The sequence below is a fragment of the Pongo abelii genome, chromosome 5 (assembly GCF_028885655.2).
Source record: "Pongo abelii isolate AG06213 chromosome 5, NHGRI_mPonAbe1-v2.0_pri, whole genome shotgun sequence".
NCBI lineage: Eukaryota > Metazoa > Chordata > Mammalia > Primates > Hominidae > Pongo > Pongo abelii.
The window spans coordinates 126776546-126920724 of NC_071990.2; the positions used below are offsets into that span (position 1 = coordinate 126776546).

The 144179-nt window shown below is 38.9% G+C and overlaps 2 long non-coding RNA genes across 3 annotated transcripts; one reads left to right on the forward strand and one right to left on the reverse strand.

Annotated features, from left to right (window-relative positions):
- Positions 1-625: 625 nt before the first annotated feature.
- Positions 626-77659, reverse strand: LOC134761554 (uncharacterized). Its single transcript, XR_010140338.1, has 5 exons — positions 77108-77659; positions 40605-40733; positions 4062-4244; positions 3190-3357; positions 626-1286 (listed from the first exon to the last, which is right to left on the reverse strand). It is a non-coding gene; the product is annotated as an uncharacterized LOC134761554 (long non-coding RNA).
- Positions 53802-115617, forward strand: LOC129060060 (uncharacterized). 2 transcript variants are annotated; one of them, XR_008526418.2, is made up of 5 exons: positions 53802-54246; positions 54654-54760; positions 59294-59354; positions 113557-113596; positions 114832-115617. It is a non-coding gene; the product is annotated as an uncharacterized LOC129060060 (long non-coding RNA). The 2 variants fall into 2 exon arrangements; XR_008526417.2 differs by having other exon boundaries at positions 53818-54323; positions 114832-115446.
- Positions 115618-144179: the final 28562 nt, after the last annotated feature.

Genomic DNA, 144179 nt, shown 5'->3' on the forward strand with positions numbered 1-144179 from the left:
AAGATAATGGTTTAGGAAGAAGATTGACACCATAAACATTCTTAGAAAAATTAAATAATGGAATCAAAACACTATTATTAAGAGAAAAGAGAAGACAACTAATAAGCAAGGAAAGACAGACAAATTAGAAAATGGAAAAATAAGGGAGAAATAATATAAGGAAAATCATTTGTCATGGATAATTGTTTGGTCTGGTTTGGTAGTATGTTTGCATGTTTGATATTTTGTACATATTTTAAAAACTAGATAGCTAATTACAATGGAGGTGAGAGGAAAAGATGAAAATAAAACCAAATATAATCTAAAGATATAAAAGAATATAAAAAAAATGTAAATAATATTCAAGAAGTTTCTCCAGTACCTAAGAGGACAGTCTTCTTGTAACTCCATACATTTCTATGAAAAGGAGGAAGAAGGCTGCTTTGTATGAAGCATAGGCATTTTCCTACTTTAAACCTACAAGGAAATTTGATGACCACAAACTATAAGTTTTTTAAATGGCTAGGATATAAAAGGAGAAAGTCCAAAGCAACTTGTGGGTGATGATTTTAATATCTAATACTTACCACATGTTAAGTTCATCTCTGCTCCAAAGAGTTTTAAAAATACTAATATATAGGAGTATCAGATAAAATTATTTTACTATTTGTGTTTTTATTTAAATAATATTTCTGTCAATATTGACATTTAAGCTATCAAATATTGACTTTTTGTATCATCAGAGAAATGTCACAGGACACTCAGAAAGTAGTTTTATAAAACTTTCTAGCACAAGAACTTTGTTGAACCATCAAGGGAAATAATGGTAAATTAAAAATTCTTTAGCCCCTGGCTTTCATTTGTGCCTAAAAACCCAGGCCGAAGTGTCAACTGATGCATTACCATCAGATTGTTTACTTCACAAATTAGTGACTAAGTTTATTGGAGCCTGATTTTCATGGAATAGCATGGATTTTTCGTTTTATTTTTAAATCTGATAAGTATAAGCTTACAGGTGTACTTGTTTCCTGCTGTTCTGAAAACATGACCAGGCTCTCTCTGTGACAGGATCACACCACAGCTCGTAGCCACTCTGTGCAATAATCTGCAAATGATAACGCCTTTACAGAGCAGACCTGCACGTGTACTTGCAGAAAGGTCTCTGTCAGACACAGCGGGTGCCTGTGATATCTGAGAGTGGGTCAGCAGGACTGGCACGTTCAGCAGCTCAGGAAGCCAGCTTCCAAAGGCAGGAGCAGGACCCTCTGTGTGTGACTCTCATGGGGCAGATGGTCCTTGGGGCTTCCCTAAAGCCAATGGTACCAAATAAAAGAGAACATCTTCTACCCTTGAAACTGCTAAGTGGCTTTAAGAGGAAGAAAAATGCCAAGCATGGACCTTAACCCCCAGATGACAGCAAAATGGGCAGAAAGCAAGCCATCTCAAAAATGTCAGTGGAAATAACTTTGAGACCACTGGGAAATGTTTCAACTTGGAATAAAACAAAAGAGTGTATTTGGCAAGTAAGCACGGGGTGTGGAGTGTTAACTTCTGTTCCTGAGCTAGGATTCTTAAAGCATCACACACACGATACCCTCACGGACACTGGATAAATGGGAAAGAATTTTCTTAGCTGGAATAAATAGCACTCATCTTTATAAAAGGAAGTTTCAAAGCCTGAGAGCTTATTTGGGCAAAAACATTAAATATGTTCTTACATAAACCTGGCCCTGGGCCATTTATTCAGATAAATCATATTTTCTCACTTTAAACTCTTGAATTCTAAAGTTTGATATAGAGAGGGCTAAAGGAGCAAACTTAAGAAAGATTAAATAGCATAATCAGGTAGCAGAACTTGAATGCAAGTGCTCTGATTCCCAGGAAACTTGGGACTTCATTGATTTATTGTCTTAATATCATTATATGAAAAAGTAAGGTAATTTATACAACATTTTATGTTTTATTAAAATAACATAAATATAATAAACACACCTTTGTCCTTACTGATATATGTATTAGACACTTTGAACCTGAGGAATTTTTTAAAAAAATAAAAAGTCTGAGCTACTCAATAAAGAAAAGACAAATATTTAAGGTGATGGGTATCCCAGTTACACTGATTTGATCTTTATAAATCACATGAACGTATTAAGTTAAAGCATGTGCTTCCAAAATATGTACATTTATTATCTATCAATAAAGAATTAAAAAACCCCACAAAATTGCTGTCTCAAAAAGAACAAAAAGAAAAGCATGAGCTGTTCAAGAAAACTAGCTCCATTAATTCACAGATTTGTTTTATGTTAATCAAGCACAAAACTATGGGCGTGTGATGGGGCTTGTTATTATTTTCTGTTGCAATTATTTGGTTATTTTATAATGCTTTTACCTAGATTAACTTCATTCTCTTATATGTTTTGTTTCTATATAACTTTGAGCCTATATAAAAATCACAATAATGTTTAAAATTTGATTTTCTGTCACCATTAAGGAAGTTTAAATAACACTCTTTAGGAAACGACAAGTGAGAAGGAAAAAAATCCCCATTTGCAACAATAGCATCAACATTGGTAGAACTTCAATGTAAGAATTACTCTATAGTTTAAACCTTGTGACTATTTCCATAACCAGCTATGAATGGATACATATATGGCTGCAAATGAGCTTAGAATCAAGAGAGATGAAATCAGTCTCCATTCTACATGTTTTACATCTCAATCTCCTTCTGCCCCTTGCCAGTGCTCCAGATTGCTTTCAGTCCAGTTAGACTCTACTTCAAAGACAAATCATTAATCAAGTTTAGGATAATAATAGTAACAATAGTTAATAGTAATGGGGCACTTATTGCACTCTGAGATGTGCTAACTCTTCACATTCATTCGATCATTTAATCCTCACAATTCTATGAGGTACGTATCTTTACTGCATTTTAGGGATTCTAATATGCACCCCCCACACATGCTGACATCTCTGAAATTAGGATGCATCCTCCAAAACAGACAAGTCATTGAATTCTGCTTTCTTAGTTAAATATAAATTAATAGTGCATTTACAATTAACGACATTTTAGAATTGAAGACACATAGCCCTTTCCTCATTTTATGAAGTTTTAAATTAAGCCTAGAGAGGTTGAAGAACTTATCCAGGGCCACGTGACTAGAGGGACTCAGGCAGTCTGGCTGCAAAGCACACACGGAAAGCCATTCTTACCTCCCAAACTCTTCTTCTCCATCAGTCTCCCCGGCCCCTTTCCTGGGGCATTTCTCACAAAATCATAAGTCTTCCCTCAGGAATGAAGAAGTTCATACACTCTGCATTTAAATCCATCTCTGGGTTATACAAAACTCAGCAACTCTAAAAGTCCAGGAATAGAAAAGACTATTTTGTTTTAAAAGACAAGAAAAGGAAGAAAGAATGAGATAGGGAAAAAACCCATAATCAAACAATCACTCATGACTTCATATATTTTTCTAATTCAAACTTTCAATTTAAAGAACTAAACTTTTAGACCAGCTAAATTAGGAAAGAGATATTTATTTAATCAAGCCCCAAACGCTAATTTGTGTTTGAGATTATACCCAATTACCAAAAACAGAAGAGTATAGATGGTTTTTAATATTTTCCTTTTTTAAACTATAAATTTAGTTGATCAGAAAAAAATCTTCTGTGGTTTTTGAGTACAATAAATGTACAATAAAAACATTGATAACACAGCCGCTAAACTGTAGAAAGAGTGTGACTACTAGCATTATCTCTGGTAGCTCTCTTTATCTTTCTATATTTGTTAAATCATTTTCATTAATTGTGTCAAATAAAGTGTAAAGTGACATCAGTTGACAAATAAATGGCAAAATGTTCATGTTCAATATTTCTGAAGTTTAATGCAAGGAACTCATCAAGCTTACATGTTTTTTATTTGCTTATGTTAAAAAAATTTACAGAGCAAATATTTACATTCTAAAATATACTTGCTACCAAGTGCATAAATAAATCATGCTATAGTTTTAGACATTTTTACTTCTTAGAAACATTTAGTTGCCTTAGTAAAAGGAATTTAGTGGAAAAATACTGTAAACACTTACTCTGGTATCTTCAAGTTAGAAAGCATTAAATCGTTTACTGATATTAAACTTGTAATATTGTTTTGGGGCTCAGTTTTTCAGGCAACAATCATTTATTAATTGACTGCCATGCATCAGAAGCTGAGATCAGCATTGATATCCACAAGAGACCAGAATGGTGATCTTGCTTTCCAGGGATTCACACTGCAGAAGAATGTGTAGATAGATAAAGATAGCACGGTGCTGCATGGCATCATGGACATATTAAAAAAGAACTACAAGAGAAGTTGATTCAATTTATACTCAGTTGCACATAGATGCAGATATGTGCCTTATTTTCAGACTGCCTAAGCTTCAACAGTTTTATATGATTACCTCTTATAAGAATTTTTAAACCACTAATTTGCTGTTTACTTCTCCGTAGTATTGTCACTTCTTCAGCTTATTAGTATCTTTTCTGATTGACTGCCTGTACTATTTACCACGCAAACAAAGGGAAGGACATTTGAAGCTGCTTCTTTAAACACATTTTCAAATGCCCATACCCCCCACTCCACCCGTTCTGCTGCACGACAAATGGCAGCATAAGCCAGTGTGATGACACATGCTGCTACTCCCAGTTACTGGGGATGCTGAGGGGAGAGAATTCAGCCTGAGCAATACAGTGAGACCTTGTCAAAAAAAAAAAAAAAAAAAAAAAAAAAGACAGTCTAATTATCAAGATGAAAGAAAAATAGCCATTTTCGTATTCATGCTTTATTCTGCATTAGACTGAACACCACAGCCCACTCCCAGATCCTTAACGGGAAACAGGGAAGTAGGGAAACTTTCTCACATTTATATTAAAACAAGTAATCTATTCACTTGGCTTAACATTGTTTTAAGGTACAAAACATTTCAAAACATTTAAAAGGTACAAAGTACATGACCCCAGCTGACAGTTGATATCCCAAGAGACAAGTCCTCCAGAGATATTTTCTGAATATTCAAGTAAATGTTATTCTTTTATCCCTTCATTTTCTCCCCCTTCCTTCCCTTCTTCCTTTTTCTCTCCATTCATTCCTTCCTCCTTCCTTTGATTGATTTCCTTTTTTCTTTCCCCTCCCTCCTTCTTTTCCTCTCTTTATTCCTTCCTTCCTCTCTTCCTGTCTCCCTTCCTTCCTTCCTCTCTTATTTTGAACATATTATACTATACTCACTGTTCTTTCCTTTGACATCTTTCATTTAGTGATATGAAATATTTTCAAAACCAATAAGTGATGCATTTTGCCATTTTTTGCAGCTGTATGCTATTTCCTTAAATAGATATATCAGAATATATTTTGTATTTTTTCACTTACGAGTAACCTTGAACATATGTTATTTCAATATTTTAAGTATACTTATACTTAGGGAAAATTCTCAAAGGTGAAAATACTATGCTGAAGGCTATTTCCAATTGGAACTATAATAGGTATTACCAAACAACCAAAGATTTTTTACTGTCTTCAATTAAAGAGTGCCTCGAAACTCTAGTGAAAATATCAGGCAATGACAATAACAGAATTATTTCAACAGTAACAGGAATATCTGGTTCTTAGTTAATTTGCCATTTTTCAGGTTTCAGGTTTTGGTCTCTTTGGAGACATGATCAAAAGTTATCTGCTGAGTACAAAAGCAGAATGAAATCACAATAATGATTTAATCTTAAAGACACATAATATGTAGATAGAAATTTTGATTCTACTCCACCTCTGTCTTCTCTCATCTTCTCCATCATTTTGGCCTCTGATGTTCAAAGCAAATCTGTCTTTAATATAGTTCCTTAACTCTAGGATTTGGATAATCTTTTTGCATGTTTTTTATGAGCTGGAATTACAGACAGCAAACACAATTCAGCCTATTGTTGTGGAAACCACAAACTTCTAAAGGGCATTTTGCCTGGACATCACTTCATAGAGAATAAGCTCTGTCCCTTGGGCAACTTGAAGACTGCCTGCATGACTTGTTGCATCATGTGACCTTTGGCAGTAAACTTAAATTTGAACCAGAGACAAAACAGGGTATTTCACCTCTGAACAATGGAAATGCCTCCAATTTCTGTGAAAGCTCTCTTCCTATTATACTTCCCACTCCAGTTTATCGTCTAAGCACTCCTGGTTTGAGATCTTGTGAAAAGGGTCAACTCATCTCAGAGAATCATTCAACATGGGCCAAGTGGCCCAGAGAGTAACAGTTCTCACTCTAAGAAAGAAGGTGGAGGGAAAGAATATTGGTTGGCTCCTTGTCTTAAAAATTCTACCTAATAGACAAGGGTCATAGGAACCTGCCTGTTTACTTTGTGGAACTCTTCATGATTCAAGAGAATACCCACGTTAAGATGGGTTTGTGGTGTTGGGTGGTGTGGTGGGATATTATATATTATGGGATGAAAATGTTGCCCAATATTTTCATGAGTTGTCTTGAAAGAGTGGGGGGAACAAATGAGTTTATTGACTAAACAGATCATTGTATCTTTGGTTACTTTGACACAAGAGAATTTCCTCAGCAAGAGAATCCGGTCTCTGAAGATCATTCAGCAACATCCTTATACCTCTAACATGGTGGTACACTCAATGAATCATTGAGGAGTGAAATTAGAATATGAGTTTTCACATTGCTTTTCCTAGAACACTGTTTTGTTTCTTTGGGGAAGTCAGGAAAGCTCTCTTTCAAAGAGACAGCTAATATGGAAGCAATAAAACAACAAAATGGCTAGAAAAGCCAAGTTGTGTACAATAAAAAGATGACACTGCGTGATAGCACATTGCTTAGCCAATGTTTTATTAGCAAGATCTTGCAGCAACTTTGACTTTGGGAAAATGAGATGAGGGTCAGTTTAGACCTCGAGTCCCATATGTAATTGAAGAACCAAGGAACAAACGGTCAAAGGCTGGTGGAACCATAATAAGGGCTGAATACCACCATCATTGATTAGTGTTGAGCTATGCAGAGAAAAAGGGAAGGTAAGTAATTAATATGATCATAAAAACCACTGTAAATGATAAACTAAAAGCGAAAAAGTCACTCCTGGCAGGTTGTGGTGACTCGCCCCTGTAATGTCAGCACTTTAGGAGACTGAGGTGGGAGGACTGCTTGAGGCCAAGAGTTCGAGACCAGCCTGGGCAAAATAGCAACACCCTATCTCTATAAAAAATAAAGTCACTTTGAAAAACAGTAGAAATGAAAACAGTGGGAAAACACAGAGATGAAGGGGTGATGGCTTTGAAACATTCCATCAAGGAGAAAGAATAGAAGGAAGTGCCTATGATTTGACCAGGTGGTGAGACTAATGAGGGGCTAAAAGCACAAAAGAAACTGTGGAGATGTGAGAGACTGGTGTTTAAAAAAGTTTTTTTTTTTTTAAACCAAGCAGTGAGCTAGCTGCTTTGGTATGAACTTTCTAAAGAGTAAAGGAATAAATAGAAGAATATGGGGCTTTACTGTAAACCAGATCTCAGTATCTCACAGGCCAGTGTCTTCGCAGTACTGAAAATTCCACAGCCTCCCTGGAAGCTCTTGCCATCAGTAGAAGCTTGTAGCTGGCTATGTTAAACACAAACAACAGCAACAACAAAAAATGGAGGCTGCTGGCCCTGAGGAAGAGGATGCTCAATATTTACGCTGGAGGAGAAATATTTTCCCACCCCACAAGATGTGGCACAACTCGCCTCCCTTTCTTCTTGGGCAAAGCAGGGGAGTGACTGAGTTTTATCTCATGTTCCTTTTCTTATGAGGGATATGGGCCCCCATGCTGCTCAGGCTGACTTCTCATGTAAGAGGGGCTGAATCTGAGTCATTAGAAAACCACATATGGTTTCACTTCCAATGACATCTGGAAAGCAAGAGGTCAGATAGCATCACAGAGATGTCTTGGTGAAAACAGGGACTGAGCTAATGCTGTTCTCTTTGGGAGATTAGTAGGGAGCGAAATGTAGATGGAATTTTAGTGGAGAATTAGAATAATGTTTCTTTTCCTTTACTCACCTTCTCAAATTACCCTGAAGAGGAGAGGTAAGGACAGAGAAAAATAGGGAAGAACAGCAGAAGGAGCTACTTGAGGGATCACAAGAATTTAAATAAAATCATAACACTCCAAAAAGAACTGAAAGTTTTTCAACCTCATTTAAGTACTCGCCTTGTGTCTCAGCCCTGAGTGGATTCTCATTAACATTTTATATTTAAAGAATTTAGAAATAACTTCTATACATTTTGCTAAAATTTGTTTCTCAAGGCATAATAATTTTCATTTAATTTAACATGATCAAATAACATAAACCTTGCCACATTTAAACAAATAAAAATAGTATTAGTACTAAAGAAAGCGTATTCTTGTTACAATAGAATCAATTATGACCAATTCATACCCTCCCCAGAATTGGCACCACGAAACATGATGGCACAATAGAAAGATGAGGCAGAAAGCACTCCCTCTCCCTCCCTAAACACGGAACAAGTTCCCTCAAGTCTAATCCCCCCAGCAAGGGATCCCACAGTTTTTCATTAATACAGTACAAAAACATATGGTTAAGAAATAAAAAGAATATAAAGAAATGAGTAGAAGAGCTACAGAATTCAAAGAAAACACATTCCCTGGTTCATACCCACATCTAACTGCCTCAGAAATTTCAACGAACATCAGATGTGATTTTCAAGATGTTTTTTGCTTAAATAAATATGAGCGAAATGCAGGGACTTCCCTACAGGGTAGTAATAATATTTTCTTTCCTTGTATTGAGTTACAATTGTATAGGGTTATTGTGAGTATTAAAATGGGATATTTGTAAACTGTTGAAGAAATATATAAATTTGTATTTCCAAATTATGAAAACTAATTCTTACTGTTCAGGAAGTGTAGATATGGTTATAGAATAAAGGAAAGGATAGATTTTTGGCCTAAGTGTGTACCAATCTAAAGATAAAAATTGAAAGTTGTTTTTGGAGAAAAAAATCCTGACATTATCCTTTTAACAAAAAAATCATTCTTTTTTTCTAGAAGTAAATTCCAGAGAAAAGTAATCCAGTACTGATTTCTATGTGTGTGTCTTACAGTGGAATATAACATATGGGAAGAAATGCCCTGCCCAAAAGGTTCCAATTTTCTTAGAAAGCCCTGAGATCAGGATGAAAGATTGAAAAGAGGGAGGAAAGAAGGGGGGATGAAAGAAAAGTAGGGGAGGAGAGGGAAGGAACAAAGGAGGAAAGAAAGCCACAATAAGACCCAACAAGCAAATGTCTTTTAGCTTCTTAAGAGTAACTTGCTGTTATCCTGCGTGCACACACTGCAGCCCAGCGCCACTATTTGGGCGTTAGCTAGTTTTTTAATCTGAGGCTTTGACTTCCTTTCATCTTCCTGAATCTGATCTAGTTCATCTTTAGAAAGTGCTTAAGGGACTGAGGATCGCAAAGACTCACTCTAAAGAAGATTAAGGTAAATAACAGGTTGGGAAAGGGTTTTTTTCTTCCTTCTGAGTTCACGCCTTTGAGAATATTTTCACATTTATTTCTGTTTAAAGCAAAATATAATTCTTTTACAGGAGTTGAAAGTCGGAATCATTATATCAGCAGGAAAGAGTATCTACTCCACATTCATCTACACGTGATGGCAGGATAGTGAGAGTAAAAGTGTTAGCAAAATCCCAACCCTGTTCTCCCAAAGTGGGCAGTCATCCCTTCAATTAACACATAATTTACTGAGCACCTACTATGTGCTGTGCATTCACTGTCCCAGGCCTTGGAGATATAGCAGTGAACAAAACAGTTGAAAATTTCTTCTCTCAAGAACTTGACATTCTTGGAGTAAAAGGTAGTGAACTGGAGATGCTCTAAAACATCACTAATTTGTCACATATTATTTGCTTTAAATGCCCTCATATATATGCATATTGAGTAAGTCTAAGAGTAAGATAAGATTTTTTGAGATTCTAGAAGCAGGAAATAAATGTTTTAAAGATCCTTGACCATTTAAGAAAGTTGGAATATATACAAAATATAAGTTTTAGTAGTTTTAAAGCGAATCTAAAATGATTTTTTTTAGTCTGAAGAACAAAAGTAGGTTATATAAAATGTGATTTTTTTCCAGAAATTTTTAATTTTTGGTACTCAGAGATTGAAAGTTCGGGTGCCATATAAGCAAGGAAGAAAAATATTTTTCTAACCTATTTCACGGGAGAGATGGGAATTGGAGGGAAAGTTTTAAAAAATATTTCTCCCCAACTTTTCTAATTTCATTTTTGTTGTGCTCTCATAAAGCCCAGCCCAGTGTCCTGTCTTTTATAGCTTTTCAACGAATATATGTTGCACAATTATTTTGTCAGTGTGAGGCAAATTCTTGATGTAGAAAACACCTCAAATGTATTGTAGAGCAAAATGTATTAGATTATGAGACTGACGCACTGCCTACTGTGCTAAGAAGGCACCATTATTTTATTAGTTTAAAGCTAAAAAATAAGCATATGATTACATGGTTTACAATTAATTCAAACCTTTCATCCTCAAAAGCGCAAGCTTTCTTTTTGGAAATGGGTAGTGGTTGCCTTCTATTGTTCAAAATTTATTGGAAGTGATGGCATTGCTTTATTTTTTAACCTATTAAAAAGATAGTTTTTTATAAAATTGCTTCATTATTTTATAACTCTAGAAATTCTATATTATTAAATTACTTACAATATGACTTGCTCTTACTTAGCATAGTTGGAGAAATCAATGGTTTGCTTCATCCGTAGGTACAGGACAGAGGGATAATGCTATGGCAGGCGTAATGAGAGTCTGGGCAGATCCCAAACCAAGGAGTAAACATAGTTGCAGAGGAGCTATGATCAGAGCATTGGGTTTATTTTGTGGTCCAGGAGGTGGAGAGTTAGAGGTCAGCCAAAGTTGATTACTAGGAGCCAAGCGGGGGAAGTGCCAGAGACATGACTGGGAGATGGAGTGGAAAATCTGCAACCTGTGACACTAACCCAGGAACTGAAGGCAGGAACGTGGGAAGCCCAGTAAGTCAGACAGATCTTCTTCAGTCTAGCAACACAATTTTAAAGAACTGGCCATGTACTTCTACGCATCATTTTAAAGGCACTGCCAAACACCTAACTACTGGAATTAATGGATTTTAGTTTGGGGAGAAAGTAGACATTTTTTCAAAGAATTACCGGTGAGTTCAATGACATCAATGACAGTACTTGTATTAGTTATCCACTGTTGTATAACAAGTTAACCCAAAACTTAGCAGCTTAAAACAGCAAATATTTATTATCTTATCATTTCTGTGGGCTAGTAACTCAGGCATAACTTAGCTGGGTGTCTCTGGCCCATGATATCTTAACAAGGCTGCAATCGAAGTGTTAGCTGGGGATGCAGTCATCTCAAGTAGGAGAGTAGGAGAAGATCCACTTCCAAGAACACTAGCCTGGCTGTTGGTAGGACTTTTTGCAGCCTGTTGGCCAATGATCTCAGATCCTTGCCACATAGGTCTTTCAGCAGGGCCACTCACAACATGGCATTCAGGCCTCCCTCAGAGTAAGCTAGAGAATGAAAGAGAGCGAGAGAGAATGGGCAAGATAGAAGTCATAGTCTTTCTGACCTCATCTCAGAAGTGACATCCCATCCCATCCCTCTTGCCCTCTTCCATGTGTCAGAAGCCAGTGGCCATGTGCAGCCCACACTCAAGCAGAGGGGATTACACAAGAGTGTAAATGTTAGGAAGTGAGAGCCATTGGGAGTCAACTTAGAGCCTGCCTTCTACAGCACTCCACAAAGAATTCTGTATCATTAGGTATTTTAGAACTGAATAGACAACAGATGATCATGTAAGAAACAGGTATTCACCTGCCTGAAGGCAAGAACTACCATTATCTTAAAGTTTCTTTCATACCTATGACTATATTCTCTGAAATGAAATGGGTTCTTTCTACATTTTTCATCAATTTTGTCTAACACACAATGATAGTTCAACCGTCATCTCATCTATTGTCATATAAGGGCCAAAGTCTGGCTAAACTTTCCCTAAGTGGTGGAACAGTAGTTAAGAGAAAGACTGCCAGGATTTGATCCCGGTTTTTTACTTACTAGCTGCTTGATGTTGTTGCCTCAATTTTCTCTTCTGAAAAATGGAAGCAATAGTTTTACCTCACTCATAGTGTTGTAAGAATTAAATTAAATGTCTAGTACAGTCCCAGGTACATGTTATATGATCAATAAGAGTGAGCTAACTAAAGAAATTTGACCTGTCCTCTATTGACAACTTTTTTGGGGAAAGGAAGTTCATCTTTTTCATATGATTTCCCATATGTCAGCCATATAGATACTTTTTGCTTCCCTACTTCCTAAGATCTTCATCAAATTAGTCATGCCATTATTGGTATAAAACTCTCCAACAGCTAAGCACAGTGGCAAGACAATAAAATGTATGTGATTTTAGAGCCAGCCAAAGAGATTGGGACTTCAATTATCTATTTCATATTCTAAGGCTATATCAAGTCCTTCACTCTTTTATAATATATTCATATTTCAGACATTATTTACAGGTATTTGTCTTTTCACTCTCCATGAAACAGCTAGAATTCAAAATAGAAAAATTCCTTTGATGTCTTCTTAGTTCATTCTTTGTAGCCTTTGATTTTTTAAATTAAAAAAGTATGCTTATTCTAGAAAAATGAGAGAGTTCAGATAAGTAAAAAAGAGAGAGAAAAAGAAAAAGAAAGACATATATGGATTATCCCAATGTTAGTGATCTCTTAGTTGATTTTTAAAGCTTTGGATTTTTAATTTTTTAAAAAATTTATACTTATTTCAGAAAAATAGAGAACATAGATAAGTAAAAATACAGAAAGAAAAACAAAGGAATATTCGCTTATAACCCTAATATGCATAGGAAGCCATGACTAACTTAAGTCTATCTTTGTAGGTATTTTTCTATGTATATATAAAAAATACAATAATAAGAAAAGGCCTGGTGGCTCACGGCTATAATCCCAGCACTTTGGGAGGCTGAGGCAGAAGGATTGTTTGAGCCCAGGAGTTTAAGACCAACCCTGGCAACACAGGGAGACCCTATCTCTACAAATAAAAATAAAATGTAATAATATGAACATAATATTTTAATCTGTCTTCTTTTTTTCCTTCCAAAGCATATTGTGGGTAAGATGGTTTACTCTAAACGGAAGTAAATCAACAGGGAAAAAAAGCTGTTTAGAATATGAAAGAGAAGAGAATGGATTGAGTCTGAGAGCAGGGAGATATGGAGATAATAAGACTGGAGAAGAGAAGAGGAGAGAAGCAAATGTAGGGAGTTCATTTTGTTACCAGGGAATGCTGGGTTTAACTCTTCTTTCCCTGAAATGTGCAGACACCTGCAACCGCTCACTTTTGACCCTGGATGGAAGAGATCCCTCCAGCACGGAGATAATGGCAGGTTTTCTTCATGTTCACATTTTATGAATTTGGTGACTACTCTTTGGATATAGAAGGTGGTTCTTGAGAAAATATTCTGTTGAACACCCAACACACATACTTGCAGAACTCCTTTTCGTAAAGACCCCATATATGCCTCTTTCGGGGACTGAATTGACAAAAACCAATGCCCACGAAAAAATACCTTTTCCTTCCAAAAATAGCACCCTCAAACTGAAATCCATATAATCATCTAATATGACATTTTGTCTAACCTGGATGAAAGTACCAGTCTGACCCACTTTTGAACTTGAACATAATAACAAACTTTCTAGTATTTTTTAAAAATAATCTAATACCCGTATTTGGCATTTAAAAAATGTATCTCAATAATTAGTTGCTTCTCTATTAAAGAAGGAAATTTAGTCTTAACTCTTGGAAAAATAATTTCTGTTTTCCTTTTATAAGGGAAAGTTCCTTTCCACTTTCCTGTAGGCCAGTGATGCTTGTTTAATTTATTGAGAAGTCTTTCAACTGAGACTCCTTAGTTAGTCCTGAGCTGTCAGTCTTTCTCTCCCTTTCACTTTCTGCTGGTCTAAAAGATATACATGTCCTCCTCTTTTACACGTATTTTTCTACTTTTTAGAATTCATGCCCTTCAATTTGAATTTATTGGCATAGAATTGTTTATAATATTTCCTCATTATTGTTTTAATGTTGATAGAATATGTAATAAAGTCTCATTATTCTAGAATTTGGTAATTTCTGGGGATTTTTCCCGGTTTATCTTTAGCCAGTCTAATTGCTTTACCTATATATTATTAACCACTACAAAAAATTGGCTTTTGGTGTCTTTTGTTTTCTCTATTGTTTGTTTGCTATTTCATTGACATTTATTCTTGTCTTTACTATATCTTTCCTATGCTTATTTGAGTTTCATTTCATTCTTTTTATAACTTCTTAAGGTAAAAACAAATATTATTGATTTTAAACCTTTTTTTCCTAATACGAACATTTAGAGTTATAAATTTTTCTCTAAAGCACTGCTGTGTCTACAATTCCCACATTTTGAAATATTGTATTATCAGTCAGGTCTAAATACATATTTGTTAGTTTTCTTTGAGATTTCTTATTTGATCTATAGGTGATGTAGAAGTTTGTTGCTTAATTTCCAAATCTTTGAAGATTTCCAGATATATGTTTCTTATTCACTTCTAAAGTAGTATTGTTTTGTTCAAAGCATGTTTAGAACTGTTTCAATTATTTAATATTTATTGAGACATTTTATAGCATAACAAGTGCTCTATCTCTGTGAATGTCTCATGTGCACTTAAAAATAATATTTATTCTACTGTTGCTGGATGTAGAATTCTACAAATGTCAATTTGATTGAGTTTGTTGACAGTAGTGTTCAAATCTTCAATATCTTTACTGATTTATGCTGTTTTTTAAAAATCATTTACTGAGACTGCAGTATGAAAACCTTTAATGACAATTGTGGAATTGTCTACTTCTCCCATCAGCTCTGCCATTCTTTGCTTCATATATTTTGAACCTCTGTTTTTAGGTGAATACCCATTTATGATTGCTGTCTCCTCTTGATGAATTGACCTGTTTAAAATTTTGAAATGTTTCCGTTGATCGATACTTTCATTCTGAAGTCTACTTTCATCTTAATATAGACACAACTACTTTTCCTATTCTTATCTTTTAATTTTTATTTCTATTAACTATTTCTTAATTGACAAGTAAAAATTGTATATATTTATGGTATGCAACATAATGTTTTGGTATATGCATACATTGAGGAATAGTTGAATTAAGCTATTTAACATATACATTACCTCACATGCCATTTTTCTTGGTGTGAACACTTAAAATCTACTCTATTAAATAGGCAACTTTCAAATCGACAATATATTATTAACTGTAGTCATCATAATATGCAATAGATCTCTTGAACATGTTCCTCCTCTCTAACTGAAATTTTGTGTCTTTGACTGACATCTCCCCAGTGAACCATGCCTCAGCCTCTGGTAACCACCATTTAACTCTGTTTCTATGAGTTTGACACTTTTATACTCCACATGTAAGTGAGATCATATGGTATTTGTCATTCTTTCTTTGCCTGTCTTGTTTCACCTAATATAATATACTCCAGGTTCATTCATGTTGTTGCAAATGGTTTCCTACTTTTTAAAAGATGAATAGTTATTCCATTGTGCATATATACCACATTTTCTTTATCTGTTCATCCAATAATGGACACTTAGGTTGATTTTATATTTTGGCTATTGTGAATAATGCTTCAATGAACATGGAATAGGCACAACTTTCTTTTTAAATTCATGTTTGCATGACACATATTTTACCACCCTTTAATTTTAAACTATTCTTGTCTTTACATCTAATGTATGTCTCTTTTAAGCAACTTATAGCTGGGCCTTGGTTTTTAATCTAATCTGGTGAACTTTATCCTTGATTGGGAAGTTTATTTCATTTATATATAATGCAATAATTGATACATTATTTGTAAATATGCTATCTTGTAATTTGTTGTTTGTTTCAGATTCTCTATAGTCTCTTCCCCTTTTTTTCTTCCTTTTTGTGGATTAATTGAGTACATGTTAGTATTTTATTTCATCTCCTCTACTGGCTTCTGGTTTATCATCATACTTTTTTGTTTTCATTTTCTTTTGTTTGTTTGTTTTATTATTTTACTTTAAGTTCTGGGATACATGTGCAGAACGTGCAGTTTTGTTACATAGGTATACACGTGCCATGGTGGTTTGCTACCCATCAACCTACGTTAGGTATTTCTCCTAATGTTATCCTTCCCCTAGCTCCCCACCCCCTGACAGGCCCCAGTGTGTGATGTTCCCCTCACTATGTCCATGTGTTCTCATTGTTCAACTCCCACTTATGAGTGAGAACATGTGGTGTTTGGTTTTCTGTTCTTGTGATAGTTTGCAGAGAATGATGGTTTCCAGCTTCATCCATGTCCCTGCAAAGGACATGAACTCATCTTTTTTTATGGCTGCATAGTACTCCATGGTGTATATGTGCCACATTTTCTTTATCCAATGTATTATTGATGGACATTTGGGATGGTTCCAAGTCTTTACTATTGTGAATAGTGCCGCAATAAACATACATGTGCATGTGTCTTTATAGTAGAATGATTTATAATCCTTAGGGTGTATATCCAGTAATAGGATTGCTGGGTCAAATGGTATTTCTAGTTCTAGATCCTTGGGGAACTGCCACACTGTCTTCCACAATAGTTGAACTAATTTACACTCCCACCAACAGTGTAAAAGTGTTCCTGTTTCTCCACATTCTCTCCAGCATCTGTTGTTTCCTGACTTTTTAATGATCGCCATGCTAACTGGCATGAGATGGTATCGCATTGTGGTTCTAATTTGCATTTCTCTAATGACCAGTGATGATGAGCATTTTTTCGTATGTCTGTTGGCTGCATAAATGTCTTATTTTGAGAAGTGTCTGTTCATATCCTTTGTTCACTTTTTGATGGAGTTGTTTGTTTTTTTCTTGCAAATTTGTTTAAGTTCCTTGTAGATTCTGGATATTAGCCCTTCATCAGACGGATAGATTGCAAAAATTTTTTCCCATTCTGTAGGTTGCCTGTTCGCTCTGATGATAGTTTCCTTTGCTGTGCAGAAGCTCTGTAGTTTAATTAGATCCCATTTGTCAATTCTGGCTTTTGTTGCCATGCTTTTGGTGTTTTAGACATGAAGTCTTTGCCCATGCCTAACTCCTGAATGGTATTGTCCAGGTTTTCTTCTAGGATTTTTATGGTCTATTTTGTTGATCTTTTCAAAAAACCAGCTCCTGGATTCATTGATTTTTGGATGGGTTTTTCATGTCTCTGTCTCCTTCAGTTCTGCTCTGATCTTAGTTATTTTTTGTCTTCTGCTAGATTTGTTTTCATTTTATTAACAGTTGCTTTAGGATTTACAACATGAATTTTTAATCTGTCAGAGTCTACCCCCAGTATTATACTAATTTATGTATATGATAAGAATCTTACAATAGTATACTTCCATTTTCTCCCTTCCCATTTTTGTATTATTGTTTGCTATGTATATTTTAAACCCCATGATATTTTGTTATTTCTGCTTTAAAGAATCAATTAATTTTTGAAGAAATTACAGTATGAAAAAGAATTTTAGATTTGCCTGTATACTAACCGTATCCGGCACTCTTTAGTCCTTTGTGTAAAATCAAGTTTCCATATATCATTATCCTTTACCTGAAGACCTTCTTTATACACTTCTTGTAGTTGAAGTCTCCTGGCAATGTATTCTCTCAGATCTGGTTAGTCTGATAATCTTTATTTCAACTTCATTTTTGGTGGATATTTTAACTGGTTACAGAATGTTAGGTTCACAGTCTTTTTTTTTTTTCATTTAAGAAAAAAATGGTAATTCATTATTCTATTTCCATTACTTCTGATGAGAAGGCATTATTATTATTATTATGATCACTATTAGTCATTGTTATTATCATTCTCCTGTAGGTGATGTGTGTTTTTCTGTCTGCTTTTAAGATTATGTACCTTGGGACAATCATGGGCTCCCTTCATTTTTGCCTTCTCTGCCAAAGTTCACTGTGCTACATGCTGTTAAAGATCTGAACTCGTGATTTCATATAATTTTATCCAGGTGAATAGTCATTTATGTCTTAGCACAAGTTTAGCTAGTACTAGTCCCAATATCTGACTGAGCAGAAACCTGATAGGATAGCTTTTAAACAGCAAACAAACCAATAAGGAGTTCTCTAGGAATAGAGAATTCCCAGCTTGGATTTTCTCTTTTTCCTTTTCCTTAAGCACTAAGTCGTTGATGATTTTAAAGCAAGGTTTTGACTTACTCGGTGATATTATTTAGAGTGTTTTGGCCAATAATTGTAGCAAGACTATATTGAGATGAGGGGAAAAAGGAGGCTTGCTGACCCAATAGTATGCTTTCAATTGTGTGGGTGAGAAATAGTAAAATACCTACACTAACATGAAGGTGCAGAGAAGGGAGAGGAGAGAGAATGAAAGAGATCCCACAGACATGGATGAGGCAAAAACAACCCAACCTGGAGAACGGCATGAATTCTGACCAAAAGTAGGTAAATGCATAGGAAGGAGTACATTTATTTTAGGCCAGAAGAAAGTGAAAAGGAGAAGACTGAAAGCTCAGGGTCAACTGAGGGATGTCATTTTGAGTCACTTAATAAATTAAACAATGAATCATTGGCCTAGAGAGAAGTAGGAAGGGCACTTGGGATAAAAGGAGAACAGGAATCATTTTTCTAATAGTAAAGATTACCTTTCTCTCTTTAAAGGAGAAACAACTGATTATTGAGGTTAAAATATAAAAGCAAAAAAGGTACCTTTGTATAATCCTTATACCATCAAAGAGGCAGAAGATCTCATAATAATCGGATCAGGAAAACTTTACTTACAGTCAGATCTTCACCAGTGATATATAGCAAAACTCTCATGACATCAGGCATCTAGGCAACACTGCATCATGTCATTGCAGCTTGCTTATTTTTCTGCTGAAACATGTAGTTAAAAGTTTGATTTTATAATTCTATTCTGTTCCTGAAATGGTTTCTGAAGGATTTTTACAAACAAGGCAGTTTCTAAAAGAAGCCAGTGTCTACATGATAGAAGAAAGCTCAAAGGTGGCCTTTTCTGCAAATCTAGCTGGCAGATACATTTCCATCACCTGGTCACTGTATTCCCAAATTCCTAGAGGAATTAATGAAATCTAAAGCTGGGGAGCACATCACACCTCTCATTCAAGCCCCTCACTTTACAGACAATGGATCAATTAAACCATGGGTCGCTGGCCTAGAGAGAAGTAGGAAGGATATTACTTTCTACTTCTCTCTAGGCCAATGATCCATGGTTTAATTGATGCATTATTTGTAGAGAGAAGAGGAAGACAGGGTCGTGGCTTCTCTCAGCTCACAGATGTTATGTGATTGGTACAAGGTCACACAGCTATTACTACTAGAGCCTTGATTAAAAACCACATCACAGGCTGGGGCGGTGGCTCACGCCTATAATCCCAGCATTTTGGGAGGCCGAGGCGGGAGGATCAGGAGGTCAGGAGATCATCGAGACCATCCTGGCTGACACGGTGAAACCCTGTCTCTACTAAAAAACACAAAAAATTAGCCGGACGTGGTGGTGGGTGCCTGTGGTGCCAGCTACTTGGGAGGCTGAGGCAGGAGAATGATGTGAACCCGGGAGGTGGAGGTTGCAGTGAGCTGAGGTCATGCCACTGCACTCCAGCCTGGGGGACAGAGCAAGACTCCATCTCAAAAAAAAAAAGAAAAAAATCACATCACATATCTACTGTTTATTAAGCATCCTGTGCCCAGTATTATGCTACATGCTTTGGTGTCACAATAAATTCCCCTGAAAAAACATATCAGAGAGGTTAAGTAAATTGGCAAGGTAACCAACTAGTAAATGGCAGAGATGAAATTTGCTTCAAAGCCTGTCTGACTCTACAGCCTATGCTCTTATCCAATACCCCACAGTGTTTTTCCCCATTCGTACCACACTTCTTGCCCAGTGTCCCACTGGTAACAGTGAAAGCCAGAACTGACAGTCTTATCAAAACTTGATGGATAGATTTGTAGAAAAACAAATGGGCAAGACTGTTGAAACAGCCCACACTATTGTACCTCAGATTCTGACACCAGGAAATCCAATGCTGGGGGAGAAAATGTAGGTTTTTCTCCTTGGTGGCCCCGCTGAAACCCTATACTTCCTCTTTCTCAGGCCACACTACCTTGAAGAATTACACATCTGGGCCACTCACAGCATCCAATCTAAATTTTTTCCATGGGCTCCCATAAGACTAGTGTTTTTTCCAACTGAGGATCATGACCCATTAGTGCAGCAAGAAATCAGTTCAGTGGGTCATGACTAATGAATTTTTTAATTAAATAAAATGGAGTACATTCTTTCCTTTATCATGGACCCCCAGTAGTAATATTTTAGGCTTGAAAGGGATTTTCTTTATCGTATTGGGTGGCCTTGGGTAGAGGTGGTTTCTTTTAATTTTGATTTCTCTTGAATTAACATTCATTCCATATTTAGTTTACTGGAATCAGCCTAAATCCAGACCAAAAAAACTCCCTTGCAGAGGCTCCTTAAAAGAAGAGACACTGTTTCCTTATGATCTGTTTATATGATAATTAAACCAGGGTGCTGTTGTAGTCTTTCCATCTTTCTCCTTGCCTAGGGCCTAGAATCTATAGACTTCTCAGGTTAATTGCACCCAATCTAATTCTGCCTCCTCTGTGCAAGTTAGAGCCTAAGTGTCTCCTCAGAGTCTGGAGGACTCTTTGAAGCTTCAGCTGCCTCCAGAGCACAGGGCTGAGAGGCTGAGAATCAGCTGGAATGCAAGTGTTAGTCCCACTCCCTTCCCAAATGAAAAACCACATTGAAATATTTGTCCTCTGTGCTTTGTTCCTAAAACAAACAATATTTAGCTAAGTATGGTATAAAGGGTGACCATTTGCCACAACTGATAAATAAACTGGTAACCACAATGATGAGGGAGAAGTGGGGTATTTTGTGGTTTTGGGGGGAATTGAAAGCTCTCTTTCAGCGGTGACAGGCCACAAAAGATGAACATCATCAAAACAAGGAAATACATCTTTTTCTTAGAACAGAAGCTTTCTTGGCTGCAGTGGGGAAGCATGTTTTTATTTTTAGGCGATTGCTCTTTAACAGGTAAAAGACATTGTGGAATCATTTTTCTGACATGGAGATTAAGGGTAGAGGTACAGCTCAAATTTAACTTTTCCCGTTTTTTTTTTTTTTAATTACAACCATTTTATTTAAAAATCACACTTGGGGTCCTAATAAAAACTGAAAACTTAATAAGATGGCTGGATTTTGCCTGTCAAAGCAAATTTAATGGGGCAAAATTTAAAAATAGGGTATTCTGTGATGCCACGTGTTCAGGTAAAGTTAAAATTTTAGCTGTGTATAATAGTTCAAGACAATTTTTTAAACTCTGTCTTTTCTATAATTATAATGCAAATCTTTTCTATTTATGTAATCTTTTGGTTTGAAGAAGATTTGATGAAATTTGCCCTATTTAGATTAGGGGCATATAAGTTAATGCTAAAAAATATATCAAATAATTTCTTATAGCATCTACTAACCAGGAGCATATCTAAATTTACATTTATTTTTCTAAAAGACAAAAATATAATTTTGGCAATAGAATTGTATTCGTCCATTTTCATGCTGCTGATAAAGACATACCCAAGACTGGGAAATTTACAAAGGGAAGAGGTTTCATTGGACTCACAGTTCCACGTGGCTGGGGAGGCCTCACAATCATGGCAGAAGACAAGGAGGAGAAGTCACATCTTGGATGGTGGCAGGCAAAGAGATAACTTGTGCGGTCAAACTCCCGCTTTTTTTTTTTTTTTAAGCCATCAGATCTCATGAGACTTACTATCACGAGAACAGCACAGGAAAGACCCGCCCCCATAATTCAATCACTTCCCACCAGGTCCCTCCCAAGACATGTGGGAATTGTGGGAGTTACAATTCAAGGTGAAATTTGGGTGGGGACACAGCCAAACTATATTAAGAATCTATTTTTGTATCTTATTTGTAGATACCAGGTGTGTTTAAAGAGATAAAGGTAGTAGGGAGAAAATAACTTTTAAAGTTCCATTTACATTAAAAACTTTTTGAATCATCTGTACTTGAAATGTGGCTATGAACTATTTGTGACTGTGGTAATATATAGCAGTATAATTATCCAAAATGACTTTTCTCAAGGCTAGAATCCATCTCCAGTGACATCTACAATACCCATAACTTAAAGCAGCTCTGAATTTTTTTTCTAGATGTGCAATGTTCAAGATTCAAGGAGGACCTTCCTAATTCTAGGACTTAGTAGAAAAGTCAGTGTTCACTTTTCCATATATTCCCTTAATAATTTTATAAACTTATGTAATTCGTCCTTATAGTTATTTTTATTTAATAGACTTAAATATGTCATACTTTTTCCATTTATATAAATGTATTTATAAGATTTTTGTTTATATCTTTGCAGTCATTTTATACATATTATGTAGCTGATGTACATTTATGATCATATTGGATATATAGTATCTTGAAACTTTATAATAGCTATTTACTCATATCAATAAAATTGATAAAGATGTAATTTTAATTGCTGCATATTTCATAATATGGATCTGCTATAGTTTATTTAACCACTCTGCTTTGTTATAAAAGGGTTAGTTATTTCTGACCTTTTGTTATTTTAAATAGTGCTGTGATTAATTTATTTGTTCAGGAATTTTTTACTTTCTCTTTTGCTAATTTCTTAGAATGAATTTCAGACAGTGAAAATACTGGTTCAAAGATATTTTCCCCATTGGTTTAGGATGTTTCTTTCATCATATATTAGGTTCTTATATATTACAGTCAACACCAGGCCTATGTATTTTGTTACATCAATCTATCTACTGATTTTAGCACCATATTAAATTTTATTTAAAATTGTAATACCTTATAACATAAGTTCTTCCCTAGCTACTCTTTTTCAAACTTCTTAAAACATTTTGTCCTCTAATATTCTTGACTAAGTTTGTCTCTGTATTCTTCAAAATGAAGTTTACAAAATTTTTAACATCATAAATTTATACCTTGTGAAATTTTATTGGACTTGGATAAATGTATAAATAACCTTGGGAAGAATTAACATATTTCATGTTTCGGGTAGTTCCAACATGGCCGAATAGGAACAGCTCCAGTCTACAGCTCCCAGCGTGAGCAACGCAGAAGATGGGCGATTTCTGCATTTCCAACTGAGGTACTGGGTTCATCTCATTGGAGCTTGTTGGTCAATGGGTGCAGGACAGGGGGTGCAGGCCACCGAGCATGAGCCAAAGCAAGGTGGGGCATTGCCTCACCCAGGAAGCACAAGGGGTCAGGGGATTCCGTTTCCTAGCCAAGGGAAGCTGTGAAAGACGGTACCTGGAAAATTGGATCACTCCCACCCAATACTGCACTTTTCCAATGGTCTTAGCAAACGGCACACCAGGAGATTATATCCCACACCTGGCTTGGAGGGTCCCACACCCAAGGAGCCTCTCTCATTGCTAGCACAGCAGTCTGAGATCAAACTGCAAGGTGGCAGCGAGGCTGGGGTAGGGGCGCCTGCCATTGCTGAGGCTTGAGCAGGTAAACAAAGTGAGCCAGAAGCTCGAACTGGGTGGAGCCCACCGCAGCTCAAGGAGGCCTGCCTGCCCCTGTAGACTCCACCTCTGGGGGCAGGGCATAGCTGAACAAAAGGCAGCAAAAACCTCTGCAGATTTAAATGTCCCTGTCTGACGCTTTGAAGAGAGTAGTTGTTCTCCCAGCATGGAGTTTGAGATCTGCGAACAGACAGACTGCCTCCTCAAGTGGGCCCCTGACCCCCGAGTAGCCTATCTGGGAGGCACCCCCCAGTAGGGGCAGACTGACACCTCACACGGCCGGGTACCCCTCTGAGATGAAGCTTCCAGAGGAACGATCAGGCAGCAACATTTGCTGTTCAGCAATATTCGCTGTCCTGCAGCCTCCGTTGCTGATACCCAGGCAAACAGCGTCTGGAGTGGACCTCCAGCAAACTCCAACAGACCTGCAGCTGAGGGTCCTGACTGTCGGAAGGAAAACTAACAAACAGAAAGGACATCCACAACAAAACCCCATCTGTACGTCACCATCATCAAAGACCAAAGGTAGATAAAACCACAAAGATGGGGAAAAAACAGAGCAGAAAAGCTGAAAATTCTAAAAATCAGAGCATCTTTCTCCCTCCAAAGGAACGCAGCTCCTAGCCAGCAACAGAACAAAGCTGGATGGAGAATGATTTTGTTGAGTTGAGAGAAGAAGGCTTCAGGCGATCAAACTTCTCCGAGCTAAAGGAAGTTCGAACCCATCGCAAAGAAGCTAAAAACCTTGAAAAAAGATTAGACCAATGGCTAACTAGAATAACCAGTGTAGTTAATTCCTTAAATGACCTGATGGAGTCGAAAACCATGGCGTGAGAACTACGTGACAAATGCACAAGCTTCAGTAGCCGATTTGATCAACTGGAAGAAAGAGTATCAGTGATTGAAGATCAAATGAATGAAATGAAGCGAGAAGAGAAGTTTAGAGAAAAAAGAGTAAAAAGAAATGAACAAATCCTCCAAGAAATATGGGACTATGTGAAAACACCAAATATACATCTGATTGGTGTACCTGAAAGTGATGGGGAGAATGGAACCAAGTTGGAAAACACTCTGCAGGATATTATCCAGGAGAACTTCCCCAACCTAGCAAGGCAGACCAACATTCAAATTCAGGAAATACAGAGACTCTCACGAAGATACTCCTCGAGAAGAGCAACTGCAAGACACATAATTGTCAGATTCACCAAAGTTGAAATGAAGGAAAAAATGTTAAGAGCAGCCAGAGAGAAAGGTCAGGTTACCCACAAAGGGAAGCCCATCAGACTAACAGCAGATGTCGCTGCAGAAACTCTACAAGCCAGAAGAGAGTGGGGGCCAATATTCAACATTCTTTTTTTAAAATTATTTATTTATTTTATTATTATTATTATACTTTAAGTTTTAGGGTACATATGCACAATCTGCAGGTTTGTTACATATGTATGCATGTGCCATGTTGGTGTGCTGCACCCATTAACTCGTCATTTAGCTTTAGGTATATCTCCTAATGCTATCCCTTCCCCCTCCCCCCACCCCACAACAGGCCCTGGTGTGTGATGTTCCCCTTCCTGTGTCCATGTGTTCTCATTGTTCAATTCCCACCTATGAGTGAGAACATGCGGTGTTTGGTTTTTTGTCCTTGTGATAGTTTGCTGAGAATGATGGTTTCCAGCTTCATCCATGTCCCTACAAAGGACATGAACTCATCATTTTTATGGCTGCATAGTATTCCATGGTGTATATGTGCCACATTTTCTTAATCCAGTCTATCATTGTTTGACATTTGGGTTGGTTCCAAGTCTTTGCTATTGTGAATAGTGCCGCAATAAACATACGTGTGCATGTGTCTTTATAGCAGCATGATTTATAATCCTTTGGGTATATACCCAGTAATGGGATGGCTGGGTCAAGTGGTATTTCTAGTTCTAGATCCCTGAGAAATTGCCACACTGTATTCCACAATGGTTGAACTAGTTTACAGTCCCACCAACAGTGTAAAAGTGTTCCTATTTCTCCACATCCTCTCCAGCACCTGTTTTTTCCTGACTTTTTAATGATCACCATTCTAACTGGTGTGAGATGGTATCTCATTGTGGTTTTGAGTTGCATTTCTCTGATGGCCAGTGATGATGAGCATTTTCCCATGTGTTTTTTGGCTGCGTAAATGTCTTCTTCTGAGAAGTGTCTGTTAATATCCTTCGCCCACTTGTTGATGGGGTTGTTTGTTTTTTTCTTGTAAATTTGTTTGAGTTCATTAGAGATTCTGGATATTAGCCCTTTGTCAGATGAGTAGATTGCAAAAATTTTCTCCCATTCTATAGGTTGCCTGTTCATGCTGATGGTAGTTTCTTTTGCTGTGCAGAAGCTCTTTAGTTTAGTTAGATCCCATTTATTAATTTTGGCTTTTGTTGCCATTGCTTTTGGTGTTTTAGACATGAAGTCCTTGCCCATGCCTATGTCCTGAATGGTATTGCCTAGGTTGTCTTCTAGGGTTTTTATGGTTTTAGGTATAACATTTAAGTCTTTAATCCATCTTGAATTAATTTTTGTATAAGGTGTAAGGAAGGGATCCAGTTTCAGCTTTCTCCATATGGCTAGCCAGTTTTCCCAGCACCATTTATTAAATAGGGAATCCTTTCCCCATTTCTTGTTTTTGTCAGGTTTGTCAAAGATCAGTTGGTTGTAGATGTGTGGTATTATTTCTGAGGGCTCTGTTGTGTTGCATTGGTCCGTATCTCTGTTTTGGTACCAGTACCATGCTGTTTTGGTTACTGTAGCCTTGCAGTATAGTTTGAAGTCAGGTAGCGTGATGCCTCCAGCTTCGTTCTTTTGGCTTAGGATTGACTTGGCAATGTGGGCTCTTTTTTGGTTCCATATGAACTTTAAAGTAGTTTTTTCCAAATCTGTGAAGAATGTCATTGGTAGCTTAAGGGGGATGGCATTAAATCTATAAATTACCTTGGGTAGTATGGCCATTTTCACGATATTGATTCTTCCTACCCATGAGCATGGAATGGGAATGTTCTTCCATTTGTTTGTGTCCTCTTTTATTTCATTGAGCAGTGGTTTGTAGTTCTCCTTGAAGAGGTCCTTCACATCCCTTGTAAGTTGGATTCCTAGGTATTTTATTCTCTTTGAAGCAATTGTGAATGGGAGCTCACTCATGATTTGGCTCTCTGTTCTTGGTGTATAAGAATGCTTGTGATTTTTGCACATTGATTTTGTATCCTGAGACTTTGCTGAGGTTGCTTATCAGCTTAAGGAGATTTTGGGCTGAGACGACGGGGTTTTCTAAATATACAATCATGTCATCTGCAAACAGGGACAATTTGACTTCCTCTTTTCCTAATTGAATGTTCTTTATTTCCTTCTCCTGCCTGATTGCCCTGGCCAGAACTTCCAACAGTGTGTGGAATAGGAGTGGTGAGAGAGGGCATCCCTGTCTTGTGCCAGTTTTCAAAGGGAATGCTTCCAGTTTTTGCCCATTCAGTATGATATTGGCTGTGGGTTTGTCATAGATACCTCTTATTATTTGGAGATACGTCCCATCAATACCTGATTTATTGATAGTTCTTAGCACGAAACATTGTTGACTTTTGTCAAAGGCCTTTTCTGCATCTATTGAGATAATCATGTGGTTTTTGTCTTTGGTTCTGTTTATATGCTAGATTACGTTTATTGATTTTCGTATGTTGAACCAGCCTTGCATCCCAGGGATGAAGCCCACTTGATCATGGTGGATAAGCTTTTTGATGTGCTGCTGGATTCTGTTTGCCAGTATTTTATTGAGGATTTTTGCATCGATGCTCTTCAGGCATATGGGTCTAAAATTCTCTTCTTTTGTTGTGTCTCTGCCCGGCTTTGGTATCAGGATGATGCTGGCCTCATAAAATGAGTTAGGGAGGTTTCCCTCTTTTTCTATTGATTGGAATAGTTTCAGAAGGAATCGTACCAGCTCCTCCTTATACCTCTGATAGAATTCGGCTATGAATCCATCTGGTCCTGGACTTTTTTTAGTTGGTAAGCTATTAATTATTGCCTCAATTTCAGAGCCTGTTATTGGTCTATTCAGGGATTCAAATTCTTCCTGATTTAGTCTTCGGAGGGTGTATGTGTCCAGGAATTTATCCATTTCTTCTAGATTTTCTAGTTGATGTGCATAGAGGTGTTTATAGTATTCTCTGATGGTAGTTTGTATTTCTGTGGGATTGGTGGTGATATCTGCTTTGTCATTTTTTATTGCGTCTATTTGATTCTTCTCTTTTACTTCTTTATTAGTCTTGCTAACGGTCTATCAATTTTGTTGATCTTTTCAAAAAAAACAGCTCCTGGATTCATTGATTTTTTAAAGGGTTTTTTGTTTCTCTATCTCCTTCAGTTCTGCTCTGATCTTGGTTATTTCTTGCCTTCTGCTAGCTTTTGAATGTGTTTGCTCTTGCTTCTCTAGTTCTTTCAATTGTGATGGTAGGGAGTCAATTTTAGATCTTTCCTGCTTTCTCTTGTGGGCATTTAGTGCTATAAATTTCCCTCTACACTCTGCTTTCAGTGTGTCCCAGAGATTCTGGTACTTTGTGTCTTTGTTCTCATTGGTTTCAAAGAACATCTTTATTTCTGCCTTCATTTCATTATGTATCCAGTAGTCATTCAGGAGCAGTTGTTCCGTTTCCATGTAGCTGAGCAGTTTTGAGTGAGTTTCTTAATCCTGAATTCTAGTTTGGTTGCTCTGTGGTCTGAGAGACAGTTTGTTATAATTTCTGTTCTTTTACATTTGCTGAGGAGTGCTTTACTTCCAACTACGTGGTCAATTTTGGAATAAGTGTGATGTGGTGCTGAGAAGAATGTATATTCTGTTGATTTGGGGTGGAGAGTTCTGTAGATGTCTATTAGGTCCACTTGGTGCAGAGCTGAGTTCAAGTCCTGGATATCCTTGTTAACTTTCTGTCTTGTTGATCTGTCTAATGTTGACAGTGGGGTGTTAAAGTCTACCATTATTATTGTGTGGGAGTCTAAGTCTCTTTGTAGGTCACTAAGGACTTGCTTTATGAATCTGGGTGCTCCTGTATTGGGTGCGTATATATTTAGGAGAGTTAGCTCTTCTTGTTGAATCGATCCCTTTACCATTATGTAATGGCCTTCTTTGTCTCTTTTGATCTTTGTTGGTTTAAAGTCCGTTTTATCAGAGACTAGGATTGCAACCCCTGCCTTTTTTTGTTTTCCATTTGCTTGGTAGATCTTCCTACATCCCTTTATTTTGAGCATATGTGTGTCTCTGCACATGAGATAGGTTTCCTGAATACAGAACACTGATGGGTCTTGACTCTTTATCCAATTTGCTAGTCTGTGTCTTTTAATTGGAGCATTTAGACCATTTACATTTAAGGTTAATATTGTTATGTGTGAATTTGATCCTATCATTATGATGTTAGCTGGTTATTTTGCTTGTTACTTGATGCAGTTTCTTCCTAGCCTGAATGGTCTTTACAATTGGGCATGTTTTTGCAGTGGCTGGTACCAGTTGTTCCTTTCCATGCTTAGTGCTTCCTTCGGGAGCTCTTTTAGGGGAGGCTTGTGGTGACAAAATCTCTCAGCATTTGCTTGTCTGTAAAGGATTTTATTTCTCCTTCACTTATGAAGCTTAGTTTGGCTGGATGTGAAATTCTGGGTTCAAAATTCTTTTTTTTAAGAATGTTGAATATTGGCCCCCACTCTCTTCTGGCTTGTAGAGTTTCTGCTGAGAGATCAGCTGTTAGTCTGATGGGCTTCCCTTTATGGGTAACCCGACCTTTCTCTCTGGCTTCCCTTAACATTTTTTCCTTCATTTCAGCTTTGGTGAATCTGACAGTTATGTGTCTTGCAGTTGCTCTTCTTGAGGAGTATCTTTGTGGCGTTCTCTGTATTTCCTGAATTTGAATGTTGGCCTGCCTTGCTAGATTGGGGAAGTTCTCCTGGATAATATCCTGCAGAGTGTTTTCCAACTTGGTTCCATTCTCCCTGTCACTAGCAATGAGCGAGGCTCCATGGGCATAGGACCCTGTGAGCCAGGTGCGGGATATAATCTCCTGCTGTGCCGTTTGTTAAGCTGGTTGGAAAAGCACAGTATTAGGGTGGGAGTGACCCAATTTTCCAGGTGCAGTCTGTCACCCTTTCTTTGAATTGGAAAGGGAATTCCCTGACCCCTTGTGCTTCCTGGGTGAGGCAAGGCCTTGCCCTGCTTCAGCTCACGCATGGTGCACTGCACCCACTGTCCTGCACCCACTGTCTGGCACTGCCCAGTGAGATGAACCTGGTACCTCAGTTGGTACCAGAAATCACCTATCTTCTGCATCACTCATGCTGGGAGCTGTAGACTGGAGCTGTTCCTATTCGGCCATCTTGGCTCCACCCTCAACATTCTTAAAGAAAAGAATTTTCAACCCAGAATTTCATATCCAGCCAAACTAAGCTTCATAAGTGAAGGAGAAATAAAATCCTTTACAGAGAAGCAAATGCTGAGAGATTTTGTCACCACGAGGCCTGCCCTAAAAGAGCTCCCGAAGCAAGCACTAAACATGGAAAGGAACAACTGGTACCAGCCACTGCAAAAACATGCTCAATTGTAAAGACCATCGATGCTAGGAAGAAACTGCACCAACTAACGAGCAAAATAACCAGCTAACATCATAATGACAGGATCAAATTCACACATAACAATATTAACCTTAAATGTAAATGGTCTAAATGCTCCAATTAAAAGACACAGACTGGCAAATTGGATAAAGAGTCAAGATCCATCACTGTGCTGTATTCAGGAAATCCATCTCACGTGCAGAGACACACATATGCTCAAAATAAAGGGATGTAGGAAGATCTACCAAGCAAATGGAAAATAAAAGAAGGCAGGGGTTGCAATCCTAGTCTCTGATAAAACAGACTTTAAACCAACAAAGATCAAAAGAGACAAAGAAGGCCATTACATAATGGTAAAGGGATCGATTCAACAAGAAGAGCTAACTCTCCTAAATATATACGCACCCAATACAGGAGCACCCAGATTCATAAAGCAAGTCCTTAGTGACCTACAAAGAGACTTAGATTCCCACACAATAATAATGGAAGACTTTAACACCCCACTGTCAACATTAGACAGATCAACAAGACAGAAAGTTAACAAGGATATCCAAGACTTGAACTCAGCTCTGCACCAAGTGGACCTAATAGACATCTACAGAACTCTCCACCCCAAATCAACAGAATATACATTCTTCTCAGCACCACATCACACTTATTCCAAAATTGACCACGTAGTTGGAAGTAAAGCACTCCTCAGCAAATGTAAAAGAACAGAAATTATAACAAACTGTCTCTCAGACCACAGAGCAACCAAACTAGAATTCAGGATTAAGAAACTCACTCAAAACTGCTCAGCTACATGGAAACGGAACAACTGCTCCTGAATGACTACTGGGTACATAACGAAATGAAGGCAGAAATAAAGATGTTCTTTGAAACCAATGAGAACAAAGACACAAAGTACCAGAATCTCTGGGACACACTGAAAGCAGTGTGTAGAGGGAAATTTATAGCACTAAATGCCCACAAGAGAAAGCAGGAAAGATCTAAAATTGACTCCCTACCATCACAATTGAAAGAACTAGAGAAGCAAGAGCAAACACATTCAAAAGCTAGCAGAAGGCAAGAAATAACCAAGATCAGAGCAGAACTGAAGGAGATAGAGAAACAAAAAACCCTTCAAAAAATCAATGAATCCAGGAGCTGTTTTTTTTGAAAAGATCAACAAAATTGATAGACCGTTAGCAAGACTAATAAAGAAGAAAAAGAGAAGAATCAAATAGACGCAATAAAAAATGACAAAGGGGCTATCACCACTGATCCCACAGAAATACAAACTACCATAAGAGAATACTATGAACCCCTCTACGCAAATAAACTAGAAAATCTAGAAGAAATAGATAAATTCCTGGACACATACACCTTCCTGAGACTAACCCAGGAAGAAGTTGAATCCCTGAATAGACCAATAACAGGCTCTGAAATTGAGGCAATAATTAATAGCTTACCAACTAAAAAAAGTCCAGGACCAGATGGATTCATAGCCGAATTCTATCAGAGGTACAAGGAGGAGCTGGTACGATTCCTTCTGAAACTATTCCAATCAGTAGAAAAAGAGGGAATCCTCCCTAACTCATTTTATGAGGCCAGCATCATCCTGATACCAAAGCCGGGCAGAGACACAACAAAAAAAGAGAATTTTAGACCCATATGCCTGAAGAGCATCGATGCAAAAATCCTCAATAAAATACTGGCAAACCGAATCCAGCAGCACATCAAAAAGCTTATCCACCATGATCAAGTGGGCTTCATCCCTGGGATGCAAGGCTGGTTCAACATATGCAAATCAATAAACATAATCCAGCATATAAACAGAACCAAAGGAAAAAACCACATGATTATCTCAATAGATGCAGAAAAGGCCTTTGACAAAAGTCAACAATGTTTCGTGCTAAGAACTATCAATAAATCAGGTATTGATGGGACGTATCTCCAAATAATAAGAGGTATCTATGACAAACCCACAGCCAATATCATACTGAATGGGCAAAAACTGGAAGCATTCCCTTTGAAAACTGGCACAAGACAGGGATGCCCTCTCTCACCACTCCTATTCCACACACTGTTGGAAGTTCTGGCCAGGGCAATCAGGCAGGAGAAAGAAATAAAGGGTAGTCAATTAGGAAAAGAGGAAGTCAAATTGTCCCTGTTTGCAGATGACATGATTGTTTATTTAGAAAACCCCGTCGTCTCAGCCCAAAATCTCCTTAAGCTGATAAGCAACCTCAGCAAAGTCTCAGGATACAAAATCAATGTGCAAAAATCACAAGCATTCTTATACACCAAGAACAGAGAGCCAAATCATGAGTAAACTCCCATTCACAATTGCTTCAAAGAGAATAAAATACCTAGGAATCCAACTTACAAGGGATGTGAAGGACCTCTTCAAGGAGAACTACAAACCACTGCTCAATGAAATAAAAGAGGACAAAACCAAATGGAAGAACATTCCATGCTCATGGGTAGGAAGAATCAATATCGTGAAAATGGCCATACTACCCAAGGTAATTTATAGATTTAATGCCATCCCCCTTAAGCTACCAATGACATTCTTCACAGATTTGGAAAAAACTACTTTAAAGTTCATATGGAACCAAAAAAGAGCCCACATTGCCAAGTCAATCCTAAGCCAAAAGAACAAAGCTGGAGGCATCACGCTACCTGACTTCAAACTATACTACAAGGCTACAGTAACCAAAACAGCATGGTACTGGTACCAAAACAGAGATATGGACCAATGCAACACAACAGAGCCCTCAGAAATAATACCACACATCTACAACCATCTGATCTTTGACAAACCTGACAAAAACAAGAAATGGGGAAAGGATTCCCTATTTAATAAATGGTGCTGGGAAAACTGGCTAGCCATATGGAGAAAGCTGAAACTGGATCCCTTCCTTACACCTCACACAAAAATTAATTCAAGATGGATTAAAGACTTAAATGTTATACCTAAAACCATAAAAACCCTAGAAGATAATCTAGGCAATACCATTCAGGACATAGGCATGGGCAAAGACTTCATGTCTGAAACACCAAAAGCAATGACAACAAAAGCCAAAATTAAGAAACAGGATCTAATTAAACTAAAGAGCCTCTGCACAGCAAAAGAAACCACCATCAGCATGAACAGGCAACCTATAGAATGGGAGAAAATTTTTACAATCTACTCATCTGACAAAGGGCTAATATCTAGAATCTACAAAGAACAAACAAATTTACAAGAAAAAAACAACCCCATCAACAAGTGGGCGAAAGGTATAAACAGACACTTCTCAGAAGAAGACATTTATGCAGCTAACAGACACATGAAGAAATGCTCATCATCACTGGCCATCAGAGAAATGCAAATCAGAACCACAATGAGATACCATCTCACACCAGTTAGAATGGCGATCATTAAAAAGTCAGGAAACAACAGGTGCTGGAGAGGATGTGGAGAAATAGGAACACTTTTACACTGCTGGTGGGAGTGTAAACTGCTTCAACCATTGTGGAATACAGTGTGGCAATTCCTCAGGGATCTAGAACTAGAAATACCATTTGACCTAGCCATCCCGTTACTGGGTATATACCCAAAGGATTATAAATCATGCTGCTATAAAGACACATGTACACCTATGTTTATTGCGGCACTATTCACAATAGCAAAGACTTGGAACCAATGCAAATGTCCATCATTGATAGACTGGATTAAGAAAATGTGGCACATATACACCATGGAATACTATGCAGCCATAAAAAATGATGAGTTCATGTCCTTTGTAGGGACATGGATGAAGCTGGAAACCATCATTCTCAGCAAAGTATCGCAGGGACAAAAAACCAAACACTGCATGTTCTCACTCATAGGTGGGAATCAAACAATGAGAACACATGGACACAGGAAGGAGAACATTACACACTGGGGCCTGTTGTAGGGTGGGAGGATGGGGGAGAGATATCATTAGGAGACATACCCAATGTAAATGACGAGTTAATGGGTACAGCACACCAACATGGCACATGTATACATATGTAACAAACCTGCAGATTGTGCACATGTACCCTAGAACTTAAAGTATAATAATAAAAAAAAGAAAAAATCATATTTCATGTTTCATTTTCCATGAAATATGGTATAGTTTTTCATATAGTAAAACCTTTTATAGCTCAGTAAATATTTGTTTTCTTAACATAGAACTCAGACATTGCTTGACAAAGTATTACTAGATCTATTAACAATTAGATTATTCGATTTTTATTAGACCTAATATTTTTATTATGCCTTATAACTGCTTCTTACAAGCATATTTGATTAATTATTAGCTTATCTTGAATTTTGTCAAAAGAAAATCATATTATATACAAATTACATTGTTCATTCAATGACAAATAAGTATCTACTATGTGTTAGCCAAACTTAATAAGCACTGAGAATACAGTACTGAAGCAATGAAAAAATGAAAAACAACAAAAAGACCCAAAACAGATTTTGGAGGTGATAGTTCCAGCAGGAGAGAAGAGCAATAAACCAAATTTTACAAAAATAATGTATAAATAGGATAAATGGCACTTAAAGCAAAGGAAGAACAATTGAGCAGAGAAGAGGCATATAAAATAACAAGAGTGGGTGTCGAAATTTTTGGAGTAGGGGGCCTCACTAAAAAAGTAACTTCTGCCTAAGGAACTCAGAGCAAATCTGAAACAAAACAGTCATAAATAAAATATTTTTAATGTAATGAAAGATCAGATTTTGGAGGTTCTTATGGATCGTATTTGGAATTTTTACTTGGAGTGATTTGGGGAGATGTTGGATGATTTTCAGCATAAGAGTGGCATGAGATGCCTTATATTCTGTGGTTCTAACTATGTTAAGACCAGATTTAAAAGGACAGAAGTAAGACCAGTTGGGAAGTAGAGTAGAAGTTGTAGTCACCCCTTCCTATAGCCTTGGTTCACCCTGAGACACCTGTATGTAGACAATCCCCACATATATTAACTGCTTCCTTTTTCTCTGCCTGAAAAGCAGTGAGCACGAAAGTGCCAGGGATGTATGCCTAGAATTGAACCTTACCAAATTGGGAAGAGAGTTGGTGCCTAAAGACTCCAATTTTCCTCAGTGAGACAATTCTGAGGTGTTTTCTATATAGTCTATTAGAGGGTACCCTGTAGAACCAGCCTTCAGTGTCAAAGAGCATTAACTCACTCATCCATGCATGCTTCATCGGCTTTTCCTATTACACTCTCCCACTACCCTACCATGCTTCCTGGGATTACCCTCTTAGAGTCAGGTTTTGGAGGAACCCAACTAATGCAGAGGCTGTTGTAATAATCTAGGCAAGGCAGAATAAATAATACCTCGGACCAACGCATAGTCTTAAAATTGTGATAATTGATTTAATGCTGGATACACTATAAGGAAGACCTGAAAGAATTTGCCAGTGTATTCAGTGTGAAATAAGGGAGAGAAAGAGGAATTGAGATGACTCCAAGATTTTTGGTGTGAGCAATTGGAAGGACATAGTGTCCATTAGCTGAAATGGGAAAGAGTACAGTTCATCTGGAAGAGACTTAGTATATGGTGTGAGCTAGGAGTCATTTTTACAATATGAGCATATAGTTGATTCAATGCCATTTATGAAAAAGAACCTCCATTATACACTACAGTGATACTTTTGTCAAAAATCAAGTGAACATATATATGTGAATATTTGTCTGTATTTCATGTTCTGTTTCACTAACCTGTCTATTCTTACACAAATATGTGACCATCTCAATTTCTGTAAATTATAAGTCATAATATTTAGCAATGCAATTCTTGCAGCTCTGTTAATCTGGAAGATTACTTTTTGTTTCCTTTTTTTTTTTTTTTATTTTTGAGATGGAGTCTTGCCCTGTGGTCCATGCTGGAGCACAGTGGTGCAATCTCGGCTCACAGCAACCTCTGGCTCCCAGGTTCAAGTGATTCTCATGCCTCAGCCTCCCAAGTAGCTGGGATTACAGGTACATGCCACCACACCCGGCTAATCTTTGTATGGTTTATGGAGAGGAGTTTCGCCATGTTAGCCAGGCTGGTCTTGAACTCCTGACCTCAAGTGATCTGCCTGCCGTGGCCTCCTAGAGTGTTGGGACTACAGATGTGATCCACTGCACCTGGCTGAAAACTACTTTTTATAGCATTATTAGTCTTGCAACTTCATAATAAATCTTAACATCCATCATGTAATTCCTCCAACACTCTTCATCTTGAATAGATTTTCGTATTCAATAGTGCAATTCCTTGAACTCTGTTCTTCAAGTCCTATTCAATTTCATTAAACTTTAGAAACATCTTATCTCTTTACATACACACATAATGTTGATATTTTTAGAATGCTGACCAATTTGGGAGGAATGTAGATCAATTTAAATTAATAAATAGATAATTGATTTAAGTTGATAAATTTATATCAACTTGAGAAAGAATTAACATCTTTACTATATTGAGCTTCCTACTCCAGAGAATTTTTTAATATGAGAAAATAACAGCTTATTTCTATACTTACTACACTAGTAAACAGGGAAAAATAATGATACAAGAAAAGAATTCTTGGAACAATATTTTAGAGTGAGAAAGGGTAGATAAGATCTAATACCTAAGTGGCAGGATCCACCTTAGCTAGGTACATGGCCAGTTCATCAATAATAATAGAAAAGAAGAAAGAGTAAATAGTCACATATGGAAGTAGTTCGGTAAAGTGGTGGTGATGGGATCTCATGAGCATTCTCTTTTGACTGCTTCAGTTCAGTGAAATAGCCTGAAAATGACATGGAAAGGAGGTATTAAAAATTTTAGCAAGAGCAGAACATATAAATAATCATCTAGAAAAGCGGGAAAGTGAATGAAATTTGTAAATATACAAAAATTTTAGGGAAGCATTAAACTACCACTGGAGATTAGTGAGCAAAAATTTTAATTAAGAACAGTCATCATGGCTGTATGCTTTTCTCCAGCAGTTTTTAACTTCAGGACAGGAGATGGCAGAGAGTAAACCAACAAAGTTGTCTTCATTCCAAAATCATTACTTTTGTGATTATTTCCTCTCTTATTGCATAGGCTGCAAATCCAAGAACACACAAAAAAATGACAAGGGTTAGGCTAACTATCCTTAAGTTGTTCTAGTTTTTAATGAGAACACCCATAATAGGGCATCATTAAGTGCAAAGATGGCTGCTGGTTTAAGATAGCTAGTTTGTTACCTCTTAAAAGTGTTTTTTTCTAAAAGTTGCCAATGAAATGTGTCCTCTTTCCCTATGTCTTTTGAGATGAGTGTCCATTTATTTTAATTATTTTTGCTTTCTCTTGGTATTAAAATCTTCCATACATTGAATATTTTTTACTTGCCTTTGGTTCTTCTCTAGCTCTATCATGTCTCTTGTCAGGTGTATCAATCAAGACATCATAATCTGTATGAACTCACCAGGTTTTGTGTAAGGGAAGGGATAATATATATGTGGGTGGTGGCAGTGTGTTTCTGTATCTCATTCATACCTGATAATGCTGCTCAGCTTTTTTTGGTCATGGAAGGATGTTGAGAACAGTCTGCAATAATTATGCCAGTTGCTAGCATACAGTTTCTTTGGTAGCTTAGAGACAATAATCACAATTAACTTAAAAATTTTTTTTCTCTAAAATGTATTATCTTACAATGGCTCACACTGATTATCTTTTGCTGTATTTCTATAAATTGTGTACTTTTATTAAATATTTCTCATGATTTTTCTCCTCCAATGTGGGCTTTCATTTCCAAGAATAACTTAATTTACCAACTTGGTGCACTATTACAACTAATAAAGATCAGAGAAGGTCTGAATACTGATTCCTAATGAATATGCATTTTGCACATTTTGTCCAAAAATGAAACTGTTTATACTGATACCTTTCTTCTACCTTAAATCCAATTCCTAGTTCAAAACAAATAGTTTCTCCAATTCCTGTACAAGACATAAATAAATGTCAAAATTTGAATGATTACATCCAGGCTGTGACAGTTTCTATCAGTGACCACAGTGAATGATATTAATGGAGTGGTCAAAGCAAAGCACTGCTGGTGTGGGAGGCTCACCTGCACTCAGGAGGCAGGTGAATTATTGTGTCAGTCTTTAGAGGAAGATGCTATGACTGACGTGGGAACCACAGGTGTGAATGGGGATGGAGAGAGTAGGGGTGAAAGTTAATGCCATTAAAAACTGAGATTAGGAACAGGTAATCAATTTGAACTGAGAAACTAATGGGAAAAGAATGAGAAGATAAGATGGATCCAGGAATCAAAGAACAGATAAGGGAAAATGGTAATTAAATTTATTCATCAAATGAGAGTCACAGCCAGTTGATATGGGGCCCATGAAAAATATAGAAGTCAAATTTGTCAGAAGAAACAGAAAGATTCGGATCTTCCTCATGGATTGTGTCTAATGCGGGTTCAGAGGGCATCTTCTCATCTGTATCTTCCTTATATAGATAAGCCTTCATATATTTTGGGGACAATATGATATAAAACAAGAGGAATTTTGTATGATATCACCAATTATTGTATGGAATCAAATACAGTACAGGTTACCTCATGTTTCCAAAACAGATTATCTTTGTTCAGTCAAAGTTTGAAATAACACAATTTCCCTGGGAAGTGGCTGTATTTCTGCCCCCATGGGTTGTGCTAAAGATTTTCCACTAAAACAGAACTGGCTATAACAGGGACTGAACAGATGGCAGTCCATGGAATTTGTCCCAATAGTCTCTTCAAAGTCCTACCTACTCTTAGTCACCTCTCTCTCATACTACCAGGCACTTGAATTCTCACTGTTAGAATACCATGTTTGCATGAAGGCATTATCTCCAGATTTTTTTAAATTACAGAATCATAGTATCAAAAAGTACTGCCAAGAACTAAAAAGGATCTCAAATTTTATCCTATTTGCAGGCTAACAAGTTAGCCAGTTGCAGTTTCTTGGATGCTGGCAGAAGACATAGACAAAGGAGAATTTGTTATTCACAGAAATAGCGGTAGTCAAAGTATCAGCATTTTAACTCTGGTTCCCTGAGCCCCAGTTCCCACAAAGCAATACAAAGAGGACCAAATGATACCTGCATGTGCCATGGATGCATAAGAGGAGAGGAATCATGAGCTTAGGGAACCCGAATATTTTATAATGGGCAGCAATCTGGCCTGCCCTTTACCAGGAAAAGAGAAGCTACCTTTATTACACTGAACAGTAAACAAATCCACACCTTGCTCTGGAAGGAGACACTATATCTAATTTCTAAGGCTGTTTTCTGTATAAACAAATTTGAAAATATAGTTCAGCACAGAGGCAATCTATATAAACCACGTTTTGTAGTTTCTGTAACTTGATGAATTAACATCTTCAAGATGGAATGTCAACCACTTTAAGTAAAAAATTAGGGAGCTGAGATAACCACCTGACGTCCCCACACTCTTAGCCCAGCGTGAGTTTATGGGGTGACACTTTTAAATATAGCAAACCAGTCCCAGTGTGTCCTTTCCTGCCTCACCTCCTTCTCCCTGCAGAAACCACTGTAAGGCACTTATCTACCCTCTTTCTACCTTATAATTGATCCTGATCTTCCCCTGTGTGGCCCCACATGGCATGCTGCATTTTCTCTTAGAGAACTGTGAGGATAATAAACTTCTGTGATTTCAAAGCAGCTCTCTTTGTGCCTCACCATACTTTAATCAAGATTATGTTTAAAACACAGTCAGTAACTCTGCTCATAAAATATGGAAAAACATAAGTGGTCCATGGAGAATTGTCTCCCAATAGATACTAGCCCAAAGGCCATTGGTTCAAATCTCTAAAGATGCCCAAATCCTCTCCAAAAAGAGAACTCCCTGTTCCCGCAAAACAACCTAGTCTGTCTTTCAAACATTTTTGTTCCGTAATTCTATGTCATCTGTTATTTTTATTTCCTGGGCTTTCTTTTATACTTTGTGTTCTGTGAAAGGCCCATATATGCAAAGTGGCCTCCAAGGGCCAAAGGAGTTGTGGAACCAAAGAAGGAGGCAGATAAATCCAGTTTGTTGAGATGGGATGATTTACTAGGGGGAAATTACCGTTGAAAGTGTGGTCTTGGGTGGTTGCAAAACAGGTAGTTCTCCATACCACAACACCCTAGACCCAGGGCTTATATTTTGGGGAAAGTACAGTATACATGCTCTAGAGAGAATGTGTAGGTAGCTATGCGTGTCACAGCCTATGATTTCTGCAACAGCATCAGGAGTTGTTTTGGAGGAAACTTACAGTGAATAGGTGTTTCCACATAAAGAGTAATACAGCAATGAGACATTTAGAGGCATTTCTGGACCTGGGATTAGTCAGAAGTTACATGGCAGATTAACATTTAAGATGAAGTCACTCTTTTCCCCACACCTGGAATCCAAAAAAACATACGTATTTGTAGGCAACCATAATGTGCATGTCTTTCTCCCACTATTCTAGTTCTTGGAAACTTTTTTTTTAAGTACAATTATCTGCAATTTTTTCAACCATGTAGATGACACTCTATTAAATGCAATCTTATTTGTCTACTATTAAAATATATTGCCCACAGAAAATATTTTAGGTGCAGTCTGAATAAACAACCCAGAGTAGAGTAGAATAGAACTGTTAACTCCTTGATTTACATGCTACATGGTAAATCACTTACTTATAAGCCATAGTGCACCTCTACTGATCAAAAGTCAATTATGAACTAAAGCCTCTAGGTCATTAACCTTGCCATGCCATAATTCACCCACCCTTTATTTTGTTTTTTCTCTAAAATACAGGACTTTATTGCTGTAAAATTGAATCTTAGATGCATTTCTTTTCTCAAGCATCTGAAAAGTCTCTTAGGTTCTGAAAATAAAATAAGTTATTCTTCTCAGCCTCAAAGGATCTGAAAATTTACTTTAATTTTATATAACCTAATCCTACTCCTTGGTTATAATGTAGAGCAGGATAGAGCTGAGGATAGGGCCCTATGTACTTGACTAGAATTTCCCATCAGTTTTGCTTAGATGAATGCTCATTGAGCACAGCTGTTCAACAAAAGAATTCATTTAACTGAACTTTCTTCCAGACATTACTGGTTAAAAATATTCTCTTTGGAGGCTTTTGACTACTGCATTTCTATATGCTGTCCTGTCAATTTGCTGACTAAAGAAAAGAAGTTGGTATGTGACATGGTTTGGCTCTGTGTCTCCACCTAAATCTAACCTTCAATTGTAAGAATTCCCATGTGCCAAGGGCAGGGTCAGGTGGTGATAATTGAATTACGGGCATGGTTTACCCCATACTGTTCTCATGATAGTGAATAAGTCTCAAGAGATTTGATGGTTTTATAAATGGAAGGTCCCCTGTACAGTGTCTCTTGCCTGCTGCCATGTAAGATATGACTTTGCTCCTCCTTTCCTTCCACCATGATTGTGAGGCCTCCCCAGCCATGTGGAACTGTGAGTCCATTACACCTCTTTGTCTCAGGTATGTGTTTAATAGCAGAGTGAGAACAAACTAATACGATATGCCATGACTTATTCTTACAGAATTCATGATGGCACCAGTGATCATTTTCTCTGTCATCTAGAAGCTCATTATTTTTTATATGTGCACGTGTCTCTTCTTAATAACAACTCAGAATAGGTTAACGTTTAGTAAATATATGCTTGCTGTATGTAGTTCTGTTGTATGATTTGTCATGAAAATATAATATAAAGAAAAAATTTAATTGGAAAAAAAAAGATTCCAGGAAGCATTCAAAGAATGGAGAGGACTGGGCACATCATTAGAGACAGAAGGAAGGGGACTGGTGAGGGGAATATGGCAAAGTGGAGAAAAGAAATTAAGTGAGGAAGAAAACAGTGCATTTAACCTCTTTTAATTTAAATCTAACTTATTTTGGGGAGAATTACATTTTAAAAATTATTTTTCTGGCCACATAATCATTTGGGCTCTCAATTTGCATATTTATTTCATTATCTGGTGCATAATCCTGGAAGGCAGGGACCATATCTAATTTTTCAGTATTTTAACCCCCACAGTTTGAGAACATAGCTTCCTTATCCAATGTACTCAGTAATAATTTTGGAATTGAAATGTTTAATTTTGTGGGATTACATGCCAGAGTCTGTTAAAGCTCAGACAATGACCCCTAGAAAGATGGAATGATTTGGCCAGGCGCGGTGGCTCACACATGTAATCCTAGCACTTTGGGAGGCTGAGGTGGGCAGATCATGAGGTCAGGAGATCAAGACCATGGTGAAACCCCATCTCTACTAAAAATACAGAAAATTAGCTGGGTGTGGTGGTGGACGCCTGTAGTCCCAGCTACTTGGGAGGCTGAGGCAGGAGAATGGCGTGAACCCAGGAGGCGGAGCTTGCAGTGAGCCGAGATCGAGCCACTGCACTTCTGCCTGGGCGACAGAGTGAGACTCCGTCTCAAAAAAAAAGAAAGATGGAATGATTTGCTTAGAATCAAACACATCTCAATGTATTCTTCTGCAAAAGTGCTTCTTCTCCATTCTAGGACTGTCTTTCTTGGATATCCAAGACTGGTCTGGAATCTCTGTACAGGCTGCTTACAAGACAGTTAAGCCTATTGTGGTTATTTGGCTTGGTGGAACTAGTTCATATATTAAGAAATGTACACTTTGATCCCAGAGTCTGAATAGTTACTTCTAATACCATTTGTTAGCTATCACATAGACACAGACATAAAAACATTTATCCGAGAGGGCCAAAAGGAGTTTTTCTCAGATGCTGTTGTATATTTAGGAGCTAATGGAATATATTTAGAAGGGTCTCTTTCCCAGTTGTTTTTATTAGCAATTGGAATAGTGCCAAAAATCGTGAAATGAAAGTAAGCATTTCACTAAAATGACCCAAAATGCACACCAAATTTTTCTGTAGTCCGAGGAAGGGCTAGCTGTGGCATATTTATGGCAGCGTTAACCAGAAGGCATAGCTTCTTTGACAACTGCACTCGTCTAAGCACTCTTAATGTGACTCATGGAAACAACAAGCAGTTGTGACCATGGCTTCAACAGCTGGGCTTGGAAAACTCCAAGGATCTTATGTGTCAACCAACTCCCAGTCCTTCCTTGTCCTTCCACTTAAGGATCTTCCTGACCTGGGGCCTTCTACGTGCACATTTCTACCCAGCATATTTCCAAAATTATTCCTTTCATCCCTGAGAGATCTGATTTTTTTAAAAAGTAATAAAAAAATTATTCTTCATAAATGACTGGATTGTTTTTATTAGCTGGTATATTTAAAAAATATTTTAGAAAAGGGGAACACCATAACATCCATCTTTGCCCACATCCCATTAGAAATTCTGAAAGTATAGTGCAATATCAAGGAGCCAGGAGTACATCCTTTCTTTATGTTTACTACCCCAGTTTTTAATTTGTAAAAGTATTCTGGCTGATTTGTACAGGAACAGAGAGACTACCATTGCAGAAATTTTGTAAATGGGATGTGATATAGGAAAGCATTCACACCTCTCAGTAAATAGCTCTGAAACTCTTCTCTTACAGAAAATCCCTGGATAGCCTTTTGCTGGAACTTTTCCTGTTTGAAAACTTAGTATTTGTCATCTATGTTTCCAAGAGCTATTTAAACAAGAAATTTCATAGAAATATGCTTTATATTCTTTGGAGAAAATGTTGGATAAGTATGTCATTTTGAAATTGACTTTGTTTCCTCCCAGGAGGAAGGGAGGAGCCGGGCACTTCCCAGTACCAGAAAAACAAGGCGGGCAAAGGCAACAGCAGAGAAGAGGAAAGGAAAAGAGACTGTGCCCTCCTTTCATGAGAAGAAATCGCTCTTCCTGGGGCCACACAGACCGATAATACTAAAGCTTAAAGGAGGTTGAAAGTGGGAAAGTGCCTCTGCTGCTCAACACTCCTCATGGCTTTCTGCTGCCATGAAGGCCAGCATCTCATGCAGATGTCCAAAAGGCTGCTTTTGGCTGCCACAACTGCAAGCTCAGTTGCTGGACTGTCCAGATCATTGTCTAAGGCAGCCTAGATGGAAAGGGAAAAATTGAACCAAATTTTATTTTTATGACCATAGAATTTACATTTTCTCCTCAAGTTTGGAGGAGGAACTAACTAGATCTTACTTAAAATGCAAGAATACACCAGTACCATGAGATGAGCTTTTATATTCCAAGACAGAGCCTGGAGCCCATCTTTTTAACTATGTTAAAAGACCCAGAAACTCTTACTTCATAATGACAATAAGACTGTATTGGAGCTGGAGGATACCTCCAAAACATTAACACATCAAAGATGGTCATGTATTTGGTTTAACTGAATAAAATAGAAAACGTCATGAAAATCTTTAAGTCAGCTGAACCTGGTTAAATTTTTCAAAATCTTGGAAAATTCTCTTTCATCTACCCTGATGAGTTTTTTAAACTTTTATTTCGGCTTACTAATTTGCTCATCTTTGAAGTGTTGAATTGGAAGCAAACCATTTAGCTTTTGATGATTATTTCCGGAATTTGGAGTTTGATCTCTTGGTTAATTTGCCTTATGTTGACATGAAGTGTATTCTAGTGGCATATCATAAGTTAAAGTATAAATGTTCCTCTCTTCATCATCCTGAATCTAAGCAGACTCTATGTATGACATGCAGAGTCAATAGCAACAGGACCAGGGATAGGCATTCTCCACTAGTGAGTAATGTATTTCAAACTCCTACACTAGACCTGCCCTCGAACGTTAATATGTCCTTGGAAACTTTTAATCAAATTATTAAATTCAAGTATATTGTATTAGTCTGCTTAGGCTGCTATATCAAAGTCTGGGTAACTCAAACAACTGACATTTATTTCTCACAGTTCTGAAGACTGAAGCATAAGATCCGGGTCTAGCATGGTTGGGTTTTGGTGATGGCCTGCTTCTAATCTTGCAAATGGTTACCTTCTTACTGTATCCTAACATGGCACAGAGAGGAAGCTCCGGTGTTTCTTCCTCTTCTTAGAAGGGTATTAATCTCATCATGGAGGCTCTAGCCCTCATGACCTCATCTAAACCTTATTACCTCCCAAAGGCCCCCGCTCTTAATACCATCACGCTGCGAGTTAGAAGTTCAGCTTGAGAATTTGAGGGAGACACATTCAGTACATAGCATAAACAATTACTGATTTCAATTATTAAGTATTGCTTATAGTTAGCTATTGTATGATTTTTTTGTTGATAAATTTCTTTTATTTGCAAATATAATTTAAACCCCATGAAGTCCTTTTGAAATGTTTATCTTGATCTACATTTTGTAGATAGGACAACAACTTGAAGACTAGAGCTTGATGAAACAGCAAAGTGTCAGAGCCAGTGCTTGCCTTCAAGTTTTGACCTCCTATTCCACACTTTTGTTACACTTCACTTGCAGTGGTGAGAAATAATAATTTTATGTATGCATGTATGTAAAGAGGCACTAAAAATACAAAAGCACTAGATTTTTCAAAATCGTCATGAAATGGAGAAGGATTTCCTAAAGATGACATAAAACCAAGAATCCAAAATGAAAAAAAAGACAAATCTGACTGGATAATAATATTAAAGTTCTATAAGGTATAAAATAAATAAGAAATAAGAATTTGAAAATCACAGAACAGATAGGAAATATTTAAGATGCATATGACAGATGGGGGCTAATTTTCTTAATATACAAAGAGCTATTATAAATCAAGAGCAACAAAAATGATTTAAAAATGAGCAAAGAACACGAATAAGACATTAACAGAAAGAAATACAAGCATATGAAAGTAAGCTTGCTCTCTCTTATACAAGTTGAGCATTTCTGTTCCGAAAATCTGAATTCAAAATGCTCCAAAGTCCAAAAATTTTTGAGCACTGACGTGATGCCAAAAGTGAAAAATTATTTTACACCTGACCTTCTATAATGGCTCACAGTCAAAACACAGTCAAAATTTTGTTTCCTGCACAAAATTATTTAAAATATTGTATAAAATTACCTTCAGGTTGTGTGTATAAGGTGTATATGAAAAAGAAATCTCAGTTTTCTTTTCTGAATTTAACTAAGAGTAATACTCAGGTACTTGATATTTGTTTTAAAAACAAATGAATAAATGGGTTAAAAATTGGTAGCTTTGTCCTAAAAAAAAAAAAAAAAAAAAAAGACATCTCCTATACATAAATAAGACAGCACAGCCATGTTAGCCAGAGCTGTCCTTCACATCATGTTTGTAGTCACAGGTCCTCATAGAATTCTTACTCTTCTCATAAAGAATTTTCTGAGATTGCAAAATGTAAATAGCTTGGTCAGTGTATTAGTGCATTTTCATGCTGCTGATAAAGACATACCTGAGACTGAGCAATTTACAAAACAAAGAGGTTTAATTGGACTTACAGTTCCACATGGCTGTGGAAGCCTCACAATCATGGCAGAAGGCATAAAGGAGCAAGTCATGTCTTACATAGATGGCAGCAGGCAAAAAGAGCTTGCGCAGGGCAACTTTCCTTTTTAAAACCATCATATCTTGTGAGACTTATTTGTTACCACAAGAATAGCACAGGAAAAACCTGTTCCCATGATTCAATTACCTCCCACTGGCTTCCTACCGTAATACATGGGAATTTAAGATGAGATTTGGGTGGGGACACAGCCAAACCATATCAGTCAGTAACATTTATTCAAAACCACAAATCATAGAGTAATCCAGGGCAGAAGAAAAGAAAATAGATATAAGGGTTGACCTCAAGGTACTTAAGAGCCAACAGGATATCTAAACCTACTGTGAAACATGTATGTCAATAGATAGAGATATAAGAATATATGTGCTATGTATAACAAGGTCAAGGTTTATGGAGTGAAGGACATGAGTGTTTTAGAGGGATAGGGAAGTTGTCAATGCAATCGGATGACCACAGGACCATATCTTCTGACTAAAGTGTGGTTCCTATTGGACCTCATGGTGTGCCCACATTTTTTGGCATCTCTCCTAGCTGCCTACCTCTTTGCTCCCGTTGCAATCACATTCATCCACACTTTCTGAGTTGCACATGTCTAGATTGAAACAAGTGTTTCCATGTAGCAAACACACAGAATTCTCCCATAGGCAAAAATCTACTGAGGTGTAATTAATGTCTTTTCAGACTATTGTCTGTATTTCCTTGAGCCCTCAGACTGATTGTCCTGTTCTAGTTCTAAGCCAAGGAGATTAGACTTAGATTAGGTTGAGTTTGTGTTCTTGGCTGCCAAATACATCATTCTCCCTCATGTCTCTCTCTCTTTTTTTTTTTTTTAGACGGAGTCTCGCTTTGTCATCCAGGCTGGAGTGCAGTGGTGCGATCTCTGCTCACTGCAACCTCCACCCCCCTGGTTCAAGTGATTCTCTTGCCTTAGCCTCCCAAGTAGCTGGGACTACAGGCTCATGCCACCATGCCTGGCTAATTTTTTGTACTTTTAGTAGAGATGGGGTTTCGCCATGTTAGCTGGGATGGTCTTGATCTCCTGACCTCGTGATCTGCCGGCCTCGGCCTCCCAAAGTGCTGGGATTACAGGTGTGAGCCACTGCACCTGGCTCCTCATGTCCTTTCTATGAACCATCACATTTTTCTATGATGGGACATTCTGAGCAAATATGGCATTGTGGAGAAGAGACTATTTATTATAAGCACTGCATTTGGCTTTGTCCTACAGAAAAGAAATGACCAGAAGAATATAATAATTAGGTCAGAATGTCTTGTGATCAAAGTTGCATTATTGATACTTAGGACAACACCAAATCTTTGAACTAAGAAACTAGTTCATAGATTCAATGTCTATGACTAACTGTATTGCATCAACACCAATTAGTCATCTAACTTACTTTATTAAATGGGTCAGATATGAAATATAAACAAAAGCAAAATTTTTTCAACTGTAAAACACCATGAAAACCATAAGTCAGCCTGTGATTCTCTTGGTAAATAAGGCAAAGACATTTTTTCTTTTCTTTTTTAATATTTTGCCAGAGGGAATCCTAAGAGGTCATCTACTTCTTTCTTTTTCTTTCAAGCAAGACCCGTTCTAGCTATCTCTAAATAATAGAGAAGTCTTATCATATCTTATTCTTTTTTTTATTAATAACTTTATTTAGCTAAAAAGTTTTGGAGCATCTACTAAATGGCAGGCATGCTACTAGGATTGGAGCTAACAAGATAAAAAGAAAAGGAAAACATGATGTTTACCCATGAGGAAGTAGTTTAGTTAGGAAAGAATGGCTTGGGTACTTAAATTCCCTAAGCAAATGGGGAAAGCAAGAGGATGCATAAGTTTGAGGGAGAAGAAAACATGTGGGTTTAATGGTATTGAGCTTGAGGCGCCCATGGAGGGGCCAGTAGGCTATGTGGGCCTGGAGAAGTTCTGATCTAAAAATACAGATATAGGAGTCACTTTCAACAGGGTTCTTAAAGCTGTGAGGATAGGAAAACCACATAAGAGGCCCACCTAGAATGAAAACCAGGCTTAGCAAAGGTGCTCCTTAGAAACCCAATTCAACATTGTTATTATTCTGACAGTCCTGGTTACCTACCCATGTCTATCATCACTCTTTTAGTTTAAGAATCATCCTCTCAGCCAGGCGCAGTGGCTCACACCTGATTTCCTAGCACTTTGGGAGACCGAGGCAGGCAGATCACCTGAGGTTAGGAGTTTGAGACCAGCCTGGCCAAAATGGCAAAACCCTGTCTCTACTGAAAATACAAAAATTAGCTGGGCATGGTGGTGCGGGCCTGCAATACCAGCTACTCGGGAGGCTGAGGCAGGAGTATCGCTTGAACTCAGGAGGCAGAGGTTGCAGTGAGCCAAGATCACACCATTGCACTCCAGCCTGGGCAACAAAGTGAGACTCTGTCTCTAAAATGAAAAAGAAACAACAATAACAAAAGAACCACCCTCTCCCTCAGACTTGATGAAAATAAGAAAATATGAGCTTATAGATGCACAGCTTGAAATGCCCATGGTGGACGACCTTGAAGCTTGGCTGGATCGAAGTGCTAAAACACTGTAGTTAGGACTTGCTCTCTTTGCATCTTTCAGTTCTGCTGTCCTCCAAATTGGTTTTGTTTTGAAACATTTTCTCTCCACATGGATGTCTCCAGGAATTCCAGTCCTACATCCTACCAGTGTCAAACCCCAAAAAAGGAAGTTTCTCAGCACCAAAAATTCCAGCTGAAATCTGGGGATCAACTCTCATTCCATCCACTTGAATGACACACTGTTTCTCAAACTCATCACTGTAGAAAGGTGGATGGAATACTCTGATTGTTCAGTCAAGTCCCTTGGTCCCTCTGCTTTGAGGTAAGCCTAGCCACTCAACAAGGAACAAGACTCCGGGAGCAGTGGCTCCCTAGAGAAGAATTGAAGAAGGTGAAAAAGATATTGGACAGGTAAAAACCAGAGTTACCCTTGATCCCTTGTAAGTGCAAGAAATACAAGAATTAAATACAAATACAATGAATAAAATACAGCCCCGTGAAGACAAAAGAGGAAGACAGGAAATAAGGCAAAGATAAAGTGATAAGTAGTCAGGGAAAAGTAGGTGTCAAGTATCAGAGTACCACCAAGGAAAGACACAGTTAAATGTCTGCCCACTTTATTATTATTATTATTATTATACTTTAAGTTCTGGGGTACTTGTGCAGAATGTGCAGGTTTGTTACATAGGTATACACGTGCCATGGTGGTTTGCTGCACCCATCAACCTGTCATCTACATTAGGTATTTCTGCTAATGCTATCCCTCCCCTAGTCCCCTCTCCCCCAACAGGCCCTGGTGTGTGATGTTCCCCTCCCTGTCTCCATGTGTTCTCATTGTTCACCTCCCACTTACGAGTGAGAATATGTGGTGTCTGGTTTTCTGTTCCTGTGTTAGTTTGCTGAGAATGGCGATCATTAAAAAGTCAGGAAACAACAGATGCTGGAGAGGATGTGGAGAAATAGGAATGCTTTTACAGTGTTGGTGAGAGTGTAAATAATAGTTCAACCACTGTGGAAGACAGTGTGGCAATTCCTCAAGGATCTAGAACCAGAAATACCATTTGACCCGGCAATGCCATTACTGAGTATATACTCAAAGGATTATAAATCATTCTACTATAAAGATACATGCACATGTATGTTTATTGCGGCACTGTTCACAATAGCAAAGACTTGGAACCAACCCAAATGCCCATCAATGATAGACTGGATAAAGAAAATGTGGCACATATACACCATGGAGTACTATGCAGCCATAAAAAAGGATGAGTTCATGTCCTTTGTAGGGACATGGATGAAGCTGCCCACTTCTTTCGTGTTTTGCAATGGTTCTGAGGAAACAGAGAGCCCCTCTCATTTGTCTAATTTACTATTCTTGATATCCTTGGAGGCCATTGTTTGGTAAGAGTTGTGGAGTTTATTCTGTAAGGGAGAAAACTTATTTTCTTTCCCTTTTTAGGTTGTTAGTTGAAACATTGTCCTGAAAACAAAAGTCAGATTAACAAAAGAAAAACAAACAGAAGTTTGTTAATGTGTGCTGTACCCATCACACAGAAGAGGCCTCGGTTCAAAAAAGCACTTCTCCCTTAAGGCAGTGGCTTAGATGCCTTGCTTAAATAGTATTTTAACAAAGAGCCATAAATCTTGTATAGTGACAAAACAAAGAAGAGAGTATCTTCAGGTTTCCAAAAGGTGGGGAAATGTGGGAAGGTAAATTTATGGGAAGAGATAGATCCTAGATCTCTGATGCCACTGTCTCTGAGCTGATAAAGGCAGAGAGGAGAGGCAGAGTGTACCCCTGCGTTTAACCTTTTAACTAAAATCCTCAACATTTTAGAGAGGAATATTTTGTTTTCCTTCCATTCCAAAGGCCAAAAAATCCCAATTGCTTTAGTACAACTTCTAGGTTCATTTTTCATCATTTAAAACATTTCTGGATACCATTGATATTTGCCTGTAAATTCCTTAGGTCCTTAAATTTTATATTCTAAAGCTAGAATTATTGCTTTGGTAAAAGTCTGAATAATAATAACAATAAGAGCATTATTCTAATTCCACACTTAAGCCTTATAAATATGCTTTTAACAGTAACTACTGTGCTGGATGGTGTGCTACTTCCAATCTGTTCTCCTCTTAGGTTTTCTTCTAGCTTACCTTCACATCTCTGTTATGGAGGTTGCGGAAGAAAAATTAAAAGAGGTGGTAAGGTCTCATGGTATCTAATAGACTGACTTTGAACCGAATGTCCACTGTAATCAAATTGCTTCTAATTTGTCTATTTTGGTTTTTATGTTTTAGCCTAATAGCTACAAAAAAGTTTTAAAGTATCTAAATTACTCAGTACATAAAGACAAAGATTACTGTTGCTATGCAAAAAGTACATAGGCCTGAGTTCAAAGCTCTAGGGAAATTAAAAAAGAACCCATGCTGTGACTTACAATTTCAAATCAATTTGAAAATATAATTTGAAACTTTGGAACTTTGTCCTCCAGTCTATATTTGTTATTGTTTTAGATATTTGAGCTGAATTTGTCAGTGGGGACACAACAACAGATTTAATCATTACAGTGTGGAGGAAGGTATAATGATATTCAAAGAACTTGAACCAGAAGTCAGAAGAAGTGGCTTTGAGACCCAGTACTGCCGCCCTTGTGACTCTGGAGAACCTACTCAACCTCTCTGAAACTCAGTCTTTCCTTCTTTAAAATGGAGTCTATAACAATTATCCATGGGTAGCAGAAAATCAATAACATAACAGAAATGAAACCAACTGGTACACCGTATTTGCTCATTCAATGATACTCTTTACGCTTTATCACGACATCATGTGAAATATAGGAAGATACAAATTACCTCCCTCAATAATTTATAATCCAGTAGAAAAAAACTATATGTGCACTCTAAGTGATATCTTACAGGAGTTTAGACAGAAGATTATCAGAAACAAGAAAAGTTGAGGAACAGTGAATGTAGAATGTGGAAGGTGATGTAGGCCTTGAAGACCAAAGGGTTTGCATTGTTAGAGTAGAGGAGGGAGCATCCTAACCAAGTGAGTAAGTGTAGGGAAGGCAGAGGAGGTTCAGAGAGTTGAACAACATGTTTTTCCAGCACAAAAGCATGATTCTTCCTCAGAATCTTTAGCAAATAAATAAATAAGCAACAAAAATCATCTTTCCATTTACTTTGCATGTATCATGGCTCACCAAGTCATAATTCAGGGGGAACAAGCTAATTTTCTTAAAAGCTATCTTTTCCTTCCATCATTCAGAAGAAGTGGATTATCATAGAAAACACTCAGTATATTTCCTCTTTAAGTAAAGTGTCGGTGGGGAAATTTAGGTGGGCATCTTGTGCTATGGTTGCAGAGAAGTTTTATGAAGACTACTTGAAACATGAGCATCCGGGAATATTTGAAACATAGGTATTATTTGGTCCAAACTTGCTGGTTTACAGCTTGAGAAAAATGGTACCCAGACACACTGAGTGACTTTTCCAAGGCCACAAGTCAGATACTTAGAGAGGTGAGGTGAAAAGCCAGGTCCTCAGGAAGACAGAACTCTAATCCGGAAATGGATTAATGTGTAGTCATTTGTTTATTCATTTATTCATTCAGACAGTCTTTCCTAAGGGCTTGCTATATGCTAGACACTATCCTGATTACAAGAGATTACATGTTATGAAAATAAAGACAACCCAAATGAGAACAAACAGAGGCTATTTATTCCATTTTGTTATAGCTAGGAAGTCAGCCACTATCACATCTGGGAGATACTCAAAGGCAGAAAGAGGACTGGCAAATCTTTCTAGTGAAGAAGAAGGAAGGCTTCAGGTATGCTCTGATTAGAGGCTGCTGGCATGGGGGAGCCTCATGCTAGCATGAGGTGGGCTTTCTGGGAGTGGTGCATATATGTGATTGGTTTGGGGAGCATACCATTCTGCTCTGCTGACCACTCTAGGCCAGAGGTTATAGTTTGGCTTAGAGAAGTGATTGCTGCAGAGGTGGAAGGTCAGAGTTCTATTCTCATATATGATCTGGCCATTGTCCATTTACATATTCAGTCCCCTTGGTGGGGCACAAGAGATGCCGTGCCTCCAACTAATGGAACTTATAGTCTCATGGTTTAATCACATCTTGGAAAATGCTAGCAAGGAAAAGTTAGTGGTTGCAGAATGGAATCTGGAGTCTAGTCTGGAAGTTTCCTTGAACAACTGACTCCAAGCTGTGCCCTAAATATTAAGTTGAAGTTACTCGCAGCAAAGAGTAAAAATATCATTACTAGAAGTATTTGTGAGGTTTTACAAATAGACCTGTCAATAGATTTTTACAAAAGAGGTATTAATCCCTTTTTCCACCTCTGATCAGAATCAACCAATCAAATGTTTTATACTATTTTTTTGTCTCTCACACCATAGCAACAAAATCAGAACGGATCTCATTGTGAGGGCCTATTATGTCTTAAAACAAAACAAAAACGAACATAAAGGGCAGCATTTAACATGAAAATAGTATCCTGACCCTCCTTGGACTAAATATTGTTAATCAAGTTTAAATTTAGCTCCCACGAAGTCTCAAAAGAAAAGGAGACAGCCAGGTCCAGCGAGGAAAAACTTCCGAGTGCCTCTAAGGCAGGGAAAACAAGCCTCAAGTCAACAAAGGGCAGGCAGCCTGTAAAAACAAATGGTGCTGATGAGAAGGCTGGGGCCCCAGAAAGCTCATTAGCAATCAGATGCAGCCACGGAGCTGTCTCCTTCCAGTCTACCGGCCAATGACACCATAGAGCCTGTGACTCAGCGGCCCGACTGCCCGGCTGCACTCCTGAGACATCTCCGCCTGCTCAGGCGACTCCCAAGACCCTGAGAGACCTGGATACTGAAGGGGAGGAGGCAGGAAGCCAGGAAACACCACAGAAGAAGTGAAGAAAAGCAAAGCTATTGTCCTTATCTACCCACTGATAACCAATAGTGAGGGATGGGGAGAGGCAGCTGCTAGGTGGGATTCTGGAGACAACATGACTTCAACTGAGGGGCAGAGCGTGGCGGCTGCACTTTTGTTTCCAGCTTTATGAATCCCAGTGCTGTTCTCAGTCTTTGGAAATTGAAGGACCTCTTAATATCACTCGTTTTGTGGCCTTTTACATGAATGAAAACAAATCTTATGATATGTTGCTTTTCAAAAACGGCTATTTTGAATGTGGTTGACACTTTCAATGAATTTGCTTTTTCTTTTCATAACAGCAGCTGCATGCATGGGAAAACAGTAGGCATACGTAGTTGGAAAATAGTAGCACAACCCTTTCTCATCTCTCTCCCACCCCTGCAGGCTTCCAGGTGAGAAGTACCGGGCTTCACAATTGAGAATCAGAGTGAAAAGGAGGAACTGGCCTTTATTGAGTATTGACTATTATCAGTCATTCTTGGATAAGAAAGGTATTGTTTGTTTTCTCTCTTATAAAATACAAAACAATTAACTTGAGAAATTAAGATATCCGCCTTGGGTCATATTATTGGTAATTTTGAAACTTTCAAAAATCACAGCACTTTCCACCTTTCCAAATTCCTGCTTAAATCAATTCAACTTCATAGGGGGTGTATTAGGGACTGGCTGACTACCTCTCATGCATATTTGTGAGGGAGTCTTGTACTTTGCCCCTGGTGAGACTTTTAGTTCTTTATGTCCTAGATGCTATTGGTGGGATGCAGAAGTGATGACTGATTGAAAAGTGTTAAACAGACTAATCAAGTGATTCTTAGGCTGAGATGGCTCCAGGGCCTTAGATTCCTACATATGCAAAGTGAGACAACTCAATGTAAATAGCAAAATGAAACTTAAACTTTACCAGTCAGAAACTACCAACTAATTCTAACTAAAGATTTTCTACTTTAGCCAATCAAATATTTTCTTTGTCTTTCTTCTGAGGACATCTTACAACAGTTTTTACATTGCACCCTCTCAATGAAACCCACACCATTTGTGGTTTGATGCTGCCCAATTCATGAACTGCTGTCTGGTCAAGTCAACTCTTTAAAATTTTAATGTACCGAAGTTTATCTTTTAACAAAGGGGATAGGGCTTCTTGGAGATAAAAGATTCAGTTTATTTGAATGGTATAGATTATAGGGCCTTTGACTAAAAAGGCACATTAAGTGATAAAACCATAAAGGGTTTGACATATAACATATAACCTATAACATCAAAAATATCTTTTATAGAACAAAGAATGAAGAATCAACATTTGAGTCATTATCACAAATATTATCACAATCCATTTTCTATCAATATCTGAGGACTATTGAGTCTTTTCTCCCAGAACACTAGTTTTCAAATGTGTTCAAATTCCTTCAGACCCTTCAGGGATCCACCTGGAGAGCAATGGCCAATCCAAAAGCCCCAGTTGAGGACTGAGGCTCTACTTTCAACAAAGGTGCTTCATGTCATCTGTTTCACATGATGGACTATTTTGAAAGATTTAATTTGAAAGTCACTGTATGAAATAAATTTAGTGCTTGGCAGGTGATAGTTCCTTAATACATATTTATTGGCCAAGGGTAGATTACTTGAACCACAAATGCCTCTTCTGGACTAGTTATTTTTGATTCTTATTTAAAATAACAAATGAAATAGTATTAGAAACATTAATATGTTTTTATAAAAGATGAAACCATGACACTATTAAGTTGATTCAGGCTAGAAGAATAAGGATACCAGACTACCATTACCTCACATACATCTGGGGTTAAGGTGATCTTTTGGGAGCCAGAAGAAGCATATGAGTTGTCATTCTATCCAAAATACTTAACTCACACTTTCAACTTTGGATTATTAGACTCTTGGATTGCTTTTTTCAATTTAAAACCAATGATCCTTGAAGTCCTTTCTACTTTGAGACGGAACAGGGGTATCGTAAGGCATCTGAAAAGCCATCTTTACTATGTATTCATTCTCCAGGGGCCTCAAATCCACATATGGCAGCAGAAGTAACTTGCTGAGTCTATTTAGTTGACCCTGAGATGATGAGATACAGGACAAGTAAGATGCCTTGGTGGGGGGAATATGGTGCTGATGAGCAAAGAATGCTGAGGTGGGCAGCATTTTCCTCATCCAGGAAAGGATAACAATAGCTGCCATCTATTGAACTCTTACTAAGAACCAAAAACTATGTGATGCATCCCTATAAAGTAGTTACATGTATCCCAACTGTTGTACAAGAGACTGTGCTTGCTTAAAATGCTCCTATGGCCCTACATTCTAATTAGAACAGAATTGATGCACTTTATCAAGGTACCAAAGCTCTCGGTAATCTGGCTCATCCTCATCTCTGACCTGATCTTTCTCCTCCACTCTCCCATTTGCCAGTCCTGCTCCAGCTTTATTGGTCTTCTTCCTGTCCCTTGGCTCATAAAGCTTATTTTGGGCTTGCTGTCCTCTTGACCTTCCTTTAAATCTTTGCGTAGCTAGCTCCTTCACATTATTTGAGTCTCTGCTCATCTGACCTAAGAGAGTTTGACAGTCCATCCAAAGAGTAGCTTGCCCCTCCCTGCCCCCTGAATTATTCTCAATCTCATTCTGTTTTATTTTTTAAATAAATAAATAATAATAAATAGGTAAATAAATAATAATAAAATAGGTAAAAAAAATTACCTATTTTTTTCTCTGTATATGTTTGCCTCCTTCATGTAAACTACATAAGGGTTTGTTCAAGATGTTAGGTCCAGGGCCTTCATACATATTTGTTGAATGAATAAATGGGTGATTGAATGGTAAGTAGTTTAAGTTAGATCACACAGTTATTGCACAGTTGAGCCAGGTCCTAAACCTAGGTTTGCCTGCCTCTATTCTTAGGAAAGTAAACTCATAGAAGGGGAGTGCTAAGCGTATCAGAATTCAAGATAGGATGATGCCAAGTAGTAGAGCTTTTCCTATTGCATAGTTTGGCTTGGGCTAGAGCAGTCCAGTCTAAGACTGTGTTTCTCAAAGGAAAAGACCCAGCTCACTTGTATCAGAATCACTGGGAAAGCTATTAAAAGGCTTATTGGGCTCTGTCCCACACCTACTGAATTAGACTCTGGAGGTGCTTCCAGAGGGGCTGATATTGTAAACAAGGTCTCCAGAGGTTTCTGATGGACTGTAATTTTGAGAACCACAGGCTTGAAAGAAATTTGCTCCTGACCACACAACATTTATTTAGATGTCTGAAGTTTCTTAAGCATACATCATTCTCACATATTCGTTAATTTCCTCAGGGTAGGCACATATTTCTCAGGTCAACTCACTCTTTTGGAGCAGAGAAGAGACAATGCTGCCCTGAGTTAGGTATCACAACCCTTCATCTGTGGCACAGCCTCCTCCTTTTAAACCCTCCACCCTTTAGAATTTACAATCAGAGATAAAAGTGTTTATCTCTTGTTCTGCAGATCTGCATGGAACTGGGTCCTTTTAGGACTATGAATCTGGTTAATGAAAAAGTAATTTCAATTCAGAAGCTTCAAAAGCCTAGATGAACTTCTGGAAAATTATTATTCAAGATTTCTTTATTACACTTGAAAGCATGTAGGATCCCAATAAGCCAAATAAGAGACCTAGGCCATTTTTATTCCTTGGTATACCAAATAAGAAGTCTATACATGTTATGAATAATGACTGTGTTTAAAATATCTAAAATGATTACCCTGAAGGTTTGCTTTGATAAATTGATCTTCATATCCTTTTGCCTTAAACTTTCTTAGCTTCAGATGAGTTGCCTGCTTTAATTGGTTACTTTGAAGTCTAGTTTACAAACAGAAACTAAGCAACACCCATTCAGAGAATCAGGGCTACCAAATGGAATGAACTGAATAATGGAGCTCTTTCTCTGACATTCGATGCTTAGACTGCAGGGTTGGAAAATCTTATATCTGAATTTCTGTCAGTTGACATCAATAACTTTCACTTTTAATGGACTTGAGACATTACATTTTGCCTGACTTGAAACCAGTGAGAAAAAAGAAGTTTCACCTGAAACTTGGCCCAGATTTCTCCTTTGTGGTTTATAAATGATGAACACATGCCCAGATTGGGTTCATGTTTAGGACAAAATTCTGATGAGGAAATTTTTTGCTTATTTCAGGTTTCAAAAAAAAAGTTTACAGTTCTGAACAACACTGTATGTATTATAGATATGAGAATGCACTCCTGGTCATTTCAGTGAGTAGAAATATTTTAGACTAGAAAATCAGAGAGAAATCTGAGATATCTCATGTAAATATACTTAGGTTTGCTTTAGGGATTATGCTAGTGACATTTTAAAGGAGCTCTTAAAAATCCAGTGCTCTAAAGTGTGCTCTGCTATTAACTATATAGTTTTAATTTATTTCCTTGACTTATCAATTTTTGGAAGAGGTGACTTTATGTCTTTGTCGTGTCCCAGCCCAGATACCTTTCCATGATTTTCTTCTAGTGATGTAGGACCAGCTCTTTATTCATTTATTTTACCTTTAAGCTCTGTGTGACTTGAAGGACTAGCTCTTTAAATGATGCATCATCTGGCTATTTTGGATTGTACGTACAGAAAACACAACCTAAGTCAATTTAAAAAATAAAATAGCTTCATTTCTCTGACATCATCTCAGCTCTGCCCTGCTTCTTGTATCAGCTTAGTTCTCACACCAGCTTTCCTCACGATAACAAAATAAAGAGTCTCTTGGGCTATGTGCTCCCTCACTGAAGTCCAGAGACAATAAACTTGTTTTTTTATTTTTAAGACATTTCAGTTGGGATTTCTATTACTCACCATTGCAAATATCCTAAATGATAAAAATGGGAAAAGCATGCAAGAGGGTGGCCAGATCTTTTTAGAAATAGAATTTTTATTTCTCTGCTATAGTGAATTGAAATAACTCTTAAGTATCCCTTTTACCTTTTCTTCTTCCACCTTCTCATTATTTTCATGCTTATTTCTCCATGCCTCCTTGCTTTAAAACTAGGGGAAGCTGATGGCAAAAGGATGAGGAGTGTCACCTAAGACTACTGTATACTGCAGACCAGGTATGCTGGTAATGATAGATGATTGATTTCCAGATTTTTCTGCATTAGGCCTTCTCTGTCAAGTCTTTGATTTTGTGCTAAAGAATGATGAATATCCTGTCATCATTGCAATATCTTGAAGACAAGACCAATAACGACTTTTATTACTGCTGTTGCTACTATTATTATGGTAGCAACTAAAATGTCAGTGATCCATCCCATGCTGTGTAGCTCTACATTGGAGAATTTAGGACTTAGGGTAATCACAGTAGACTTAGACTTTGAAATTGATAATGAATTTTTTAAGTTAACTATCATTATTTGATCTAAAAAGAGAAAGAGAGAGAGAAAAGAGAGATTGAGAAATTCCAACCATCTGGCATTTTTAGGTAAAAGATTAAATGGTTGGAAAACCTGGGTTCTAGGAGTTGAGCTGCCATGCACTGGATGTGGGTCTTGGTTAAGTCACTTAACATCCTTGGATTTAACCTAAACTGAGAAAGTGAGATCATTAGACCATTGCTAAGAGCTCTTTATTGGTTCTAGCATTAGTATTACCTCTTTCAGGCAAGGACAGGTAGATCCCAGGCACAAACTGGCCACTATTCACAAGTTAACCCAGTGAGGGGGATTCTTCAAGACCAATTTCTCATTTCTAAATTCTTCACTCATTCTATAAACCTTAAAATATGAGAGCTGCCTGAGCTATAAAAATCACTGAGGCCAGTGGTTATTACCCGTTTTTATAGACTCCTTGACATTTTTATGAAAATTATTGGCATTCTTTTCTGAAAAATACACATGCAGAAAATTTTGCATATAAATTAAGGATTCACAGAGTTACTGAAGCACAGCCATGGGCCTATGTAGACATGAGTTAAATATTCCTGATGTTGCTTGACTCCATTGCTTCGTTACCAACAAAACTAATAGCTAGAAAAGTAAAATATCTCAACCAAAGTCACATAACAAATTAGTGACAAGACACCAATGGCTTGTGCAACAGCCATCCCATGCCTGATCATCTGTTCCTTGTGGGAAATGGCTCCTGCCATTCTCAGGAAATGTAGCTTCTTCCTTTCCCCAAGAAGAAATGTTGTTTAACTTAAATTCTCAATCATGAGAATTCATTCACTTGGAAAGCAAACCTAGTCAATGACACATAAGCAGATACCTTCTAGGGTCTTTTCTGGAAAAGGTTCCTTTCCCATATTTAAACAAAGAAGAGAAGCAACTCGCTCTTCTGCTTTCACACATAGTCTTGTGAGGGTGTGGTATTTGGAACTGTAACAGCTACCAACAGGGTAGCTAAGACGTGCTCAGGATCACAGAGGGCAAAGATGGAAAGAGTGTGGACTTTTGGTGACATCATGGAAGGACTGAACCACCCCTGGACTGCTTGCTTTTTTCCATATTTCTTGTTGGGTGAAGTAATAAAGGTGTTAATGGTTTAAGGCACTACTTTTCAGTCTTTTTCACATTGTGATGTATGTAGAAGTGGTCATACTTGTATAGCACACTAGCATAATTGGAGGAGCCAGAGGACTCAGGAACTTCAAATTTCACTCCACTGTCCTGAGGGCTGAGAGGAATCAGCCCCTTATACAACAGTATCTTAGTATAGCCCCTGCCAGCACTCCAGTGTGCCAGGCACTATCGGCTATGGGGATTATCTGATTCTATAGGGGTGTGTCCCTTTGTCTGTCTTTGACTAGCCTTTTCAACTCTGTAGAGAGACAAGTTAACTTGTACAAAACTGCAAATGTTTCCTGCCCATAGCTATCCAAGTGATTCTTGATTAAGGCAATGCAAATGGATTTTATGCATATTAATCAGCTTGAGTTTCCATAAAGACATACCATAAACTAGGTGGCTTTAACAACAGAAATTAATTTTCTCACAATTCTGGAACCAGAAGTCTGAGATTAGGGTGCCAGCACACTCAGGTTCTGGTGAGGACTCTCTTTCTGGCTTGTAGACAGCCACCTTCTCGGTGTGGTTTCACATGCTAGAGAGACAGAGAGAGACATCTCTAATGTCTCTTCCTTTCTATAAAGACACCGATTCTATCAAATCAGGGCTTTACCCTTATGACCTCATTTAACCTTGATTACCTCCTTAAATCACTGCCCTATCTCCATTACAATTTCATGGGGGTGGGGGTCGGGTAGTGCTTCAACAAATTAATTTGAGGGAAAGGAGAGGACACAGTTCAGTCCATAGCATTCAGATAGACAATGTAACATTTTATCTCTGTATACCATTTAAATTATTTGTAACATCTTACTCATTCCTTCATTAATGAATAAATAAAATTTTTGACATATGCTTGTCTTACATATATGTATGTTATAATTTTATTTTTTGTAATTTATTTTTTAACGAAAAGATCAGACTCTATTCTTAGATGGCAATTCCTACGATTACTGAAAAGAGAGGGACATTTTAAGATCCCATTATTTCCCAATTCATTTGAGTCACTTTCCTTGGTTGAGGAGACTGACCCTTGTTTTTTTCTATATCTTATGGATCAATTGTTAATTTAAAAGAAGCTGGATTGAAAATACTGAGTTGTAGAAATCCTTAGTCCTGGACCCAGGTGGATTTCTACAAGTTATAAAACTCAGTAAAGCCATGTAACCTCTTGGCCTCACAGTTCCTCCATCAATGTAATGAAGAGATTGTAATAAATGTTCTCTGATACCCTTTCAAATTTTAGAATGTGTTGATTCCATGATTTGTGCTTATAAAGGGTGGTAACTGTAGAGGTAAAACTTTCTCACTGTCTGGAAGAAAACTATTTAAAAATTTTTTAGAGATATGGTCTTGCTATGTTGCCCAAGCTGGAATGCAATCACTATTCATAGGTGCGATCATGGTGCACTGTAGCCTCAAATTCATGGCCTCAAATGATTCTCTCTCCTAAGCCTCCCAAGTAGCTGGGAATACAGGAGCATGCTAGCATGCCCAGATAGAAGAAGAATATTTTAATAAAAATATCCACATATTTGTGATGTCTGCCTTCTTCATGCTTTGGTAGGTAAGACTGAGTTTTGGAAGATTTTTTTTCTCTTCTCTTCTCCCATTCCTTTACACACCTGCTTCCTGCCCTGCTGAAAAAGCCACTAACTCCCTTTGTGTTCAAGTTTCTCCATCTGCGAAATGTGAGGCTGAGTGCCCATCGGCCTCCCAAGGGTATTCTGTGTCTGACTCCATCACAGAGCATTCACTATGCTGAGCATTATCTACAGACCGAGGCTGGCATTTCCTTCCTTTCCTTTCTTGATCATAATTTGATCCTTGCTTCCTTGGGAGTCTCTTGCTTTTACAATTTGTCAGTAGTTCTAATCCTGTTTTAACATAATTTAAAGCTATGGTGATGCTAATGGTGTCATTGATAATGAGCTGGAAGTGGCAGAGAGCCTTTTAAAAAGCGTGTTCAAATAGTGAAAAAAATCCACCAAACCTCAAAAAAACAAGACAAAAACCACACAGTAGTAATATAGGAAAATGTTCCCATCTAAACAAAATAATTTACATAAGACAGCATTACCAGATAAAATACAAGACATTCAGTTAAATTTGACTGAAAATTGAGAATAAATTTTTAGTATAAGTGTATACCACACAAAGGACAGGCCCATCATGTCCATGTCCATACTAAATGTTTTGTTGTTTATCTCACATTCAAATTTTACTAGATGTCTCGCATTTATATTTATTAAATCTGGCAATCCTAACAAGACTTTGAAAAGCTGAGCTTTCTGTTCAGCAGCTTCTGCTTGAGATAAAATGAGGTTCTGGTGTGTGGCTGGGCTTTTTTTGGTTGTTCAAATATTAAACAAAGAAATACTCCAAAATTGACAAAAGGGAAGAGGTTGAAACTTCCCCATAGTCTTATCGTGAAAAATTATGTGGGAGAACAATAGATCTTGTCATGCTGAACTTTTTGTATCCATAGATATTTGGTCTTAGAAAATTTGAAAAAAATAAAACAGTTGGCAATTCCATGAGAAGTTGCAGTTCCCATGTTTATTAGAAACAGTGCAAGCATTTTCTAAAGGTCATAAAAATTGTAATATTTGAAGGATTCTGGAGACAGTAGTGATAAGCTATGAAAGGATAAGAGTTTTTCAGGAAGTCCTTTGGTTTTAAAGCATTCAGTGTCAAGGATAAGGCCGCACAACAGTGGGCCCTGACTCTGTGGCAACTCTATCAGGACTACAATAGTCACATAGCACAAGCAGCCTGGCAGAGCCCCTGTGGCACACACACACACTGATGTTCCCCACCATCTCAGAGCACCTGCTTGACATCTGTACCCTCCACTGCCACTTTAGGGTTTAACTATGTAGGAGATGAGAACAAGCCATCTCAAAATATGGCTTTTTGGCACGAGGATTATTTTGAGAAACTGCAGACATGAGAGACGCTCTGAAATCAGAGTACAGTTGTCCCACAGTATCTGTGGGAGATTGGTTCCAGGACCCCCATGGACACAAAAATCCATGGATACTCAAGTCCCTGATAAAAAAAATGGCATAATATATGCATATAACCTATGCACATCCTCCCATATACTTTAAATCATCTCTAGATAGCTTATAATATCTAATATAATGTAAATGCTGTATAAACAACTACGTTGTTATACTGTATTGCATAGAGAATAATGAATAGAAAAAAGGCTGTACATGTCTGGTACAGATGCATGTTTTTTTCTCAAATATTTTCAAACCAGAGTTAGTTGAATCCACAGATGTGGAACCCAGGGGTAGGAAGGGCTGACTGGACAAGTTACTCTTTTATTCTTTTATAAGGGAAATTTATTTCTATAAAGGAAATCTCCGTTTATAAAGATGCCTCCCTCTCTGTACCATGAAGCAGAGGATGACAAAAATTACTAGAGACTCATCAATGGAAAAGGCACTGACTTAAATCTACATAACACATCTTGCCCTTGCTTACTATGATCTGCTGGGCCTTCCCCCCACATCCTTCTTCCTTTGTTTCAGCAGGTGAGGCTATTAAAGCCTGATTTCAAAGCCACCTTTTAGTAATTTACTCATTTCTGAGGGTGTTTCCCATGTATATATGAGGCGTACATGCTAATAAACTTCTGGTTTTTTTCTCTCTTGTTACTCTGTCTTTTGTTACAGGGGTTCATCCTGATTAAGAACTATTCAGGGTAGAGAGAAAATTATTTTTCTTTCCTTACAATTATGAGAGGGAGTTATTCAGCAAATAAAATGACTAGGAAAAATGCAAAAAAGCTAAGAGGTGTGACTACCTCTGTTATTGAGTCCAGGGCTACTCGAAGTAGGATCTGCTGTCCAGTGCTGGTCTGTGAACTCTTTGTCACTGTTCAGCACCAAGAAAATTACAGAAATTGAGAGGGAACATTTAGAAACCTTTCATAATATCAAGTCTGTTGAATCTAGTAATGAAAAATATGGACATGCATTTTGTATGTCTTTTTTGTTATTGTTTGCTTCATTTTTCCAGTAATTTGTTTTTATTGTATTTGACAAAAGTATCAGTCATGAAAAGACTATGATACTGCAACAGATAAAACTCTTGCTAATATTGATGCTCTTTAAAACAAATGAGATAACTCTAATGATGGCTTAAATTGAATTGTTAAATTTATCAACCCAGGCTTTCAATCAGTAGTAATTACTGTGACAAGAAAAACTTTAGATAAATTAAATTTAAAAGAGGTTAACTGAGCAAAGAAGAATTCAAGAATCCAGCAGCTCCCCCCGCCCCCCACATCCCTGCCACCGACTCCTCGTGAACCAGAATAGATTCTGAGAAACTCTGCACTGCCATGGGTCAGAGAGGATTTATGGGCAGAAAAAGGAAAGTGATGTACAGAAAACAGAAGTGAAGTACAGAAACAGTTAGATTGTTGGATTGGTTACAGCTGAGCATTTGCCTTATTTGAATACAGTTTGAACAGTTGACTTCCTGTGATTGGCCAAAACTCAGTGATTGGTACAAGAGCAGGTTGCAGTCTGTTTACCAATCCAGTTAGGTTACAGTTCACTTTGTACGCAGAAACCATTAGCCTGAACTTAAAGCATGTAAGGAGGCAGCTAGCTGTAGGCTAAACTTAACATTACATACCAAGCACTTTACTGGATACTGCAGATACAGTGATGAATAAGACAGACATTGTCTGGGGTTCCTGCCTTCATAGAATATACTCCAGGGATGAATACAGATAATAAAGTCACAACAAAGTAGTAAAAAAAACAAGAATAGTGTGAAATACGAGGTGATATGGGAGCACATTATAAGGGGTCCTAAGCTGGTCCAGGATTCTGAGAAACATTCCCAGAGGGAATTGCACAAGGGCTGTTGGATTTACTAGTCTGAAATTCCAAGAGGGAATCTGAACTGGAAATATAAATGTGAAAATGTTACAGGCAGCGAATCCGTATGGGTCTGCAGTAGCCTTAATTCTTGCCTCCTCAGAAGAAAGAATTTGACCAAGGGGCATAAGGCAGAGTGAGAGACTGAGGCAAGTTTTAAAGCAGGAATGAAAGTTTATTAAAAAGCTTTAGAACAGGAATGAAAGGAAGTAAAGTACATTTGGAAGAGGACCAAGCAGGCGACTTGAGAGATCAAGTGACCTGTGGCTTGGAGTTTTATTCACTGGTGCGCTTCTGGGGTCTTGCGTCTCTTCTCCCTGATTCTTCCCTTGGGGTGGGTTGTCTGCATGCACAGTGGCCTGCCAGCATTGGGAGGGGAGCATGGGCACGGTATGTTTACTAAAGTTGTACACGTGCTCACTTGAGGCATTTTCCCCTTACCCATCCAGTGCTCCTAGAGGAAGGTCATCATCCATTTTGCCCCTTAGTGCACATGCTTGAGCCCATTTGCCCAACTCCTGAGATCTCCTCAGGAAGCAGATCACCAGTTTCAGGTTTTCCACCTATTGGGAGAATGCCTTTTCCTGGCATCAGCTGCAACCAATTATTATTTTAGCAAGCCAGCTTAACAACCACCTGACCATCACCTGATGGTCTCCTGACATTCCTGGTCGAGGAAGGGCCCCTCCTGCCCTGCTCGTGCCTGACTTAAGCTGCCTACTTTAACAGAAATGTCATCTGGAGATGTTAACCTAGGGGTTACAAATGGATGAGATTGCCTAGGTAAAAAATATCAAGTGAAAGCAGGGAGACCTGGAACCTTAAATGTCTAATGGTGGAAGATGAACCTGAAAGGCAGATGAAGATAGAGAGCAAAAGTGGTGAGAGGAATTGGGGAGATTGTGCAATATCTAAAGCCAAACAAAGATGGTTTGGAAAAGCAGGCAGCGATAACAACATTAAAGATTGCCAAGAGGTCAAACAAGAACTGAAAGATGTGCATTGAGTTCACCAAAGTCAAAGTCATCGTTTTTGGTAAGAGAGGTTCTGGGATGTGGTGGTGGCAGCAGGGGAGTGTTTCAGAAGCCAAGTGTCAAGGAGAAGTACTATAAAGAATACAGTGATCATAAGCAACTCTTTCTAGATGTCTTGCTGTGGAATGGAGGAAAATGTAGAACTGTATTTGAAGAAAAGTATGGGTAAAGGAATTGTTACATTTAAGATGAGACCCCAAATATAAATGTTCATTTGGGGGATGTTATAGAAAAGAGTTTAGAGATAATAAAGACAGCAGGAGGTAATCATTAGCAGTTTCCAAGAAGACAGGAGGAGAGAGAATCCCTGCATGACGTAACACTCATCCTGTTTATAGTTACAAATGCCTGCTCTCCATCAGATCCTAATCTCTGTGAGGACAGGGGCTACATTTGTGTGATTCATCACTATCTGGTCAGCAACTAGGATAGTGCTGGAACATCAAGAAGCTCAGTGAATAACAGAAGAAAATCCAGGTGCCAGTAGATCCTGTCTTTGACACGTGGAGGGGCACCTCCTCCTTGATGAGCCGACATGAAGGAGGACTCGGAAGAGAGAAAGAAATGTGAGGGGTTTTCCAGCTGATATCTTATTTTCTCTGTGAAATGAAAAAGGAAAAAATGATGAGGACTTGATAGAGCAAAAGGCTCGAAGAGAATGATGAAGTTTTGGCACTGCTCTTATGAAACAAGATTTACAGATAGAGAACCACTGAGGAGGAATAAACGACCATCTGCGATGAAGTGCCAAGTTGTGTTAGGAGTTCATACATGGAGCACACTTCTTGGGGTCAGAACTGCAAGGAAGTCATGAAGACAAAATTACTTCCAGTTTACCCTGAGGGATGAGTGTAGGCGCAAAAGCAGAAACAGGGTTATAGGATTTGGGGAGCAGCTCAGGCAGAGGTGCAAGGATAGAACTTGGCCTGTTGGAGTCTACAGAAAGAGCAGCCCAATGGAGCCCAAACTCCACTTAGTTATTGAAATCAGGGAATGGGGGAGGATGGGAGGGAAAAGCAAGAGTATTCTTGGCCATTTCAAAAAATGCCCATTGTACCATGTTGCCTTAATGAAAGTCTCCCAGCTTCTTGCTGAATTCTGTTTTAGGTTCATGTCATTTTTCTTTTCTCTTCTCTGTCATCCATCACTTTCCTAGAAACTCTCCCTCCTTTATTGAGGACTTTGGCTCAGGTTATCACCAGGAGGAATTTTCTCTGGTGACTTCTGGGCAAAAGATGGAAAGGTCTTTGGTGTCCTCATCTCCAGGGACTTTCACCCTCAGTTTATTTTCCCAGTCCGTACCAATTGTTACACCTTAAGCCTTGCCAATTGCACTTTTAAATTTCAACATCCCACATGTTTAATGTCACCTTAATGCAACCAATTAACATAATTGAAATGAAAAAGAAAAATTTTCCCATACTACATAATCTAATTTAATGAATGCTTCAATTTGCCCTTGATATCATCTACTCCTTGTCCATATGCAACATCAATTCTTATATATTTGCAATATTAATAGAGTTCTGCAAGTTGTACCTTGTCATTAAGTATTGGGTAAGAGTTTTGTGTTTTTTTGTTTGTTTGTTTTTGTTTTTGAGACAGACTCTCTCTGTGTTACCCAGGCTGGAGTGCAGTGGTGTGATCTCGGCTCACTGCAACCTCTGCCTCTTGGGTTCAAACAATTGTCATGCCTCAGCCTCTCCAGCAGCTGGGATTACAGGCACACGCCACCATGCCTGGCTAATTTTTGCATTTTAAACAAATATATATTTGAGATTTATTATTTTTATAAAATTATATACACCTCTCTGCAAATTAACAGCATATTAGGGGTATCTCTTCAGGTCAATAGATATAAACCTAAAGAATTTTTAAAAAGAGTTGCATACTATCTCATAGAGTAAATATATCACAATTGATTCAATATTCCCCTACTGACATGTATGTTATTTCTTTCTATTTTAGATTAGATAAAAATTACAATAAATACTCTTAATTATGTGTTTTTTCATATGGGTACTTTTATTTCCATAGATAAATTTCAGGAAGGAAGATTTTTACACTAAAATATTTATGTATTTTTAAGTTTAATAAATACCTCCAGATTACATATTTAAAAGATTATTATTCTCTCTGGCAACAAATTTTCTCCCACATCATTATCAGCCAATGGATACTCTAGTCCTTTGAATTATTTGCTTATCGGGTAGATAAAATTATATTTGTATCAATGAAATACACTCAGCTCCATGAAACAGATAATCCAACTAAAAGGAGATTAAGCATTGATGATCTATTATCTCACATAGTACAAGCCCAGAGGAAGTGTGGTTCCAGAGTGGGTCAGTAGCACAAAGAGGTTGTTAAGTAGGGGGGCAAAAACCATCTAAGTATGTACTCATCATCCTCAGGGTTTTGGCAATTCCTGTCCTCATGGCTACAATGGCTGGAGCTCTTCCAGAGACCTCATAAGTAAACATGTTCACTGAAGAAGAGGACTTCTTTCCTTTCATGTGTCTCCATATATTAGATGGAAAACATGTCTAGGAACCTCAACAGGAGACTTCCCCTAGGTTATCATTGGCTGGGGTTTAGTCACATGGCCATGACTAAACTAACGAGGGGGATTAGATCACCATGGTTGGCTTATACCAGTCATTCTTAAAGTGCCACTTCTAGACTAGCAGCGTTAGCATCACCTAGAAACTTGTTAAAACTGCAAATTCTCAAGCCTCACTCAAGACCAAGTGAGTGAGAAATGCCAGGAGGGAGCCCAGCAATTTGTGTCTCAAGAAACCCTCCAAGTGATTCCAATGTACACTAAAATTTGAGACCATTGGCTTAGCCAATCATGATTTGACCCCTAGGGCTGAGGAGGGAATCAACCTTGCTGATTACCTGAACAAAGAAAAGGGTACCTGAGAAAAATTGAATTTCTGCTAGAAAGGAAAAAAAAAAAAAAAGATTAGATGAGAAGTCTGACTGTTGAGTAAGCCCCACCAATGTCTTCCACATAACTCAGTGCTCTTTATCTTGGATTACTCTGACTAATCTCACGACATCCTTCATATCCACCTATTTCACTCTCATATGATTGGTACACAGCTACTCCCTATTTTATTGAAACTTCATTTCCCATGACCCTTCTTTTTCTCTATCAGTCCTCTCTTAATCAATTTGTTTTTAACTAGACTATACCCCATTGTACATCACTCAACTATTTTACTAGCACACCAAATCTCCAGATTATTCACTGTCTTCCATCAACATGCCTTAAATCTTACCTCAATCATGTAATTCACCTTTTCTGCAGCTACTGAGAACTGCCAAAGAGAACTGGTCAAATGTAAAGGATTAGAGGTATTATTATTATTTGTTTTAATATTCATCTGTTACGTCAAATACTTCTTAAAAATCTTCCTACCTTGGCTTTCTCTAATCTCCATTGATGAGTAATCCTTTTCCTCATTACTTCCATCTTAATTGCTGCCATACTACGCATCGTTTGAACCCGTGAGGCAGAGGTTGCAGTGAGCCGAGATCGCACCACTGCACTCCAGCCTGGCTGACAGAGAGAGAGTCTGTTTCAAAACAAACAAACAAACAAAAACAACAACAACAACAAAAAAAAAACAAACCTTTTACCCAATACTTAATGACAAGGTATGACTTGCAGAACTCTATTTATATTGCAATTGCATACTGTTCTCTTACTTTCAGAATATAACCTTACTTACTATCTTATTGAGGAAATAGAGAAATCATTATTATGTGTCTCCAACATCCTTCAAGAAACTCATCTTTCCTGCCTCCAACCTTGCTCTGCTTTTTGTAGAACACACACCCATACACAAGTGCTACGTACATACAAAGACATCCTTATCCCATCCTATCCTTACTTTCTTTCTTCCTTTCTCTGTGAAGGATACTTTTTCTCCCACCTTCTTAGAGCTAATGCCTACATTTGTTTTTGATTCAGTGATTCCTGCCTATGTTAGTTTCTTATTGTTGCTATAACAAATTACCACAAATTGGGGGTCCTAAAACAATGCAAATTCATTCTCTAACCCTTCTGGAGGTAGAGGTCCAAAATCAGTTTGCCTTGGCTGAAGTCAAGGTGTTGGCAGGGCTAGCTCCTTCTGGGGGCTTCATTTTTAATTTTATTTTATAAGATTGTGATTACATTGGGCCAATCCAACTAATCCAGGAAAATCTCTTCATGGCAAAATCTTTAACTTAATCACACCTGCAAAGTCCCCTGTATCATGGAAGGTAGCATGTTCTCAGGTTCTGGGGACTAGGACATGGACATCTTCATACTCTTCTGTCTACTACACTGTCTCTTCTAGATTTTTGCTCCATGGAGTCCCTTCTGTTCTGCATCCTCAATGTTCCCTTCTCTTCTGGATTCTTCTTTTTAGCCTGTAAACCTGCTTAAATTTCTCTCATCTTAAAAATTATTTTCTGGCTGGGCACGGTGGCTCATGCCTGTAATCCCAGCACTTTGGAAGGCCGAGGTGTGTGGATCGCCTGAGATTAGGAGTTCAGACCAGCCTGGCCAACATGGTGAAACCCTATCTCTACTAAAAATACAAAAATTAGCCGGGCTTGGCAGCATGCACCTGTAATCCCAGCTACTTGGGCAGCTGAGGCAGGAGAATCACTTGAGCCTAAGAGGTGGAGGTTGCAGTGAGCTGAGTTCACACCACTGTACTCCAGCTTGGGCAACAGAGCGAGACTTCATCTCAAAAAAAAAAAGAAAGAAAGAAAGAAAAAAAGAAAAGAAATTTCACTCCTCAGTTTTCTCATCTTTGGCCTTATTGCTCCCATGCCTTTCATAGCCAAACTCCTTAAATTTGGCTTCTTTAGCTCTTGTCTCCACTTCTTCATTGTCAAATTGCCCCACAATTCACTGAATGATTTCTCTACCTGCCATTCCACCAACAGTTATTTCTCAAATTGGTTACAAACATCTTTATTATTGTCATCTTCTAGTGACATTTTTCCAGTCCTTATGTGACATCTTTGCAGCATTTGACATTTTTCTGCCATTTTCTCATACCTTGGTGTCAGAATAGCAAATAGCATTTTCTTGATTTTTCCCCCATTACATGATTCCAAAATATATACTGTGGACTGCTCCTTAACACTATGATCCAACGTTGGTGTTCTTTAGGTATCATCATCCACCCTCTTTCGTTTTACTATGATGATCTATTTGGATTATCTAGTTTATTTCCTAACTGTATCTATCGTCTAAGAAAAGATCTCCAAATTTTTGACTTCTGCTAAATGTCTATCCAACTGCCTGCTGGGAATCTCCACCAGTGTGACCTGCTGGCATCTTAAACCAAGCATATCTGAAACCAAAGCCAAAGCTGCCTTTCTCCTTCCTCTATTTCCTTGCTCAGTTATTGGTATCCCAGTCACCTAATTTGAGCTTAAATCATCCTGAAACCTTCACTCTTACCCCCTACATGTAACTGCCTCTATAGTGAATATAGTGAACTGCCTCTATAGTGGATATTTGCTTGCTCAATATCTATTCCAATCTCTTTCTACTGTGTCTTCTTGGACTCAAAAAAACCTGCAAACTAAACAATGACGTTTCCCAGATGCCTTTGAAGCTAGATCTGATTGTGATTTAGGTTCCACTAACCAGACATATTTATGTGAGGCTTGGTTCAGAACTGAGCTTACAAAGGAGAAAAGTAGGAAACAAGGCATCCACTTTGCTGGTGTACCTTACAAGAGACAACTTGGTTGTTCCAGCAACTTCCCAATCGATCAATTGGTTTTTATGCTCACAACAAGAGAAGCTACTCCCTTGGCAGCCAAGTTCTGTTGTGTAACATTGGGAATTATTTCTAGAAATTCAGTCCAGGATCTGATTCTTTAGCCCTTCCAAACATTCTTTTAGCCATGTATACTTTTTTAAAAAGAATTCTTTCTGCTTAATCAAGCCAGAATAGTAGATTTTGTTCTCTGCAACTGAACCTTAAGATATTGAGCTGCAAAATTATATGGGTGTTTATTCCTAAAAATATGCTAAAATGGTTCATGTCTGTCCATTGCCTTAGTTCAGGCCCTTACTGTTTCTTGTCTGGGCAATTGCAATGACCTTCTAATTGCGAAAACTAATCACATCTCCCTACGTGCATAAACCTTTTCAAATATACTTTATCCACAAGAGTTAAACCCCAGAGTCTTTATTATGGCAGGAAAATTCTTTATTTCCCATCTGTTTTACCTCACTTCCCACCAAGCTTCTATGCTCATCTCATGTTCCAACCATCAGGCTCCAAGCAGAGCTCTTCAGGTTGTGCCTGTGTGATTCCTCCTCTGTGTTCCACCTTGCAGTTACCTATGGTGCTTTCAAGGTCCAGCTTCAATATTTTCTTTTCTGCAAAACTTTCCTTAACTCATCCTGACCAAGATGGACTTCCTCTATCTGTGCACTGCACTCTTGTTTATCTGCTTTTCTGTCTGTCTTCTTGAGCCTTCATTTAATCCAAAAACCATGCATAGTCATGCACTGTGTAATGTTTCAATCAATAACAGACTGCATATACTACAGTGGTTCCATAAGATTATAATATATTTTCACTGGACCTTTTCTATGTGTAGATACACAAATACTTACCGCTGTGTTTCAATTGCCTATAGTATTCGGTACACTCACATGAATCAATCTGTAGCCCAGGAGCAATAGGCTATTGCATACGGCCCAGGTGTGTAGTAGATCATACTGTCTAGGTTTGTGTAAACACATTCTATGGTGTTTGCACCATGACAAAATTGCCTAAGGATGTATTTCTCAGAATATATTCCTGTTGTTAAGTGGCACATGACTGTATGCACATCTCTGCATTCCTGTGCCCATTCAGGACATAATCCATATGGTACTTATGCCCTCAGTAAACATTTGAATGATATAAATATCACCCACAGAAAACAGAAGAAACAGGAGAGTGAAATTTAGTCTTCACTGTCAACAAATATTTAACAAATGTCTACTAAGTTAGATTTTAGGGATAGGGTGGTAAAAAAAAAATCTTTCTTGGAACTTATAGTCTATGTGGGGAGAAAGTTAAAAACAAATAACAAAATATAAACAAAATAATGACAATTGGTAATAAGTGTCCTGGAAGAAACAAACAAGGGGCTAAAGAGCTGAAATCCTGAGATTTCTAAAGGAAATTTCAGCTCAGAAAAGACAAAATCAAGCCTGAATGCATCCAAAGGGAGAGCTCGGTAGGAATTAGATCCTTTACAAGATCCCTTGCTGAGTGCTCCCATCTTTGCTTTATTCTTCTACCCTTACGCTCATAGTTCTTGTAGAGTACATCCATTCTCCAGTACAACATCTCCTTTTTGTAAACCCCTATCCTCTCTTCAGAATCAAGTTCCCTCCCTGATTCCCCAAGCCTGAATTACCTAGTCTTACAATAATGCCTTTGGGGTTTCTGTAGGACACACCAGCATAGGAGCAAGCCACATGCCAACCCCTTTAGATCTCCATATCAGTGTGGGTCATACTAATGCTTCTTAACTTTCCAGAGGCTTAATGGATGTCTGTTGGATGGTTCTCTCACCTCCTCCCTCTCTCTTTCACACACATGTATACACACACATGCACATTCACTTTCACATATACCAATGGTAAACATTAATTCCTAGATTTTAAACCCAAATAAAGACACATCCTCCTCAAATGCCTATAATTTGCAAGTTTGTCTCACTCTCTCTCCATGGAGTTAATTCTTACCATTGCTACTGAGCCTCTTCTGTGTCCCCAGTGCTTCACGCTGGGGACACAGAAACAAAGACCAAAAATCCCACTTTCACACACTGATTGCCCAGTGAGAATCTTATCCACCTCAAAAATATCTTTTGCATCTCTAGTCTTTTATCTCCATCTCCACTCCATTGAGTCTTCACTGCTTTTCTGGTACAGTTTTCTCTGGCTGCCTTGAGCTTGTGGCTGTCTCAGTTTTTCTAGCACTTGTTACAATAGACCTTATGTTATTATTAATGTCTGTTTCTCCACTAGAGTATAAGGTCTTTGAGGGGTGGGATCCAGGTTTGCTTCCCTGTACCGAATACAATGCTTCTCAAATCATAGATGCTCAATACATTTTTTTGAGTAAACATCTCTTAAGCCCAGAAAAGACTCTCCAAGTGACATTGAGTGATTTTCCAAACTCCCATTAAATATTAGAGGTAGGTATGAACCATTTCTTTTGCTGTTGGGGAAACTGAAGTTCTAGAAGAGAATTTGCATTTGTACAGTCTTTTTCCTTTCAAAGCTCTTTTGTGTGTAAAAGAAATTTTGTACAGTAAAGAATGATCTCTATATAAATGACTATCATTTATTACACTATCCCTGGGGAAGAGTCATGAAATAACTTGTATCGAATAACCCCACTTCACAGATGCAGATGCTGAGAGAAACAGAGCATTAGTGTTTGACCTAGGGCCAACCAACCACTCAAGGTTCAGCCACTCAGGACTCAGTTCTTTATATGCAAGCACTGTAAGAACTTGGTGAATTATCTTTACATTGATGATGGTTTTCTCTAGGCTTCCCACCTATGGCTAAAAGAGTACAAGGGGAGGAGTCAAAGTACCTGGGTTTGAAGCTTGACTCCACTACAACTAGGTCTGGGTTAGCTCCAAGTCCCAAAGTCATGATACTTGCTATGTCAGCTTCTTGGATCAAGTGAACTAATACATGCCTAAATCCTACAGTCTGTTTGAGCTGCGTGTGTGGTACCATTTCCACTTTTTTTTCTAGGCCTTATAGATCACTCATGGCAAATACTGTGTCTTCTCCTGGCTTTGCAACACCAAATTTGAATGGTTAATTTACTGCAAGACATTGTATGAGTTCTAAATCCATATTAAACTAATAAAGATATATAAATAAATATGCTAAAATAAATCCAAGACCAAAAAAAAACAAAAGAAAAAAAAAGAAAAACCAAAGAACAAAAGTGATTCATCTATTCCAAATCTCCTAATAGTAGAAAAAGAATCCCAGCATTTTGGTAGCCTCCTTTTTTAAAAAAATTACTCCAAATGTAAAATAAATATAGAGGTCTAAACACACAGCTAAAGAAATCCATTATAACAACTCAAATTCATTTGCACCAAAAATAACAAAAACTTTTGGCTTTCAGTTATATAGATCTATGTCTGGTTACTCATTCCTTAAAACAGGATCTGTAAATCAAGTTGCTGACATTTGAGTGGTAGCTGGAGTCCATTTTCAATTTCATTTCACTTCATGTAATTATGCTCAATTATGGTTTAATAAATTGATAATATCAAATTAATGCTTTCTTTGAGGTTTGAAAAATCCCAGACACCACAATGTTTAAGAAAGTCCCTTTAACCTACTGCATCATGTCTCACCCAGTCGCTGATACAGAGTCCTGCCCTAACTTGGAAACTCTGCTCCACAACTGTCTGCAGAGGAGACAGCACTGAGAGGAAGTGTTTAAGCTGAATACATCCAAGTAGATGTGGATAAAAACCCAAGGAACTTTTCCTAAAAGTAAGGCACTCATCCGGCTTTCCTGTTTGCTAACATCATCATGCAAAATCCCGTGAGTTTTCAAAGGTTATGGACCAGCCACTGCTTCTTCGTGAGGCGGGGAGACCTGCACCAAGGCCACATCATCAAATTCAATGGCATGTCCCAAGGCAACGCCTGTCCTTTCAGGCTGAAAGCTTCATTTGTCTTCAGTTCTGCCGAGACCCCAGAGACAGAGCTGCTTTGACAGCCTCCCACTCTCTGAGGGGTCACCTGTCGCCTTGCCCAGGTCAAGGGAGGTCAGCTTCTCAACGGGAATTTTTTTAAAAAGGAGGCAGGCACGGGTCTGTCCATAAAAGGACCTCTTTGAGGTTGGTGGAAAAAAAAATGCAATGCATTTTGTGTTCCCAGTTAGACCCTCTGGAACGAGGCCGCCTGAGAACAGGCCTGTGAACAGTTCCTACTGGAGGACGGCCAACAGAGGCCACCCAGACGTTTTTCACAGGACCTCTAGCTGCCTCTGCTAACCCAGAGGCAGACGAAATTGGAGTCAGGGCGGCCACCTCCTGCCCCCGTCTCCCCACCCCCACCCCTGGGTGGCTGCTGAGCAGCACAGGAGTTTACTGAACCAGCTGCCTCCTGACAGGATAAAGCAATTTAGGGTCAAGGACAGGAAACCAGATTTGCACAGACAAGCACAATGAAAAGCTGCCATTCGCTGATGACCATATGGAGCCTTCACTCTTCTTTTCCTTCCTTCTCTTCCACTGAAAAGCAAGCCACACATGACCTCCCACACAACAACCCTCTCACTCAATATACCTGCTGGAAGAGAGTTCAGTCACATTTTGACACAAATAGCAGGCCCATATGCAGTTCCTGTGAACATTTCTTCCGTCCCTTTTCCTCCTTTCCTTCCCTCTGGAGGCCTCGGGCACATCCAGTGGGTACCCTGTGCTGGGCTTGTGCAACGTGGAAAGGCAGGAACAAGGGCAGCTGTGGGCAGTGCTCAGCTGTGGGAAGGAGCCTTGTGAGGAGCCGCCTCCTCTTTTCTAGCAGAGAGAAAAGAGCTGCCTGTTCTCTAGCCTTCCTCCCCAGGAATCAAAGAGCCTCCCCGCACAGGGCACCCACCTCTGAACAGCCAGCCCACCTGACAGCTCACCTGAACTAAGTGTGCCTTCCCTCCCCTTCCTCCTGCCCCACTCCTCCGCCCACTGTGACAAACCTGAATGTGCTCTTGAATTTTATGCTTCGTTCTTTGGGCTTATGCTTTGCTTCAATCTCCACAAGACAAAAATGTTAATTTGCTTTTTTCCAAAGCCAGTTCAGATATCCCCTTCCGTGTGAAGCCTCTGGGTGCGTTCAGATATTCTCTCCACTTACAATCTGTATGTAAAACTACTACTGATTTGTAATGAAGTCCTTTAGCTACCGCCGGGGAAGTGTGGATTTTAAGGCTCATCTCCAAGCACTGCAGCATGGATGCTTCATCACTGCTTCTAAACTGATGCCCCTTGTGAATAAACCCAGGCATTTTGGGGGATGGCTGGAGGACACTGAACCTAACAATCCCATGGGTTAGAGCTCATAATTTTGGCTTCATTTGAGCAGTACCCTAACAAGCCCTTTAGCTGACCGGCCCCAGCTCTTAGTTACCAACAGGCAGCACAGTCTAAGATGAACTGACTCATTATCATCTGGGAGTGCAGATTCCGGACCACGGCATCTAAAGACAAACCTATACAAGAAAACTCAGGAGGGAAACAAAAGAACTCCAGCATCATCCCCTTACATGGCTTTTTGTGGCACCAAGCTTTTATTAAATTCGGTGTGTGTTCTTGTGGAATCTGCACATGTCCTTATTGTCGCTTCTTTAAGCCTGAAGCAATCTTGCCTCTCTCAGCTGTCTTGTTCATCAGAGGCTGATGGCTGCTGGTTACTGTTTAGTTGCTGGTAGGATGCTATTTGAAGGAACCACATCTGAGGATGCTCATGCTGCTAAAGTATCTTCTTAGTTGAATAATGCAAGACAGCACATTTGGGGAGGTAGAAGGCACACAGTGGCAGTTCAGAAGGAAGACAAAGAGGAAACAGACCGCTGACTCTGGTGGGAACCCGGGTGGTATGTGGTGTCCCTCACATAGAGACACAGATCCTAGCAAATTACCACAATGTCAAACAGAGGGCCATGACAGACATAATGGAACCACGTCCCTCCTTTGTCCAACAATTAAGAGAAAAGTTACAGTATTTGCTTTTGCTGTTTTTAGCCAAGAGCATTAAAAGTATGTTTAGTTTCCCCCTTAAGATGCATTCTAAACATTTCTCAGGTGAAGAGTATGGAGGATATATGCTACCATGGAGCTGCAGCCACTGTCTCAAGCTGTTCATGTTTCCTTTTGGGACTTGTTTCTCATCACACTCCTACTTGCTAATTCCTCCAACTTGTCTTAGGCCACTGGGAAGTCTCTGAGTTGCTTACCTATTGTTTCTCCTTTTAAATTCAAATTCCTTCTCAGCACGCTCATCACCTGTACAGCAGGGCTCCATGAAGCTCTTCAGAGCTTGCTGATTCTGCTTCTGGGGGGTTGCTAAAGGAACGGATTATAGCTCTCCCACTTTGCTGTCCCTGGTCATTCATTTGGTCATATGCAGCTCCATGACATCACCAAGTGAGCGCATCACATGCCTGGTTTGTGCAAATTCCCTGACCAATTGCTTGTCATTGTTTTGATGGAAAAATAAGAAAAATTAAGGGTAAGGGCACACCTCAACTTTTCTGTACTGCAAAGGTCACAGATATTTTACAAAAACACACTGCAGACACCAAGTACTTCTTAGACTATTGAATAAGTTGTAAGAAACTCCTGAGCTTTTTTCCTAAGCCCCTCTCTGCTCTTCTCACTGAGATACCTCAGTTCTGAACTTGAGATCAGGCTGGATATTAGGAAGCTTCAAAGGCTATTTATACGAAACACATACAACTGCTTAGGTTCTGCTGTAGAAGACAATACTCTTTCAAACTTACAAGTAAAAATCCACAAAAAAAGCTTTTTATGAATGCAAGGATACTAATCTCTTATAATAATGAGAAATCATCTTTGGAAAACTTTAAGTTATGGCTTTGGCAAATAAAGCATATATATATACACACATACATATAGATGTATTAGACCTATAATATCCCCTGGCAATCCACAGGAAGTACAGTATGCATTAACAGATGAATGGATACAGAGATCCTCTCAAATGATTAAGATGGAAATGTATAATATATTTCTCAAAACAAAGCTTTGTGAAAAAAAAAACAACAACTCTGGGATGGCCTTCTCGATTCCCAAAAGGCTCAAGATGACTTTGGGATGTAGTAAAACCTAAAAGAAAGGAAACCAAATAAAATCTGCAGAATCATTACATGGTAGGAAGTCAATTTAAAACTGGGAATTTAAGAGCTGTGACCTCTGGCCATCCCAGATTCCATCCTTTGTCCTCAAGACCCCGAGTCTTGTCCCATGTAACAGTCTCTGAGGAGCCTTGGTGACACTAATTCATTTATGTATCCAATTTATTCAAGAAGTGTTTGCTTGGGCATTCATTATTTCAGTACATGGTGTTAAGTATTGTTGGACTTACAAAGAGTAATAATCATAGAGAAGATTCACTGAGTGACTACTAATCACTATAGTCAGTGTTTTATATGCATTTCTCACTTTATTCCTCACAATCCCACACTATGAAGTAGGTATGATGGTTATTATTAGATTATTTCAACTTATAGGTGAGAAAACTGAGACTTAGATTGGCCAACTTACCAAAGACATAAATCTATTAAGGGGTTTTCCGGAATACAAGTCCAGATAATCTGAGTCCAGAGCTCATGTTTTAACCACTACTCAACACTAAACAAGGACATCACCAGCCCTGAGGTACTTATACTTTAGTGTAGGAGAGAAAGCACATCAACTTGTAGAGATACTACAAGGCAGTGTGCTGTAGAACAGGAGCTTAGGAGCTTGAATGTTTCCTGGAGCTGGGCTATATAAGGGTGAAATCACCCATGGCTGAGGTAACCATAGGTAGCTTGAGAGGGAGACAGAATTTGAGCTATACCTTGAAGGGTAGGTAGGATTTTATAATTGTATCATTATCTCAATTCAAACCTGAATAAAACAAAACAATTTGTAATTTTCCTACTCTTTCTCATGCCCTAGTCATGGAGTCATTTTTTAGTTCAATACTACCTTATATGAAGTCTTTTCCAAAGCATTTGAAAAGACTACTGAATTTATTTCCTCTTCTGTTCCTACAACTGCCAAATTGATTCAAAGCCTCGTGTCTTCATCCTTTCTGTGCTGCTATAACACAATACATAAAGAATACATAACAGAATTAATAAAGAAAATAAATTTTCTCACCGTTCTGGAGGCTGGGAAGTCCAAGACTGAGGGGCTGGCGTCTGGTGAGGGCCTTACTACAATGTTCTTAACAAATTAGAAACATTATAGTAAGGGATATAGGAATTCCCTGTCCCTGTCCACTTGAAGGAATTAAAGCATTTTATCAACAGAAAAGTGGAAACATCTTCATTTTAGATAGTTAATTTATGTTTTTCAACCACATTTTATTTGACTTTTGGACAACTGACATGCTGAAGCCAAGAATCATTTCAGCACTCTGGTCCCATGAGTTTGGAAGTGGAAGTTTGGGAATACATTTTTAAAGAATGTACTGTGTATAAATGCTGATCTAGCACATGATAATCATTTTCCATTATCAAGTAAATACCATCACTTTTTATTAATATTCTTTTGGTTGAATTAACACTAAACATTTCTACATTGAAATTAGTATTCTATTAAGTCAGGAGGGTGAAAAAATAATTGCAGAAGAAGTGAAAATAAAGCAACATGACATTTGCTGTGAAATTGTCACCAAGGAGTTTCCATAAAGAAATAATAGACAAAATGCAAATGTGGAAAAGGCAAATAAATGTTCTATAGCAGTGTTCTCCAACCTTTTTGGCACCCAGGACCAGTTTCACGGAAGAAATTTTTTTCCATGGATGGGGGAGGGGGGGATGGTTGGGGATTGATTCAAGTGCATTACATTTATCATTAGATTCTCAAAAGGCATGCACAACCTAGATCCCTCACATGCCCAGCTCACAATTATCATGTGCTAGATCAGCTCACAATAGGGTTCCCACTCCTATGAGAAACTAATGCTGCCACTGATCTGGCAGGAGGTGGAGCTCAGGCAATAATGCTTGCTCACCTCCTGCTGTGTGGCCCGGTTCCTAACAGTACTCTTCCGTGGCCCAGGTGTTGGGGACCCCTGTTTTATAGGGTTTTTTTCCCCTAAAAATGGCTTATGTAAGATTCTCCCGAAACTTAAAAAAGGCAGATAGAAATCATGATTATTGAAAAAGAAATTCTGAATTAGGAATTAGTAGTAGCATAACTCAACAAGGTCTAATCAACCATCTTTTTCATGAACACTAAGCACTGACTAAAGAGTTCAAGAATGAGAGATCCTCTAAGTCCTCGGGTCTTCCTGGCTCCTCCTATGCCCTGCTGACTCCTCCATAAGATGTCTATCCCTTTGCTTTCATCCTTTCTCTTGTTTCTCTCAGACCCTGGCCCTGCCCACCATCATACCGTCTCAACACACAATATGTTCACAAATGCCAAGTTCACCCAGTACCCCATTCACAGGTAATTGGAATTTGGGTTTTCTAGCACTCCTCGTTCTTGTTGTTTCATGCCCTTTTAGAGTTCCAGAAGTCACAGAATTCGGTCCAGACTCTGTTCCCCCCAAATGCCAATGACAGCAAAGGCTTCCAAGTTCCCAGGTCAGCTTCCCTGCCTCCCTAGGAAACCACCAAAGGCTCTGACTCCCCACCCTGGAGACTTATAGGGAGACACCCAATCCTTCACTCTCAATGCCTTGTTTTCATGAACTAGGAGCTCTCATTAGAAAGTGATGAAAAGTTCCAGGCTCCCTAGGGGATATGGTAATTTTGCTTCCCATCCTCACCTACTAGGGTTCTACCATCTCAATGTTCACTCTTTTCTGTTGTTGTTGCCCAGGCTGGAGTGCAGTGGTGCAATCTAGGCTCACTGTAGCCTCTGCCTGCCCAGTTCAAGTGATTCTCCTGCCTCAGCCTCCTGAGTAGCTGGGATTACAGGCACATGCCACCACGCCAGGCTAATTTTTGTATTTTTAGTAGAGATGGGGTTTCACTATGTTGGTAAGGCTGGTCTCAAACTCCTGGCCTTGTGACCCACTCACCTCGGCCTCCCAAAGGGTTGGGATTATGGGCATGAGCCACTGTGCCCAGCCTCAATGTTCACTCTTATACTCATACCTTTAGACCCCAGCCTGTATCCCAATACATGTGATATAGGCAACAGCTAGCTCAACTGAAGAAAAGATGAATTTACTGACAAAGAGTAGGCCATGACACCCAGTGGGGCCAAGAATGTGGAATTGGAACACAAAAAAGATGGTAAAAAATTAAGGGAATAAAGGCAAGAATACCTGACTTTGGCTTTAAACAACTCTAAGAATAGGCCAGTATAGAACAGTGCCCCTTTTGGGGTTAAGACAAAATAGTGAACGACTCAGTGAGAAGAGATTTGGGCTCCAGACAAGGGAAGTGTAGGAGACAGATAGGATATAATTATGATGTGATTTTAAAATTGTGGCAAATGCAAGGTCAACCTAGGATAATTTCCCAAAATGTCCCCAAACCACAGAAGACAATTCTGCAAGCAAGAGAGATACAATAATAAAATAACCACAATCAAGGGTGATGCTGCTTTGCTCTCAAAACCCAGAACACAGCAGAGTCTAAATAATAGAAGAATGACTTAGAAGCTAGAGCTGTAGATCCCAATATTGGGCTCTGGACAAGTGCTAGGCTGGCTGCATGGGCTCGCCTGGACAACTTAAAAAAAAAATAGGGCTACCTGGGTTCAATCCCCAGAGATTCCCATTTAGGAGGTCTGGAGTGGTAATTAGGAATCTACATTTCTTAAAATGGCTCCTGACTGATTTAAATGTACAGCCAGAATTGTACTCTACTGGGCTAGAGGCCCACATACTGAGTTCAGTGACTAAAGTCCCCTGCTAGTTTGTTGACAGTCTCTTAAAATGTCCATAGGGTGAAACAAGGAGCAAAGGCTTGACAAGTAGGTGTATGAATGTAAGGATGCTTGTGGTTAGAGCAAGGACAGACTGTCTGAACAGGATTTCATTAAAGAAGAAATAAGCAGGCCTGGCATTAGCTGAAGAGTTGCAGGGAAAGTGTGAAACTTGCAAGAGAAAAGAAAAAAGACTCTCAGAAAAAACTGCTAAGAAAACTTTACACATTAGTGAAAGATAGAATGGCAACAAAGCTAGTGTCATTGAGCCATGCCTTCCTCTCTTCATCACTGTTCTAGATCCTCAACCGAGTTGTCTGCAGTAATGTCTTCTCTACTTCCTCTGCTTTTAACCTCCTTTAATGACACTGCATTTCCTATTTTCAAAATGCACTCACCATTTTCAATCCTCATTCTCACTAGAAGGCAGAGTAATATTTTAAGAGTGCATTGTGGAGCCAGCCATCCCTGGGTTCAAATCCTGATGTAATTCCTTGCTAGTTGCCCTCATCTTGGGGAAACTACTTGAGCCTCAGTCTCGTCCTCTGTTGAGAGGTTTAAATTTACTGTGCTAGACATTTGATGAGTTGTCACTGCCATTCTTCTCCTTTACCCTTCTGCTGCATTAGTCACTGCACTTTTTTCTTGAAACAGTCTGTCTTTGTGGTCTCCTCAGCACTGCGTTATCTACTCTTTTTATTTTTTTATTATTATACTTTAAGTTCTAGGGTACATGTGCACAACGTGCAGGTTTGTTACATAGGTATAATGCCACGTTGGTTTGCTGCACCCATCAACTCGTCATTTACATTAGGAATTTCTCTTAATGCTAGCCCTCCCTCAACCCCCAACCCCCAGACAGGCCCCAGTGTGTGATGTTCCCTGCCCTGTGTCTGTATGTTCTCATTGTTCAATTCCCAACTATAAGTGAGAACATGTGGTGTTTGTTGTTGTTGTTGTTGTTGTGTGTGTGTGCTTTTTTTTTTTGAGATGGAGTCTCACTCTGTCACCCAGGCTGGAGTGCAGTGGTGCAATCTTGGCTCACTGCACCCTCTGCCTCCTGGGTTCAAGGAATTCTCTGCTTCAGGCTCCTGAGTAGCTGGGATTACAGGTGCCGCCCACCATGCCTGGCTAATTTTTTGTATTTTTAGTAGAGATGGGGTTTTACCATCTTGGCCAGGCTGGTCTTGAACTCCTTACCTCGTGATCCAGCCTCCCAAAGTGCTGAGGTTACAGGCGTGAGCCACCATGCCTGGCCTGCATTATCTACTATTAATCCTACTCCTATAGTGTTCTTTCTCAATATCTTCTCTTTTTATCTCCTTTCATCTAATTGTGTGTTTTCCCCAAGACAGCCAAAATATAACTTCTACTTGAAAGACTGTCCCATTTGCTCCTCTCTTCTAGGCAGAGTTAGGGACCCCTCCGTATTGATGGCAGTGGTGGCAATCTGGACCTATGAAGCCAGCAGGAACTGAGAACAAAAGGAAGCCCCACTCCCTTCCAAGTTGGAGTGGCAGGAGCCTCACCCTCCCAGACACAGCTGCAGCCACCCAGCCGAGGCTGCTGACCCAGGCACCTCTGCATTCTTGGGGGCCTGGGATGCCCCCTGCCCCGGCAGGCTCAAAAGTGCCTGCTCCCACTGCCTCATCGATCCCCACTCCTGGAGCCTGCTCTGATTTTGGAGCAAAGTTGTGGCTGAGCCTGGGCATTATCACAACCCAGTTGGGTGGGCACAAATTCAGGGCAATGCTGATATGCCATCCCCCAGCCACTTCAGCCCCTTCCAGACTTTGGGTGCTGATGAGCACTGGAAAGAGGCCAAGGGGGAGCTAAGGGTAGCTCAGCAACGGCCTGCAGGCACCCCTCACCATGAACAGCCTGAGCACCATGACACCATGGACATTATGGATGACAGGATAACAGAGCCAGGAGGCAGACAGGCTCCTGTGCAAAAAAGGGGTGGGTACCCAGTGGAACCCCACCTTCAGGCCAGGGATGGTCTGAGGCCCAGAGGCCAGGCTGCCAGTTCTGTGGAATGGAGTGAGAACTTGTGATATTTCCAGGCCTGCGCATGGCTGCCTATGGATCAATCAGCACACACTTACTCCCCTCTGAAGCCTGTAAAAACCCTAGACTCAGCCAGACTCAGGCAGACGATGGGACAACCTCCCTGCAGAGAGAAGCTACCCACTGGGGATCTCCTCTCTGCTGAGAAATGGACACTTCATTGAGCCGACCTGCCTGCAGGGAGGAGCTACCCACTTTGTGTCTCTTCTGTGCTGTTTTGTCGCTTAATAAAACACCTCTTCACCTTCCTCACCTTCCACTTGTCTGTGTACCTCATTCTTCCTGGACACAGGACAAGAACTCAGGACCTGCCAAATGGTGGGGTTGAAAGAGCTGTAACAAAAACAGGGCTGAAACATGCCCCTTGCTCGCCATGCTGCGGGTGATGAGAAGGATAGAAGAGAAAAATACAGCCCTTCGGGGAGGCCAGACTTAGGAGCTCCCCAGGCCAGGGAGGTTACACCCTCTTTGGGGCTTTGCAGTTCCTGCCATCTCCAACATTCTGGGTGCCACTGCATTCCATGGAGCCAATGTGGAAGCTGCTTTTTGTACACCTGGTGCAGCCACAGCCTCACAGGGAACTGGTGCCCAGGCTGGCACCTGGAGTTGCGTGTCCTGCCACATCTGGTGTGCCTGGCTGTGTGCAGTGGGCAGACCCCATGCTTACTCACTCACATACCCCTTGCCACTCCACATATGGCTCGCCCTTGACAGGCATGGGATCCAGGCCAGTAGCATGAGCCGAGCACAGCCTACCAGGCCGAGTGGGCAGAATGAGCCCAGTGGTCCCAAGCAAAACTCAGGCAAAGGCACCAGGGGCCACAGAGGTGTCTGGCAGAAAAAGCGACACCCTAAGGATCCTGTGACACTATGAGGTCCTCATTAGACCCTCCTCATCTGGACCCTGCACTGACTTTTGCATACTAATTATGGTGCAGTGTTATCTTCCTTTCCCGCCAGATGGTGAGTTTTCTGAGGTGGGTGGAGGGACAGATTTACTGTGCCTGGAGCACAGTTCTCTGTAAATATCCTTGGAAAGAGATGAAAGATGGAAAAATAATGAATGAAGTCCTCTGTTTCCAAAGTATATATAGAGCATACTGGCTGACCAGTCTTGTTATCCCTTCCCCTTGCCAGTGATTTGTTTGGGGATGGGCAAATATAAGTCAGTTTGAGCCACTGAAACACCAGATGAGGTTTACTGAAACTTTATGGGAAATAGAACCAAGTTTCTCTTATTCCTGCTGAGTACAAATGGGAACATATTGGCCCCAGTTGCTACTGATTGGCAACTCATGACCTTAAGGAAAGCCAGCCTCATGATGTTGCCAATGCTGTGGATATCAGAGTGAAGATATGGGAAAACCCTTGGTCTCAGGTGATCTTGTTGAGTCACGTAAGGACTGGTATAGTCATAGCTGTTAAATATTTCCCCAAAACATCAACTGGCCCTGAAGCCCCATCGTCCTCTGGACTTTATGTTGCATGTGAGAATATGTGTAATAGAAATAGAGTGTTTTATGAAACACTAGTTTCCAAGATGCAAAAGCACTGCATACTATAATTCTTTGTTTTGCATACTATATTTCTTAATTCTGAGGAGAAGTAGATTCAACACAGCTTTACACAAATTCAGCAATTTGGGCAGCTCAGTTGTAGAGCTGCCATGTAAATCCACGAGGTGAAGATAAAATGTTTCTGTGAGATACTAAGTACTAAAGTCAGGGTTACAATTTTCACACAAAAACAATTTCTGTAGAGAAATATCTGTGGATATAAAATGGATTTCATGACATTCAGCAACCCCCTTTTCCTCCACTCAGAGAGTCAACTTGTAGCCATCTCCCAAGTGGATGTTAGCAACCATGTTGCAATAGCAAGGAATGTTCAGCAGTGAACAATTACAGTAAATGTGTTGCTCAACCACATATTCAGTAACCTGAAAATAGGTACTTTAATTAAATGATTAAATTATGTAACTAACTGGTAGCTAGTATAATTGGTGGATGGTTCAATTACTATTGATTTGCTTACATTCCAAGCCTTAAAATATGAGATAAAATTGTTCTGTTTTAGGCCCCATGTGAAAAATACACCACAAGCAAAGAATATAACACAGCCACCATCAGGAATATAAGCACTAATATGGCAAACCTTCTTTGTTGAATCTTCTGTGCCAACAAGAAGATTCTTTCAATCTTTCGACGGAAAGAATTGGACTGCTGATGGCCGGGCGTGGTGGCTTACGCCTGTAATCCCAGCACTTTGGGAGGCCGAGGCAGGCAGATCACGAGGTCAGGAGATCAAGACCATCCTAGCTAACACAGTGAAACCCCGTCTCTCCTAAAAATACAAAACAATTAGCCGGGAGTGGTGGCAGGAGCCTGTAGTCCCAGCTACTCGGGAGGCTGAGGCAGGAGAATGGCATGAACCCAGGAGGTGCAGTTTGCAGTGAGCAGAGATTACACCACTGCACTCCAGCCTGGGCGACAGAGCGAGAGTCTGTCTCAAAAAAAAAAAAAAAAAAAAAGAACTGGACTGCTGATAATTAGCATTTTCTTCAATTCCTTAAAGAAGTTCTGTGGTGTTGGCACAGAATTATGCCCATTTGTTTTTAGAACTACAGTGAGTTGATGTTTTGGGGAAATATTTAATAGCTATGACTATACCAGTCCTTACGTGCTCATGGTGATTTTCCCTTTTTACGTAGTTCTCAAACTTTCTCATTTTCTTCTCATTATATTTCCATGAAATAAACACCACAGGTTCTACGCCTGTGACAGGATGCTCTCCCTTAGCATGTTGGTGATTGGGAGCAACCATAAGTGTTAGAAAAGAACTTCTTTAAAAAGAAGCTAAAATTTAGTTCTAATAGGTTACTAAAAACATTCTACATGTTTAGCATGAAAATGCTGAAGAAAAGACAGATAAGGCAGAACTCGTGTCCTCAAGTAGTTCACCAAATAGAAGTGCCAATTCTTACACAATGGTATGAGAAACACTAAAATAGTTGTAAGGTTCTAGTTTTATGAGAAGACAATAAGATGTACTATGTATTCCATCTAGCAAAAGCAAGACTATTTGGATAAGTTTCACAAAGATGAGAACAGGTCCTAGAACCTCAGGATCGAAAGGAAGTTCATCTAGTCCATAGACCCTATTTCACTGACCCAAAAGGTAAAAAAATAAAATAAAAGTAAAGAACTTACATCAGATTGTGAATTTCTTATTTTGCCTCCCTCTTTTTTAGGAAATCATCTTTTTTACTTAGGTGAAATTTGCTTTTGTATGGCTTTCATACATCATTCTTTGGGCCCAAGTGTAATCCTCTTTCACCTGGGAGGTCTTTCAGTCTTTGGGTACAGCTATCATCGTCTTCAAGTCAGCTTGTCCTTGAGTTAATCACTTCCTGTTTCTTCATCTGATCTTCAGAGCACACCATTCTAAGTACCATAGGGAAGTGATAAGGGAGCAAGCCTTGAGGTCTGTCTGCCTGGATTTGAATCTTGGCTCCATCACTTAGTAGTTAGGTGGCTATTTGTAAGTTACTTAACTTTTCAGAGACCTGGTCTCTTCATGTGTAAACTAGAGGATAATTATAATGCCCACCTCATAAGTGACTATGAAGTTTAAGTGAGAGAATGTAGGTAAAATGCCTAGCGTGATACTTGGCATGTTATTAAACATTCAAAAATTATTAAATATTATTTTTATACATAATACTCATTAGTTCGTCTATACCCCACACTTAAGATGTGGCATTTAAAACAGAATACCATATAGACCCCATTTACATTATATATTATTTTGTACATATGAATTATCTAATAATAGATGCACAGTTTTCAGTACTTCCAATGTAATAATATCCCATTGCTTGGATGAACTACACTTGATTTATCCATTTGCCTACTGAAGGACATATTTGTTGCTTCCAAGTTTTGGCAATTATGAATAAAGGGGCCACAAGCATCCATGTGAGGGTTTTTGTGTGGGCATAAGTTTCAACTCCTTTGGATAAATACCAAGAAGCACAATGCTATATTATATGGTAAGAGCATGTTTAATTTTGTTAGAAACTACCATATTAGTATGTTTTCATGCTGCTGATAAAGACATACCCAACACTGGGAACAAAAAGAGGTTTAATTGGACTTATAGTTTCACATGGCTGGGGGGCCTCAGAATCATGGTAGGAGGTGAAAGGCACTTCTTAAATGGTGGTGGCAAGAGAATAATGAAGAAGAAAAAGCAGAAACCCGTGATAAACCCATTAGATCTCATGAGACTTATTCACTATCATGAGAATAACAAGGGAAAGACTGGCCCCCATGATTCAATTACCTCCCCCTGGGTCCCTCTCACAACACATGGGAATTCTGGGAGATAGAATTCAAGTTGAGATTTGGGTGGCGGCACAGCCAAATCATATCATTCCACCCCTGGCCCCTCCAAATCTTATGTCCTCACATGCCAAAACCAATCATGCCTTCCTAACAGTCCTGCAAAGTCTTAACTGATTTCAGCATTAACCCAAAAGTCCACAGTCCAAAGTCTTATCTGAGACAAAGCTAGTCCCTTCCACCTATGAGCCTGTAAAATCAAAAGCAAGTTAGTTACTTCCTAGATACAGCAAGGGTACAGGTATTGGATGAATACAGCCATTCCAAATGGGAGAAGTTGGCCAAAACAAAGGGGCTACAGGCTCCATGCAAGTCCAAAATCCAGCAGGGCAGTCAAATTTTAAAGCTCCAAAATGATCTCCTTTGACTTCAGGTCTCACATCCAGGTCATGCTGTTGCAAGAGGTGGGTTCCCATGGTCTTGAGCAGCTCCACACCTGTGATTTGCAGGGTACAACCTCCCTCCTGGCTTCTTTCATGGGCTGGTGTTGAGTGTCTCCTGCTTTCCAGGCATATGGTGCAAGCTGTAGGTAGATCTACCATTTTGGGATCTGGAGGATGATGGCCCTCTCCTCACAGCTCCACTAGGCAGGGCCCCAGTAGGGACTCTGTGTAGGGGCTCCAATCCCACATTACCCTTCTGAACTGCCCTAGCAGAGGTTCTCCACGAGGGCCCTGCCCCAGCAAAAAACTTTTGCCTGCGCATCCAGACATTTCCATACATCTTCTGAAATCTAGGTGAAGGTTCCCAAACCTCCAAGCCCCAAGCCAAAGCTTGGGGCTTCCACCCTCTGAAGACACAGCCAAAACTCTATGTTGGCCCCTTTCAGCCATGGCTGGAGTGGCTGGGACACAGAGCACCAAATCCCTTGGCTGCACACAGCATGGGGACCCTGGGCCCAGCCCACAAAACCGCTTTTTCCTCCTGGGCCTCCAGGCCTGTGATGGGAGAGGCTGCCATGAAGTTCTCTGACATGGCCTGGAGACATTTTCCCCATGGTCATGGGGATTGACATTAGGGTCCTTGTTACTTATGAAAATTTCTGCAGCCAGCTTGAATTTTTCCTCAAAAAAATGGGATTTTCTTTTCTATTGCATCATTAGGCTGCTCACTTTCCGAACTTTTATGCTCTGTTTCCCTTTTAAAATGGTATGCTTTTAACGGCACCCAAATCACCTTTTGAATGCTTTGCTGCTTAGAAGTTTCTTCTGCCAGGTACCCTAAATCATCTCTCTCAAGTTCAAAGTTCCACAAATCTCTAGGGCAGGGGCAAAATGCCGCCACTGTCTTTGCTGAAACATAACAAGGGCCCTCTTTGCTCCAGTTCCCAACGAGTTCCTCATCTCCACTTGAGACCACCTCAGCCTGGACCTTATTGTCCATATCACTATCAGCATTTTTGTCAAAGCCATTTAACAAGTCTCTAGGGGTTCCAAACTTTCTTACATTTTCCTGTCTTCTGAGCCCTCCAAACTCTTCCAATCTGTTCCTGTTACCCAGTTCCAAAGTCGCTTCCACATTTTTGGTTATCTTTTCAGCAACTCCCCACTCTACTGGCATCAATTTACTCTATTAGTCTGTTTTCACGCTGCTATAAAGACATACCAAAACTAGGAAGAAAAAGAGTTTTAATTGGACTTACAGTTCAGTTCCACATGGCTGGGGAGGCCTCAGAATCATGGCAGGAGGCAAAAGGCACCTCTTATATGGTGGCAGCAAGAGAAAATGAGGAAGAAGAAAAGGTGGAAACCCCTGATAAACCCATCAGATCTCATGAGACTTATTCACTATCAGGAGAATAGCATGGGAAAGACCAGCCCCCATGATTCAATTACCTCCCCCTGTGTCCCTCCCACAACACATGAGAATTCTGGGAGATACAATTCAAGTTGAGATTTGGATGGGGACACAGCAAAACTATATCAATTATCAAACTATGTTCCAAAGTAGCTGTACTATTTTGCATTCCTAGTAGCAATGAATGAAATTCCTCTTTTTCCACATTCTTACCAGTATTTGGTATTGTCAGTTGTATTAGTCTGTTCCTGCACCACTCTAAAGAAATACTTGAGTCTAGGTAATTCAGAAAAAAAAAGAAGTTTAATTGGCTCGGTTCTGCAGGCTGTATAGGAAGCATGATGCTGGCATCTGCTTGGCTTCTGGGGTGGCCTCAGGAAACTTAAAATCATGGCAGATGGCAAAGGGAAAGCAGGCTTATCTTACTTGGCCAGAGCAGGAGTGAGAGTGAGGTGGGGAGGTGCTACACACTTTTAAATAACCAGATCTCATGAGAAGTTGCACACTATATGGCACCTAGGGGGAATGGTGTTAAACCATGAGAAACCACCCTCATGATCCAATTGCCTCCCACCAGGGCCCACCTCCAGCATTGGGATTACAATTCAACAAGAGATTTGGGTGGGGACACAGATCCAAACCATATCATCAGTGTTCTGGATTTTGGCCATTCTAATGTCTCCTTGTCATTTTAAATTTCTCCTATAACATATTATGTGGAGCAATTTTCCATATGCTTATTTACCATCGTACACGTCCTTTGCTGAGTTGTCTGTTCAAACCCTTTCCTTTTTTTTTTGTTTTTTTGAGATGGAGTCTTGCTGGCACCCAGGTTGGAGTGCAGTGGCACAATCTCGGCTCACTGCAGGCTCCACCCCCCGGGGTTCACGCCATTCTCCTGCCTCAGCCTCCCGCATAGCTGGCACTACAAGTGCCCACCACCTCGCCTGGCTAATTTTTTGTATTTTTGGTAGAGACGGGGTTTCACCGTGTTAGCCAGGATGGTCTCGATCTCCTAACCTCGTGATCCGCCCACCTCGGCCTCCTAAAGTGCTGGGATTGCAGGCGTGAGCCACCGCGCCCTGCTGCTTTCCTATTTTTAAATCAGGTTTTTCATTTTTTAAATTGTAAATTTTAGATATTCTTTGTATATTTTGGAAAGTTCCTTATTCAAATATGTCTTCTGCAAATATTTTCTCCCAGTCTGTGGCCTATCTTTTTAGTCTCTTAACAGAGTCTTTAACAGAGCAGTTTTAAATTTCAATAAAGTTAAGCTTCTTGATTATTTCTTTAGTGGATTATGCCACTGGTGTTGTATCTAAAAGGTCACCACCATGCCCAAGGTCATCTAGATTTTCTCCTACACTATCTTCTAGGAGTTTTAGAGTTTTGCCTTTTACACTTAGGTTTATGATAAATTTTAAGCTAATTTTGTGAAAGATGTAAAATCTGTGTCTAGTCTTCATTTTATTGCATATAGATATCCAGTTGTTCCAGCATCATTTTGAAAAGACTATCTTGGCTCCATCATATTGACTTTGCTTCAAAGGCCAAACTGATCTTTGTCAAAGATTAGTTGACTATATTTATATGAGTTTATTTCTAAGGTCTCTCTTCTGTTCCTTGATCTGTTCATTTATTCTTTTCCCAATACCACACTTTCTTGATTGCTGTAGCCTTATAATAATTCTTAAAGTCAGGTGGTGTCAGTCCTCTGACTTTGTTCTTCAATGTTGTGTTCAATTTGGGGGCGCTATTCTGGGTCTTTTGCCTTAATTGTAATTTTCTCTTTTTTTCCTGGTTTTAGTGGCTGCCCTAAAGTTTGCAGTCGACATTTACAATTAATTCAGATCCACTTTAAGTAACATGCCACTTCATGGGTGTTACAAGTACCTTATACTAACAAAATATTCCTAATTCTTCCTTCTAGTCATTTATATCATTGCTGTCATTTATTTCACTTATACATAAGCATACATAACTGAATGCATTGCTGCTATTATTTTGAACAAAATATTATCTATTAGATCAATTAAGAAAAATAAAAGTTTTTTCCCTTCACTTATTTCTTTTCTACTGTTTATAATTTTATTCCTTTCTTTATATAGTTGTGACTTTCTAATCTACATTAATTTATTTTTCTGTAAATAATTTTTAAAATTTTTTTTTTCGAGACAGAACTACTGGCAACAAATTCCCTCAGTGTTTGTTTGTCTGAGAAGGTATTTATTTCTCTTTTACTTTTGAAAGATAATTTTACAAGATAGCAGAATTCTAGGTTGGCAGGTTTTTTCTGTCAACACTTTAAATATTTCACTCCATTATTTTCTTGTTTGCATGATTTATTTCTTGCTTGTATAGGATGTAATTCTTATCTTTGCTCCTCAATAAGTAGGTATTTTTCCCCACGTCTGGCTTCTTTCAAGATTTCTCTCTATCTTTGATTTTCTGCCATTTGAATATGGTATGCTTATGTGTAGGTCTTTTGGCATTTATCCTGCTTGTTGTTCTCTGAGCTTCCTGGATCTGTGGTTTAATGTCCATCTTAGCCTGTGATGCTGGAACAGCATACTACAGACTTGGCAATTTATAATAAACAGAAATTTATTGGTTCACAGTTGTGGAGGTGAGGAAGTCCACTATCAAAGTGCCAGCAGGTTTTACATCTGTTGAGGGCCTGGTCTCTACTCCTAAGATGGTACCTTAAACCCTGCATCTTCTGGAAGAAAGAAACACTGTTCCTCACATAGCAGAAGGGCAGAAGAGCCAAGAGAGAAAACTCACTGGCAAAATTCCTTTTATTAAGATGTTTTATTAAGATGTTAAACCCTCCCATGAAGGTGGAGCCCTCATGGCCTAACACCAAATAAAGGTCCTACCTGTCAATACCATTATATTGGCAATTAAATTTCAAAATAACTTTTGGAGGGATCAGACATTCAAACCAAAGCAGTATCTGACAGCAATTTGGGGGAGATTCTGTCATTGCTTCAAATGTTGCTTCTGTTCTTTTATTTCTTTCTTCTCTTTCTGTTATTCACATTACACATATATTACAACTTTCGTAGTTGTCCCACAGTTCTTGAATATTCTGTTTCCTTTTTTTAGTCTTTTTTTTCTTTTTGCTTTTCAGTTTTGAAGTTCCTATTGACTTATCCTCAAGTTCAGAGATTCTTTTCTCAGCTATGTCTAATTTGTTAATAAACCTATCAAAGACATTCTTCATTTCTGTTACAGTATCTGTGCACATCTCTAGTGCTTGTTTTTGATTCTTTCTTAAATTTTCCATCCCTCTGCTTATATTATCTATCTGTTCTAGCACGTTATCTCCTTATTTGCATTAGAACCCTTTGCATATTATCCATCGTTGTTTTAAACTTGTAGTCTGATAATTCCAATGTGCCTGCCATATCTGAGTCTAGTTCTGATGCTTCAGTGTCTTCAAACTGTTTTTGCCTTTTGGTATGGCTTGTAATTGTTTTGTTGAAAGCCAGGTATGATGTATAATACTAGGTGAAAGGAAATGTTATACATAGGCCTTCAGTAATGTGGTGGTAAGATGTAGGAGGAGGGTAAGTCTTCTATAGTCCTATCATTAAATCTTAGCCTTTTTAGTGGGCCTCTGCTCCTTGGCTGTGAACTTAACAAGTACCTCTGTTTTTTTTTTTTTTTTCTCTTCCGGCCTTAGGTGGAGCAGGGTGGCTGAAACGGGCTGGGCTTAGTTATTTTCCTTTCCCAGGTTGGTTAGTCGCTGGTAAAATCCCAGCAGTTTAGGGTCTGGTAAAATCATTTCTCTTGAGGATAGGAAAAACAGAGTGCACTGGCACATTTAACAATGGTTTCTTTCCCTCCCTCCCTGCCGTAAACACAAGGAGATTTTTTTTTTTTAATCTTTACTGTAAGAACCTAGTAGAGCTCCAAAATGTAAAACTTACAAAAGTTTCTGGGATCTTGGAGTGTTTTAACTCACAGACTTATACACACTAAGCCTTCAACACTTTCTAAATCACAGTTCAGGTTTTCCTATCTTGGTACTCGTGCCCTCAGAAGTGGAATTCTGTTTTGGGGTTTCTGATCCAGTAAGTTGTAATTCTCTGTTTCTGCCTGTCTGTCTTTCCAATTTCAGGGACAGAAGTTTTCCCTGTGATCTCATACCTTTCAAGGATCTTAGAAGAGTTGTTGGTTTTTCAGTTTGTTCACTTTTTCACTTGTTGTTAGGAAAGAGAGGTGACTTCCAAACTCCTTAAATGCTGGATCAGAAACTGGAAATTCTAATTTATACATATGGTCGATATTATCTAATAAATTAGTGATAACATTTTGTCTTTTTTTTCCCCATCTCCTCCATTGGAATGGAAACTCCATGAGGGTAGGAGCATGTTTTATTTTATTTTTACCTTCTACAACAGTTATCTTATATATTTCATTTTATTCACTGTTATGTTCCCTGAACCCACATCAGTACCTTGGACTCTTCTCAGTTCTCAATAAACTCAATCCATCTTTTTGAGTGAATTAAACAATGTCAGCTTTGCTCAATCAATGCTTTTTGAGTGAATTAAACAATATCAGCTTTTGTGCTAATCCCAGTTCACCTGCTTTGTTTGCGAGCAACCTCATCCAGAAAATGAGAATAGAAATACCTTACTCACAGAGCTGCTATGGGGTTTAAATTTGATAATTAGTCAATGTAAGGATTAAAAATAATTATGACCTTGAGGAGATGTCTGTGTGGTGGGAGGCATGTTTCTGTGTCTGATTTGTGCTTGGTCTTCATCTCGCCTTGTTCATTTGAATCACAAGTGCTTAAGTAGAGAAAGAATGGCCCATGGGCTCTAGACAGAACTGAATTTACCCTGGGCTCCATGACTTTTTAACAGTTTCAAATGGGATAAGATGTGGCAAATGGGGGTGTGTTTGTTGTTTTGTTTTGCTGATTTTTTGAGTTTTTTTGGTTAAATTATTTTTACAATTTTCAAAAACCATTTTATTTTAGAATAATTTAGATTTTACAAAAAAGTTTCAAAGATAGAGAATTTCTGTATACCCGACATCCAATTTCGTCTATTATTAACATCTTATGTCATGGTTCATGATATGGTTTGGCTGTGTCCTCACCCAAATCTCATTTTGTATTCTTACATGTTGTAGGAAGGACCCCATAACAGGTAATTGAATCACGGGGGAAGGTCTTTCCTGTCCTGTTCTCAAGATAGTGAATAAGTCTCACGAGATCTGATGGTTTTAAAAGGGGAATTTCCCTACACAAGCTCTCTTTTTTGTCTGCTGCCACGTGAGATGTGTGTTTCACCTTCTGCCATGATTGTGAGGTCTCCCTAGCCATGTGGAACTGTAAATCCAATAAACCTCTTTCTTTTTGTAAATTGCCCAGTCTTGGGTATGTCTTTATCAGCAGCATGAAAACGGACAAATACAGTAAATTGGTACAGGAGAGTGGGGCACTGCTGAAAAGATACCCAAAAATGTGGGAGCCATTTTGGAACTGGGTAGCAGGCAGAGTTTGGAACAGATTGGAGGGCTCAGAAGAAGATAGAAGTATGTGTGAAAGTGTGGAACTCCCTAGCGAATTGTTGAATGGCTTTGACCAAAATGCTGATAATGATATGGACAATGAAATCCAGGCTGAGGTGGTCTCAGATGGTGATGAGGAACTTGCTGGGAATTGGAGCAAAGGTGACCCTTTTTATGTTTTAGCAAAGAGACTGGTGGCATTTTGCCCCTGCCCTAGAGATTTGTGAGAACTTTGAACTTGAGAGAGATGATTTAGGGTATCTGGTGGAAAAAATTTCTAAACAGCAAAGTATTCAAGATGTGATTTGGGTGCTGATAAAGGCATTCAGTTTTAAAAGGGAAGCAGTGTACAAAAGTTCGGAAAATTTGCAGCCTGACAATGTGATAGAAAAGAAAATCCCATTTTCTGAGGAGACATTCAAGCCAGCTGCAGAAATTTGAATAAGTAATGAGTCAAATATTAATCCCCAAGACAATGGGGAAAATGTCTCCAGGGTATGTCAGAGGTCTTCACAGCAGCCTCTCCCATCACAGGCCTGGAGGCCTAGGAGGAAAAAGTGGTTTTGTGGGCTGGACCCAGTGTCCCCATGCTGTGTGCAGCTGAAGGACTTGGTGCCCTGTGTTCCAGCTGTGCCAGATGTGGCTGAAAGGGACAAATGTATAGCTTGGGCTGTGTCTTCAGAGGGTGCAAGCCCCAAGCCTTGGCAGACTCCACGTGGTGTTGAGCCTGCAAGTGCACAGAAGTCAAGAACTAGGGTTTGGGAACCTCTACCTCGATTTCAGAAGATGTATGGAAATGCCTGGATGCCTAGGCTGAAGAATGCTGCAGGGATGGGGCTCTCAAGGAGAACCTCTGCTAGGGCAGTGTGGAAGGAAAATGTGGGATGGGAGCCCCCACATACAGTCCCTACTGGGGCATTGCCTAAGGGAGCTGTGAAAACAGGGACACCATCTTCCAGACCCCAGGATGGTAGATCAAACTACAGCTTGCACAGTGTGCCTGGAAAAGCCACAGACACTCAATGCCAGCCTGTGAAAGCAGCCAGGAGGGAGGTTGTACTTTGTAAAGCCACAGGTGTGGAGCTATCCAAGACCATGGGAACCCACCTCTCCTCTTGCATCAGCGTGACCTGGATGTGAGAAATGGAGTGAAAGGAGATCATTCTGCAGCTTTAAGATTTGACTGCCCTGCTGGATTTTGGACTTGCATGGGGCCTATAGCCCCTTTGTTTTGGCCAACTTCTCCCATTTGGAATGACTGTATCTACCCAATGCCTGTACTCCCATTGTATTTAGGAAGTAACTAACTTGCTTTTGATTTTACAGGCTCATAGGTGGATAGGACTTGCCTTGTCTTGGATGAGACGTTGAATGTGAACTTTTGAGTTAATCCTGAAATGAGTTAAGATTTTGGGGGATTGTTGGGAAGGTATGATTGGTTTTGAAATGTGAGGACATGAGATTTGGGAGGGGCCAGGGGCTGAATGATATGGTTTGGCTGTGTCCCCACCTGAATCGCATCTTGAATTCCCATGTATTGTGGGAGGGACCCAGTGACAGGTAATTGAATCATGGGGGCAGGATTTTTCCTGTGCTGTTCTCATTATAATGAATAAGTCACATGAGATCTGATGGTTTTAAAAATGAGAATTTCCCCACACAGGATCTCTTTTCTTGTCTGCTGCCATGTGAGATGTGCCTTTCACCTTCTGCCATGATTATGAGCTCTCCCCAGCCATGTGGAACTGTAAGTCCAATAAACCTCTTTCTTTTTGTAAATTGCCCAGTCTCAGGTATATCTTTATCAGCAGCATGAAAGCAGACTAATACAGTGTGTTTGTTACAACTAATGGACTGATACTGATACATTATTATTAACTAAACTCCATACTTTATTTAGATTTCATTAGTTTTTCCTTTTTCCCTCCTAGTATTCTGTATAGGATAACATACTACATTTAGTCATTACATCTCTTTAAGTTCCTCGTCAGGATTTCCATGTATATGATGACCTTCACCATTTAGAGGAGTAATGATTATGTGTTATATAGAATGTCCCTCATTTGGGATTTGACAGGTGTTTCTCTCATAATTAGATTGCGATTATAGGTTTTTGGGAGAAAGCACATAGATCAAGTGTCATCCTCAACATATCATACTAAAGATACATGTTATCAACATGACTTATCACTGGTGATGTTAATGTTGATCACCTGGCTAAGGTAGGGTTTGCCAGCTTTCTCCAATGTATAATCACTATTTTTTTTATACTGTACTATTTAGAAGCAATTCACCAAGCATAGCCCATATCTAAAGAGTGCAGCGTTATGTTCCACCTCCTTGAGGGCAGGGTAGCTGCACAAATTATTTGAAATTCTTCCATACAGATTTATCTTTTCTTTCCCATTTATTATTTATTCAATCATTTATTTAGACTCTAAAACTATAGGTACTTATTTTATATTTGGTGTTATAATTCCCATGCTACTTCATTTATTTTGTTCCATACAATGTTCCATCTTTGGCCTTTGAATGCTGTCAGTAAGCTGTTGTGTTCCTTTGACATACCTGCTGATATGGTTTGGCTGTGTCCCCACCCAAATCTCAACTCGAAGTATATCTCCCAGAATTCCCACATGTTGAGGGAGGGACCCAAGGGGAGGTAATTGAATCATGGGGGCAGGTCTTTCCCGTACTATTCTTGTGATAGTGAATAAGTCTCATGAGATCTGATGGGTTTATCAGGGGTTTCTGCTTTTTCTTCTTCCTCATTTTTCTCATGGTGCTGCCATTCACTGTCATGATTCTGAGGTTTCCCCAGCCATGTGGAACTGTAAGTCCAATTACACCTCTTTTTGTTCCCAGTTTCGTGTATGTGTTTATCAGCAGCATGAAAACAAACTAATACGCCTGCCTTATTTTATTTGAGCACTTCCTTATTTTCTGGCACTACAAGATGATTCAGGCTATCTTGTATATTTCCTCACCAAGTCTTAGGACCAGTTATTTCTCCAAAGATCCCAGATTCACTTTATTCAAGAATAGAGTATTAGAAAACCAAGGTATATAACTGCCTCTAGGTCCTCTCAGCAGACAGACCTGGGAAATACATGTATGTATACTAACTGTTTTTACATACATATATATATATATAAAATTATTTCTATATTGATCTATCAGTATCTATATTAAGCTAAATATGAGTTTATAATCATGTCTCCAACTGCAATCCAGTACCACATGGCTCATTCTAGCCTTGAATAAAGTATTTTAAAAGCTTAAATGATTATAACTACATGAGACCGACAAGAGAAAAACTAGCAGCTAGCATGGGCCTCACTGGCCCAGGGGAGAGATTTTGTACGACTATTTTGAGCAATTCCTAGAAATGGAATGGAGGGAGCCAGTTCTGGAGCAAGGTGACTTATTGACTGCATCTAGTATGCTGTGGCAGACATTAAATAAATACCCACTCTAGGGCCTGGCATTAAACAAAGAACTAGGATAAATCTAAAATTATGGACCTTATCTTCTCTCCCACGTATTTATTGAACGAATATTTGTTGACAGCCTACTAGGCGCAAGATTATGCTCTGGATATGCAATAGTGAATAAAGCAAGCATTCCCTGCCCTTCAGGAGCTAGACTATAAATGAAGAGAGAGAGATAGTAAACAAATATATACACATATAAGTTTATGGTTACAACTGTGCTGTGGGATATGAAGGAAGAGAATATGAGCAAGACTAAAGGGGGTACTCAATTTGGACTTGCAGTCTGGTATCGTGTATTTTGCTTCCCCTGAGAATAGGGGAAAAGGCTTCAATTTTCACAGAAAGATTTAGATTTGGGCATTTCCTAGTATAAAGGATGCTAAATGTTAGAGTGCTTTACCAACAAGAAGTAGAGTACATTCTACTTTGCCTTTTTGAGGAGAGCTAACTGGCAGAGAAGTGTTATTTTATTAATGCTTTTACTACAAATTATTTTCAGTTCTGCATTTCCAGGATGGGGGAGGGACCCAGATGCCACACTGGTGCCTGAGTTCTTCATGTGGTTTGCCTCAAGAAAACTAAAAAGCAAGCTATTTATCCCCAGTGTTTACAGGAATCTCAACCGGGTTACATAAAAGAAGAGATGTATTTGCATGCAGCAACATAGAAATAGAAATGACATGCCTATCTGCTGACAGGGAAACTTTGCCTAATGTCACTTATTACACATAAAATGTCTTTTGTAAACTCTCCTAACATGCTTATTAAACATATATGTGTGTGTGTGTGTGTGTGTGTGTGTTTTAAGAAAACCTGGGAAGTGGTTTGATAATTATAGCCCCGAGTTAACATAGCCTACCCCCACATGCTTAGTTCCAGTTTTCAGATTCCCACTGCTGGTGATTAGTACCCCTGTGGACCATCCTGACCACATCTTTGCCTTCTTGATACTTATCTTTCAAAACTAGCAATTATCAGGCAAATCTTCGCTACCACCATAGTATTCAGAACCTCCTGACCTTACAGACTTGCCAGGACTCAGCACTAAGCAGCCTTGATTCTTCTTGCTGTGCTGCTGAGAGCTGTGTCTTCTATATTAAGATTGTGCAAATCACATTCCAAAGAATGCCCACTTCCAAGCTGTATGCAGCAAGTACTTGTTTATAATTTTTGTGATATTATCTTGTCCTTCGTATTTCCCTCTTCTTTTCTTCCTTATCCTATATCACACTTGTAATTGTTTACCTACTCTGCCCCTCCAAATTACATTTCTCCCTGCTTCTAAGCATTGTATTTACTTTTTCAGGAGTCAGATTTGAGATGCCATTCACTCTCTCCCAAGTGTCATTGCCTTCTTGATTTTGCTAGGAGGCAGTTTGGTGTAGCTAAGGGCATGGGCTTTGGGGACAGGCTTCATTAGCTGGAATCCTGACTTGCACTTAGGAGCTGTAAACTCCTTAGGGAAAATTTACCTTCTTTGAGCCTCAAGTTCTCATCTGTTTAATGGCAATAACAGTATACATCTCTAGGTCATTAAGAGGATTCAATAAGGTAACATTAGAACAATGTCTGGTATACAGTAAGCCTATGTAGATGTTAGTGACCATTATCATCATAACCATGCACTTCCCAGGAGCAATGCGACTTAAGGCTATGAAAGTCCACTCTGAGTCAGACTTCCCAGATTTGAGTCCTAGTATCAACAACTCCTTGCTGTATACACTGGGCAATTTAATCTCTCTGAGTCTCTGCTTTCCTCCTCTGAAAATATAGATACTAATTGTACCTTTCTCATATGGTATTTGTAAGGATTCAAATGAGATAATGAATATAAAGCACATGAAATGAGCCCTGACACACGATTTTTTAAAAAAATATCCAAATGGAAATTCTGCAACAATGAAATTACTAAAACTGAGGCCGGGTGCAGTGGCTCATGCCTGTAATCTCAGCACTTTGGGAGGCTGAGGTGGGCAGATCACTTGAGGTCAGGAGTTCAAGACCAGCCTGGCCAACATGGTAAAACCCCATCTCTACTCCAAATACAAAAATTAGCTGAGTGTGATGGTGCATGCTTGTAATCCCAGCTACTCAGGAGGCAGAGGTGGGAGGATCACTTGAACCCAGGAGGCAGAGGCTGCAGTGAGCCAAGATTACACCACTGCACAGCCTAGGTGACAGAATGAGACTCTGTCTCAAAAAATAAAAATAAATAAATAAATAAAACTGAGAACTCAATAGATGAGTTAGCAGAAGACTAGATTCAGAAGAAGAGATAATTCTTCAACTGCAACATAAGTCACTAGAATGTATTCAGATTAGAGCACAATGAAAAAGAAGTATAGAATATACAAAATGAAAAATTGGAGCACAATGAAAAAGATTAGAGCACAATGAAAAAGAAGTGTAGAATATACAAAAAAGTGTAGAATATACAAAAAAAAAGCATTAAAGGCATATGAGATTTAGAGAAAAAGTCTAATGCATCGGTATTTGGACTCCTCCAATTGAGAAGAAAGAAGATAAAGCCGATGTAATATTTGAATCTCTGTTAAATGTTGCAGAATTAAATATTCCTCAGTTTCCCAAAACTGATGAAAGGCATCAAATTCTCAAGAAGCTCCAGGAATTCCAAGAAAGAGAAATGCTACAAAATCCATACCTGGCCATCAGAGTAAAACTGCTGAAGATGAAAGACAGAAACTTCAGGAAGTAGCCAGTGAAAAAGAGATATATTATCAATAAAAGAGCAACAAGAAAATTTCTATTTGACATTTGAACAGAAATTATAAAAGCCAAAAGAGAATGGAATTGTATTTTTAAAATGAAGGGCCAACCTGGAATTCTATATTTCAAAAAAAATCATAAAGTTGGAGAACTTATATTAATTGGGATATGAAGTTTATTTTAAAGTCAAGGTAATTCAGGTAGTGTAGGTATTACATAAAAACAGGTGAATAGGTCAATAGGGAAAAATAGAAAGCCCAGGAATAGAATAGAAAGTCCAAAAACAGGCCCACACATACACATTCACTTTATTTATGACAAAAAGGCTATTGTGGGTTGACCTGTGTCCCCCCAAAAGATATATACTGAAGTCTTGACTCCTGGTACCACAGCATGTGACCTGCTTTGGGTATGGGGTGGATGCAGATATAGTTAGTGAAGACAATAAGGTCTTAACCAAAGTAGGATGGGTCCTTAATCCAATATTACTGATGTCCTTATGAGAAGAATGACATTTGAGCACAGATACAGACACATGGGGAGAGAAAATTATATGATAATAGAGGCAATGATTGAAGTGATGCATGCAAGCTATGGAATGTCAAATATTGCCAGCAAACCACCAGAAGTTACAAAGAGGCATGGAAGGATTCTCCACTGCAGGTTTCTGAGGAAGCATGACAACTTGCTGACAACCTGATGTTGGACTAACCTCCAGAGTTAATCCAAGACTAACTTGAGTTTGAACTAACCTCCAGAAGTTTGAGACAATACATTTCTGTTGTTTCCAACCACACGGTTTGTGGCGCTTTGTTACAGCAGCCCTAGAAAACTGATGCAATGCCATTGCAATAAAGTGAGAATAATGATCCTTGAATAAATAGTGACAGACAAATTGAGTATCCATTTTTTATGGGAATCATGATCCTTGAATAAATAGTGACAGGCAAATTGAGTATCCATTTTTTAATTATCTTAATATTACACTAAAGAGGATAAAAGTTTTACTACAAAAGATAACATTATATCTTAATATTTATGAGTGAAAATAATCAAATAGTCAATAAACACATGAGAAATACTTAATGTCATTAATTTTTAGAGAAACAAACTAAACCACAATGAGATTCTACAGCATACATCTCAGATTTTAATTTGGCTAAAATTAAAAATAAGCCTGACAATACCAAGTGTGGGGATGAGGGCAGTTGGAACGCTCATACACTGCTGATAGAATTGTAACTGGTACAGCCACCTTGGAAAATGATTAGGTAGTGTCTACTAAAGCAGGACATACACATGTTCCAGCGATCCAGAAACTCCACTCTTAGGTATATATGCAAAAGAAATGCAAAATATATATACCAAAAGACATGCATAAGAATGTTTATAGCAGCATTATTTCTAATAGTAAAAAAAAAAGATAAAAATAAAAAAACCTAAAGCCTATTTTCCTACAGTAAAATGGATTTAAAAATTTTGTACAATGAAATTAATGTAAATGAAATATTGCTACCTGAAGCAACAGGGATGAATCTCAAAAACATAATGATTAGAGGCCGGGCACGGTGGCTCACGCCTGTAATCCCGGCACTTTGGGAGGCCGAGGCAGGTGGATCACCTGAGGTCAGGAGTTCAAGACCAGCCGGCCAACATGGTGAAATCCTGTCTCTACTAAAAATACAAAAATCAGCCAGGCGTGGCGATGTGCGCCTGTAATCCCAGCTACTTGGAAGGCTGAGGCAGGAGAATCAGTTGAACCCAGGAGGCGGAGGTTGCAGCGATCCAAGATCGTGCCACTGCAATCCAGCCTAGGGTGACAGGGCGAGACTCCATCTCAAAAAACAAAAAACAAAAAAACTACAAATACATAAAGCTTAAAAGAGGCAAGTTAGCTTATCATGACAGAAATCAAAATGATGATTATCTTAGGAAGAAGGTTACTGAGTTAACGGACACAGGGGAGGCTTCCAGGATACTAGCAATGTTCTATCTCTTGATTCTGATGGTAATTCTGTGTGTGTTCCCTTTATAAAAATTCATTGAGCTGTGATCTTCTGATTTGCACACTACTTTTCTATATGTCTGTTATTCAAAGATAATGTTTATAAAAATAATACATGTGAATTAATTATCTTTTGCTCTGTAACAAATTATCTGAAAACTTAGCTTGAAACAGAACACATTTATTATCTGACAGTTTCTATGGGTCAAGAATCCAAGCATGACTTAACTTGCTCCTCAGGCTCTGGGTTTCTCACAAGCTATGGTAACCTCAAGGCTCAACCAGGAAGGATCTGCTTCCGAGCTCACTCATGTGGTTGTTGGCAGGATTCGGTTTTCTGCAAGTTGCCGAACCAAGGCCTCAGTTCCTCATGAGCTGTTTTTTCCCTCCACTCTTTGCCATACAGGTGTCTCCATATAGCAGGTCAAAACATAGCAACAGAATGTGCCTAAAAGAGAGGGTGCTAGCAAGATGGAGGTCATGGTCCTTTGTAACTTACTTGTAGAAATGACATCCCAATGCTTTTGCCATGTTTTATTCATTAGAAGCAAGTCATTAGGGCCAGCTCACACACAAGGGTGAGGATTACATAAAGGCATGGGTGCTAGGAGGCTGGGATCACTGGGAGTCATTTTAGAAGACTACCTACCACAGTATGTTACCACTTGGAGCAAAGAACAACAACAAAATATACACAAGTATTTATGAGTGGCTGCCCTTTCCTGTACATTTCCAAGTGCACAGGATAAAGTCAGTCAGACAGAACTCTGTGTGAAATAGAAAGGTCTCCATTCCTGTTTTACTTTGGTTGTGCAGATGGAGTGATTGTGACTTTTAACTGACCACTGTTCTTCTCCCAAAAGAAATTAAATTAAATTAAATTATAAAGAGAAAAAACTATCCCCACATAAAAAAGGGGCCGAATACTTTGTTTTAATGGGTTTTGAGGAGACTCTGCCCAGTAACAAATGTTCTTACTTATCCCACCACCCACTTGAAAAGCAACTGGCATTTGGGGAAAGAATGGTGTTGTCTGGCCTATTGCAGGAAGCCTCATTTTATAGGAATGTAAACATAACTGTGGAATAGGGAAGAAGAGAAAGAAAATGGGGAAATGGCCATCAACAACTGCTTTTAATGGAAATGGTATGAGAGCCCCTCACCCTCTTCTATATGGTTTTGAGTCAGTGATCCCCAGAGAGCAAATCTGAGGCTGCAATGAAAAGACTTCATTTGAGAAAGCCTGGTCTGCAAGTTCTGTCTTCTTTGATGCCTCTTTGAGGGGGAATGTTTCCATTGTGTGTGGGTTTTTGATATGTAGCTTTGAAAAGAATACTAAATCCTTCCATGAAAAGGTTGAATATTGTGCTTTTGCTGAGTAAAGAGAGTTGTTGTTTTTGAGTAAGACTGAAATCCCACTCAAAGTTCTCATTTATTCATGATCTGCCACTTCCTCAAGAGGCACATAAATGCACCCTTCCTTTTATTTATTTATTTCTTTCCTATGGAGGGCCTGGCCATTCTGTTGTTTAATAAGAACAGAAATATAAGACTAAAGAGACTAAAGCATGGAAATGCAGGTAAGTTTTTTTTTTTTTGAGAACGAGTCTGTCGTCCAGGCTGGAGTTCAGTAGCGCCATCTCGGCTTACTGCAAGTTCCGCCTCCTGGGTTCACGCCATTCTCCTGCCTCAGCCTCCGGAGTGGCAGGGACTGCAGGCGCCTGCCACCACGCCTGGCTAATTTTTTGTGTTTTTAGTAGAGACGGGGTTTCACCGTGTTAGCCAGGATGGTCTTGATCTCTTGACTTCATGATCCACCCACCTCGGCCTCCCAAAGTGTTGGGATTACAGGCTGAGCTACCGCACCTGGTGCCGGTAAGATTTTTTGAAGAGTGAGGAAAAGATTGAGGCAGGGATGTCATCTCACTAGGCTAGAGGCATGATGTACTGAAGTTGGAGACAGTGGAGGCTGAAGTCTGCAAAGACCACGCTCCATGCTAAATTCTCTCACTCCCAGTGCAAGAAAATCCAGTGGAAATTACAGTACCATGTTAATGCACAGAAATGCAGCTAACCAGATCCTTCGAATAACTGGAATTGTCTGGTGCTCAGCACTATAGAAAAGTAGTAAGAAAGCAATTAAGAGCTAGGGTTTGTTTACACAGCGTGCTGTATGGCATGGTCCAGCAAAAGGACACTATTGTTTTGTGTTTCCCAAACTTGGTTGAAAATAAAAATTACCTGGTGAGCTGTTTCCAACTTAGAGTTCTACAACCTTATCGAAATCTATTATATCAGAATCTCTAGGAACGAGGTGTGTGAGCATCAGTGTTTTGAGAAAAGACATTTAAGTGAAAAGTTTAAAAAGTGTTTTAGTAGGGAATACAAACACACTTTCTCAATGCAAAGCAAACAGAGACTTCCAGATTAGAGTGATAATCTAAGATCACAGACCTTCCACCTTAGAGTCCCAGTAATTGAGGTAATGTAGAAAATTTCAATTGTGCAGATAATTGCCTGAATCCTGTTCACTTTATGAACATGAGGTCCAAAGGAAATAGAGTGTCCCCTAATTACCAACCTTTTGCCGAGAATTTCACAATTATTTCTATGCCACTTAATGGCATTTTGTTATGTTCCTTAAAAGCTCCCTGTTTACTACATTTTATAAGATATATGTCAGTGCTTAAACTTTCCATTGAAGGGCACAATTAAACCCTCTCTAATTATACTTTCCATACAGTTGCCATCACTGACTGTCCCATTTTCCAAATGAAAGCAATCTGTCTCTCTCAGTCTTTCACATGTGCCAGGTAATAGGAAATGGGGCAATTTTAACTTTCCTAGAAACATTTGCTTTTCAGCCTTTGGACTTCAATTTCCACTCCTCATAATGATAATAGTATAGGGTGGAAAGATTTCCTTTCCTCACACATCCCTAGGTACATGGCTGAGGCCCCATAACAAAGGGCAGATTCACAAGAGAAAACCATACAAATTTATTTAGTATAAGTTTCCTGTGACACAGGAGCCTTCATAAGGAAATGAACCCCCAAAGAAACAGGGAACCTCATAAGGAAATGAGCCCCCAAAGAAACAGGGAAACCTCTGTATTTTTTACGTTAAGTGTGATGAAGAAATGAATAGTCAGGGAGACGTGTAGTTGGACAAAGATGGTATCATCTAATGGTAATAAACGAGGAAGAACGTAGGAAGGTCTGTTTTTCACATCTTCTCTGTGTCCTTGTGTCTTCAGAGATAAGGATGTTCCTTTCCTGTAGTATAGGGAGAACACCTCTCAAAGGAAATCTTATGAACTGCTTCAGGAGAGAAGGGCAAGGGGAAGGTGAGGGTGACCTTTCTGCTTCTACTGTCTTCTCAAATGCCAAGGTAATGTGTCCTAAACTCCATCATTGGTTTGCTACCTCCAGGCTTGTGTCTGCCAGGCTGGGCTGGAAGGAACTCTTCTTTCTTTTCTGTCTTTCAAGGGGGTGGTAAGCCACAAGCACTCTGGGAAGCCTGTTCAGGAAGTCCTCCTTAACACCCATCAGGAAGATCTTTCTGTCTAAACTAGATCAAAAATACATTAAGAAAAGCTCATCTCCTCTGGTTCCATCAAATAGCACTCATTCTCAAGAACTGCACTTGAATCATTTAAGCATGTGAAAACAGTATAGACAAAGAAACTTCCTTAAAGTCCTCATTCACATTCATTAACCACCAGATTTCTTCCAATCAGCAGGTTGTATTTTTCAATCAGTCTGAACAAAATTGTATTCGGCATCACTGTTGATTCAAACACGGAACGATTTCACACATCAAGCCTGACATGGCCACACTAAGCACACATTACCCACATCAGTTTCTCTTTAATTTAGCATCTGCACCAGCCTCGAAGTTATGGGCTACTTTCGTGCAGCTGCTCAACAAAAAGAAACAGCGGATATAGGTAACAGGCTTCATTCTTTGCAAAGCATTTTAATTAGGGTCCACATGCCTGATGTGATGGGTAAAGACCAGGAACTTGGGAGTAGATGTATTTGGAGTCCTCATTTGCCATCTTCTTGCCATGTAATCAAGGGAAGTAACTTGTTCTCTCTAAACCTTATTTTTATCATTTGTAAAACAGAAGCAATCCACCCACTGATTCTTAGTGTTGTTATGAGAATACAGTTAGAAGAATGTGACAGTGCCTTATACGCTGTCAAGGGTCATCAAAGTGTATGGAGTTGTAACTGGCCACTGTTTGGTTTTCCAGCTATGCTAGTCTATATTTAGTGCTTATGACCAAGTTGTTTCATTTTTCAAGATTTCCCTAGCAAATAGTTTATGCATGAATCATGGATCAAATGATAGGGTGGGGGACGGGAGATGTGGAAGTGAAAGTCATCTGCCACTTTACTGGATAATTCTTTATTTAACAATATGTCCTCATTGTGAATCTGTCCTCTATTAATTTCATCATTTATCAAATATATATGGAACACTTGCTGTATGCCAGGCACTGTCCTAATTCATGGGAAATGTCAATAATTAGAAACATATCCATAATATATTGTACTGCATACATATTATGTGGCACATGGTGAGAAATGCAGCTAAGGAAGATAGAGGGTATTCAGTGCTATTTCACACAGCGAATTGTGGAAGTCTTCTCTGATAATGTGGTATCAGAGCAGATTTCTAAAGAAAAGTGAGAGTCACAGGGCTTTTAGGTAGAAGAGTATTTAAAGCAGAGGAAACAACAGTATGAATGTCTGAGTCAGGGATGTGTTTGCAGCGTTTGGAGAATAGCAAGGATGCCTGAGGCTGGAGCACAGTGAGGAAGAGGGTGACTTGTAGAGAGAAAGATCAGAGGAGTGGCTGGGGCCAAGTTGGATAGGGCCAAATAAATCTTTGTAAGGATGTTGGTTTTTAGTTTAATGAAATGAGAAGACACTAGGGGATTTTTAGCTGAACAGTGGCGTGATCTGACTCGACTTGTTGAAAAAAACACTGGTTGCTGTGTGGGGAATGTTTGGAAGCTGGCAAGTTAGTTAGGAACCACTGTGTAATCTAGGCAAGGGATGATAGTGGCTTAGAATGGGTGGTGTTGTAAGAGGTGATGAGATGGTGTCAGGCTCTGAATGTCTTTTGAAAGCTTGACAGGATTTGCTGATAGTCAATAGGCAGTGTAAGAGAGAGACAGAGTCAGGGATAACACTGCGATTTTTAGCCAGAGAACTGGAAGTTTGAATTTACAATTTGCTAAGATGAGAAGACAGTGGTGAGTAGGTCTATAAGGTAGAGGGAGAAACAAGAGCTCCATTTTGGACATGTTGAGTATGAAGTGCCTATCTACATCCATATCAGGGAAAGTGGGCATTTGGATAGATAAGCCCAGAGTTCAGCTCCAGAGTCTGAGTTGGATACAGGAACGTGGGGTCTTTAGCATCTGGACACTTTTAAAGCAATGGAAGCAGATGAAATCACCCAGAGAGTAAGGACAGACAGAGAAGAGGAGATGTCTGAGCATTTTTGTTTCTATTTCTAAAATTCCATTTAGTTTTTAAGAAAATAACCTTCAGGGAGCCATTACCATGTAATTAGAGACTCCTCCATCTGGTATAAGACTGCTACCACACTGGCGCAACCCAAGTCCCCAACCTTATGTCTCCTTCCTCCTTACTTGTTAAAGTATGCTCCAAACAGATATCATTGACCATTTCCTGAATCTTACCTTACACTTCCCTGCCTTTACGACATTATATATCTTATTTTATTCACCAGGACAGGTCACCCAAATTTTGGCCTATGAGATACCACCATTCTCCCGAGGCCCAGTTGAAATCCTATGTCCATGATGGAGTGACTCCTCTTCTAGCATAACCAAATCTGACCTCCTGCTCTTTCTTAGTAGCCACTCTATTCGTTTGTACCCATGGCAGATGCAGTTTAGATTACTTGGCACTCACCCTAGCCCTCTTCTGAGCTACTTTTTTGTACTGAAGAAGCTGGAAGACTAAAAAACTCCTTCTCACCTATAGGGTTTCCACCTATGATCTAAGTTCCTTGAGTGAGCGCTGGGGCTCACATCAGACTTGGAAGGCAGAAGTGGCCACTGTAAAGTAACATCTACACTCAGGGAATTGGGATATTATGGCAGAGGAATTTTATTCTCTGGAGGCATTGGGTAGAGTCCCTAGGGTCTTACTTAGGTGTTGCATGGGGGTCAGTAGAGGCCACAGCAACGTGGTTTCACTAAATGGTTTTGCAGTCTTCTTGCGCATTTCTTCTGGCTGTGCAGCATCCAGCCTGGTTTCCCTGGCCTGTCTAGAAATTCTGTAAGTGACTTAATATTCTTTCATAACCCCTTTACTACTCAAAGTCGATAGATTAGATTCTGATTTTTGCAATTAAATCTCCTGACCGATAAAATACCTTTCTTAAATATAGTATAGCATCTTGCTTTGCTGTATAACATGTTTTACTGCATTTTTATTGTTTTCTCTACTAGACTGTAGAGTAACTCCTTTTAAGATAGGCAATAACTGTATCAAACTCTCCCCCTTGTGCACAGTACAGCACCTAACTGTGTGTGAGGAGTCCCAGCAAAGTCACAGAAATGCTGCAAAGTACTTTAACACAGTGACATCTGTTAACACTGAACAAACTACTACTATTGGCTTATTTGGACCTATCTACTTAATAAAGGGTATTGTTTACTCACATTGTAAAAAAATCACTGTGCCCTCAGTAATCAAGAAAATGTCATACAACACCTCTGTTCTAGATGCATAATACAAATATACGCATGTCTCATCTGTACTTAGACAAGACTCGGGAAGTACAGTCCTTTGGAGTTCAGGAATAAAGGAAAACTTGGCCCATATGGATACCAGTTAAGGCAGAGAGGACTGAAAAATAGGACTTTATTTGGACTTAAACTAGGTAGCATCTCAAATGTGATTTTTAAATTTTGATTGAAAATTATGGGAAATGCCCCAATGCCCACAGTACACAGAGGATCTGTACATCACTCACTGTGCACCACTAACACTCTTATAGTAGCTCTTCTGAAGTTTCCTTGTCAGCTTCCTCTTTATTTCTTATGCCTTGGCATTGCAGCATTCTATTGGCTAAAATGAAGCAAATGAACCCATGAGGAAGTCAAATATAGGCAGACAGCCTAGCTAAGGCTATGATGGAGATGAAAGGCTGTATTCTGATTGTTGGCATGCCAGCTTATATCTTCTGCCAAATTATATTTATACAGCTGAGAGGAGTATGTTAGTTTCGTGTTCCTTCCACCCAGGAGTCAGAGCCATTTTCTCAAGAGAAGGATCCTAAATGGAATGCATATGTTTTACAATACCCAAATGAGCTTCCCATCCTCAGATCCTTGAGCCCCTAAATACCACTGCTTCAGGTAACCTGGTAGGCTCCTTTCTGGCCAGAACTCTGATTAGAATCCAAATTTTACATGATTGTACTTCAGAATCAGATTTGAACCATTTTGGGGTTTTGTAGTGTGTGAATTCAATTCATCATGGTTACTGAGGTTTAGGATTCATCTGAAAGAGCTAGAGTTAGTGTGAGGAGACATTTTATCAGACAGTTTTCAACTCTGCCAAGTTTTCCCAAGAGCTCAGAAACTGTGGTCCAAACCTGGGACCTCTTCCACCAAAAGCAGCAATTAGGCAGCTGAAATGCAACCCACCAAGTCAACTTGGATTTGCCTCATGGAAATGTGAGTCAGCATTCTCTGGGGAGCAGTAGCCAGGCCTGTGGGCCACTGTATATAGACAGAGAATGTAAGGCATTGACAAGCAACTTCCATTTTACAGAAAGAAATCAACTTACAAGCAAGTTGCTTTACGAATCAGAGGTCCATAAAGAGAAGAATACGGCTGCCGTTAAAGCAATCGTTACAGAGCTCTCTCTATATATTTTTAAACACTTAATCTAACTTCCATTTAAAACTGAGAATTGTACTTGGGGCCAGAGCTAAAGAGAAGAGACGGTGGTGAGAAACACTGGAAGCAGATTTTTTTAATTATAGTTGGAAAGAAATGAGTGCAATCTTATAGTTGCTCTGTCTTGTCTTCAACTTTTACAGAGCTGTGCAGAACAGATGATGACTGAGAACACTGTAGAAGGTAAACCAAATGCTGTATTTTTCCCTTGAGAACCAAAGCAGGGGTTGCTCTGTGAGAGAGAAAACATTCCACTTATAAGTATGCCTCCCTGTGGGAGAGGGAGAACATCAGTGACTCTTTATCAGCTAAGGATGTGGTGAGGACAGAATCCCAAAGAAAAGCAGAAACAAAACATGCAAATATTTGCTTCAGCAACCTTTTTTGCCAAAGCAGGTATAATATGTGTGTTGATGATGTTTGCTGCTTTACTAGGGAGGTAGCCTCTCCTTACTTTGAAACACTGAAAGCAGCCTGACCTAAAATCATAAATAAAATATTGGACATGCCCCCAAAGGCCCTGACAGGTGAGTGATGTCAATAACTCAAATGACCTGGCACTTATTTTAATTTGGGGTCATTCTGGCAGGCCCTCATTTTCTCTGCCAAAGAATTACTTATTTGTTAATAGCAGATTGTTTGAGGGTGGAGAGAATTCCAGATGAGCAATCATCAGATACAGGTGGCTCATCTGCACTGTCATTAAGGTAGGGTATAGGAAGTTCAGTTCAACTCTTGTCAGTAATGAGACAGGGCAGAATGAAAATGTTTTCTAAGATCATTTCCAATGTGAACAATTTCTGATGTTAAGACTTTATGAATTTACTCCCTTGGTTTTTATCCAACTGACCCAGCCTCTTTCCAACTATCCTCTCACTTCTCATCATTGTTCCTTCCTCCAGCACACACAGCCATGCACTATGCTCTGTATATTCTTGTTTAAAGGCCAAGTCAAACTGTGATATATGCCCATAAGTAATTCATCTCATTGCCAACTGAGCTGAAGAGGTTTTCCACAAGACCCCAAAACAACTGTCCAATATTGTAAACTAAATTAAAGATGTCAAGGGAATGAACAAATCACTTAAGTGATTGGAAGAACTAACTGATGGATTGATTTGATTAATCATTTAGCGGCAATGGTCCAACCAGCCTCCCTATGCAGGCATCTTGTCTAGAGTGGAAGGATTGTGAGAGGCAGCATGTAGCAGGGTGGGCCCAGCTGTGCATCTCGACTGCACTATTTAGAAGCTGCATGGCTTTGTGAAAGTTTTACAATATCGCCTAGCTGCAGTTTTTTCACATGGAAAATGAAGATGATATTACATAACATACAGGGTTGTTTAAACAAACTAATGTGTATTGGGTACCTGGCACAATGCTAACTCATCACCTTTTGTTCTCTTACCTTCCACCAGGCTGAGAATTCCCTCTGCAGCAACCCTGACAAATGAGCATGGAACTTTCGGGAAAATTTCTCCAGAGTAGTGAAGCTCATTACCAGAGACCCACCCAGACAGCAAGATGAAGCTTAACAAAGAATAAAGGAACGGCCTCCACTTGGATTCAAAATGACAACTGCAAAAATTTCAAGATAAAAAGACTTCCATAATGATAAAGACACAACCTACAGCAAAAACCTTCAGTTGAGTCCATCTTATTTCAGCCACGGAATTTTAGAATTGGGTGTATGTGCACCTCAGCAGTATTCTGAGCACCTGAGCAGTATTCTTCTCTTTGATATCTACAGAATTTTTGGCCAACATGATTCCAGAAACAGAGAACCACTCACGACTTTCCAATAAAGCTATTCCGCATTTAGACAAACATATTCAATGTTAGTACTAAAAGCTGCTCCCTATTCCAAATTCTCACATCATGCCTTAACTCTTGTCTTTGGGACAACTTAGACTGTTTATTCCTTAACCACAAACAGTCCACCACATACTTGAGGAAGATTCCCATAGCTACAGAACTCAACTCTTTCCCAAATAAAATTTACCTTCACTTTTCCCGGCAAGACATTGAAATCAATTACTCTTCCCTGGTAGAATGGAACTTCTATGAGTAAATATGAGGCATGCATGTCAAGGAAAAAGTGGATGTTAGCTTAAACAAAGAAGTGAGATCCTGGGAGAAGTTCAACATATTGCAGTATTTACCCTGAAAGACACTCAGTCTTAAATAAAAATAAATCAAATATTTTAATCTTTTAACTTATTCATCCCAATATGACAATGAATTTTCATATATCACTTTAAATTCATGACACACACAAGTCAAATATTGAACACTGATTTTGAGTCATTGCAGGGCACAAAAATTGTGAGCTCTTTCAGACCCAAAATAACACTACACAACCAAATGCCCCCGTAACAATTTTTCTCACAGTTAATTTTAAGTAGTACTCAAAGACCAGTTATAAAGCAGAGAAAACAGCATCTTTTGCTAAGCATTGTCAAATTAGAATACACAAGAATAGATGCAAAGAATTCCACCAACCTTTGAGGGCTGCAAGGTTGCTGAAAGCCTTTCAGAAAACCCATGGCCTAAATCTACAGCCCAAATGCATTGCCATAACATACAATAAGTGGCTGTGGCATGATCAGTGAGGAGAGAGAGGACTCTGATCAGTAATTCTGAAGACATCCCAGAGCAGGAAACATGGAGCGTGGGTGGGCACCCACAATCTCCCTGACATAGGAGTCAAGCTGGCTCTATGGATTGAGCCCTGCCTCCCTGCCTGACAACATCTCTGGAAGCAAAGCAGCAAACTTCCATAGGCTTCATGTTCTCCTCAAATACCCATGGTAGCCACCCCATGGTATGAAGAGTAGCAACACGTCTGGTCTAAGTTGGGAAACTGACACCCTCAGTGTCACCATCATTTCAACTCAAGGGGTCCATTCACCTCCTTCCCAGCACATTCTGATAGCCTCTGCAGAGATGGCACCCTCAGACTTTAATTCTTGATCCCTACCACTTTATAACTACAATTTCTTTTGCATTTGTAAAATGCAGATTTAAAACTAGAGAATACATTTAATTTCAAGGAAACCTAGAAAAAACAAAAACAGAAACAAAACCAAAACCATTCTTATGTAATTTACATCTTGTAATACATGCTTCATGATGCGGACACTGTTGTGTTGGATTTTCCTCCTCCTTTCCTCTGCTGACTCACTCAGAAGATCTCACCACAGAGCTTTCTAGAAGAGCAAAAACAAGTATACACCACCTAAAATGACAAATTTTAATCAGGAAATATAATCTTTTCCCTCTCACTTTTTTCTCTACCTATAGACCATAGGAAGCTTCCCATGTCTCAGAGTGAACATAATGTTCAGAATCTCAGCCGAAAGAAAAATCAGACTTCTATTCCTGAAAATAATGCTTTAAAATATCCAACATTAGGTAACCAAATATCTATTGAGCATCTGTTATGTACCACGCATTGTTCCAACAGCTGGGGATACAGGGAACAGAACAAAGAAAAATGTGTATGTGGGATAATAATTACTAAGGAAGAGGGGGAGTGGGATGGGAAGTGCTGGGGAGAGTAAGATTGACCTGCATCAGTGAGGAAAGACCTGATGGAGGTGAGGGATTTGTCCAAGCAGGGAAGGACATTTGAAGCAGAGGGAACAGCAAGTGCAAAGGGTTTGAGGCCACAAGGTGCCTGGAGGCTCAAGGAACAAGGTGGAGGATGTGGCTGTAGCTGAGGGAACTGGGAAGATGGGGAAGAGAGGGAGCCAGATCCTGTGAGGCTTGTGGTTCAACAGGAGGAATTTTGGCTTCTACACTCTGTGAGATGCAAAGCCATGGCAGGGTTGTAAGCAGAAGAGCAGCATGAACAGACTTCTCTTTCAACAGGATCATGCTAACTACTTTGTTGAAAATATACTGCAGCTGGGAAATTATGGAAGCTCTGAGACACAAGGCAGCTGAAATGATCTAGAAGGGATGGTGGCTTGAGGCAAGGGAGATCAACTTTTGGGAGGTGTAAAGAAGTGGAATCCTGAATAGGTTTTTGGTTCGTTTCTTTGTTTTTTGTTTTTCTAAATAGGTTTTGAGGAGGAGTCAACAGATTTCCTGACAGATTAGATGTGGATTCTGAAGGAATGAGAAACTTTAAGGAGAACTCCAAGACTTTTTGCCCTGGGCAATCAGAAGAATGGAGTTGCCATTAACTAAGATAAGGAACGTTGCAGGAATTTTGGAGTGGAAAGATATCAGGAGTTCAATTTTGTACATATTAAGGGTAAAAATCCATTAAATCTGTATTTTTCCTTGCTGTCTGACATACAAGTTAATCTCTCCTTCTTACACACACACGCGCGCGCACACACACACACACAATTTTCTATAATTTTCTACCACCAGACTTAAGCTTTGAGAGCCCCTTGATTCCTGGAAAAAAAAAAAAAAATCACTCCCCTGCTGAATGAATCAAGCTGTTCCAACCTCTGCCTGTTACCTAGTTCCAAAGTCACTTCCACATTTTTGGGTATCTTTTCAGCAGCACTCCATACCTAATACCAATTTATTGTATTAGTCCATTTTCATGCTGCTGATAGAGACATACCCAAGACTGGGAGGAAAAATAGGTTTAATTGGACTTACAGTTCCACATGGCTGGGGAGGCCTCAGCATCATGTGGGAGGCAAAAGGCACTTCTTACATGGCAGCAGCAAGAGAAATGAGGAAGATGCAAAAGCAGAGACCGCTGAGAAAACCATCAGATCTCGTGAGACTTATTCACTACCTTGAGAAGAGTAGAGGGGAAATGATTCAAATTATCTCCCACCAGGTCCCTCCCACAACATGTGGGAATTATGGGAGTGCAATTCAAGATGAGATTTGGGTTGGGACACAGAGCCAAACTATATCATGCTCCCCCTCACTTCCTCTTCCCTGGGTCTGACTGCAGAACTTCCACTCTTCATCTACAATTCAGTCCAAGCAGCACTTCCTCTCTCAACCTAGGCAGAACTGTCCCTCTCACCCTGCTATTCCCATCATAACTTCACATCCTTTTCTGACCATGCATCATATTCTTAGGTTATGTCCTATCTCCTTTACTGTCCCGAGCTCCTTGAAAGGAAGATCTGGCTGCAACATTGGTTTTTGTATCCGAGTGCCAGCTATATAGTAAGTTCTCCTAAAGTGTGTGTTGAATGAATGATTGATTAGGTCTATAAAGAAAGAACTGGATTATAAACAATATTCTCCTATGATAATAGCTGATGATTCCCTGCCAATAAGTTTTATTAATATGCATTTCGTAGACTGTCTCCATCCCTTCCATTTGTGATGCTGCCGTAGGTTTCAGGGAATCACAAATAGTCCAGAGTTGATGGTCAGTAGTTTATCATTTTCCCTAAGAGGGCTCATCTGGCTTTCAGAGGTTTGACACCCAAATTGTTCATCCACTAGTAATAGAATAATAAGGAACTAGGAAATGTTCTGTTGAGTATTAAATTTCAGCCTACTCTTCACCTGGCCTTGAGACTTAGAAATTGCTATGCCCAACAACAATGGAACCACTACAACTAGACCACATGGAACTGATTCATTCAGCAGGGGAGTGATTTTTTTTCCCAGGAATCAAGGGGCTCTTGGACATGAGATTTGGAGGGGCCAGGGGCAGAATGATATGGTTTGACTCTGTGTCCCCACCCAAATCTCATCTTGAATTGTACTCTCATAATTCCCACGTGTTGTAGGAGGAACCCAGTGGGAGATAATTTGAATCATGGGGATGGGTTCCCCCACACTGTTCTCATGGTAGTGAATAAGTCTCATGAGATCTGATGGGTTTATCAGGGGTTTCCACTTTTGCATCTTCCTCATTTTCTCTTGTCGCTGCCATGTAAGAAGTGCCTTTCACCTCCCGCCGTGATTCTGAGGCCTCCTTAGCCATGTAGAACTGTAAGTTCAATTAAACTTCTTTTTCTTTTCAGTCTTAGGTATGTCTTTATCAGCATCATGAAAATGGACTAATACAGAGCACATTTCTGTCAGAGGGAACAGCTTGAACAGAGAACAAAGCCCTGGGCACTATTCCAAGCCTGCAAACTAGTCCATAGGAAGCAATAGGCAAAGGGAAAATGGCAAGACATGAGGCTGATGAGGTGGCAGAGGCCAGCTCTCCAAGGCTTTGGTTTGTAACTGGTTTGGGTTTACCCCATAAGCAAAGAGGAACCATTGGAGGCTTTTAAATACAAAAATCGCATGATTAGATTTGCCTTTTAGAAAAAACACTCCGGTGGAGGGACACAGAAATGCACAGGATATAGGAACATGAGTAAGACCTTCAGGACCTTTGGAATGATGCCACAGATCTTAAAGTAAAAACAATGTCAAAAGGTTTTTTTTTTTTTTTTTCTATCAAATATACTGTAGGTTAATTAAGATAGTTCTGGTGGGGCACAGTGGCTCACACCTGTAATCCCAGCACTTTGGGAGGACAAGGCAGGTGGATCACTTGAGCCCAGGAGTTCGAGACCAGCCTGGGCAACATGGCAAAACCCCATCTCTACAAAAAATACAAAAATTAGCCGGGCATCGAGCTGTGCACCTGTGGTCCCAGCTACTCAGGAGATGGGAGGATTGCTTGAGCCCAGAAATATAAGTCTGCAGTGAGCTATGATTGTGTCACTTCACTCCAGCCTGGGCAACATAGTGAGACTCTGTCTCAAAAGAAAAAAAAAAGATAATTCTTAGCAAATTGGTCTATGTGGACATTTACACTTGTAGAGTTGCATTTGTCTAATAGTACTTGACTGTTGTCTATTTTCACTGACACTGAGCCAAACTTGAATGAAAAACTTTTACATGTTTGTCTATACCCTAAGTAAAATGAATATGAAAGATGAAGAAATATTTTGGAAGTTTACTCTATCAGAATTTTTTTTATTCTAGAAGCTATTCAATGCAACTCATCTACTTCATTGCCTAAATTCATTTCAAGGAATTTGTATTTAGAAAAGATTTTATTATTAATAAAGACAAAAGCCGGGGGCACTGGCTCACGCCCGTAATCCCAGCACTTTGGGAGGCCGAGGTGGGCAGATCACGAGGTCAGGAGATCGAGACCATCCTGGCCAACATGGTGAAACCCCATCTCTACTAAAAATACAAAAAATTAGCCAGGCTTGGTGGCGGGCGCCTGTAGTCCCAGCTACTCGGGAGGCTGAGGCAGGAGAATGGCATGAACCCGGGAGGCGGAGCTTGCAGTGAGCTGAGATCGCACCACTGTACTCCAGCCTGGGTGACAGAGTGAGACTCTCATCTCAAAAAAAAAAAAAAATTAATAAAGACAAAAATAAAGGAAAATTTAAGTTCTCACTTAAAGCCACATGTATACTTGAGGGAGAGAAAGGACATTAAGAAGGCTTCATGTTAGAATAACTGGTTTGGCAAATACCAGGTGAATGTATAGTACAATATTTCAAAGAAATGAAAAAGAAAATGTTCACATATGCTAAAAATCATTGAAAAATTTTAAATATGTCAGAAACATTGTCAAAAATAGTAATACACTGGGCATGGTGGCCTTGTTTCTTCTTTGATAAAGTTCTCATTTGCATTTCTTCACTGCTTGTCTCTGCCTGAAAATGAATTCCAAGCCACATCTCTTACTTGTATCAAGGGAGGAGTCTCTACAGTGTCATCACTCTTGATTTTACAAGAATTCCAAGGCCAAGTTTGCGGATTAACTTGGAATGGGAGAGGAAAGAGGAATTCCAAGGCAGGATTACCTGGATTCTGCATGCTGCTGAAGACCGCTACCCATTTCTGCCCTATACTCAGGCCATGCAAGGGAGAGGGTATAAAATCTACTACTACTTGCTGCCTCTACAATTCTCTGCTCATGTCAGAGAAAAGACTATAGGAGATATGTGACTGAGGAAGCAGCAGAGAAAAACTGTTATTTTCCTTATTACACCTACCCAACATTAATTTAAGTCTCTTAAAGAGAATGTATGGATGATCCAGACACAAAAACTGTGAAAAAAGAGATGCTGAGTAAATTACAAATGTCATTACAATTATAAACAGAAATTAATTGCTTTTGAAGCATCTTTTCAAAAAGACAAGTTAAGATATTAATACTCAGTAAATTTTACTACTGCTTATTGTTATGGTTTGGCTCTGCGTCCCTATTCAAATCTCATGTTGAATTTTAATTCCTAATTTGGGGGAGGGACCTGCTGGGAGGTGATTGGATCACAGGGGGCAGGACTCCCCCTTGTTGTTCTCGTGATAGTGAGTTCTTATGACATCTGATGGTTTAAAAGCGTGTGGCATTTCCCCCTTCGCACTCTGTCTCTCCTGTCACCATGTGAGTATGTGCTTGCTTCTCCTTTGCCTTCCATCATGATTGTAAGTTTCCTGAGGCCTCCCAGCCATGCTTCCTGTTCAGCCTGTAGAACAGTGAGTCAGTTAAACCTGTTTTCTTCATAAATTACCCAGTCTCAGGTAGTTCTTTATAGCAGTGTGATAATGGGCTGATACACTTATCATCTGCTCAGTACATATAGGTTAAGTGCTTTGTTTACATTTCCTCACAGAATCCTCAGTACTGATTTGGAAGAAGACATGCACAGCCTGGGAGATGAAGGACTTGTCCAGGGCCATAAAGTTTTCACGTGGCAAAACTGGGATCCACATCAAGGTCTTTTTGTGCTCAATATAATATATGGCCTCCTGACTGTTATGTTAATATTGTAAGCCTCCTTGAAGAAATATTGTTAATACTTTGTAAATGAGTCATAGCACTATACATGCTTGAAAGTGATACAACTGTTTTCATTTAAAAATGAATGTAATCTAACATTTTCATCACTTCAGACTATTCTATTCAATTATTTAGAATTTGTATGACTCTACCATAAAAATCACACATACTAGCCAAAATACAGAAAGAAAAATAAATGAACTTCATAAAAGCAGTCCAAAAATTAATATTATCTTAGTTTTCCTTAAATTATGTTACATTGGTTCTAATAGCCAAAAGAGTCAATTGCCCAAATACACACAGTATAGCTAAAAACATTTTAACAGGAAGTCAAGTAGACAGAGCTCCTACTCCCTAGAAGTTGAAAATCAAAAATTCAATATGGGCACATAACAATGCAGAGATCATAACCACACACCTCACTGTACAAGAGGAAAGTGCACAGAATAATAAATATACCAGCAAGCACACAAATGACTGCTAAATTTAACATCTCCTCTGAGGTTTTCAGTGTCAGAGGCAATGTTAAAAAAGAAGAGCAGGCCGGGCACAGTGGCTCACGCCTGTAATCCTAGAAATTTGGGAGGCTGAAGCAGACGGATTGCCTGAGCTCAGGAGTTTGAGACCAGCCTGGGCAACATGGAGAAACCCCATCTCTACTAAAATACAAAAAATTAGCCATGCATGGCCATGTGGGACTGTAATCCCAGCTACTCGGGAGGCTGAGGCAGGAGAATTGCTAGAACCTGGGAAGTGGAGGTTGCAGTGAGCCGAGATTGTGCCACTGCACTCCAGCTTGGGCAACAGAGAGACTCCGTCTCAAAAAATAAAAAATTAAAAAAAGAGCAATTATTATGCAGAGCAGAGAGGTTCTAGGAAGAAGAGAAAATGAGGAAAGGACCTTTCCCAGTACAGAGACTGCTGGATGAAGCCTGGGAATGGCTTAGGTGAAATTGCACTGTCTGGTCAGGAGAACAAGATGAGGCAAATGCTGAGGAGAGAGGTGCAGGCAAAATGAAGGGAATGAGAACGAAGGCAAGAGATTCACTACGGACTCCAGGGATCAGATAAGGACCCCCTTATTAGGGCCCCAGCAGCCTGGCGGAGATAGAGGACACATGCAGAAAGCTGCAGTAGATTCCAAAGGGTGAGATTACCTCGTGCTGGTGGGAGGGTGCTGGCTTCCTCCATCACGTGGTCGCCAGAGTCTGAGTTGGAAGAACAGGGCCATTGAGAAGGAAGTGGCCATGGTCTAGTCTGGAAGCAAGTGACTCGGAAAATAAATCCCTTTATCCACAAAGTGCCATTCCTTTGAATGAAAAGGACAAAAATCAAATCCACACTAAGACCAGTTTACCATTTAGTTCAGATTTCCAGGCAGCAACTCTAAGCACAGAAAAGGGGCAAAAGCAGAGGGATGGAAGGACAGTGTGTTTATGGAGGACAAAGGACACTTTCTGAAGAGGGTGAGGTTCAGTGGTAGAAAGTGGCATAAATATATTCACTGCTATATATTAATCTTCTCACTATGTTCCTTGCAATATTTGATGTTCATTCTGATGAATGAAAAATATTCAAAATTCATTTTCCAAAACATCATTATTAGCAAACCCCATTTCTTTATTCTGTGTCTTTATGAAAGCTCGTGGATTCAGTCTTCCCCACATTTGCACTTGTTTCCATATTATTTGGTAGTGCTGGCAAACAGTAAATAAAGAATAGTAAAGGTTGTTTTTTAAATGTAGGCTTTCTCTCCAGATAAATTTCAAGCTTCTTAAAAGTAAGTTTCAAGTTTATGCTACATAAAAATACCCCAGCAAAATACTAAACCTTGTCTTCCACAAACAGGGTGGTTGGTTGAAAATTTGAAAAAGGAATATTGTGACTGTGACGATCTTTGTAAACTCCAACAATATTCAGGCAGAAAGTGAACCCGTTACATTTCTTGACTGAATGGATTATTGGTTTCTAAAAGAAGTTATTTTAAAACTCCTCTAGATATTTAAGCTCCCAGGGATTGGGTCTCTGGCGAAGCTTGTTGGGGTGTGGTGATGTTTGATATTATTCATCCCAATGATGATTTTCCTTTCCTCTCATACTTCATCATAACAGTAGTCTACTTGAGATAGTTTTTCATCTGACCACGTGACCTGCTAATAAACACAAGCATTTTTGCCTCAATAAACTCAATTTTTAACAACTGCATCCTATTTAGAATATACAGAATTTGACTTTCAGTCTTTGTCGCATGATGAATCCCTCTCTGTGACCTTCTGAGGACTCTATTAAATCTTTGTGAGCCTCACCACAATGGTTTGGTTCAGTATTCCTCTACCACCGAATACATTAAAAACAAAACAAAACACTGTCATACGTGGAGGAGTTCATAAAATCCGGCCTGAGAAATGTGGTCAGCAATCTGTCCAAGTCACGTCCTGGACTTTTTGTTTTACAGGCTTTCTCAGAATATTGGCTTACTGTTAATAGAGAAACTGTACATAAAATCCAAAAAGGAAGGGGTCAGTTAGTCTATGGGAGACCAGAATCTAGAATGCTGCCCACACCTCTGTGAAACACCAAGTTTGCTAAATCTGCTATTGTCAACTTGGATCATATGGCTGATAAAAATCATAGGGCTATAAAGTGCATACTCAGCCCTTTGGAGTGACTGCTAAATAGGCCTATAAATGCACTTTTTTGCTTTTTGCATGAACTTCAAATGCAAAGGCACCTAAAAGCGGTCATTAGTAAACATATTCTTTTGCCCTCCAGGCCATTCACAATTTTAATTTTTTTAACGATAATGAAAGAATTCGAAGTGTTGTGTAAGAATAGTTATCCTATGTGAGACTATAGAATAGAAAGCAAGCAATATTTTTCTTGCTTTTTGTTCAGAATTATCTCACTCAGCATTATTAACTATATTTTTCAAGCAAAATTATATAGTTCTAGGATTAGAACTAAAGAAAAGTTCTTAAAGGAAACTGATACTTAGAGAACTTAAAATGATCTGTCCAACGTCTCACAGCCAGTGAGAAATAGATCTGGAATCAGGATCCTGTTCTCTCACTTCTAAACCCAGCATTTATACCATGCCAAGCAGCCCAGCTTCAAATAGCAAAGGAATTATAATGGTCCCACATAATCTGGACTTTCAAACACCCCAAACCTGTACACCACCCCCTGCCTCTCCACTTGTTCTTCTTTCAAACATCTCCTACCTTTTTCAAAACACCTCATGTTCTAAGGTAATTACATAGAACCCAAGCAGTTTCAGCACATTTCATCTGTCCAGCTAAAAACATGACATTTTATGCAACTGCAGTATAAAATCACAGATATCCCAAAGGCAAAAAATATTAAAGAAATGTTGTGAACCTCCTGATGTACATAAGTACCCCTCTCCAACACAGGCCCAGGGCAGAAGCAACAGGTGAAAAACATGTGCCAGATAAAAGCCAGCAGCGTGATGGATAGAGCGTGCTGTGGGAGAATGGAAGAGGGGTCCTAGAGTGGGGTCATGGAAAGCTTGAATAGATCCAACGGAAGAATAAGAGTCAGCCAGGCTGGGTTGCAGGAAGCACCTCTGTCACAACAACAAGGTTTGACTTTTGTGCCACTACTAACTAGCTAGTAAGAAGCCTTGGGCAACTTACACAATCCCTTGAACTTCAGTGTCCTTATCTAAAATGACCAAATCAATAATAACTACCCAAAAGGTTTTATGAAGTTTAAATGAACACATGATGTAATATTCTTAAGAAAACATCAGGCATATAGCAAATATTCCATAAATTTTAATTATGATGCAAATAATGATGGACTCATAAGTTCAAATAATCAAAGGTAAAAAGAGCATAGTACATTACTGAATGTTCTCAGAAAAGCAAAGAGTTTAGAATGGTGAAAGTAGAGAGGATGATTTTAATTAAACGGAACTGTATTCACTTCTCCAGCTGTAGTGTAGGCAAGAAATTGCACATCACTCCAACTAAGAGAGCAGAATACCCATTATAGCTTGTTTCGCTTGTCTTCACCTTTAAGGCACTCAAGGCAGCTCTCCCTCAAATGCGTGGTGATGGATTGATGGTGGCCTCCATTAGAAGGCCTGTGTAGATATAGAGTATTCAGCCTTAGAAAGAGGAGGAAAGAATGTTAGGTGCTGAGAGTAAAGTGAAGCCCAGGAGTGTCTGTGGGTCTAGGGATGAGGAAAGGCTTCCGGATCTGGGTTTGATAACAGAGCAGTCCTCCTGCAGGTTTATGGCCTAGAAAGTTCCAGGGCCACTGGCCCAAAAGAACATCCTTGAGAGGCACTACTTAAATGATCTGAAGTTGTAGGGCTCAGAAAACCAACCGCAGCATGTGGCCTGGGGATGACCCGCCTGAATGGACTGACCACAGGCAAGTGGAACTTCTAACCCTGCCTGTATCTCAGGCCTTGGGACCATCACATAAGTGGGATCTTGGGTCCACTGGGGCTTCGAGTCCCCAAATACCAATGAAAAGACTGTTCAATAAAACTGATAATAATTACCTGTGGCATGGGGGTGTCAATTTGTTTACGAGAGCTAGTTTTGCTTCTAACACAGATGAGTGAGCACTTTATAAACAAAGACGAAATCACTTTCTTCCATCTGTCACAGTAAACCTCAGGCAGAATTTTCCCTAGAAGGCAAACATTTTACCCTCAATGATCTCAGAGCCACGTGGATCGTCCTTTGGCAAGACAGAATAACTAGTCTGAATTGTTTAAATCAGCATCCTGTCTTTTGAAATCAACAAGAATCCTAAGTTCTGAAAAAGCTATCTGTGTGAGAAATACCAGAACAAAATGTGACTGGTGTGCTGTTTCACCCTTTCTCAATCTTGTGCAAGGAAGGTACCTGAAACCCTCTGGAATCCATGGGTGGCAGGCAGAGCACTTTTACTGAGAGCCCATCTCCACTCACGTTCCAGCTGATGGGGAATTTAGAAACACTCCTCCCTCCCATTCCTCCCTTCACTCCTCTCCCTTCCATATCTCTTATAAGCTTGTCTGGATTTCCCAATCCTAATTTATCTGGAACTTAAGATAGACTCCCTACCTCCACTTGCCCCTGTAGAATTTTGGTGCTTGCTGGCCTGCAGGTATTATATTGAACCATATTCATTTAATGAACAGGATGTATTCACGTTGCAAACCGGTGCATTATATAAAAGCCTTTATTAATCATTCTATGGTGCCATAAAATGACAGGCATTCGGTTTCCAAAAGCAAATAATGCAAACCAAGAACCTTAATATAATAGTGGATATAAAATTATAATAGCCAAGTGGCAAGTCCTTGGTGCATTTAGAGGATCACAAGAGGATAAAAAGAGCTTCTGGTGCCTCTCTAATTGTGTTTAAATTTTTATTTATGGTGATATTAAGCAGTTCTCTGAAAGCTCCAGCCATTTAAATTATGGTGATTCTTTCTGAAGGCTTTTAACTGTAAGGAAATTGGGAATTAGTCCCCTTTCAGAGGAGACACAGGTGACTGAGTAATTTCTAATAGATGGTATTCTTCCAAACTTGAGTGGATGATTCACCAGCGGTTTGCGAACTTTCACATGCTTCAGGATCTCCTAAAGGACTTATTAAAACTCAAGATTGCTGGGCCCCACTCTTCTTGGTAGTTCTAGGGTGTGACCTGAGAATTGGCATTTCTAGCAATCAGTATCAGGTGATACTGATGCTGCTGTTCTGGGAATATAATTTAAGCTAAATGCACCAGCCAATCTGTCATTGTTGAATAGAGTTTAAAGGATGTGGGTCCTCCAGGAAATTTCTCGGTCTCTCCATTGATTTTATTCCAGTGAGAAGGGAGCACTCCTATTCTCCTATTCTCCCACCTTCTCACACTGTCCTCTTCTAATTGCTCATAGAGTAGATGCTGTTTAATGTGAAATAAAATTGACAGGGCCTGATCTAATACAAACATAGGGCTGGGCCAAGTAATTGCATGATGATCTAAACCTAGCAAAAATATTCCCGGATTACTCAGGAAAATTAGAAAATAATTACATTTAATTTTCAAGCAAGTCTAGTGATGTTTTCTCCAATAATTCTGCATCTTGATATATTTCATTTTAGCATGATGAAAGAGTAATCATATATTATTTCAGCAGTGAAGTTGCCATAAAGGGGGTTATCTTTATGCCTGAACTCTGAAATCTCTTTATTTCATTTCAATCTACTGTTCTTTATCAATAAACTATGATTCTTTCTGAAAGAATTTTTATTATATATGAATATTTCCAATATGTTACACTTATTTTATTGTCTCGGGATAATGTCTTCTACATTTGTTAACTGCTGGTCTTGGGTAATTGATTTAAGTTACTTTCCTAAATTGTTTATACTAAATTTTATTAACTTTTAGAACTTTTATTTTGAAATAACTTCAAACTTACAAAAAAGTTTCAAGACTAGTGCATTGGCCAATTGTTCACAGTGTACCACATCCTCTCCCTCCCTCTACTTATATCTTTTTAATGCCATACTATTTACTCTACACAAAGTAAATATTTTTTCTGAATTATTCAAGAATAAGTCTCAGACACAGTGTCTCATTATTCCTTAAAACATTAGTGTTATTTTCTGAAAATAAAGGCACTCTCCTACATAGGCACAAAATAACTATCAGCAACAGAAAATCAACATTCCTAGTCACTAAATTCACACTCTATTCCAATTCTACTGACTGTTCCAGTGATGTCCTTTATAAACTAAGGGTGCAATCCAGGATTAGCTGTTGTGTTTAGTTGTCATGTCACTTTAGTTTCCTTCAACTTGGAACGGTTCTTCAGTTCTTCCTTGTTTTTTTATGACCTTGAAATTTTTTAAGAGTCCGGGACTCTGATTTGTGGAATGCTTTTCAACCTGGATTTGTTTGAGTTTTCCTCGTGATTGGATTCTGTTTATGCTTCATGGCAGGAATACCACAGCAGTGATGTTGTGAGGAAGTGCATGATGCCAATATGTCCCACTATGTGTGATATGAACTTTAACTACTTTGTTAAGATGATGTCTGCCAGGGGGTTTGTTGTACTATGTTTTAATGTGTTATTAACAAGTGTTCTGATGGGATATACTTTGACATTATAACTATCTTAATCCTCATCAAACTATTAACAACTAGTTTTAGTATCCACCAATGATTTTTACCTGAACTCATTATTATAGTCATGCTTGCTAAATGGTAATTTCTTAATTCTATCGTTCTACTATTAGGTGGAACTTTCCCTTCTGCCCCTTTTATCTGTCTATCTATCTATCTATCATCTATCTATCTATCTATCTATCTATAATCTATCAATAGAAATATTAGTAATTAGAGATGATTTTCTATGTTATTCAATGAGTTATAATCCATTACTTTCACTATTTGTTGCTCAGATTGCCTCAAATTTGGCAAGTGGGAGCTCATTCAAGCTGGTTTCTGTGTCATTATTTTTAAGCACTTTCTTACTGCAATGAACTGAATGTTGATGTCCCTCTCCTTACTCCAAATTTATATGTTGAAACCTCATCATCAAAGTGATGATATTAGGAGGTGAAGCCTTTGGGAGTGGTTAGACCAGGAAGTCTGAGCCCTCATAAATAGGATTGGTGCCTGTATAAAAGAGGCCCAAGAGAGCTGCCTTGTACTTTCTGCCACGTGGGGACACAGCTGGAAGGGGTTACAGATGAACCAGAGAACAGGCCCTCACGAGACACTGAATCTGCTGGCACCTCCATTTTGGACTTCCTAGCCTCCAGAACTGTGAGAAATAAATTTATGTTGTTTAGGCCACCCAGCCTGCGTTATTTTGTTATGGCAGCCCAAGCAGACAAATATAATGGGCATTTTAACTATATCTGTATCTACATTTAACTATATCAAAGAAAACAACTCATGAGTCTGTACTGATACCAAAAATTCCAATCCAGGATTAATTCTTGCCCTCTCCCTTTCCATATTTGTAACTTCTTCTCCCACAGTGAGGAGCCTGGGTCCCACTATCCTCCATATATTTAATTATTCGCTCAATACTCTGTGTGTAACCAATCCTCCAATCACATGGGCTGAATCTTCAATGCTCTATCATCTCCCCACAACTTGGTGGATTACCGCTTTGTCTCTAATCTAGTCAACCACATCAATTAAATCCTCAGCCTCAGAATAAGACTTCATCTTTAAATTTGACTAGTTTTACACTTAAAGTTTATTTTACATTTTGTTTTAATACTCCATACTTAGCATAATACACAATTTCAGCAGTCATTCCTCTTATCCAATTATGGTATAATTCCTTACTATGTATTACACTGGGGGAAATTATGCTAATAAGATCAGTTTTAATACATGTTGGTAATGATGGAAAATAAATTGGAAATATTTTACTTTCTTATAAAATATCCACATTTAATAAGTTTATTCTTACATTAGGCATCAACTTTTAAAAAATCCAAGTGAAAATTAAAAATGAGAAATTAAAATATACTCATACCTCAGAAATATTGTGGGTACAGTTCCAGACCACTGCAATGAAGCATATATTATAGTAAAGAGAGTCACATGAATTTTTTTGTTTCCTGGTGTATATAAAAGTTATATTTATACTATACTGTAGTCTATTACATGTAAAATAACATTGTGTCTAAGAAATAAATGTACACACCTTAAATAAAAAATATTTACTGGGCATGGTGGCTCACGCCTGAAATCCCAGCACTTTGGGAGGCCAAGACGGGCAGATTATATGAGTTCAGGAGTTTGAGACAAGCCTGGGCAACACAGTGAAACCCCGTCTCTACTAAAATACAAAAATTAGCCAGACATGGTGGTGGGTGCCTGTAATCCCAGCTACTTGGGAGGCTGAGGCAGGAGAATCTCTTGAACCTGGGAGGCAGGGGTTGCAGTGAGCCGAGATCATGCCACTGCACTCCAGCCTGGGTGACAGAGTAAGATCTTGCCAAAAAACAAAACAAAACAAAACAAAAAACTTTGTTACTAAAAAATGCTAAGGATTATCTGAGCCTTCGGTGAGTCATAATCTTTTTGCTATTGGAGGATCTTGCCTCGATGTTGATGGTTATTGACTGATCAGGGTTGTGGTTGATGAAGAATGGGATGGTTGTGGCAATTTCTTAAAATAAGACAAGGAAGTTTGCCTCATCAGTTGATTCTTTCTTTGGTGAAGGATTTATCTGTAGCATGTGATGCTGTTGAATAGCATTTTACCCACAGTAGAACTTCTTTCAAAATTGGAGCCAATCCTCTCAAACCTGCTGCTGCTCTATCCAAGAAGTTTATGAAATATTCTAAATTCTTTTTTGTCATTTGGACAGGGTTCACAGCATCTTCACCAGGAGTAGATCTAATCTCAAGAAATCACTCATACACAAGAAGCAACTCCTCATCCATTCAAGTTTTACCATGAGATTGCAGTCATCAGTCACTTCTTCAGGTTTCACTTCTAATTCTAATTCTCTTGCTATTTCCACCATATCTGCAGTTACTTCCTCTACTGAAGTCTTGAACCCCTCAAAGTCATCCAGGAAGGTTCTAATCAACTTTTTTTCAAACTCCTGTTAATGTTGATATTTTGGCCTCCTTCCATGAATCATAAATGCTCATAATGATAACTAGAACGGTGAATGCTTTCTGGAAGGTTTTCCATTTACTTTGCTGAGATTCATCAGAGGAATCATTATCTATGTCAGCTACAACCTCATTAAATGTGTTTCTTAACTAGTAAGACTGGAAAGTAAAAATTACTTCTGGATCCATGGGCTGTGTTAGAAGCCATGATGAAAATGACATTCATCTCCTTGTACATCTCCATCACAGTTCTTGAGGGACTAGATGCCTTGTCAATGAGCAGTAATATTTTGAGAGAAATCTTTTTTTCTGTATTCAGTAAACCATGCTGTAAACAGATGTGCTCTCATCCTGGCTTTGTCATTCCACTTAAGAGCACAGGCAGAGTAGATTTAACATAATTCTTAAGAGCCCTTGGAATTTTGGAATAGTGAATGAGCACTGGCTTCCACTTAAAGTCACCAGCTGCATTAGCTCCCAGCAAAAGAGTCAGCCTGTTCTTTGAAGCTTCAAAACCAAGCATTGACTGGTCCTCTCTAGCTATGAAAATCCCAGATGGCATCTTCTTCCAATATTGGACTGTTTCATCTACATTGAAAATCTGCTGCTTGGTGTAGCCACCTTCATCAATCTTAGCTAGATCTTCTGGATAAAAGTGCTGCTTCACCTTGCACTTTTATGTTATGGAGACAGCTTCTTTCCTTAAACCTCATGAACCAACCACTACTAACTTGCAACTTTTCTTCTACAGCTTCCTCACCTCCCTCAGCCTTCACAAATTGAAGAGCGTTAGGGCCTTCTCTGGATTAGGCTTTGGTTTAAGAGATTGTTTTGGTTGGTTTGATCTATCAAGACCACGCAAACATTTTCCATATAAACAATAAGGCTGTTTCACTTCCTTATTGTTTGTGTTTTCATTGGAGTAACACTTTTAATTTCCTTCAAGAACGTTTCCTTTGCATTTACAATTTGGCTGTTTGGTATAAGAGGCCTAGCTTTCTGCCTATCTTGGCTTTCAACATACCTTCTTCACTAAGCTTAATTATTTCTAGCTTTTGATTTAAAGTGAGAGACGTGAGCCTTCCTTTCACTTGAACACTTAGAGGCCATTGTAGGGTTATAATTGACCTAATTTTAAAGTCTCAGGTAATAGGGAGGCCGGGGAGAGAGAGCGATAGATGGAGCAATGGCTGGTTGGTGGAGCTATTGGAACACACACATTTATTGACTAAGTTTACCATCTTGTATGGGCATGGTTCATGACACCCCAAAACAATTACAATAGGAATGTCAAAGATCACTGATCAGAGATCACCATAACAGATACAATAATAGTGAAAAATCTGAAATATTGCGAGAATTACCAAAATGTGACAGAGACATGAAGTGAGCACATGCTATTGGAAAACTGGCACCAATAGACTTGCTTTTGATGTAGAGTTGCCATAAACCTTCCATTTGTTAAAAAAAAATGCAATGTCTGTGAAGTGCAATAATGCAAATCACACAATAAAACAAGGTGTGCCTGTGTATAAAAATAGAACGTCCATGGTCAGGATAAACAGCAAAAAATCCCTAATCATTAAATGGTGAAAGAAATAGTGGATCAAATGATAAAAAATAATAATGCCTTCTTTCAAGGCAGTTACCAAAACTCTCTTACCATGCACAAAAAAATGCCTTCTTAGCAACTGTAGACCAATTGTGAAAACTGATAAAATCTCACACTGAACAAGTGGCATAATGGGTCAACCGGGCTGTGGAAAACACAATGATATATTTAATCTATTCTATGTACTTGAGAATATATAGTAATAAAATAGTACAAATATAAATCCTGTGTGCTTGGACAAATAAGGATTTGTCCCAGTTGTCATTTTGTTCATCTCCAAGACTTCCTATGCTCTCTCTCTCGCTCTCTCTCTCTCTCTATATATATATCCATATTCATATATATATATATATCCATATCCATATATATCTCTCTCTCAAATTGAGTATGTAAGTGCCATCATAACAGATTGCAGTATTTAGGCTTAATCCCAATACTTAAAGTCCATAATGTAAATATACATTTTACAATTCAGCTTGGCATTTTAACCTAACTTCATTTTCTTTTTTAAATATTTGCTCCCTTATGGATCAAGTCACTTAAACAACTTCTGCAAATATATTTTTAAAAACTCGTCATCTTAATGAACCACAATTTTCTCCAAGTACGTAATTTGAAGAAGGAAGGTGTGTGTATGTATGTGTGTGGTTGATAGCTTGACATATTTAATTAAAATTAGTGGGGTTTTACACAAAATAAAGGCTAGGATAGGAATCTGAAACAATGATCCACCTTCAAAGAGTTTATAGTCTATTTGGGAAAGTAAGAAATGGATACAAAGTAGAAAATGACCTATAGGGTGAAGAATCAAGCTATAGGATAAAGAACTGAAGTGCTGTAGCTGTTGAGAGCAGTGTGTTGGGACAGGAGCTCAGAACAGGAGCTTGGGTTTCAAGCTGTCTGATGTGAGGGGCACTTATGCTTAGGAGAAGATGGGGGGTGCAGAGGGAAAAGCAAAGAGTCACTCTGACGGGGATGTTGATAATGAGGGCGGCTATGCTTAGGCGGGTCTGGAGACATATATGAAATATCTGTATCTTCTGCTTAATTTTCTGTGAACCTTAAACTGGCCTAAAAATAAAGTCTATTTTTATAAGTTATCAGAAATATAAAAACCAAAAAAAAGGCAAAGGTTTAGACGTGGAAATATGATCACCATCAGAGCAGAGGTTTTGGTTAGGTGATATGGGGAAAATGAGAATAAAAAATGCATGAAACTGCAAACCTATTTCACTGATTTTCAGGAACAGTGAAATGTGTGTTTTGACATATGATAAAATTCATGAAATAATCAAATAGCAAAGAGTATTGGAAGATATTAAGTCCTACAGTAGTATTCAACTTTTCAATAGCCAAAAAAGCATTTACTCTTTTGAATAATAATAAGAGCAACTATGTATGAATTGCCCTCAGCCAACAGACTCAGTAATAAAAGCTTTGCAGACATATCTCATTTAATCTTAACAACCCTATGAAACAAGTATTATCGGTCTCACTTTACAGATGGGGAATCTGAGCCTTACGAAGTTTAAGTAATTTTTCTAAAATCACACACCTAGTAAGGAGCAGAACATAGATTCAACCTTGGCCTTCTCCTAAGCCCTTGTTCTATTCACCCAGCTTGGTGGTCTCTGAGGGCAGTCACTAAATGATTTCTACATTCCATGACCTAGCCAGAGGGCTGAATCAGATGACTTTTGCAGTCCTTACAGTGCTGAACTTTTAGAAAAATGTGCTAAGCTGGAAAAAGCATGGCATTTGTTTTCTGAAATCAATAAGGTACTGCAAAATAATATGCTAACTTTATCAAAGGGAAGCTATGGAAGTGTCCTCTTTATTTTTACAACAGTGGCAAATATATCAAATCAGAGTATTTTCACGTTTTGCTGAAAATTTTCACATTTTACTGAAGGTTTATTCAGCATTCATTTTGCTTTTCATTTCTTTTTATCAATCTTGTCCTTCAGAGGCAGTTTTTCCAGCAGCAATAACCTCCCTGCTCACTAGGAATGCTTCTGTTCATCTGCAAAACCTTAAGGATAATATTGAGAATCTTGAAGGACCAAGTCACTTCTCTTGAAATTCTGAAGAGTAACCAGTCAAGAGCAAGGGAGGAGGGCTGGAGTCAGGGAGACCACACCAAGGATAGAAAACCTTGCAGAGACATCTGCCCCTTACTATTAGGCAGCTTTGTAACTTTAGGTGTCACTGAAATGTTAGCTTACGTGGGGCTGGAGGAAAGAGACAACACCAAAGCTGTGTAAAAGGGAGTGGAAGCCCTTTGCAAACGTAGGAAACTTTGGCCTGAGGAGTGCGGGTTGAGAAATAAATGGTGCCCTCATGTATTTAATTGAATGCAAGAAATTTAATCCTGCAGCATCTTGAGTTGGAGCTCACTCTCCTGTTTCCTGTGGGATTTGGCAGTCCCCTCTTCTATTATTGAGATGTGCCCCGGAAAGGAATGTGATTTGGGGGAGAAGGGGCACCTTTGCCTTCACTTTCAGGAGTTGCTATTAGCACAAGAAAGGCCAGACCCACAGTTTCAAAAGCTTTTCTCACAGTTATTAATGCATGCTCAGAGGTAGGCTTTTTCTTTTCTTTGCTTTCTTGTCTGTTTTTTTTTTATCCTTCTGTTTTGTTTTTAACATTTACTTTAGATATACCACACTGTGTCATGGTTTTAACCCTAGCTACACATTAAAATAATTCCGGAGTCCAAAAAATTTAATTTAGTTGGTCTGGATTGAGGCCTGGGTACCAATATTTTTAAGCTTCCCAGTTGATCAGAGAGTGCAGCCTAACGTGATTTTCAATCTTGCCCCCACCCTCCCTTCCACGAGTCCCCAGTAACTACATTCAATATTTCAAAGACCCTAATTTCAGTCATATATGTTAGCCATGACAAACTTTCAAAAGATGAATGCTAAGTTTCTTTCCCCTAGCTGGAACTATATCAACATCTTGTCATAACAGCTTATCACTTTCTGATTAGAAACTCTGACAAGCAGGGTTTCTAAAATAAAAATAGAAAATTAATTATTAGTTTATAAATACAGTTTTTAAGCAGACAATATCTTTCCAAACCAGGTAGATCATGGGAGAAAATAAATAGAAGGATATTTTCAGGTGAGAAAGTTGGGAAGCAATCTGATAAAATTTTCTTTTAAGCTGGTATTAAAATGAGCTTTTGGCCTTTGAACACACAATAACAGAAAAATGAAAGGCATACCAGAAAGTCACTGGGTGGCAGGGAGAAAGCCAGTTAGGGGATTTTGTATTTGTGCTAGATAATGTGCACTCAGATAAGCAAAGGATGAAGTTGGTGATCTTTGTCTCTGAATTCACTTGCATTCTCTAGCTGTAGGCAGTAGCACAGCATCTTCCCATCTCCCCATCTTGCTTCTATCCATCCTATTCAGACTAGGCCCTTCAAGATCTGTCTGAGAAAAATCACAGAGGGAAGTACTAGAGATTATTTCCATTGTCTGCCAAGTTGGTCTCTTGCTATCATCCGGAAATGTTTAACATAAGTGAATCTTTAATTAACTTCAAAAAGTGCCTGTGCTTGGTCTCAGGTATGTAAACATGGCAGGACAAAAGTCACTAATGTTTGGCAAGGAGATTTTTCAAAACATCAATTAGAAAGAGTTGGTATGCCCGATGAACACCCACCTTGACAGTAGGAAAGAAATTAGTGCTGATTATGAGTATCATTCTTACTTCGCCAAACATTTGTTCATGATTGTGTACCAGAGAGGTAAAATCAAGAGTACATTTCTTCTTATATTTTATTGATTCCCACATTCAATAATAGAATATACCATGCACCAGGCACTGCTCTGGCACTAGAACTAGAGAAATGAGCAAATAAAATGCCCTATCCCCATGAAGCTTAGGTCCTTACTCGGGAATATAGAGTGTGGAAGTCAGCTGCAGTCAAGAAGAGTGTATGGCAAAGCAACTGTTACTTAAAACTGTATTGAAACATTTGTGATTCAGATTTTCTTTTAAAAATAGCATATCCTTCCTTTGAATATAGAAAACTAAGGTATTCTCAACCCTTCACAAGAATATTTTTAATCCACAGTTTCCATTTTCTCAATTGGTGAAATCAGAACCTAACTAAAATGAAAAAAAAGAACCATAATTTTAGGTTCTTATGTTCTCCATCCCTAAGAGTTTACAATTCAGCATTAACTAGCCAAGAGCTTGGGTCATTCAAGTAGAGCTTACTTCTTTACAGATGATAAGAGAGACAAAGCCCTGTGTGTTTATGGACTTAGAGGTGAGAGGAGAAGGAAACACAATCTTAGGAAATCTGAAAAGAAGTTTGGAGACCAGTAAAGTAATTTAGAGAACATTGACATTTCAATCAGATACTTCCATGTAATAAATATTTGCTGAATATTTCATGGGGTAGCTAGATTCCATAGATAGAGTGACATTGTTTCTTTTAAGATGTTAGTACTTTGTATGTACAATTGTAGGGTATACGATACATTTCAGCTCTCATTTCCATTTGGTAATCCCTTGAAAAAAATAGTATAATGTGTCTATGGCTGAGTGTAAAATTATCTTGGGGAGAGCTTCTGTAGAGTATTGAGGCAAATGCTAATTGTGCCACCTTCTTGGCCTGAGTGTTTTTCAAGGAACAGTTACAAAACCTTTGAGGCACAGAAAGCGATTGAGAATCACAAAGTATTCTAGCAGCTGAAACCCAATGCTCGAGATAAGAGCTACCTTACCTAAAATACATCGAAACGCAGCCCTGGGACAAAGAATTAATGTGAAGAGGTGCAACCAACATGTCTTCTGAAAGCCCTATGCTATGCCACATTGTTCTGAATATTTATAAAGAGCAGGTTGCCAGGTGCACCAAATTTTCAAGGAAAGTTGAACTTTCAGACTTTATAATAAGAGTTCTGTAAAGAATTATTAAGAGGTTGAGAATGCTTTAAAAATGATAAAAAGTGATTAAAAATTTTAATTTACTATAATGTGAAGAAAAGTAAATATATTTTGATGCTTTAAGAACTAATATAGGGTAGATAAACATTTTGTAAATCTGATAACAGAAGCTTACAAATTTGACAAAGAGCAGAGAAATAATTTTTCTTGTAAGTATCTACCTACAGAAATGTTAGACAAATGCAGCAATAAATTTTACCTAGATACTTTTGAAATACTGTTACTGTCCACATACTGAGTCAACAAATATCTATACTAGGTATCCCACTAATAACATACATACGGGATATGACCCATTCCTTACATAGGTGAAACCTAGTACCAACAAAGTTAAAGCATAAAAGGAAGGATTGCTAGAAAAAATAAAGGACACCAAATATTGCAGGGGACATACTTATACTAAAAAGTTTTTTGCTGTCTTTCTGAAATTCAAATTTGCCTGGACATTCTTTATTTTTATTGCTAAATTGGACAATCCTAAAATAGTGTATTCAAATTTTACAAAGAAAATTACTAAGCCCTAAATTTATTAAACATGGGATAAAAATACTCAGCTATATTATCTCTCTCCTTAAATGCTCCCAAGATTCTATGAATTGAATTGCATTCTCCAAAATTCATATTGAAGTTCTAACTCCCAGTGTGGCTGTATTTGGAGACAGGGCCTACAAGGAATTAATTAAGATTAAAAGTAGTCATAAGTGTTGTGCCTTGATCTAATAGGATTAATGCCTCATAAGAAGACACATCAGAGAGCTTGTTCCCTCTCTCTCCACATGCATGTACCAAGGAAAGCCTATGTGAGCAAACAGTGAGAAGACAGCAGTCTACAAGCCAGGAAAAAAGCCCTCACTGAAACTCCACTGTGCTGGCACCCTGATCTCAGATTTTTTATTCTCCAGAAAAATGAGAAAATAAATTCATATAGTTTAATCTGCTAGTCTACCATATTTTGTTTCGGCAGCCTGAGCAGACTAAGACAGATTTTGATACCAAGAACTGAGTGTTGCCATAACAATTACCTAAAAATGTGAAAGCAGCTTTGGAACTGTATGATGGGTAGAGATTGGAACAGTTTTGAGGTACCTGCTAGAAATATGAGCATTAAGGGTGATTCTGGTAAGGTTTCAGACAGAAAGGAAAAAGATGTCATTAGAAACTGGAGGAAAGGCGATCCTTATAAAGTGGCAAAGATCTTGGATAAACTGTGTTCTAGTGTTGTGTGGAAGGTAGAAGTTGCAAGTAATGAAACTGGGTATTTAGCTGAGGAGATTTCTAAGCAAAGTGTTGAAGGAGTGACTTGGTTTCTTTTTAACCACTTATAGTAAAATGTGAAAGGAAAGAAATGAGTTGAAAAAGAAATTGTTAAGCAAAAAGGAACTAGAACTTGAAGATTTCAAAAATTCTTACCCTATCCAATGTTGTAGAAATTGATGTGTGGATTCAGAGATCACTGGAGCTGCTACCTCAGTTTCAACAGATTAAAAGGCCTTAGCCAGAAGTCTTGGAGGTAGAACTGCATGGTAAAGCCTTGCAGGCAGGATCCTTCCCTCGCAGAGCCATGGGGTTGGGAATCCTACCTAGCCCTGTGGAGGTGATACTGCTTTCCCAATGGGCCCAGAGCGGAGAGTACTCACTCAAAGAAGATTATTATTGAGCCTTAAGATCTAATGGAATTTGCTTTGCTAGGTTTTAGACTTGCTTGGAAGCTTTCACCCCATCTTACTTCTCATTTTTCCATTTTTGGAATGGGAATGTATATCTTATGCCTATCCCACCATTGTTTTTTAGAACCTATATCTTGTCTGATTTTATAGGTTAACAGCTGGACAGGAATTTTGCTCAGTATGAATCATATGTTGAGTCTCACCCATATCTGATTTAGATAAAATGTAGATGAGACTTAGGACTTTAAACTTTAGAGTTGATGCTGAATTGAATTAAGACTTTGGGGGCTTTTGGGATGGAATGGATGTATTTTGCATATAAGAAGGAGTGTTGGAACAGAATACTATGAATCCAATTGTGTCCCCTCATAATTCATATGTTGAAGCCTAATTCCCAATGTGACTATATTTGAAGATAAGACCTTTAGGAGGTAATTAAGGTTAAATGATGTCATAAGGGTGGAGTCTTAATCTAATAGGATTTGTAGCTTTATAAGAAGAGGAACACATATAGACTGAGGCCATTTGAACACACAGAGAAAAGACGACCATTTGCAAGACAGGAACAGAGCTCTTGCTGAAACCCAAGCATCTGGACCTCAACCATGCTGGCACCCTGATCTTGAACTTCCAGCCTTCTTAACTGTGAGAAAATAAATTTCTGTTGTTTAAGCTATCCAGTCTGTGGTATTTTGTTATAGCAATTGGAGCAGATTAAGACACAAGCCTCCCTGTACTTCTTTATAATAGTCATCACACTCATGATTATAATAATTTCAAATTTTCCTCTTTTGCAGATTATAATCTCTATGATGACAGGGAGGACAGAGGGTGACCCAGTTGGTCTTTTGCTGTATGCTTAACCATTGGCACAGTGACCCTGGCTTATAATAGGGGCTAAGTAAATATCCAGTGACTAAACAAATAGTGAATTAAGGGACTAGAAAGGTAGACAAAAATTGGGTTCACTACAATGTTATTTTTAACAAGAGAACATTAAGAAAAATGTAAATGCTCAAAACCCAGGGAATAGTTAAATAATTTAGTTAAATTGATTATATTATAATTGCATGGCAACATATCATTTAGTTGTCTTAAAAGGTCTTAACAAATACTATTTTTACTGGCATGATAAAATTCACATAAATCAATGTTAAATGAAAAAGAAGACATTTATGTATATGTATACATGTACACACAAAAGAAAAAATTGAGGAGTAAGTCCAATTAAGTGTTAACAGTGGATTTTTTTTCCTGATTGCAAAATTATTTTTTCTTTATGTCTTTCCCTATTTTTCAAATTTGCTACAAGAATTGTAAATGCTTTTTAATAAAAAAAATTAGCTGTCAGTTGCCATGAACTGAATTGAAAAGATGACCCATGTAAGTTGAAAAGATGACCTCAGCAAAATTGTTATAACAAGGAAACAGCAAAATTTTTATAACAAGGAAAACAAAACTAAGTTAGTCAAAGTCATTATCAGTGCAGGGCTCAGAACAAACACATGGACTCCACTGGTAAAACACCTCAGTACTGACATTACTCTAAGTAACACCATAAATAAAGCCTTGAGTGTCTACAATAATTTTCTTTTCTGCAGTCTCCCAAAGTCCTTTTGCTGGCATCGCACATACATATTAGGGTCTACATTGTTTTTGAGTACATCTGGATGGCTTGACCCACTCTTTCACCTTTCCACCAAGCAATTCTCTCCTATTTCATCTGCCTTTCAAAGGAGTGATTTAAAGATTCTATGGTATAAAGGGGATATGCCCAAAGATTAAATCCTAAGGAGATCCCAGAACTTAGGGAACTTTACTTTCAGAATGTTAAGAACTTTTAGAGATTTGAGGAGAATCAATATATGAGTGTTTCCTATAGATTGAATATGTCCTTCCAAAATTCATATGTTAAAATCCTAATCCCTAAGGTGAGTAGTATTAGGAGGATGGGCATTTAGAGGGTAATAAGGTCATAAGAGTGGAGCCCTCATTAATGGATCAGTGCCCTTCATAAGCAGCCCAAGGAAGCTTCCCCCTGCCCCTTCCACCAGGTGAGCACACAGCTATTAATAAAAGCTGCCATGTATGAATCAGAAAATGTGTCCTCACCAGATACCACATCTGCTGGCAACTTGATCTTGGACTTCTCGCTTTCCAGACTGTGAGAAATAGATCTTTGTTGTTTATAAGCTACCCAGTTGATGATATTTTGTTATAGCACCCCAAATGGCCTAAGAGCTATTGGTGAACTTCTATCATATCATAAATATTATTTGGAGGACATTGTTTGACAAGAGTCCTAGAATTACATTTGTATCTATTGGAGTATAAGAATTTATACAACTGGAAAAATACATTCTGCTGTAGAAATAACTTGCACCTTAGTTTTGTGTGTAGTTTGTTTTATTTTTTGAGAGTTGTTGTGTTGTAGGTACTTTCTTTCAGCCCCAAAAAGATGAAGTGGTATATACATATATTATATTCTTACCTCATTATTTTATTTCTTTGTTAGTATTGAGAGTTCAAATCAACACGTATTGATTGAGTATGCACTACCTGAAAGGCACTGTCTTAGGTTTTGGGGATACAAAGGCAACTGGAAATGAACCTCTAGTTTCTCAGGAAAGACATGTGCTCTAGGGAGATGCACACGGTCATATAAACAGACAATGTCACTGCATGTAAGAACTGAGAGAAAGCCATGTAGGGAGCGTTGGTGCAGAAAGGACCCTGAAGTGAAGGCCATTACTGCCCTATCAAGATTTCTTCTTCAGCCTGGTGCTATGAATGTTGGTTGCTAAAGGCTCATGGCTGCCCCTTTCCCTAGAGAATTTCCTTTAACAAAATGACAACTTCTTCTTCTAGGTGAGGGGGACACCAACTTTATTAAGAAGCTCAGTGGTGTCTGTCCTTTGTAGATCAGTATTGATGATCATTATTGATTGTGTTATAGATCTGTGCTCCCTGACAGTAATGTAAATAGTAAGATCTCAAAATAGCAGAGGACAGATGGCAGCACCTCACCATCAGAAGCAAGGTGGGCATGATTATCAAAATGCACAGCATGTAGCAGGCTCTGATCAGTAGGGATTTATGGAGATGGCTAGTAGAATATGGTGATTGTAGGGCGAGATCAATGGGCAAGCAATAAGCGTTTTGCTTAATATATTTAATCAATCCAAATATATTTAAAAAAAGATGATCAGAATACTAAGGTCAGCCACCTCAATGGAAAGTCAGGATTCCTTGCCCAGTTTACAGGCTTAGCTTGTCCTCAGTTCCATAACCTATTGCTTGAAGTAGTGGTCAAGTTCCTATGAGAAAGTTTCTTAAAACACCATGGATAGTTTATACAACAGTGATTCTTCCAGCCTTTCTCCAAAGGGATAAATAGCCATTTACCTGGGTAAACGAAAACTGGGAAAAGTGAGATGTTTAATCAGGAATCTGAGTTGACTGCAATAGCTAGGGACCTCAAGTACCATCATGGATCCTCTCATTAGAGTAAGGCTATATATGGGTCAGAAGTTCTAGCACATGTCCGTCTCAAAGTGGGTCCACAGGGTCCATGAACCCGCCCTGTAGTTATTTCCTGGCTAGAAAAATTTATAATCAGAATACACAAACTTAACATTTGGAAGAACCCTCATATTGAGTAGTAGAGAAAACATATGTTATAGTAGGTGACATGGTTTGGCTCAGTGCCCCCACCCAAATCTCATCTCGAATTGTAACTCCCAAGTGTCAAGGGAGGGACATGTAATCCCCATGTGTGGAGGGAGGGTTGCCCCCATGCTGTTTACGTGATAGTGAGTTCTTATGAGATCTGATGGTTTTATAAGTGGCAGTATCCCCCTCTCTTTTCTCTTCTCCTCTCTTCTCTCTCCTGCAGCCTCGTGAGCAAGGTGCCTGCTTCCCCTTCTGCCATGATTTTAAGTTTCCTGAGGCCTCCCCAGCCCTGCAGAACTGTGAGTCAATTAATCCTCTTTCCTTTATAAATTACCCAGTCTCAGGGCAGGCAGTTCTTTACAGTAGTGTGAAAACAAACAAAAACAGTAGGAAAATCCAAATGAATATCTCTGAAACTTCCAAGACAATACATCAAAAGCAATATCACATCCTAGGTAAAAAGGCAGAAATAGATACACCCCCAGAAAACTTAAGGG